Below are 124784 nucleotides of genomic sequence, written 5' to 3'. Positions count from 1 at the left end.
TGGGCCCCACTGCATTGTAATGTTTTGTGACGTCATACTTACATCAGCATGTTCTTTGTATTGCCGACTTGTTTTCCTAGAAAACTTTTTCGAACTCCAAATACACATAAGTTTAGTGTGGCCATTTGCAAAGTAAGATTCTTTAAAACTAAAATAGCATTTCTTTAGTATTACTTCCTTCATTCCAATTTTTTAATCATTCTAGTTTTGTTCTAAATCAAACTTCTTTAGTTTTAACTAAGTTAATAGAAAAATAGATAAATATCTACAACATTAAACTAGTTTCACTAGATAGATAGTATTATCTGATATTATAGATCTTAATATATTTTTCTATAAACTTGATCAAAATTAGATAAGTTTGACTTAATAAGATCAAAGCTACAAGAACATGAACTCTGAACTAAGGGAGTAGTATTTATGTCAGTGTTCATAAAAGACAGTTATATGTGTGAAAATTGTACCCTAGTGGCTTGAGACACGCCACAACTTTTCTAGATCGACCTGACACAAAGCATGTCAAAACTAAGTCACGAACAGCAAGGAACAAAAGGGCAGGTTGGCTCCCTCATTTCTACTGAGTGGCCTAGTCTCATCATCATTAGATAATAAGCTTTTGCATACATGAAGCAACTTCCATTGGCCGGCCAATGGCATTAAAGAAATATGATCCCAACCATGTGGCCGAATTCGCAAGGCTCTTCCTTTAAATACGACAATCCACTACTGCCCCCTCTCACTTAGCTTACAGACACACCATTACCACAAATTTGTGAATTGTGATCTTCCAAACCGTGCCTCACACTCAATCTCTCATCATCACAATCTAGCTCCTCTTGCACTTGCAGCTATCGTCTATCAGTGATCATCATGGGAAATTGCCTGGTGATTCAAGACAGGAAGGAGATCAAGATCATGAGCGTCGTGGACGGCAGCGAGGTCCTCAAGATGCCATCCCCCGGAAGTGATGAGTCCCTGACGAGCCGGCTTCCGGTGAAGGCGCCGGCGGCTGTCGTCGACCCCGGCTCCGTCAGGGTGAAGCTGGTGATCAGCAAGCAGGAGCTGAAGAAGATGCTGGACAAGGAGGGCATGTCGCTGGACGACATGGTGTCTCTCATGCGCAAAGAACAAGCAAGTGACCGTGAACAGGATTGTTGTGGAGGGTGGCGGCCTGCTCTGGAGAGCATACCAGAGGGCAGAGATCTATAGCAGCCGGGATCGTTTCAGAGATCCTGTGGAGGCACAGAAGGATCATCGTGCTTACGAGTTGCAGGATTTACTTTTTGGAATAAGTGTAAGCAAAACATGTACATGTGGTGGATATATGACATATATACATGTAAATATATAAAGATAGTATAGGTATAGGCATATGGTACAATGGTAGGAGTTTTGAGATAGGGATTCTCTTTACCATTTCTTGCAGCTTACACGCATGACGCATGTAAAGAAGAGGTAAAGATGATCCTGGAAATCAAGCAGGTTGTTGTATGACACACTCTTTGTGTCCACATATCATCAGCAAAGCTAGCTTTGCCTATAAACAGGCAGGACTTATCTCAAGGGTTTCACGTACTTCTGCTATGTGTTTGATCTTTGTTCATTGTCCACTTCCTATGTAGCTTACCTTGGTCTACTGTTATGGACAGTCAAAACAATGCGTAGGCACGAAGCTGGGAAATTAGCATGAGCTAAGTCTAAAGAATTTCAAAGATTTACTGCTTAGCAAACTTCATGTGGTACACGGTCAGTAAGTAGTTAGGTAACTGAAAACCTAAGGTAACTGCATGTGTGATGCTCTGCTGCAAACAACTGCAACTTGTTTCTGGGTATACAACGCACACTGCATGCAATACCTGAGGTAAATAGAAGTAGAGAGCGGGCAAGTGATGGGGATGAGACTGAGAGACCAAAAGAAAAACAAGGGTGACTTAGTTAATTTGGTAAGCTGAAGCTGAACTAGTGAACTGCAGAGCAAGCACAACCGTCAAAACAGAGTAATTACGAGTCGAGGAGATGAGTGAATAGTCCAGTAAAACGAGATCAAAATATCGCCTATGGTTCAGTTGTCCCTAGCCACGAGACAGTTCTTCCTTGATCATCAGTTGCTTAGCCAAAGGTCTTCCATGTCGGCATTTGCATGCCGCGATCAACAAGTGATGATGTCCTCCAAGACTGAATCGACAGATTCATGATAAGCTAGCAACATCAGAGTAAGTTTCGTAGAGAATCCGGGAAGATATTTCGCCGAGTTTGTGATGACCTGTCCTTCACCAAAATCCGAGTATGATCATGAGGATGTAGCCCAAAACAATGCCCACTCAGATAAGAGAAAGCGACTCCAAGGCAATCATTTTTGTGTTTGGTGCATTGCATCCTGCCTAGCTGGACGAAATATCTGCCTGAAAATCAATGAGAAATTTGTTTGACTCCAAAGGTTACCTCTAATTGGGCCGAGAAGGGCGCACAACGCAACAGTTGAAAAACGGGCCATCTCTCTCAATGGGCTGCTCACGAGCCTACGACGACCAGTTCGTTGTGGGCCTTAATCATGTCATGGCCCAATCCAAGTCTAGGCCCACTAATGATGTCCTCTAATCTCCTGCCCAACTCGTACCGGCCCATCTTCCCAACCAAGTCCAACGATCGCCGGTAACTAGAGTACTCGAGGAGGGAGGGGGCGGCAAGGCAGCCGGCGACGGAGGCGCGGCGGTCGGAGTTGGCGGCGGGGACGGAGAGGGTGATGGCCTGCCGGAAAGTGCAGCGGTCGTACTGATTCCGCCTCCACCGCTCCACACCCCTGTAACCCCTTTCTACTTCGACTTCCATTTCGCGATTACTGTTGTAATTATGTGACTATCAGAGCCCGATTCAGTTGCCACTTTGGTTCTCAGTATCTACTAAGTAGCCTCTGTTTAGACTTTGGACTCTCGATCAAGATTGTACGATAACACAACTATGCGATCAGATCAAAGTTTAGTGCTACTTTCTACGGCCCAGAGAAGGTATCAGACTGAAATTTTGCTGCACTAAAAATTGCATTAGGGCGAAATTAATGAGTAGCGCAACTAAGAAAGGAGAAGGATGTCTGGTCAATAGAACATAGGAACGCAAACTCTCTGAGACCAACATTAATTTCACTCTTGAATCACCTCATATTGGCATCGTCACCAACAGCAAAGAGAATGAAAACATTGCACAATTCGATCATTTGCTTTGTTTTTCGAAAGATAATTCGAGCATTTGCACCGACTTGATTTTGAATTAGTTCATGTACATACATGGTTCTTATAAAATAGTGAACATCAGTTCTGAGGGTGGGTATTGATGTGGCTGCTGCATATATCAGGGATGCGCCCAAATTAAACTTGATTCTAAACCAATGCGTTTATGGTGAGCACTACAGAATATGTCAACTGTATTTGCATAGATGAGCACTAAACAGTTCTTGTTACATCAGCCGCTATCTATATCAAATGCACGCGCACGGTTTTCTAGTGCGGATGGAAGTTAGCTATATGCTTATGGTGCTCTTAGACATGCCTTACCTTATTAGGAAGTTTCCAGTAGAATGAATGACACAATCCTCATGTCATGCATGCATAGAGCATACAACAGCCTGCTAATAATAAGCTATCTAATGTCTCCGACCACGTTGCTTGAAAAGCTGTGCTCATCAACAACAGTTCTAATCATAGAAACTACTTATTAATATAATCGAATTCAACCAACCACCACTTAACTCTTCAATTGATAGCGGCTAAATGAGCTACTTCGAATCATGCATATATGAGGTTTCAACTACTGTACCAAATGTTAGCATGCATTCGTACTTGCATTTGTTTTATGATATGAAATTTGGTCAGGCATAAAGATTTCCCATCTGCTAGCAGCTCGATTCATGCATCACCTAATCCAATCATGTGCATTCTCCTTCTTTTAATCGTGCCATTATATAATTTCTCTTGTGCATTGTCTTGTGCAGATTTTCATGCCAATCATTGGTAGGAAAAATAGTGGGTGGGGACAGAGGAAAAGAAATAAAAGGGCTTGATAGGAACAGCATAGATTAGTAAAGTACTTGATTTTTCAAGTGTAAAATGAAAGGGACATCTGTTCTGATCCCAGCTAACCCTCTTCTCAAATTGAAAAGGGTTCTATACGATTTGTTGGTGAATTGGTGATAACTGACAACGAATCTAGGTAGGATAGCATTTACATGCCAAAATTATCTCCTCCTTTGTGAACATCTGATGTGGAATCACACGATAGTGCAGTTCTCTTTAACTAGATTGGATATGCTATCCCTTGTGTATTTTTCACTACTGTAAACTACATCAGTTGAGTCATGTGACCACTAAAGTTCAGGTGTGGTGTGACTTTAGGAACCTACGGTGAAGTTTCTGGTTTACACTTTTGCAGAATCACACAATGCATGAAGTGTTTGCTTTCAGTTGTCGTCTAGCTTTTGTGCAAGAAGATGTTAAAACATATACAAATTATGTTAGTCCAACACATCAGTATGACAGGTGACATATTAGCTAGCAAAACAAGCCCATCGATTGATTAGACTTAACACTGGACTCAGGAATTCAATATGTTAGCTCGCGTTTTGGATATGGATATTATTGGATTGGGGTGGGATTAGGTTTTGTTTGACAAGCCATGGATGTTGACTCATTAACAGGGGGGCGGCAGCGAGTAAATTAAATTAAAATCAGGAATCAAAAGGCTATATTGATGTTGTCTGTCCAGTTGGTTTTGTGATTACTTTCTTATTTTGCATAATTGTGCATCGAAACGAATGTTGGAGAACGATTGATATAAGACTCCTCAAACGGTAGACTTGTTTCTACAGGTTTAGGTTCAGATTATGCTTTCAATCAGTTCATTTTTTTTATATGAATGGCTGATCTAGTTTAAATAATAAGCAAGCAACCTATTGTTTTTATATTTTTTTAATGCAAAGTGTATGTTGAGAGCAAGATAAGACTTAAACATCTACCATCGGGCCAGGATATGTTTATAAATAAAGATAGGACGGAGCACAAAGAAATGTTAAAGTATGGTTTGCTGTGTTCATACCCTCATGTAACATTGTTTGGCCTTTCGTGGCCTGGCCACATACCTTTCTGTTCTTATTTGCTGGTTTTTCTCCCTCTCCAGCTTTTGCAATGGAAGAGATCCTGCCTTTATTTTCAAAACAGAAAAAAATTGTTCACTGTGTACATCTATGACTAGAATATTTATTCTATCCAATAGGTTCACACATTTATTAGTCTGTACAATAATAAGGTAAGTGATCTTGTATTGATATCATAGATTGACAGACATGGTCAAAGTCTAAACGTGACGTAGATGGTGTCGAGTTGTTGAGCAGAAAACCAGTTGCTCCAAGAAATTATTTTGAAGCTAAACATATCACAACAGTTACTTTTCAGTAGCCAATATAGAATAGTGTTGTCTTCAATTCAGTGTGAAACTGTAACTCTTTCTGCGGCACCTAAAATTTGAAAATAAGTTTTTCTACCCATATCCATCCATCTACATGCGTTTCAAACTTTAGAACAAAAGAAGGCATGGAATAAAGAAATATAAATTAGAGGGACTTGCTGGGGCCAGCCAGAGTCAGTTCCAATGTGATAAGAGTGCAGCCTGGGATTCCTGTGGCTTCATGACAAGTTTTCAAGTGAAGACAAGGTCCTAGCCCCCCCCCCCCCCCCCCCCCCCCCCCCCCCCCCCCCCCCCCCCCCCTCTCTCTCTCTGGATAGGGAAGAACAAAATCGCAGTACAAAAGTAGGCTATAAGGACAAGATTTTCCTCTGAACTGTAGGATTGGCACACCTATAGAAGCTGAAACTATTACACTGTCATATCAACAAGCTGCTTGTGAGCAAGAGCAACTCAGAACAGGAACGGTCAAGACTGCCTGCCCTTTCCATCTCTTTTCCAAGGCTTCCAAGTTATTTCGGTGTCTCCTGCGCTCTTCTTGCTTGTTTGCAGATCTCTCAATCCTGGTATGTTCGTTAATTTCAGTCCACCTTCTGTGCATGCATGTGTTTTCTGAGCTAGCGATGTGCAGCATCATGACCAGCCAATTTGATGTGTTTTTTGTGTTCTGAACTAGGTTGCTAGTTAATCAACAAGAAGCAGGAGGATTCGAAGTCGGATATATCACACAGGAGCTACCTCCTCACAGGATGGGAGAGACTAGTAGTTCTAGTCATTCAAGGCAGGATCCTTGTGCTCTTGGCTATGGCTTCCATGGTGCCGTCGCCAGCGCCACTCCAAATTTCTTGTAAGAACCTCTCAATCTCTCATGTTCTGTTTGCCATCTCTATTTCCACCTTTTGCTGACCATGATTTATGCAAATGAAGGAGAACAAAGGATGAATGAGTGACCTTGCACTTAATTTAAATTAGTTTATTATGCAAATTTGCATGAGTTCCCAAATTTCTCCCTGGTTATCGTCTTCTGTCATATTGGTCGCCGGTTCCCCGTTCGTCATGCTTCCTGCCTCTACTTTTTTGGTCTACCTCTCTAATCGTTACTACCTGCCGTTTCACATGCTTGGTAGTGATCAAGAAGGAGCTACCTATTTTGGAGAGCTGGAAGAGGCTTTCATGCATCAGGTTGCCTCACTCAGAAGAACTCAAGCTGCAACCACCTCCGCAGCTCATCCCACGCGTAAGCAGCTCTCTCTCTCTCTCTCCCTCTCTCTCTCTGACCAAGACCAAGAAAGCACACAAACTTTTCTCCCTCTGGCTGGCCAAGGCCAAAAACATACAACCTTGTGAGCCACTTTTGCAATGGGTTAGGGCATTGTAGTCAAAAGCAACCATGCAGGAGCAGCAGGACTGCAAGAGTGGCAGTTGTGCAGCTGTGCTATGGTGTGACTCTGACTACCTTGTGATTCCTCTCTCTCTCTCTCTCTCTCTCTCTCTCTCTCTAGAGTGCAACAAGTTGATCTCCATGGTAGTACACCAGTACCACACTACCAACTCTCGCTGGCTCTCTACAGGCACAAGCTCAAAGAGAATAAGCTCCACTCACTTTCACTGCCACAGTGGCCCCCACTTTCCTATCTTCCCTTGTGATCCCAATGCTTCCTCTCAGTTGCTACTTGCTAGAGTACTCCAGATACATACATGTCTTGATCTCCTTCCTCCCCTATGATATCTTCTTGCAGCCTTTCCCACTGCTGCTCCTGCTGCAGCTGCAACGGCTACAGCTAGGCCACCTCCTACACTGGACATCTTCCCAGCTTGGCCTATGAGGTCTCTTCACACACCCAAGGTATGGACTAGCTACAAGTTGTAGAGTTATTTGTGCATCTAGCTGGTACAAGCAAGAACACAAGTTTGCAACTGCCTCCCATTTTTGCTTTTGCACGTTAGGAGGGCTCAAATTTGACGGCAGACAGCACAGAAGACTCGGAGAGCAGCAGCAAGAACAATAGCAACCACTCCTCAGACCAGCACGGAGCAGCACACAACATGGCGAGCCAGTTCGATCAAGGTTCACAGCAGCAGCAGGAGGAGATTCAGCACAAGGTAGGCATTTCTCTGTGTTGTCCATGGCCACATCTCACAGTTTTTTGATACATTTGTGCCTCTTGGATGTATTCTTTCTTCCTGCATCCATCTCTCCTTGCTCACCCTTATCATTGGAATGAAATGTAATGTTCCCTATCCTGGCCTCATGTCGCTGGCTAGCCCACAAAGGCCACAACTTCCAAGGTGCTCATGCAGCTAGCTATACATGCTCCTATTGGTAGAAGAATACATTATTCCAGGGCATTTATGATTTTTCTGCTCCCAAGATCGCCAATCCCAACACGTTAGGTGAACCTTTTGGCCCCTAGGCCCCTATAGAAATAAGAAAAGCTTCTAGTTGCTCTCCTCTGATGCTTCTTGCCACTGGACTGGTGTTTTTTGTGTACCGCTAGTATTATTAGATGGAGAATATAATCACCTATCTCTGAAATTTTCAATTTGATTACCTTTCCTGTAGGATAGACTACATTTTCTACAAGAACTAGTCATTCTAGTTATTCGTCTAAGAATTGAAGAACTAGTCATTCTAGTTATTCTAGATCAACAATCTTTTGTGTTATAGGTGTGGATAAGTCCAGTAGAGGATATGTTAGGTTAGTGCATGATAGATCACGTACTGCCATTGGTGCTGCAATAGGAGACAAGTTGGCATTGTACAATATTATTGTCTGTAGCTTCCAAGATTGTGCCCTAATAGAAATGCACCAAATGATGCATAATTAATGGCAACTTCAGGTCAGTGGTGCTTTAGGTACTTTCTGGTCAAGTGATCATCTGCCAAGATAGATTGGTTGAAAGCATTGTATATTAACTGGATGATTCACACTTAACCAAAAGAAACTTTGCCAATTAGAGCGTGACAACAACATAAACAAAAAGCAAAACCAAGTTTTGTCTGTTGTCGGAGTGGGTGGCTTCCACCAAATGTACACTACTATTTTTTATTTCTGTTTAATGTAACTGGAATGTCGAGATCCTACTATATATTGTTTACACCATGGACACACATAGGCGGAACAGCATTATTGTTATTCCATTTCTCTCCTGTTGTGTAATTTTACTCTGATTTACCAATTTACATGTTGTGACTTGTCCAAGTCTACTTGGTATGCAGAACATGGCTACAAGTTCCACTACAAAGTCTGGAAAAACTCTTGATCCAAAGGTCAGGGTGCATATCCTTAGGGTGCTTCAGTTTACGATGTGTGTGAAGTATTTGAAAATCCTAGATAATGAGGTTTAGTTACCTTCTCTCCTTGTGTCAGCAGACAATCAGAAGGCTGGCTCAGAATCGTGAAGCTGCACGTAAAAGCCGACTGCGAAAGAAGGTGATGTTTTGAGCATCATCAGCTACTAGGAAACTTAGAGTTTTTCAACAGTGACTTTTCCAGGTTCCCAAGTTTTTGACAGTTAATTTTGTCATTGTGGCATAGGCTTATATTCAGCAGCTTGAGAGCAGCAAGCTGAAGCTTGCTCAGATGGAACAGGACATGCAGCGAGCCCGTTCCCAGGTAAAATTTGTACTCTTGTGTTTTTACCTTTTCTGGCTACTACTGACCATCTGAATCAATGAAATCTGGACTGGTGTGTTTTTCTAGGGCCTCTTTCTTGGTGGAGCTCCAGGTGCAAACACCAGCTCAGGTGCATAATCTAATCCTCATTTCTAAACGTGCTCGTCAGTGTTTGTATACAGGGAGAGTATAATCTATGGTCGGCCATAGAGTATACTCCCCCATAGTTTATGATCCACTTGTCTGACTGGCAAGTGCCTTCCATGTCCAGGCGCCGCGATGTTCGACGTGGAGTACGCCCGGTGGCTGGATGACCACGCCCGGCGCATGGCAGAGCTGCACGGAGCCCTGCACGCGCATTTGCCGGATGGTGGCCTCAGAGCCATCGTCGACGACACCCTGACCCACCATGACGAGCTCTTCCAGCTCAAGGCTGTGGCAGTCAAGTCCGACGTGTTCCACCTCATCACCGGGGTGTGGACGACCCCCGCCGAGCGGTGCTTCCTCTGGATGGGTGGATTCAGGCCCTCCGATCTGCTCAAGGTATGAACTTATGTCTGACAACTGAATAAAGCACCTGATAACAAACTCATGCATGCATAGCTACATTCTCCTATGTTGGTAATCCGAAATAAGGTTGATTTTGTTACAGAACGCACCTGGCACAGATCACTTGACAGTTAGATATTACAGGAAAAGAAGTACATCAATCAGTTCAGTAGAGTAAAATTAACTCAAGTTAAATACAAGCTCATATGGTTTTCTTAATTTCGTTAAAAAACTTTTTCATGTTGCTGCAGACACTGCTGCCCCAGCTAGATCCCCTGACTGAACAGCAAGTGGTAGGCATCTGCAACCTTCAGCAGTCATCACAGCAGGCAGAGGAAGCTCTCTCCCAGGGCCTGGAGCAGCTGCATCAGTCACTAGCTGACACGATGGCCGGTGGATCTTTGATTGATGACGCCAACATGAACTTCATGGGTCAAATGGCCCTTGCCCTTGGCAAGCTGTCCAACCTTGAAGGCTTTGTGATACAGGTTAAGAATATTTTCATCTATACCTCATCTATACTTCAATCTTGATTGTCAGGTCAGTGTTGTATATAGTACACTCAACTTTGTAGACGAGCAATTTACCACTTGGTAGGACTTATTGGAATAAAAAATGTCACAGCGATACATCCAGGACATCTTTATTTCTGGTCACGCCTGTATCATATTAAACCTCATCAGTTTCAGCACTAGTTGTGCCAAAAAATAAGCAACTGATTGTTCGAAAAAAAATAAGCAACTGTCCCTTTTGGACATTGTCAAGTTTCAATGCTTTGGACTTTGCAGATAACTCATATCTAAATATATTATGCCATCACCATGTATAAATGTGCAAGTCTCATGTCTGCATGGTAGAGAAAAATGACTCGTCAACTAAGCATGTAATGATATCCTTTTGGAATGCATCTGTATATTGTTCCTGCGAAGCATGCTAAAGTTACATGTGTAATTTTCAGGCTGATAACTTGAGGCAACAGACTCTTCATCAGATGCACAGGATTCTGACAGTTCGACAGGCAGCTCGATGTTTCTTGGCCATTGGCGAGTACCACAACCGCCTTCGTGCCTTAAGCTCCCTCTGGGCTTCTCGGCCTCGAGAGTAAGCATCATGCAGTTCCTATGACAGTTCCCCCATCTTCAGTTGACTTAAGAAAGAAGTACCCAACCTCTAGTTGTTGAAGGTAGTATTCAGGAATGATTGGATAAATTCAAGTACACATTAGTATAAGAGTGAACCAGGGCTTCTGTACAGGCAATGATAAAATAATGTGACCTACTAATCAGCAGGGAATGGACCTCCCTCCTACCAGCAATCAAAAGTCAGCAAGCAACTATAACAAAACATAGAGCCCATACTTCCTTAAAAAAAGGACCATGCTATGCCACATTTTGGTTACTTTCTCAAGATGTTTCGCCAACTAACTAAATTGTATATAACTCTAAAATAATTATCTGAAAAGCTATAGCATACTTTTTTTAAGATGCTTCCCTGATCTATTTGTTATTGATGGTGCATGTATTGCCTGCAGGATACTAGTGCCAGATGAAGGCAATTGTGGAGAGATAAGCATTGCGGCACAATCATCCCAAAGTCAATTTTCAGCCTTCTGAATCAGACATGTCGTGGAACTAACCTTCAGCTAAAGAGCAAGGGAAAAACGACTTGGAATAGAAGTTTTGGATGCCAGCAATATCTGAGAGCCACAGAAGAAACCTAGGAAATGAAGGAAGCTTGCGAAAAGGAGTATTTCTGGATTTCTTGTGGAAAACAGAAATAGTGTTTCTAAAAAAGCGTGGAACTTGTACAAACAATTTCCAGGAGGTGAAATTGTTTAGTTCACTGTGGAGTGAGAAGGGGAGGGACAAAGAACAGCTAGAATCTCCAGTACTGTGCATTCTTCTGGTTCTGTCCAGTCTAAATTCCCAAACATGCTCTTCCTAGTTAATGAAAGAATTTATTCAGCAATTCTGATGATGATCACTGGTTAGAGCATTACTACACAACTAGCACCAGACTATGTTGAATTGGATGGTTGAGTGAACTAGTAACGTGTATGACTATACTAGATATACGTAAGACGAAGTAATACAATATCTAAATTAAATTTGGTTATTATACTGTGATCTTTGTCTGTATCCACCTATTTAGTTGCATAAAGAAAAATCAAGATAAATAGATAATGTCAGCTTGCAGTCAATTATCAGGGCAAGAAAATTTGCCTTGCAGACCTGGTATAAATTCATATACTATTTTTAAAAGTTGAACATTACTTCCAAAATAAATAAAAAAGATTGCAGAGCCACTCCAAGACACCAGCATGCTGTGATCGGAAGGGCTGACTCACAGGGGCTCTATAACAAATACATAGGGACTAGGGAGCATTCATAGAGTTAAAAGCTGATAGTTCTCTCATGTGCAAATGATTTCCATGTACATTGTATTATTTGAAATCAGGAATGTTACAATCTTACACAATGAGCCCAAACAAATATGCCACTTTATGATGTTTTAAACGGGCTTTAAATCACTGATGAAAATGTTATCACTTACAACTAATTTCCCTTTTTCTGAGCAACTCGATGCTTGGACCACTCTTCCAAGGTTTTCCGGTGAAGAGCATTCATTTTTATCTTTCTTCTTTCACGTATGATATTCTCAGCATCTTTCCAAGTTTCAGCGACACCCAGTGCTACTAGAATTGCACACACGACACAAGCACTTCTTCCATGACCTAATGTGTCCATCACAAAGGAAAAGGGTAACAGTTAATATAGTGCCCAAACACAAGGAAGTGCAACTATGCACATAAAAGGAACATCGAGAGTTCAAGACAGAAGCATGAAATTAATTTTCCGCATAAGTTGAATGTATAGCAAGAGATAAATTACTACTAACCAAATGCACAATGGACATAAACAGGTTTCCCCTTGGATCTCTTTTCACAAGCCCAGCATGCAGCGAGTTCGATTTGGGATGGCGTTGGAGCTCTTGTATCCCAAGTTGCAAGACAAAGATACTCATCTTTCGGGACAAAGGAACTTCTTGGCAGCTCACAAGTGCAATCTATGACAGAGGGGTTTCCAGGGGGCAGATGCTTCAGCAGAAATGGCCATCCTCCCAGATACAGCCCTTCCACGATCTTGTCATGCACAGACTCCTTCCTCATGAATCTCTTAACCATCGCATATGTCCGAGCAAGCATCAAGAAGGGACCAAACAGTATAATTGACCAACAAGGAAATCTTCCCACTGAGTTCTTCCCCAAGATCCAAGGTAGGTTGACAGCATCATGAGATGCAAAAGTGACGATGCAAGCAACAATGCCGGTGAATAGGAAAGGAAGCGTAGCAATTCTCATGCCCAGCTCCCACAAGCTAACAGATATGACAAGAAAAGCTGTTGCAGCGATGCCAGTCACCTTGGATATCCCCATTGTTATGTTCTATGATTAAGACAGCTCCTTCTGCATTATCAGGTGAAACCTGCATCAAAATTTTCAATTTGACTTAGCAGTGAAATTTGAGTTCCATGAGGGAAAACACCTGTGCATTGTGGCGTAGAGATTATTAATTCTGGAAAGCAACACATGTCAAGCATGCAAGTAGCTCGCTGGCGTGCAAAAAGAAAAACTTTTATACACACATTTTTGGAATCTAAGTCCAAACATCTGGTACAAATGCTGCAATAACAATCCCCAGCAATTTAAACATCACGTAACAGCTTCATACTATACTAGCATCCTAAATCAGAGCAACACAGACGAAAAAAGCAAATCCCACAAACTCAAGACTGATCTAAACATTTCAAATCAACCTCAATTCGCTCATTGACCAAGGCAGCGGTGTAAGCATGCTGATGAGGGTGGGGAAATCAAATTAACACAAAATGCGTGTTTGGTTGCCTGAATTCTGAAATGCCATCCGTGTCAGTTTCAGAGAATGAACGGGTCATAGAAATCCCACCATTGTAGCGCACGACAAACCGGCGATCTGAATGGAGCCAATGAGCAAGGATCCATCCGATCCAAAGACTATACAAATCTAATTGAAATACTGATAAGACTATTCGTGAAAATTGAAACACGTCCGTATCGATTCGATCTGAACGAAGAGAGAGCTCACAGGTTCGCGCGCGATGGAATGGAAGGGGAGATAAGGAGCAGTTTCCCGGGATTACCTCGGCAGCCAGGCGAGAGGCGGGGGGCGGTGAGCGGCCGAAGCGCAGAGGAATAGGAAGCGGGAGGAGATGCGGTGGCCGTGCCCGTGGAGGGAAGGGGTCCCCTCCGCCCTCCGTTGGTGGTTGGCTCCCGGCATCGTCGGGGACGGGTGCACGTGCTGCTTCCAAGGAAATTGTTTATCCTCTCTCCTTTCGGGCCTGATCGGGTGGGCCGTAGTTAGCGCATACCATGGGGCCCAATCAATAATACAGCATTTAAGCCAGCCCACCCGCTCAACTTGGGTGCTTGGCCCATTTAGTCCACCGCTGTCGTCTCCATAAAAAGAAAAACTCTTCGCAAAAGAAAATTAATATAAAAAGAAAAAAAAAGAGAAAAACGGCCCATCAACCTGTCTAGGTCCAATAATGCAAGGATGGATTCAAGTGGCACGTTCAAAAAAAGCGAACGTCACGCTCAACTAGGCCGTTAGGTGACAGCCCATATCCTTTCGCCTTCCCCAAGCGGCCCGCCCACGCGCACACAGCCGGAGTGGGGAGAGAGAGAGAGAGAGAGAGCCGGCGGGCGACACGGCGACACCCGCAGAGTGGCACGACGATTCCACTCGACGACGCTCCAGGCCGCGCCGGCGCGCCCCACAATGGCTCTCGCCTCCTCCCACCACCATCACCGCCTCTTCGGCGCCGCCCCCTCCGCCTCCGCCGCTGCGGCCTCCCGCCTGCCGCTGCGGGGGTTCCTCCGCTCCCGAGCCGCCTCCCCTGCTCCGCTCGCGGCCGCGCGGAGGTGAGCGGTCCGATCTCCGGGTTAATCCGGTCCTGCTTGTGCTTGTCCGTGGTGCTCGACTCCTGTGAGGGTTCGCGATCGGCCGGTGCCTGCGTGCTCGCGAACCGGATCGGTGCCCGCTTTTCGCTGTCCGTGACGGGATGGGCTCGTCGCCGGTGGCAGCTACAGTTCCCTTTTGTTCGTTTGCTTGTTATAAAGGACCGATCAGATATGGTTTGATGGGCCTTTTTGGATTAGGAATCATGGTGCGACAGTTCTCATCGGCTTGGTTCGTGATTTGCTAGATTTGCATTACATGATTGTACCTGTGCCTATGCCTAGCTGCGCTTTGCAATTGGTCATTGGGATCTCTATATTGATTCCAAGGGTGAAAAGAAGACCTGCACATCCTCTTGTGTTTTGGTTTGTTCCTATTTTGTGCATGTATCTATTCAACACTGAACTTAGTGAACAATTTCAGATAAACCACGGTCCCATTCTTATGCTAGGCAGTTCCTTAATTCTCCGAATACAATCATGTGCAGTAGTATCTCATCCAATCCTGTATTTTTATGTGCTGATATATATATATATTTGTTTCTGCTATCATCTCACCAGAATATGTTGCCAATCTGTCGACTCAGCTAATGTGTTGGGAGCTTCTTCCACGGTATGTTCACATAACTTTTTCTTTGTACAATGTACATGCACACTTTCTTGGAACATGTCTTTATATGGTGGAACCAGTAGCACACCCTTACAGTTTTCATTATATATGCTTGCTTGTCTATCGATCTGCCTGCATTTGAATCTTAATGTTTGCATATAAACTGCCTATCTGCTGGCATACTCAATTGATTAAATTTTGGCTTTAGCAAGTGCAGTTTTCTTATTTCTCTTCAGTTTATTTCTCGGACATACTCCTATTGTGATGCTGCTTTTGGACTTATTCAATACTCCGCTGATTGATGCTTTTTATTTGTATTATTGGGAAACAATTTACCCAGACATCTGATGAGGCAGTTCCAGTGCCACTCGTCATGATAGATCAAGACTCAGACCGTGATGCAACCATCGTGCAGTTGAGTTTTGGAGACCGTCTGGGGGCACTACTCAACACGGTACAAATTTCTTATGCTTTCTCTTTAGACTGCTGCCCAAAAACATGTTTTTGCTATTAATCTTTGTCATATCTGTCAATTATTTTATTTTGGCCCTGGTATTCACTGTTTGCAGATGAAGGCACTCAAGGACCTGGGCCTTGATGTCACGAAAGGAACTGTGGCAACTGACTCAGCTGTCACACAAACAAAGTTCCACATCATGCGATTGTGGGTGCTTGCCACTTTCTGTTTACTGTGTTTTCGTATACGGTATCTAGTTGTCTGTGTCTATGTAGTAGGACGATGGCATCCACTGTTCATGCACATACATTCACTTTTTGAATGCTTCAATTTGTTTAAGTGCACAATATCAGCACATTTATCCTTGTGCCTGTATTTAGTTTTCATGTGATCAGTTTCCTTGCTCTTTCCCTGTACACTCATTTGTTTGTTGAAATAAGGTTCCACTATTTTTGAGCTAGCCTAGTTCCTTCTGAAATCATATAATCGTGGCACATATGCTACTGCACATCTCATCAATCTTAGGGAGTATTCACAATCTTTCTTGAAATTCCTTGTTCAATCTTAGATGGAAAAAAAAGGATAGCACCCTAGTGACCTTTGGACCAAGATTTCATTTAAATTCTGTACTCATCCATCATAAGATAAATTTTATTTGGATTATTTCCAACTGTAATTTCTTTCCCTCCCTTTTGCATGTATCTAGCGGGCGCAAAGTTGAGGACCCTGACATGTTAGAGAGGATACGGCTAACCATCATTAACAACATTCTGCAATATCATCCTGTATGTTCCAGATTCTTGTGTTTGTCAATTTGGCGTTGTTACTATTTCACATATTTTTCATTGAATGTATCTAACACAGTAGCATGTCAATTGGTCCATAGGAATCAAGTGAGAAGTTAGCAATGGGTGAATTTTTTGGAATAAAACCTCCTGAGAAGAAGGCAAGTATAGTGCATGTTCTCATTCTGTATGCTATACTGTACCATGCTGTCTGGGTATGATATATTTTGTATTTCCAACTACAATATGTGATTTTTCTTAATTTTATGAAATGGAAAAATGTAAATAGTTAAGCCTCTTGTGTCATTACGCTACGGTTTGTGCTTTGATGACTTTATAGTTTATCCTGAACTTCTTAGTCTTTGAACTGGCAGGTTGATATTGATATTGCAACTCATGTGGTTGTGGAAGATGATGGACCAAAAAGAAGGTTTGATTCTGCCAGCTCCTAGTGATGTTTTACTGTTTATTTAGCATCATGATTCAAGAACGTATGATCACTTCTAGAATAATTGTTATATTTCATGTTTGATGATATGTTGGCATTTCCACATGTATGGTTTTATGACCTTATCCCAGCATACACATGATATTTGAAAATTCATGAATATGCTCTATACATTTAAAAATTCAAGATGCATTAACAGTTGGTTACGGCAAAGCATAAGCCAGAGCCTATACATTTGAAAATTCAAATATTGACACCAAGTGATATTTCCTGAATCTTCTGTGGTTTAAGATGCATTAGCTGTTACTGTACGGCAAGGCATAAGCCAGAGTGTCTTAGGTTGAATCCACACTTAGGCTCAAAAAGAACTATGCGTCACATCTCACACAAGCCAAGCAATTAGTAAACTGGATCGGATTAGAAAACAGAAAGTTTTAAGTATGAAGGACAGGACAAGAATGTGATAGGCATGGGCAGTACAACTCTAGGCCAGGCCCCCATTTTTTGTCTGTCTACAGCCTGTAATCTGTATCACTCTGGAGTCAGGATCCTATTTTGCCTATATTTTGGTTTTGGCATAAGAACCAGCTCTGCCTACCTATCCACCCCGCTCCCCTGTCTGAACTTTCCATATTGCTATGTGTTTCTTTTTTGTTTATACAGTGCCGCATCGTTTGCAATTCTTATTAGTTTTTGTTGAATATGCCCAGCATGCTTTACATAGAGACAGCTGATCGGCCTGGCCTACTTCTGGAAATAATGAAGATCATTACTGACACAAACGTTGATGTGGAATCTGCTGAGATTGATACTGAAGTATGCTGTATTCCATTTTCTTGCCCTTCTAGTTGCTAAAGCCATCAGAGCTCATATCTGAATATCTGATACTTATACAGGGTTTGGTTGTCAAGGACAAGTTTCATGTGAGTTACAGAGGCGCAAAACTAAACAGCTCCTTATCTCAGGTGTTGTCATGTCTTAATTAGATACTTCATTGGCCATTTAAGCAACAGAATCCTCGTCTCTCTTAACATGGTTTATTTTTGCTTGTGTTCACTTGGCACTCTTTAACTTGCTTATATAGGTGCTGATTAATTGTCTGCGCTATTACCTCCGAAGGCCCGAGACAGATGAAGACAGCTATTGATCGTTATGGTGCCCAGCCTTCCAAGGACTTCAGATCAGAAAGCTGTGAACTCTGCCTTGAGTTCCTTTTCCTGTGTAGTGTCTTGTACAAAATATGCCTACTCTGTTCCCAAAATGCTGCCATATAGAAGATGGCATTGGCTTATCAAATCAGTTGGATATTTTTAGAAGCTTCAGGTTTAGGTTTCAGTAGCTGTATCCCATTTGATTCCGATTGTAAGGGGTAACAGTGGAAGCTCCTCCATTGTGCATGTAAAATACTTGGCTACGATGTCTTCTGTGATGAAATAAAGGAGCATTGCCAAATTACGAAGGTCCTTTTTTGTATCTGATGTTTTTACTGCAACCGATTTGTCACCGTTATTGAAAGAAATGCATTTATGCTGACCATTGGAGAAATGGGGTTCGGTGGCACCTGTTTTTTCTTTTTAAAAAAACCTAAGACTTGTGATCGATTGGAGAGGTAACTTGAGAATGTCAAGCATTTTTTTTGAAACGATGTCAAGCATATTTTCAGTTCATTGTGGTTAGATTCAAAGCCTCGATTTTTTTCTCGTGGTCTCCTCAATGCACAACACGATGCTAAATACTGGTGTTTGTTTTGGGTTCTTTGTAGTCGTATAAATTGTGATGGCCCTGGATTCATCTAAAAGAACGAACCATTTGAATTTCATCTGAGTTTGGACAGGGTTTGAGAATCCGGATGTTCAGTGCCGCTCGCTTTACCAGCCAACAAGATTCTTGCACTAATCTGGACGCAAAATCGACGGTGCGGATGGCGCGTGCACCTGTATCGGCGCGGCGACGCAGCGGCAGAGCTGCTCTCGTGAACGTGGCCTTAGTTTCCTCCGATCCCTCCTCCCCTCCCTCTCCAACCCACGGCGCCTTCTCCCTTACCCGCCGCCGCCGCCGCCGCCGCAGCTCAACCGCCGGCTACGCCCGCCGCTTCCTGAGCATCTCGGTCCAGCCCTCTCAGCCCGCCCTCCGCGCCAGGTCGGGGGCCGCCGCCTGGGGCGCGCGCGCGCGCCCTCGACCCCGTACGGCGGCCGGAATCTGGTGGATGCGCCGCCGCCATCACCGCAGTTTCCTTCTCGCCGCCGCCGCGCCGTCATTCATGGCGAGGCGTCGCCGGGAAGGACTAGGACTTTAATCCATGCTATTCAACATCCCACACTGCAAATCACAAGCTCCTGTAGCAGCCGCCGCCGCCGCCACCGCCGTCGCGGCTATCCCCAGCAGCTTCCTCTCCTCCTCCTTGCCGGCGCTGGTTCCGCTGCCCCCGCCTCTGCCCGAGGAGAGCCCGTTCGCCGCGCTCCTCGCCGCTGATACCCCACCGCCGGAGCCTCTCCGCCTGGTGCTCGCCGCGGGCGACGTCCGCTCCGCGCTCCGCGGCCTCCCGGGCCTCGCGCGCCAGCTCTTCCGGTGGGCGGAGGCCACGCCGCGGGGCTTCCCGCGCACCGCCTCCGCGTTCGCCGACGTCCTCGTCCCACTCGCCCAAGCCAACCACCTCCGGGCCGCCTACCCTGTCTCCCTCCGCGCCCTGCACCTCGGCCTCCTCCTCCCCCTCGTGTCCCTCCTCCTATCCGCTCCCCGCTCTCCCTCCAACCAATCCCTGCTCAGCCTCCTCTTACGCTTGTCCACCAAGTTCACGGCCCAATGCGGGGCTCGCGACCCCGCGCCCACGACCTGTTCGACGCTGTGCCTTGCCGCCTTCCGCGAGATGGCGTGCCACGGCGTGGCCCCTGATGTCAAGGACTGCAACCGTGTGCTGCGCGTGCTTCGTGATGCAGCCAGGTGGGACGACGTTCGTGCTGTGTATGCAGAGATGCTCCGTCTTGGGATTGAGCCAAGCATTGTGACCTACAACACTTTGCTGGATTCTTACTTGAAGGAGGGAAGGAAGGACAAGGCTGGCATGCTGCTGAAGGAGATGGAGACCCAGGGAGGTGATTGCTCTCTGAATGATGTTACATGTAATGTGATGATTAGTTGGTTCACCAGGGAAGGTAATCTGGACAAGGCGGCAAGGCTGGTTGACAGCATGCGGTTGTCCAAGACAGCTTCATCCTTTACTTACAACCCACTTATCACTGCATTGCTTGAAAGGGGTTTTATAGAAAAGGTTGAGTCTTTGCAGTTGGAGATGGAGAATGAGGGCATTATGCCTACAGTGGTGACATACAATGCCATTATTGATGGGCTCCTTAAAAGTGGGCAGGTAGAAGCTGCGCAGGTGAAATTTGTGGAAATGAGGGCGATGGGCTTACTGCCAGACTTGATTACTTACAGTTTGTTGATAAAGGGTTATTGTAAGGCAGGCAATTTGAAGGAGGCATTTTGGTTGCTTGGTGATTTGAGACGTGCTGGGTTGGGACCAACAGTTTTGAAATATAATATTCTTATGGATGGTTATTGTAGATTAGGTGATTTAGAAGAAGCTAGGAGATTGAAAGAGGAAATGGTAGAGCAAGGCTGTTTGCCTGATGTTTGTACATATACTATTCTCATGAATGGTTCGTGTAAGGTGAGGAGCCTTGCTATGGCAAGAGAGTTCTTTGATGAGATGCTGAGCAAAGGTTTGCAGCCAGACTGCTTTGCCTATAACACCAGGATTTGCGCAGAGCTAACCCTAGGGGCTACTTCCAAGGCTTTCCAGTTGAAGGAGGTGATGGTGTTGGAAGGAATATATCCTGATACAGTCACATACAATATTCTTATTGATGGACTGTGCAAGACTGGTAACCTGAAAGATGCCAAAGATCTGAGGACAAAGATGGTCACTGATGGTTTACAGCCTGATTTTATCACATATACCTGCTTGATTCACGCGCATTGTGAAAGAGGACTCCTAAGAGAAGCAATAGAACTTCTTGGTAACATGATCTCAGATCAGTTTTCACCCTCAGCTGTGACCTATACCTTTTTAATTCATGCATACTGTAGAAGAGGAAACCTTTATTCAGCATATGGTTGGTTTCGGAAGATGCTGGAGGAAGGAGTTGAACCTGATGAAATAACATATAATGTGCTCATACATGCACTATGCAGGACAGGCAGAACTCAACTAGCTTATCGTCATTTCCATGAGATGCTGGAAAGGGGATTAATACCAAACAGATGTACATATACTTTTTTGATATATGGGAACTGTAGAGAAGGCAACTGGGAAGATGCAATGACATTGTATTTTGAGATGCATCAGAATGGTATTCATCCAGATGATTGCACACATAATGCCTTGTTTAAAGGGTTTGATGAAGGCCGCATGCACCATGCAATTGAGTACTTGGAGAATATCGTTTTGGGTGAATAGATTGTTCTCCCTGAAGATTGACCTATTGTCCTTGCTTCGCGGTCCCTGTAAGAACTTCCCCCTGTATGCATTATCTAGCTTTGCTTATTTCCTCAAGCTGACTTTGCTTTTATGTTCACTCCAGCGATGATAGATGGGGTTCTGTGGGCAATTCCTTTTAGAAGGGAAAGGAAAAGAGAGTTTGAGACAATCTTCTCTAAGTTGCTGGGTGCTTTCCAAATGACTAGTTAAGCACAGAGAGGCCTTCTTGCACTTGCTGCTCAAGAGATCGTTGATGGAGTTGGAGGGTAGTTCTGTTAGAAAGAAGAAAAGCAAATAGTTGAGCACAAACAGGTCTTACTCTTGCTGCTTAAACCTTGTCAGCATTCTTTCCTTGGCATTATATACTTCTGCTATTGGAAACTGCGTGGTAGGAATGTGCTCCAGTTTCTAAAACCTCTCATAGTCTTACTATACGATTCTGTCCCCTTTGTTATTTTCTTTTGATAAGGTGTACTGGAAACCTGTCTATGAATTCCTTATGCCAACTATTTTCAAGTAGTAAATGGCTGCGGTCCCTTTTGTGACTGAGCTTTCTTCAGTTATACATAGGATTTGTCTTGGTAAGAAGATACCAAGAATTTTTTGTACTGAATAATTCTTGTATCACCATCAATTTTGCCATAGGCATAAGTCACAATATATTGACCTGTCAGATAGCTGTGTTGTCATTCTTTCCATCAATTAATGAGAAGGTTATCTCTTAATTTTAGCTCTGCGCCACTGTTATTGAATTCAGCTCACATCAGCATTTGAGGTTTCACTTATTTGCATTCTAATTTCCGAACTCCACAGTTTGCGAGAGGTTGGATCTGCGGTGCAGACTTGCAATATTTTCTGATATGTTACTTGGTTAGTAATTAACCAAATAGAAGTAGGAAAAATATGGCCTGTATGCACAAATGATATTTTATCATGTGAACGAGTTAATACTTCGTATAGGTGTTACTAATGCGTAGCATAATTAGGTATGCTACTGTCTAATGCAGTTTCAGTTATTTGATTTGTAATAATCAGTTGTGAACTTATAATATTATAGATTAGGGGCATTTGTGTTCTTACCCCTACTTTGATGTGGAATTGTGATTTTGCCCTCGTTTTCTCAACTTTGTGATTTTGCCCTCAACTATTCACAAGTCAATGCGATTTTTGCCTCTAGTGAACGATCAAAATAGGGGCAAATACGCAAAGACCAAGGGTAAAATTGCATTGACTTGTGAATCGTTAGGGCAAAATCACAAAGTTAAAAAAATGAGGGTAAAAACACAATTGCACTTCAAAGTAGGGGCAAGATCACCAAAAATCCTATAGATTAACTGTAGAAATGAGGTATCCACTTGTCCATTATCTCTTTCTCATTATCTCAACTGTATCTCATTATCTCATTATCGTTGTGGAATTGTCTATTCATCTTATCTCTTTCTCCAACTGTATCTTCTAAGAAAAAGGTAAGAAGCTTCAATTCTCATGGACTGAAGCTTTTCATCACCTACTCTTGATTATTAGACTTAGTTTCTCATCGATTGCTTATTGGTGCCATATACATAAGATAAGGTAGCCTTTCTTTTTACTATGTTCACGTTATTTAAGACTCGTGAACATCTAAGGTATATACTACCTCTGGTCCGATTGACTTGTCATTTAGGTCACTGATACAGTCTCCAATGCAAAACATCAATCAATACTTTTCTTAGGCATATGCTCTAAAACTAGTGAATTTTAATCATTGGTGTAATTTTGATGATGACTCAGTTGATGTTCTCATGCGAAAAGTAAACTGAATACTTTTATATATATGTAAGTTATCATCAAAGTTTTAACTGTTTGATTGCATGCTTTCTGGGATGACATCAATTTTGGACCAAAGGATAAGTACCAAGGTCCCAAGTACTGTTGTAATTATTTGATATGCTGGAGAACAATAGCTTAAAGTGACAGTATAGTATCATATTTTGCATTAGACCAGTCTTGCTTTTGTAGGACTACAACTTCTGGAAAAAGAGTGAACTAAATAGCAGCTCGCAGCTGCAGTTCTCAGCATTTTGAAAATGGATCTACTGTCGCATAGTTGAGGGCTCTTATCCTACCAAGAGTACCTTGAGAATTCAGTCAGTCGACCCATCTACCAGCATGAACGTATGTCCACCTTCTGGAACTTCATGATACTTGGTCCATGGAATTGGAAGCTTCATCAAAATGTGCCTCTGCAGCTCAACAAGCACTAGCTTATGTTCATATCCTTGCCAGATGTATCCAGAACCCTCATTTTGAGGAAATGGATTGGTATTATTCATTGGATTAAGCTCCCAACTTCCAAAAGCTACAAGCAAATCATGATGGATTGATTCGTAGATCCATTGCTGCCTTGATTTATTTTGAAAAATGAAGTAGCCGATCAGTGTCGTGCCAACAAATGTTAAGAAAATGCATATTATTTTGTTTTAGGTCAACCTTGATTACACGCTTCTTTTGATATTCTTTCTTCCTGTAATATGTAAATGTACTATTATATTACTCTCTATGGCCTGAATACATAGGAAGTCAGTCCTTGTATCACATCTTTAATTAACCTTCTCTGTGAAGTAGTATTTCGTGCAATGCGATCTTTCTTCTGCATTTACATCTGAGGCTTTGATTTACCTCAATAGTCCTTGGCATTCCCATCATCTTCTAAAGGACCTCTGGGTCATCCACAGGTAAAACAAGGATGGTATGTTATGTGCAATCCAGAGAGCCCTCTGCTTTTGCCCAATCAGGTTCTTGAAGGCCTGCCTGGATGCTATAGATGGGAAGGAGGTGTAGCTGATAATTGGCACGGTGTGTATTCATTGTTTTACTGGTATAATTTTCAGCAATAGGTTCATATCCATGCCAATAGTTCATTATTTGTGATTCATGTGTACCTCTGTTTCCAACGTCTGACTGTCGTAAGCATGATTCCAAGGTTGATTTCTTGCTCCTGGATGCTGGCTGTCCATTACAACAAGCTTCCTGGCTTTGCTCAGATTGGTGAAGAGGAGATGGTACAAGACGCGAGCAGTATGGCTGGTGTAGTTCCGGATGGTCACTAGCAGGCTGGTAGTATGCTATAGGAAAAAGTGCAACAATTGATAACTGCACGTCTCCGTTCAAATGGTTTTTGAGATAAGCATGGTCCTTAAGATTTTAACATCTGGTACCTACAATAAAACACAAACAGTGGCACGGCATTTGTACATGAATGCAAAGATGGTCCGAATATATGAATGATCTTTTGAATACTGATGCAAATGTATAGTAACATAACCATCCAATTTGATGAATCTGAATAAAGAAAACCTGTTTCTGCTTAAATCATAGCGCACTATGTTTTTCTTTCTTTGGTAAAAACTGTTCCGGCTAAAATTGCAGCTTCGGTTCCTGGTTTTGGAATCTTCGGGTGTCGGTTTAGTGTTTTTTTTTTAAGAAAAATCAAGTCGGTTTAATAGGTTGGAAACACCCGATTGCCCGAAAAAAAACGAAAGCGTCTGCCGTTCCACTTTCGATTCCCTTACTCCCAAGGCCAAAAGCCCACGAAATTATGGCCCAATTATCCTCCCATAGGCCTAACCCATTGCCGCAGCCCACAGCCCACATCTCACAAAATTCCCCATCGTCGTGTCTCGTTCTATTCCGTTCGTCCCGGAACTCGCCGTCGTCAGAGGAGACAACGCGCCGCCGCCGCCGCGCCGCTGCCGCCCCGCCTCTCTCTCAACTAGGGGATCAGAATGGCTCTACGGGCCGCAAGGAGGCTAGCGTCTTGTAGCCGCCAAGGACGCCTCCTCCTTCCCTCTCAGGCTCAGGCCCCATGCAACCCTCCGGCGGCCGCGGCGGCGGCCTTCCTCCACTCCCACGCCACCAGCTTCGGTGCGCATCCCTCCTATCCATCACTCCCTCTTGTTTCGAAGCAGAGATCCTGAAATCTCTGTCTTTTTCATCAGGGTACAAGCAGGTGCGCGAGGAGGAAAAGAGCAGATTGGTTGGCAACGTTTTCAGCAGCGTGGCTTCCAGCTACGACCTCATGAACGATCTCATGAGCGTCGGCCTGCATAGGCTGTGGAAGGACAGGTTGCTGCTGCATACCCTTGCCGTTGCCGATTCTTTTTTTTTTTTAACACACTCCAACCAACTTCGATTCTTTTCTTTCAGGCTTGTTTCCAAGTTGAACCCCTTTCCGGGGATGAAGCATCTCGACGTGGCTGGTGGAACTGGTAATGCCCGTTCCCCTGATTGCTTTCAGCTGTGCCGTAGAAATAACAAATACAAACTTTACTAACATAAACAGTATTTGTTCTATCTTAATTCGCCATTCAATTTATCTATATAATCAGTGCATTGGTAGTTAGTCCTGAGATTCCAGCATTATCAATGCTTCCATGTGCATTTTCAGTTGTGATCATGTGTCTTGTTTATGGTTATTGTTTACTGTTTCTCTTGAAAGGTTCTATTTCCAGGAGCTCTTGTGTAATTTTCAAGTTCTCCTAAGTGCAGCATGAAATTTGAAGAACAAAACTCTGATGACTGTTCATGTCATTCCTATGACTTCAGGGGATGTTGCTTTTCGTGTACTGGAAAGAATCAAGAGCGTGGGCCACAGAGCTATGCAGGGTACTCTTACTGCTACCGAAGAAGACACCCACATTTATGTCTGTGACATTAATCCAAATATGCTAAACGTTGGGAAGAAGCGTGCTGTAGAAAGAGGTCTTGAACATGAACTTTTTAATTTTGCCACCTACATCTCAAGTGTGGTTTCTGTTGTTCAACAGTTGATTTTTATTTTTAGGTTACAGTGAAGAACATTGTCTTAGCTGGATACAAGGAGATGCAGAAGCTCTGAGTTTTGAGGATGGATCTATGGATGGCTATACCATCGCATTTGGGATCAGAAATGTGACACACATTGAGAAAGCCCTATCGGAAGCTTACAGGTTAGCTAATTTAGAAATCCCACTCTCAAACCAAAAAACTAGTAGTGCTTATGCTTCGAAGCATGTTGTGAGTTGTCCCCACTGTTCTGAACTTATAATTTGTGTCCATTTTTCATGTGCTGTATCCTTGGATTAAGTTTTCCTTCTTCAAGTGCAGTATTATAAATTAAAATTTTCATATTCTGCTATGTTTGCTTAGTTGATGCTTGATGGTTCTAAAATCCCATTACTATTGCACGGACAAGCATGTTCGAGAGTCCATTGCTTAGTTGATGGTTCTAAAATCTCTTTACTATCACATTGATTGGCATGTTTCAGAGTTCTAAAGCGAGGGGGAAGGTTCCTATGCTTGGAGTTGAGTCATGTGGATGTCCCAGTTTTTAAACAGATGTAAGTTTACTTAATACTGTTTATTTGTCTTTGTAGGATTAACTTGTATGAGAGATGATGCTTTGAATATTCTTTTTCATGCGTGATAGAAAAAATAAACAAGCAAATACCTGAGCTACAATGTTTTCAACTATCTCGCAGTTAATGTCCAAAATTCACAATTGGTGCTTAGTGCTAACCATGTTAACAGGTTGCCACCTGTAGCACACCGTCTTAAACATTGTTCAAGGGTGTCCGAAAGTGATCATGTTTTCTGTCTATTGTAAAAAGGCTGTTTATCCCTTTAAGAAAAATGAAAAAAATGCTAATATTGTCCTTGCTAGGGCTCTGTGAAAACAGTGTAAGCTTTCCTTCTGTCTGACAGTGAAAAATGCAGTGCAAGTGTTATGTCCTATAGTATCTTTTTTTTTTCTGTCTTTTGAATTTGCTGCCCTTTTTTCAGCTACGATGTTTATTCATTTTCTGTGGTTCCAACTATGGGAGAGCTGGTTGCTGGTGATCGACAGTCGTACCAATACTTGGTTGAGAGTATCCGTCGGTTCCCAAATCAGGTAATGGTGTTGGAGTTATTTGCACTTTTGTTATCAACAAATATGAACAAATGATTATATTGTTTCTGGCATTTTCTGCTTCATCCTCTCCAGGTTTGCGCAAGTATTAACTTGTACCTTATAAAATAGGCATATTTATAGCTTTTGCTGGGATAGATGTTAAGCTAGAAGATAGGGGTGAGAGTGACTAGTAAAAATTGACGAGCTGACCAGACTTCTTTTGCCTTTGTAGGAAAAGTTTGCTCAGATGATCCAGGAAGCTGGATTCGAGAGGGTGGAATATGAGAATCTCGTGGGTGGTGTAGTTGCCATTCACTCTGGACTGAAACTGTAGAATAGCAAGCTGAACCAGACGAAACTTGGGCAGTAGGGTTTTTTTCCGCCTTCTTGTTGTTGGCCTCCAGATGAGGATGGATGTTTTCACCTCGTAAAAATAGTGTAAGATTATCAAGCAATGAAGCATCATCCCATGGCAATTGATTTCGCAAAGGGCGGCCTTCCAAAATGTAATGAATGACATCCAGATTGTGTACACCTACTTTATTTTTTGTTTGACATAGACCACCCTGGAATACGTATTTATAATTTTTTTCTAAAGTTTGAGCAGCACATGAAGACTCAGAATCCTGCAAGATTGTATAATTGCTATATTTATTTATGCCAAATAGATTTCAGGCACCAAATAATGCACACGAATGAAGGAAACATTCCAGTTCTTCCACTGTGATGATATAACTATTGTATTGCATTTCACTACACGTGAGTTTGAGTGCGACCTGGTGCGACCTGATTCGGGATTTACCCTTTTTCGCATCTTGGCTCCTGTCTGTCAGGTTTTTCTCCTGTGTCGCTGTTTATGTGCTCCGTGCAAGGTTGCAACTGAGAGGGGTATCAGTACATCACTGCTGTGAATAAGGGACTAGATCTGTGAATGCTATTGCAGTACACAGGCCTAGTCATCTCTGAGTTGTTGGTACTGATCGAGCAAACTGGCAGCAGATCAGACATCAGAAAGGTGCTTAGCTAAGTGGATTATTCAGAGGCGTGCTCTTGGTATCTGGTGACATTCAGAGCTGCAATCTATTTTTGCTGCACTCATGATCTCCCCTCGATGGCCGTGTCGTTCAGAGTTTTCACTTTGAATGCAAGTGGGTACTGGAATGAATTTGTAATGTCGCCAAGAATGTCGTGCTAAAGCATCGAGTCACACAACCAAGATTACTCAGAAACTGGTGACCATTTTCGGTGCGCATTGACAGAGAAACTACACTGACCTGGATCACACCATGTGATTCACATGGCCTCCCCAGACTTGCAAGATGGTATTGCTTGGTGGGCAACTGAATTAGTTGGCTTGGCACCACGCAAATGGATCCCTGTATCAGAGCCCAGTCCTGTGGATTTCAGCACAGGATGATTGTGTCCTGCCTTTCTGCTTACCTGAACACCCCCAGACCTTGCAGGATGGATATGAGCTTAAGAGCTTTAATGCAATGTGCAACGTCTGTCGTCGTTTCAAGTTTTCAACAGAAAGATCTCTCGAGAAATATGAGCAGATCCTTATCAAATCCTGCAGGGGTTTGCCAGCATGTGGGATAAAAAAATAATCTCTCCAAATCTCATGGCGTTGACCCCCATTCCATGAACCAAATTCACAAGGAACTTGCCCACTGTCAACCCCCATAATCACAAGTTTTGAGTATTATCTTGTGTGATTGGATACTCACTAGTACTCAAGGGGTGGCATGATCCATGAAGATTCGTTGCAGCATGGCCCTCTTCCTTCAGAAGTCTTCATGTCATGATCTGAATATCTAATTGCCTCCCGACATTGGCCCACAATGATCCTCCCGTCATTCAGGTTGGTTGGTTACCACTCTGATGTTCTGGGACAAAGGCTCAGTGGACGGCTCCTTTTTGCCGAGGGGCTTCAAACATCAGAGGTGTCGAATAACAGCTTATGACAACAACCAAGAAACATCGCCATCTGCATGGAGGTGAAAGGTGCCTATTATTGTGCTGTGCCCCAGAGATATATGAATGGAACTTGCTAATGAAGCTGATTAGCTGAACATGGTAAAGCAACCTTTGACTTTAGTTACTGTTTTAGTATAGGTATAAGAGCAACTAGTGAAGATTTTCTGTAACTGGAACTGGTCAAGATGCCATAGACACTAGTCACCAGTCACCATTCAGGATACCAACATAAGGATGCGCAGGGTAAAAAATCGGCTGTATACCAATTATTGGAAGCTGGCTGGGTATTGCTCCCATAGAACTTTGGCAGCTGACCAGACCAATCTTTAGCCACAGAATATGGAAAAAGTGAAATTCACTGAAAAGTAACTTGAAAATCACTGAAATCAGTGGAGAACAAAAAAAATGAAACCAACACAAATCATTTGATGTAGGGATTATGAGAAAGCCCTTAGCTGATATTGCTAAACTGGTCCAATTTCCCCCAAAAAATATACCCTATAGAGATTTTCCTACCAATGGAGCTATGATATGCACTTACCATTGTCTGGACAGCTACAAGATTCCACTACCTTAGCTAGGTGTCAAGCAAATATCATGGCATTGGCCGGGAGCACAAAATAGTCACCAAGCTGTACTTGACTCCACTTCTACCACTTGCGCATGGTGCCAAGCAGGCATGATGGCATTTGACTATAACAGAAGAATGCACAAACCTGTACTTGGCTCCACCTCTTATGGAAATCTATAAAGATTTTTTAATACCTCAATCAAGAAGATCCTATGAACTTTTTATAACTGAATTGACATCTCTGCACTAGACAGCACCCCTACATGATGAAGTGGTGGCGGCACTGCGTTCTGTTCCTTTATTCTCTTCAGTTTTGACTTGTCATAGTATTCCAAAGAAGAGAATAAACAGATAATAATGGTAAATTAGCTGGTATCACAGTTTGATGAAAGATTCTAGCAGCAATTGAACTCAAAGATTCTCTTTTCCTTAACAAAAAAAGAGACAGCTAAATGAGGGCTGTCTAAACGAATAAGCCAGCAAAGATGAGCATTTGAGGGTTGAGAGGCTTCCACGCGGACAATGCAGCATTTTATCTCCTAGATAATTTGAAAAAGAAATATTAGAAAACAGGAGCATAAGAATGTGGGCAATTTAAGTAAACATCAAATCAGTTATGCCAAATGGAATTGATAGTTTCGCCAAAACCAAATTCCCAAGAATCATATTCCTTTCTTTCCCCATTTAGCTCCAGAAAGGCCATACTTCCTAACTTCCTATGAATAATTTCACAGTAAGGTATTTCAATGTGCTCACCAGAAATCAGATGCTACTACAAATTTTCCAGAATATCTCATTTTTGTCCTTTAAAAACTGCAGAGTAAAATACACAAATTTGATAAGGTGATTAAGAACCCTATTCTGCAGACCTCAAAGGCTTCCACATCAATAGTGCAGCAATTTTTTTCTCCAAGCCTATGAAAAAATACTCCCCTTGTTTTCCTTCTATCCCACAAAGCCATACTTCCTAATTTGCCACAATAAATACGATTAAGTTACTCGAAGTGTACTCTCCAGAAATCAGGTGGTATTGATTTTATGGCACACAACAATTTGATAACATGGTTAAGCCTCAAATTCTGCTAAGTGATAGCGATGCAGATTCTACTTGTTGGTGGCTAACACTGTTTCCAGTGATACTAGATAGTTTAGCACTGTAACCTTACTTGCCCACTTCCCTCGAGCTGTGTAATGTTCTATAAAGATACAAAATATACATATTTGTCTATCACATATTTTCTTGAGGACTCCACAGTGAACTGAAATACTTTGTTTCAGTCATGAAATAATATCTACAATATGTTTGCATCACTAATAGAAGGACAATGTTGCACACATATAGTCATTGTTATTCATATCAGATGGTCCTGAGGGAAAAAATGCTTTATCCCAAGAACTGGAAGGAAGATACATGAAGCAATGCTTGAATAGATTCTATCTGTAAGAAAAGATATAACACCTTTTGTTGGCTTTCTTGGAAAAAGTGGTACAACCTTCATGTTGCCTTTTCAGCTGCATCCACAGCATGCCCAACTAAAAAACCGCACATGCCCCGCATCCTCTTTGATCCTACACTTGGCAGCAGGCTCCAAACCACTATAAATAGAGACTTGTCCTCTGCCAGTGCCCAATAAGCAGTTCGCTGCGCATCTTTGAGTACATAGCTTGCTGCATTCAGTTAGAGCATTTGTTGTGCAAAATACGAGTACCTGTTCCTCCAACCATGTCTAGGTCTGTGGAGCCTCTCATAGTCGGTCGGGTGATTGGAGAAGTTCTTGACTCCTTCAACCCATGTGTGAAGATGATAGTGACCTACAACTCAAACAAGCTTGTCTTCAATGGCCATGAGATCTACCCATCAGCAGTTGTATCTAAACCAAGAGTAGAGGTTCAAGGGGGTGATTTGCGATCTTTCTTTACATTGGTTAGCAGTCAAATGCTTCATAATTGAATCCAATTATTCTATACGTACTATTCCTTCCCTAATAGGCATAGTTCTTCAAATTTCAGGTGATGACAGATCCAGATGTCCCAGGGCCAAGTGATCCATATCTAAGGGAGCACCTTCACTGGTAATATTCAGCATTTCAAACCTCAGGGATGTCAAGTACCATATGTTGCTGAGGAAGATACAACCACATCTTGCATACATACAAAACAGCATGTTTCTCGAGCACTTAAAGTGAGAGTGGTGTGGCTAAATGTCATCCTTTACATTTGCAGGATCGTGACTGATATACCTGGTACAACAGATGCCTCCTTTGGTAGGTTATTCTTCTGATTCTTGCTTAGTTGATTGCATGTTCTAGTTGTTCTTTGAATTAATAACCATGACTCTTTCAGGGCGAGAGGTCATAAACTACGAGAGCCCAAGACCTAGCATTGGTATCCATAGGTTCATTTTTGTGCTCTTCAAGCAGAAGCGCAGGCAAACTGTAACTGTGCCATCTGTCAGGGATCATTTCAACACCCGGCAGTTCGCTGAGGAAAATGACCTTGGTCTCCCTGTAGCTGCTGTCTACTTCAATGCACAGAGAGAAACTGCTGCTAGGAGACGCTGAAAATTCCAGACCTCATTTGTCCACCTGATGATAAACAAGGGCCTTCTGCTCTTCTTTCTACGAAGAAAATGATCTTATTTTACATTACCATATAAATAAACCGGATGCACTTTGCAGATTGTATTAGTATTAGATTGTTTCCTAAGTGGCAAGATTGAGAAGTATGAATGATCAACGCTTGTGGTCAAATTTCATGTATAAGGAAATTTATCACTGAAAGTACCAGGGTTGGTTGACCTGCACACACGCAAAAAAAGTTCATCTTCTGTTTGCAGCTTCACACTATGTGCACTTTTTCTGACATACAATCTCCTGGAAACAAAAATTGTTGGATCTTGTTGTGTCAACTTGTAGAATTATGAAGACACCGTAAAAGCATTCAACTGCTATACTGTTAAGAGGCATGGATAGAAAGGAAGGCATTTAATGTACGCAGAGGATTGTCCACTAGAAGCATCAAAAGGGTGTCGATGTGAATGTAGTGGCCTTTGTTCCTATTTTCCCTTCACCTTGTCCTTAAGCCAACTGACAAGAATGCCAGTTGATGCATGTTGAATACTAATACGCAATCCATTTATTTGAATCTGAGTGTAAACTGAATGCTCTGTTCCTGTTGGTTTCTCGATGCGTTCATTGGATACAAGAGATATACAAACTATTAATTGTGTACTTGTGTGCTCTGTTGTTGGGGAGTGGAGCCAGTTCTCCTTGCTAGTTTAAATAAGATCTCAGGCACTCACTTGTTGATCTATAGACCTTTTTGAATAGGTATGCCACTAAAAAATGCAGACAAGTAAATGAGAAAGAAATGAAGCAATAATTTTATAAGCATAAAAAACTAGCATAAACTCTCACATAACTTTGAGGTATGCAACCAAAGATGTTCGCACAAATTGCAAATTAATACCCCAACATAAATATAACTCGATATCTTCTAATCTAGACATGGTAGGATGATCTATTCAGATTTAGAGTCCTAACTTCTAACTTAACAATCCACAAATGTAAAATGCAAACCTATCAGAAAATTGGTATTTTCGAAATTGATCGGACAATTGGTATTCGTATCTCTACTGATGATATATGATAGTGAAAGAAAACCAACCAGAGTTTCAATTGGCTGGATGATTGAACATTTTCCTTAGTAACCATTGAGTGGCCAAAGATGCAAGATGACAACAGAAGCACTAAATAGTTAGGACAGAGTCTTATCGTCGGTGGCAACTTCAGCATCGAGACTTAGTTGCAGATAAAGGATATTCTACGCATCGTCACACATTATATTTTCTAATTCCAAAATCCTTTTACATGTTTTGTTTCATGAAATGAAATCCATCATTCTGACGATATCATGTTCCGAATTCTGATTGGTGCAAGTTAGAAAATTCTTCCCCAAATAGGCCATATCCTTCAGGCTTGTTTCTTTATTTCCCCCTCTTGCTCTTTCCTTTGCTGTGTTTAGTACACGAAGAGCACACAGCGTGACAGCAATATATATAACTGTTCATCAACAATAGTAGGCACTTTGTCCTTTCTGAACTCTAGGTTCATTACAGATTTCCACGAGCTGTTATCGAATAAAGTCACAGAAATATCAGATACCTGCTGGTCTTGATTAGGAGACAATCAAAGTAAAACCACCACAGTTGTGGACTGTGGCCAATGCAGACAATTAACATGCCCAACAGGACATGATAGTTTGCGCCAGTTGAAAAGCATGAGTGATTCCAGTTACTAAACCAGCAGAACCTAAACGAAGCATTGAATGTTTCGACAAAATAAGAAAAATGGGGTCTTTAAGTCGATCAGAGGGAGGCGAGCACCGAGCGAATCCTCACCGGTCGCGGCCGATCTCGTCTCGCTGGAAGAAATCGCTGGACGGCGAAGCGGTGCCCCCATCCCCCAGCAGCCGGGGCCCGGCGGGTTGGAGGCGTCATCGCCGAGGCGGCTCTAAAAAGCCTGCGCTCACTGCTCAGAGCTCCCGTTCCCATTGCTAGCACTGCCAGCACTACGCCAGCCGCCTTCGAAGACGGATTTATATGCGCATTGCCGGAGTACGCCACATAGTGCAAGAAACGATCAATTGGATCGCCCGCTACTGGCCCTTCCTCTGCCAGAGTACCAGGCCCATAAATGGGTACGAACCTGAATTACTTTGGGCCAATAAAGGCTCTTTTGGCAAGACTAATGAATCGGATTTATTTTTTTCCTTAATCTTGAAAAGATGTGCATGGGACCTCATTTGCATGTCAATGCAATAAACATTTTATGGAGAAAAAAATATGCATTAGATAGCACAATAGCTGATCACAGATAAATAAAAGGAGAAAGAGGACACAAATAAAGTAATCATAGGCAATGTCCATCCATTCCATGCGAAAATGCACAAAGTCTCCGATGCTAGGTCACCAAACGGACGGTCTTTCTTATGTCCTCACGCCGGCCTTTTCTCTAGTCATGTTTGATTCTTTGATGAGTGCGAGAAGTGGAGAAAGAAGATGGGTATGCAGCTCTTAATATGGTCCAGCTTAAGACCAAGATTTATGGAGAGAAAGATGCCCTTATTAACAACATATTATTGCTCACCAGATTTTAGCTTTGGAGGCACACCACTTGAAACCATGTCAGACATAGTTATAATGTAATCGATGATATTCTTAGTAGGATAATGGCATGATATACAAATCAAGAAGAGCTAAAAATTATAATAACATACATGCAAATAATATGCATGCATCAGCAAATCTAAAAAGATGAATACTCTAAACACCATAATCAATAGGATTATCACAAATATCTATAAGTTACATTTACATCCAGAAATCCATATGGCACGTAGATTAAATTTACAAGCCACGTGATACAGTTTGTGCGCTGATAATCCTATCCTTCCTTAGGGAATTGTACATGCTATATATATGTGCATAAATCCACAAGGGTTTATCCATAAAAAGCTCCTCAAAGATGAAGGTGATAGAAACTATCACCATGAGCATATAACAAATTCCATTTGTTATAGTTTTGCCCAAAAAAAACCCAATTTGTTATAGTTTTGCCAAAAAAAAACTACATTTGAAATGGGCCAATCTCGGCTCGATCCACATGGGCTGGTCAGGAACTAAATTCGAAATCCCAGCCCACATCCGGCCATTCCATCCAAGTTTGGATTGGGCTGAGTTCAACTGAGTCCTCCTTGTACAGTAACACTAAGTAGTAGTAAATAAAGTGACCGAAAGAAAATTTAGTTGAAATTGTTCAGTCAATTTATAGTGCTACGACCGGGCCACAAATGAGTACAAAAATGAATCACATTTGCTCGGTCTGTACTGTTACGTGACACGAAAGGTGCAAGTTTGGATGGGTCCTTCAGCGGCTCAACGCTCAGTACCTCTGAAAGTAGCTCCCCATGGTCTCGAAGCCCCTGCTGGAGAAGCAAAAACACGCCGAACTCCCAGGTGACCGTCCAAGAAACCTCCTGCTGTCGCCGCCGGTGAAGATGAGCCTCCTCGAGTTGTAGTAGCCGGAGTAGGGGTGGTACAACGACAGCACCCTGCTGGCCGGGACCGGCACCGCGTTGCTCACCGACTGCACCGGCAGAAGGCAGCTGGCCAGCAGTGCGTGCCCGGCGCCGTCGTCGGTAACGGCGGCAGCAGAATGGCTGCGATGGCTGTGATGGTGACCGTGGCCGTCGCCGCGGCCGTCGAGGAGGGCGATGTCGAGCTCGAACAGCTCGTCTTCGTCGAGGTCGGCAATCACCGCCTCCGTCTTCATCGGCTGGTCGTCGCCGTGGTCGGCCGGCGTCGCGTTCTTGCCGCTCCTGTCGGTGGTCCGCCGTTGCCGCCGTGGTGGTGGCGGCGTCTGCGTCTTGATTGGTGATGGCCTTCGCTTCCAAGTGCAGCGCCATGGTGTGATTATGCTCTCTCCAGATGAAGCTTTGCTTGCACACGTGCCTGTGCACGCGTGTGGCATCGTATCATCATCAGCTTATCAGGGTTGGTGAGTTTGTTCTACTATTCTTGGTAAAGATTGTTGGGAAAGTGTCGCCGAGGATGATACTGACATAGTGACTCGGTACAGTAGGCTGCCTAATTTCTAAACTTTTTTGTAGTATTTTTTCGCAAATATCTAAATGTGTTGGCACTAGTAGAACTTCATTAAAAAACCCAAAAGTGAGCTAGCTTAACTACTTTTGTAATCCAAGGGTTCATCGTTGAAAGGAAAAAATTAGCACGTATTTCGTTAAGAGTCAGAGAAGTTTTAAGCGACCATCTAGCAGCTATACTCCGGGACAGCAAGAGAGTGATCAAATACAGGCAAATAGTTCGCGACCTGGCGCTGCGAAGCACTGATAACAAGTACGACTAACACAGCAAAGCAGCTAACGGCTACAGCTGAACAACATAAGCAACCTAAAATATCATGAAAATCTCCAAGCAACTCGAGGTCTGCAATGAGCTCAAGGAACAAAGCTACCTTCATGCGACAGCGACTGAATGAAAGCCAGACAAGCGCCTCAAAAAAGCTCAGCCGCCGGTTAGAAAAAGACCACCCCCACATATTTTACAAAGAAGACTTTAACGCCTGACCGAAAAAGGTCACGGAAGTCAGCTGTCCTCATACATGGGATGGTACCCGTATGGTTCGGACCTTTACCCATGCTTTCATGCCAAGCCCACTACCACCAGCCCCTTACACAAGAGCCCATCCATAGCATATCATTGGGAGTGACTTTTATCTAGCCCTGAAAGTCCCCTGCACTTTTGTTAGGGAAATTAGAGCAACTCTTGGGCTGCCTTTTAGGAAAATTAGAGCAACCCTTGGGCTGCGTGAACTTTATTGATAAATTCAACAGATAATTACATGATTTTAGTTACGAACAAGGAAAAAGCTGGTTTCTCCAAAGAGTCTAAGCTGAAAGAAGAGTGAAAAGAGAGAGAATGAATGAGAAAAGGATTAATGATTACACCACACTTACAAGGAAAAAACAACTTACTCCACTTAGAGAATTGCAAACTTACTCCACAAAGGATTAGTGAGGAGTCTAAGCTTCCCTTTGTCTAGAGAATTAATTGCTCCATCTATGGGACCAGAGGAGGAGATAATTGTGGCATAATCTTGAAATCTTGAATGTTGGGCTCATCTTCATTTCTGAATACCTTTGCATTCCTAAACTTCCAAATATTCTAGAAAATGCATGTTAGCACCGCATTGTTGGCACCCCTTAACGCTCGAGCAGCGTCCGATTGGTCGCCGCCGGTGCTGGAGATCCTGTCATTCTGGGCCTATGTTGGACTTTCTTCAGCCTAGTGAAATTAATCCTAAACCCTCCTACACGGGCTTAGCCTCGTCAGATAACGGCTGCCGAGGTTGATGCACGAAGAACGGCCGAAACACTGGCGGAGGCAAATTTCACTGAGAAATTCAAATTTTGACTAAAATTTTAACATTATTATTAGCCCCTTTAGTAAAGTAAAATTTGAGTTTGTGGCTCCACTATTGGGCCGGAACAACGAAAGGGCAAACCCTTACAAGGAGTGAAGCACCAGTTTGATTTGTCAGAGATTAATTTATGTTAGTATATGTTGATCGACGATCAAGGGCAGTTTCTTCCATCTGGATGGCAAATGGCAGCTTCTATTTGGATTGCCATTGGTGGGCGCGCGCTTGTTTGTTGGGTTTGGCTAGCTTGTGAAATGACACCATGGCAGCTAGAACTGACAGGGAGTAAATGTGTGTCACGCTTGGTGATCTGGCGGACGGGATGGATCGGACTCGGACTCACTCGAGTGGCCGCGATGACATCGCTGCAGCTCCTGGTCAACCGCGAGCCGTCTGCCGTTGCCGCTCCTGGTCAATCGTGTTTCAAGGAAAAAAATTCAGAGAACATGCACATATGTTGTTGAGATGAGAAAGAAGTGCTTCCAGATTCACCAGGTTTCAGCACTACTATTACTTCAGAGAGCAAGCCAGAGAGGCAAGGCAAACGAGGCATCCGTGGAAGATCAGAAGATAAACGTCAAAACGTGCATGATCAGAAGATAAACAATCAAAATGCAACAAAAACAAGAGAATCGTAGCATTTGCAATGCTCGGTGTGTCAAGCACCTCTCTCCGAAGCGGTTGGCCTTCGAAGATGGCACCTGATGTGCAGGCTTGCAGTGGGAAGGAGGTGGCATGAGGAAGAGCTCGAAGTGTTTCGCTGTTCTGAGGTGAAGTGTGCGTGCGTGTGCCTATTTATAGCCGTCCGGCCCTCGAGCTCCTCATGAAGCACGGTTCATGTTCATGGAGCACGAGTCAATGCTGTGCGTCATCTACCATCCCCTGCAGCTGTGCAGACAGCAGACGCGAGGCTGTGTGTGGTAGCTAGTTGTCAACAAAGTGAGGTGATGGAGATGAATTGATGACGCAGTCCAGGGAAGAAGGTCCAAAGAGATACGCCATCATCATGCTCTTCTTCCTCCTCGGTCCTGTCAGTCTCTTGTTCTTGCCTATGCCGCTCAGCTCGGTGTCTGTTCAAAGGTCAATGGGCATTTAACCTTTGCACTCGAGTACGTCTAGTAGAGTATAGCAAGTACTCCCTCCGACCCTTTTTATCCATCATTTTCACTTTCCGAGAATTCAAATGTAATCAACTTGAACAAATACATATAAAAAAATATTAATATTTATGATACATAATTAGTATCATTAGATAGATCTTTGAATCTATTTTTATAATAAATTTATTAAAAATTATAAATGTTACTAATATTTTCTACGAATGTAGTCAAACTTAATTCTCACAATGACAGTTATGAAGGGACAGAGGAAGTAGTGAAGTACTTCTGCACATTGCAGTGTGTGTCGTCTCTTGCTGTCAACTCAAAATGTTCTTGATGATCTTGGAACAGATCCCTCTCTGTGCCGGGGCATGAGCGAATGATGACCAACATGAAGTGCAGGCCATCGCATAGTTCCTTCGTCAATTGCCCCGTTTACCCATTACTACTGAGCAAGGCAAACAATGTCTACCTCAGCTCCTTCACTCCTCCAGGATGGTGCCACATCACCTCACTGCCAACATTTCTGAACAATGTACAGATGCATCGTATTCTTATCTGAATCTTGTTCAACATATTGAGGGAACAATATTTCAAGTTAATTTGGAAAAGCTCGACTCTTCACAAAGATGAAGGGAGTGTCTAGCATACACACACACACACAGATTTCGTGGACCAAGATTTCAAGTTTGGAAAAGCTTGACTCGTATCAAAGATGAAGGGAGTGTCTAGCCTACAAACACTCCAAGAGCTAAAATCATAGCCCTTGATTTACATAGGAAAAAATAATTATGAAAAAAAACCTGCTACGCTAACTAAGAGGCGTAAAAAGATCACGCTAACTAACTATTGGCGCTGCTCTCCATTGACTTTCCTATTTCTTTTATCCGTAGCGACTCACATGTCATGGTTACTAGTGAAGTTTTTTTTTCCGAAATGAACCAGGAGAGAAAGTTTTTTTTTAAATGAACCAGACAGGAGAGCTGCTGATTATATTAAAAAGAAGATGATCCAGACTGGACAAATACAAAACACCAAGCGGTGCGAAAGTTCAAGAAATATATATATATATATATATATATATATATATATATATATCACAACCCTAAGCGTGGAAAGAATTAATAGCGGGCGATTAAAATGGAAAGGTGTTTCGCTTCGGTCGTAGTCCACGTCGTAGCCTTATCTTTAACTTTGTGGAACATCATTTTGGCTGTAGATTCCTTGCGCTCTGGTTACTAGTGAAGTTAAAATTGGCTTCCCCGACTTCTAGTTCATTTTAACATTTGCTTATAAAACAGCTTCACATTGCAATGACTCGATTTATGCAAAACAGATAAAGTCAAAGTCGAGATAAACCCTCCCAAGCAAGCCCTAACTATTTGGGAAAGCCCTTGCCAAAGTTGAAAAATGATGTCCTCGGCGTGAATCTTAGTATAGAAGTGTCGATCTAAAATTCTTGTGCTAAGCACCCTTAAAAATACCCAAATGATGCATTGCCTTCCAAACACAAAAAAAACTAGCGTTCATTATGTTGCTAAAATAGTGATCATGTACTGGCCAAAAGAAATAGTGAATCTGTTTCAATAAGAAGAAAGATCTCCTAGCAAAAGAAGGAAAAAAAAACAATACGATGAAAATCGTGCGGATGCCACCAGCAGCAATGGGTCCAAGCTTTGGATTGTCTGTCTGACTTGACATGTTGACCTCCGAAACTGAGCTGAGCTGAGCTGAGCAACCATGATGACGGGATGAACTGCAGTTGCTGTCAGGCAGGCACGCAGCCGATCCTTTATACTCTCTTCGTTCGTAGGGTCGTTTTGACTTTGTAATTCATAAATATAATTATCCATCTATATACATTATATTTGGCACATAGCAAAACATCTATACTTAGAAAAAAATCAAAACGACCTACAATTTGGGACGGATAGAGTGTTAGGATTCGGAATCCCAAACAAATAATAGAGAGATGAGAAAACGAGAAAACCAGCTAAATGAATAAATGGCTAAAAATCCCCTCCTCCAAACTCTAGGACTCTAATAGGAAGGAGGAGGTGGTTGTTTATATTTATTTTATTGATCGGGTCGAATACTACAAACAGATCCCTGCTATTTATAATGATGTCCCTAGATGTTGCAACTAAGTCCCTGTGCCTCACATACAAACCCTCGGACCCTCTCTTTTATACAAAGAGGTCCCTAACTTTAGGCCACATAAGGCGCACTCTCAACAGGGAGTAGTTTATAGTTGTTCCTTGATCTAAAGGCTTGCTGTTTGCACATGCTAAATCTATCCGTATGTAGATCTTCCTTAATTTCCCTTCTCTGTAAAAAAAAAGTAGTGAAGCAGCTAGCAATCGATTGAAAATCCTTCAAACTCTGTATGTTTGTTTTTCCGCTATAATTTACCATGCCTAACACATTCTATCAGTGTACTCATCATGTGTGGCTCAGTACTCACCATTTCTCTTTTCTCCCCGGGCCCTGCATCATCTCCCTAGGGGTGGCTCGGGGGCGACACCCACGCCCCCCAAACAACCACCGCCGCCAGCGGCGGTCCCCTGGTCTCTTGCCTTCTCCTCGTCCCTCTCCTTCTTCCTATCCTCCTCCTTCTTCCTCTCTTCTTGTTTCTTCCTTCTAGATCTCAATTTGCGGCTTCAATGGCTTGAGGGCATGGGAGCGCAGCTGCGTGTGGCCTGGGCAACCGTTGCCTTCGACGCGCGCCCCTAGCCTGCCCCGGCGTGGCAGCGGGCGGCCTTAGGCAGCCAGCCCCAGCACGACTGCGGGTGGCTTGGGCAGTTGTTGCCTTCGGCACGCGCCCTTAGCCTACCCCGACACGACGGTGGGCAGCCCTGGCAGCCGTTGCCTTTGGCGCGCTCCCCTAGCCTTCCCGGCGCGGCGGCGAGTGGCCCTGAATGGCCGGCTTGGTGCGCAGTGATGGAGACGTGCAACCCAGCAGTAGCAGTGGTGATGTGTGGCCTGGGACGGCTGGTGTCGTCGGCGCGTGGCTGCCTTGCGTGGTTGGCCATGGAGGGCCCAGTGCGGTGCTGGTCGGGCAGATCCACCGCCCGCGGTGGTGCTACTGACAGTGACGTACTGCCTGGAGCAGTCGGCGCCATCAGTGCACGGACTTTGCATACCCTGGGTGTGGTGGCCCTACGGTGACCGCCTTGCCTTGTGGCGTGGTGGCCCCGTGCGGTGGTTGCTGGGCAGATCCTTTGGCTTCAATGGTGGTGGGGGTGCTGCTACTGTGATGGCCGGCAGCCCCTTCTTGTGTGCGATGTGGGGACGATCGTATTGCATGGTGGTGTCTGGTGGTAGTAGAGATGCCTGCGTCAGCCACTGGCGTCCAACGATGGGGCCTGTCGCACGACTGCATGGGCTGCGGCTGGAGATGTGCGTGGGGATTGTAGGCGTTGGCGAAAGCCTTGCACCTTCAGGGCTGATGACAATAATGTCTTTGGGCGTTGTTTTCTTCCTCGGAAGCGTTAGTCGAATTGTCCTCTTTCTCCTCGTGTCTCGCATGCTTCCTGGATGCAGAACTTCTGGTCGGGCGGCGGTGGCACCTATGGTGTCACGTCCCTCCTTGGAGGCGTCGCTTTGGAAGCTCATTGCCTCTTTCCATGCCTGGCTGGTGCGGTCGCCGGTGAGAGATACTTTAGTTAAAAAAAGAAGGAAAAAGAAAAAAAAAGAGATGATGGTGGTGGTGGTATGGGTAGTGTTATGATGACGTTTTTGGTGGTGTGCTGGTGAGCTGTTCTAGCCAGTGGTGGCAACGGAGGTGCTTAGGCTGTTTACAGTGAAGCTGCGAATATTGGTGGTGGTGGTTTGAGCTGAGTGAAGTGATGGCATTGTGCGGCTCGTGTTGATGTCCTAATCTGACCAGCTGAAGTTGTAAATTGTGATGAGTTGGCTCGTGTCGATGTCCCCAATCTGATCGGCCGTAGTAAGTTGTGTTGAGTTGGCTCATATCGATATCCCAATCCGACCGGCAGGAGTTGTATGTTGTGATGAGTTGAGTTGTGCGATGCATTGTGCGGCGTGGGTTGATGTCCCAATCTAACCGACCGGTGTTAGTTGTACTATCCAATCTAAGCATTCTTTTTTTAATATAATCAACAACTTTTCTACCTGGTTTGTTTCAATCATGTGTGGTTGTGTGCAAGGAGCCAGGGAGTAGTTACTAGAGGATACCAGTTTTGGCCATTACTGGATGACACTGGAAGCAGGGAACGTGAGCTTAGCACTTCCTGGGCCTGTCACATACTCTAGTCTAGTCAAGTGGGTTTGTGGCAGGCAGACAGGCTACCTTCAGGGCGTCTCCAACGGGGTAGTGTGGAGATAGCTCATTATGTTTTTTAATCAGTGAACAGTGCAAAACAAAGCGGCTGGCGCTTTGTTCCGCACCTAGCTCGCACGTTTCCCAAGCTCAGCTCTCTTGTCAGGCTCTCACAGCATGCATGTTGGCTCAAGCGAAGCTACCCTGTTTCTCATCTCTCTCTTCTAGCGTGGAGTCGGCAGCTAGCTTATGTTGATAGCGATGGCCTCAGTATTTGGATTCTTGGGTCTGATTGGACATGTTAACCTCAAAAACTGAAGCACAGTATTCCTGCTCTTGTCCTGTTGTCCGGTCATGGTCAGGCCTCTAGCCTCTCCTCCTCTACGGGAATGCAGGATGGATGCATCTTACGGGGTGTTTGTTTTCTAGGGCTAAACTTTTAGCCTCTGTCACATCGGATGTTTGGATACTAATTAGGAGTATTAAATATAGGCTAATTACAAAACAAATTGCACAGATGAAGGTTAATTCGCGAGATGAATCTATTAAACCTAATTAATCCATGATTTGACAATGTGGTGCTACAATAACCATTTGCTAATGATGGATTAATTAGGCTTAATAAATTCGTCTCATGAATTAACCCAGGACTTCTGCAATTAGTTTTATAATTAGCTCATGTTTAGTCCTCCTAATTAGCATCCGAACATTCGATGTGATAAGGGCTAAACTTTAGCCCAATGATCCAAACACGCCCTTACATTAGAATGGCCTATTTTTGTGATGGAGCGTGACTGTAGGAGGCTAGGACTTGGAGCTGCAGGTGCATATAAAGATTACAAGAACTGGAAAAATATCCAGAGTCATTGTGCGTTTCTCATTTCTCTGCAAAGGTAGTGAGCTTTAGGTTGTTTGGATGTCAATTTTGAACATTGGAACCAGGGAATGTGTGAGCTCAGCGCTTCCTCACATAGTGACTGTCAACATCCTCTTATGGATTGCTATGTCCTCTTCTGTGCAAGGAGTCAATATGCAGGGTACGGTAGATTTGTAGAGAATCGGTTAGGTTTCATGTCAAAAGCACTAAAAGCCCTGAGATGGTGATTTCCTGCTCCGTGCCTCCATCCATCACCTGTTTGACCTCTGCTTGGAGTCGTTCAATCAAAACTTGGAGCACATCAAAGACATGTGAGCTCACTGCATGGAGCACCAAGCCAGCAAGGTATGTCAAAACAAAACATTCCTGAATGGTACTCCCTCCGTTCCAAATTATAAGTTGTTTTGATTTTGTTAGATTCATAGGTTTTGCTATGCCTTTTGTAAAGAATCGGTGCTCGTAGCCTAAGAAGGGGAGGGGTGAATTAGACAAACTAAAAACCTTAACCTATGGCTTCCACTACTTTTGCATAAAATATAAACTAGATCATGCTATCAAGATGTGCAACTAAGGTTGATCTAGTGATTCTTCCCACCCAAAATAAGTTTTGCAACCTAGAGCCAATCCTATCAAGATTCTACTCTAGTGAGTTAACTACTCAAGTTGTAAGTATGAAATGCGGAAACGTAAAGGAGTGGGTTAGGAAAAATGCAAACTCGGACACGATGATTTATCTCGTGGTATCGATAGGCAAATGCTACCCCTAGTCCACGTTGGGGCTCCACTGAGGATATGCTTTCGGTCACCAAGTCTCTTCTAGTCAAGGTCTTGGACTTGCCACAAAGACTCGTGCCGAGCCGGTTGAGAAACTTACCACTAAGGTAAGGTTCACCACTCCCTCTCTTTCGGTCACCTTGACGCCATCTTCACTACAGAGTTTCTCCACCAAGGAAGGGCTCTCCTTGTCCCCCGCACACTATCATCGACGCTGCTCCACACCAAGCCGGAGAGTCGAAGAGTTGCCGGCGAGCCACCAAGGCACCAGCATACCTTGTACAACTATAGTTCACTCCTTGAACTGATCACAAGGCAGTAACACCTTGCACTCTCTCTTCTCTAGGCCTATCCTAGCACTAATCACTCTTCTAAGTTTGTGCTAAATCTTTGATTAATCACTTATGCACTTTTGGTGGCTTGGATGTGTTTTTGATGAGTCTTGATCTCCAATAGATTCCTTCACACTCCAGCAACTCCAAATGGGCAAGTGGAGGGGGTATAAATAGCTCAAGGCATTAAAGAACCGTTGTTCCAACGGCTAGTTAAAATGTACCATCGGATGTTTCGACGGTCCCTCTTTGACATGCATCGGAACATCCGGTGCAACTAGCCGTTGGCCTCCCTGCGCCCAAGTTCTTCACTGACACATCAAAATTCATCCGATGGTTCCTCCGATGGTACCATCGGAACATCCGGTGCTGAAGGTTTTCTGGCCAAAATCTCTCTGGAACTTGGAAAAAAAATATGCTTCATCCGACGCTTCTCTTGACCTAGCATCGGATCATCCGGTGCTATAGGATTTTCTTTGTCTTCAAATCCTTCACCCCAGAATTCATCCGACACTACTAGAAATCCTACCATCGGAACATCCGATGGTCTTGACTCAGGTAGCTGCAACAATGTTGTACCAATTGATCCAATGGTTGCTCCGACGCTTCCTATGGACCATCGGAACATCCGATGGTTCCTTTTTCTCTTCAACTTGTCCAATGCAAGCACCAAAAATACCATCACTTGGATGCTTGAATACCATAGAACAATTCTAGATACCATGGCTCGGTCACTTGAATACCACCATTTGAATACGGAAAATACCGTCATTTGGATCACTTGAATATCATGATTTGGACCTTGCCATGGTTTGGTTTGCATACATAGAACCTAGAAAACCTACGAGATACATGCTAGACAATCCATTAGTTCCAATGACTATGTTGTCACTAAATCACTAAAATCACAAACTATAGCCTAATGGGGTCATGTTCGCTACACCTTTATATATATCATGTCTAGATGCATAGTAAAAGTATGAACCTAGAAAACCAAAATGACTTATAATTTAGGATGGAGGGAGTAGCACTTTGAAGGTAAGACAGGAAGGAAAACAAATTGTTAGATTTCTCTCGATAAACTCTAACCAAACTTTAGAGGGATATGCACAATGCAAGACATGATACATTAGAGGTGATTCAGCAGAGATTGCGGGGTGCAAGCTGACAGAACAACACTTCAGTATTGTTATGGTTTCAGTCCTAAGTTATATGTCAGTTGAACTACCGTCGGGTCGCTGTTAGCACCTTGTTAGACTTAATAGCAGTCTTATAGTGACAAGGGACCAGCAGTGGGCACGCAACTAACACCATTGCTGCGTTCTTGGTTCATGGTAGTAGAATTTAGTGGTTGGTCATCAGCTGCAAACAGATCTGATAGCCAATAGGCTACCAACCTACTATTACATGTACAGTTAAATCATTTTCCCTAGCAGGGGTTAAACAATGATACCTACATGTCAGATAGTGCGATAAAGTTTTGCTATAACGAAGCTAAACAAACAAAATGCAAGCGGGTACAATCAACCAAATGTTTCTTATGAGACCTGACAATACTTTTATACACGTCCAAATCCTAACATGATCTTGTTCAATTTCATTCCCTTTCCATTGCCCAAAATTTCCTTTGTGTGTATGTCTGTCTAAAATCTCTATATTTGTCTGAATGTTTCGATCAAGTGCAACAATTTTACAACAAAGATGTCAGCAATTACAAACAATTTGAATCATCTGGACACCAAATGAGTATCATTTCTACTCACCTTTCAACTGAAAATTTTAGCTATATTTCTCTATCAGAAACATCTATGTCAAATTCCCTCTGAATTGGCCATATTTTACACTTGTTTTCTAAATTCTAACTATCAGTCAAGTGTAGAATTGTACAACAAACACAATAGCACATAATAGAAACAATCACCGTACAGCTTCACCATCAGCACCGCAAATTGGTAAAATGAGAACCAAAGTAGAACAAATACCTATTACACATTTATAAATCTGACAAATCAACCAGTCTCATTACATTTTCAATGCTGTAATTTACACGTTCGGCGTCTGAAGTATATACTCATGCAGTCATGGTAGTGTACAGTTGTACTACACAAATTGTACATGAACAGTTACAACCATTTTGATTCATCTGATCAACACAAAATTTTCCCTCTACATGCTCCATCCCAATCTCTAATTCCCTTTCAAATTTTGATTGCCATACTGTACACATTTCTCTATGTCTAAAAAAATATTCTAGTTGCAAAAAATGTACAACAAGTAGCAATTACACGTTACTGACTTCACCAGTCACCACTCACCAGTATAGCTTCACTGGCGGCACCTTGAACCCCGGCGTCTCGTCGAAGAACGGCACCGCCTCCGGCCGCGCCTGGAGGTCGCGGTAGAACTGGTACTCGGCCTCGTAGTCGTGCAGGTCCAGCTCCTTCTTCTGGTTGGTGTGGTAATGGTGCTTCGCTCCCGCCGCCTTCCCGAACCCGAACAGGCTCACCTCGTCGCAGACCCCCAGCGCCATTACCACCGCCTGCAGCCCCGACGAGTAGTGGAAGTACCTCTCGTCGTGCCTCCGGGTCCAGTTGTTCGCCGGCTCCCCGGTCGTGGCCACGAACCGCCGCATCGAGTAATACTTGGCGATGCGCGCGCAGAGCGCGTCGAGGCGCGCGTCGGTGACGAGGAGCGGGAACGGGGACGCCGGCGTGGCGGTGGCGTTGCAGATGAGCGCGTCGAGGAGGTGCGCCGGCTGGCAGACGTACATGGCCATGGGGACCGCGCGGCCGTAGGGGTGGCAGGCGCAGCCGCCGGCGGCGACGGCGGAGCGGACGGCGCAGCGGTGGAGGATGTTGGAGTTGACGAAGGAGAGCGAGGTCTTGGCGCCGACGTCGGCGGCGTAACCCGCGACGCGGGCGTTGTTGAGGCGGACGACGAGGTCGTGCGCGTCGATCTGCGCGCCCCGGCCGGAGCCGAGGAGAATGCCGCTGTTCCCGACGACGGCGCAGGTGGGGAACCGCTCCCGCCGCGGGTGGCGGTCGAGGAGGTCCCCAATGCCGCCCATGGCGACGCCGGCGACGACATCGTCGTCGTCGCCGCCCCGGCGCCGGAGCTGGCGTCGCGCGAGGAGGAACGAGCGGAGGGAGGCGCGGAACGCGGCGAGGAGGGCGCCGTCGTCGGGGACCGTCTCGAAGGGGACGCGGAGGCGGGAGACGGCCCGCTGCCGCGGCGCGGAGGTGGCGTTGGTGTGGTACGGCAGGCGGAGGTAGAGGAGGCGGTAGCGGTTGCCGATGCTGGGGAAGGAGGACACCGAGGCATTTGCGAGCAGCGCGGCGGCCTCGGCGCGGACCTGGTCCCCACCTGCGTCGGCGGCCGCGAGCCTACGGAGGAGCGCGTCGCCGCCCGCGTAGTACTGGGACGGGCCGCGGGGGAGGAACAGGCGGCGGCGGAAGGGGAGGGAGAGGAGCGAGAGCGCAAGGAGGAGGACGAGCACTGGCGGAAGGTGGCGGCGCTTCATCTCCGGCGGCGCGGTCGCCTTCGCGCGCGGCGAGATCCGGCGGCCATTTTAGTAGGCGCGGAGGTGGTGGCTGAGCTGGAGCCGCCGGTGAGGTGAGTAGGATGGGACACTGGGTCGGGTGAGAATTGGTGGGAGCTGCGTGGCGGGCGAGTGGGACGGCAGCGATTCAGGTTGACCCAGTCAAACAACTCGCTGACATGTGGTTCCCGGAGCATTGTGGGGCCCTTTTGTCAGTGGGTGATGGGTGGCTCGCTGGTAAGGCAGCGAGCTGATGGTGTCTGCAGGTTGGTTTGGTCGACCACTCAACATGGAGTGGAAGGGAGAAAGGCACTCGAAATTCAAAAAGGCACATTTGCTAAGGTAAGATGTACTCCAGTTCGAGAACACAGAAGGCCATACTTGAATACGTCTTTGGAAGCTGAAAATTGGACCAGATGGTTGATCTCATATTTGTGTTTTTCGTTGGAGCAAAGGGGAACACTAGTCACTAGAGGGTAGAGGGTACAACTAGACTTGAGCAAAGTGTGGATTGGACCGGCAAAAAGCTCGGAATGATTCGGGGAAAAAACGTGACCAAGCCCGCCTACAAACAGCTTTCGGATCGGTTTTTTCGAGTTTTTTTGTCGGGCTGCCCGATCTTTTTAAGTTGAAAAATAAATAAATAATAATAATTCGTCCGAGCTTAGCTCGCCCAGATTTTTTATGGGTGCCACACCCGGCCTTATAAAGGTCACAGGACGAGCTCGTGCCGGACTGTCGAGCCAGGTCAAATTTGCTCAGCTCTAAATACACTAATGGCTCATTCTAGTCATAAAATGATGATCCATAGACATGTGCTTTAGAAACATAACAGTGACTACAGAAGCATATTCATGAACCTAATAATGAAACTCTAGTACCATGAAAAAGGCCAAAATATTTTTCCAAACAATTTGTGCTTCTTGTGTCTTTCGATACGATATTGATCCTTCAACAGTCGGTAACATATGTTCTAGGACAATTAGTGATTAAAGCTTACCTTTAAAGTTTTTTTATATTCTAATGTGGTCTAGAAAAAAAATGAGATAGTATTTAGAATGAGTTATGTATGCAGACGTGGTTAGTAAATGGTTGGGGTCCATTTGTGCCACCCCAAAATATTGTCATGATATTCCCCTATTGTCATCAACCTAAAGTAGTTAAGCATGAAGTGGTCAATTTTTTTTTAAAAAAAAAACTTTCATTGTGCATCTAGAGTTCGAAGCGTGCATGTGGGCAAAGCAATCACTTTGAGTTTTTTTATCTGTGTTTCAAATAGCGGCTATTAGGATTTAATAAAAAAACACTGAATACGAGCTTTGATGCAATTGGATGATTGAACCCCTCTTACTAATATGGAACTCCTTAGTTTTGGGGAAAAATTCATCATCCATAATCCTCTCTTCAATATTGCTTTCACCGTAGTTTCACGTTTTTTACTGCTGCTGCTATAACTAATTTTTTCCAAGTATTTCCTCAAAGGTATCAGTCAAGCAAGTTGTCCACGGATCAAGGACACACGTTGTCTTGTAATCAGAAAAAGAAAAAACTTGCACTGCAGAATGCCTTGCTAGATTATTTTTTGAATTTTTTTGAGAGGAACGGCTTGGACTTTTATTGATAATAACTGGGAATTACATTCCACCCCTTGCTACGAGGTCCATTAAGAAATAGAAAATTACATTGAAGCCCTCCACATAACCTCCATAGCATCTTGCTCGTGAGCAACTTCATGGCCACCCGACGAACACGCTCATCAAACCGCCGCACCAGGGTTTGATGAAGAAGAGCACACAACACGGAGCCGAAAATCGAATCCCAAACTGATGAAGACACATTAATTTTTTGAAATGCCACAATAGACAGCACATCGAACGCATCAACGCACCTTTAAATCACTGAACACACTGGCAACGACAAACGACCACCGGCCGTTCCTTCACCGGGAAAGACAGGATCTGGCACCTCGAGCTTGAGATCCATAGCCAGTGGTCCAGAAGTCAACTCCCTTGCCAACGAATCGAAGATCGCCAACAAGGTAACAAAGAAACTCAAAATGAGGATGAAAATCCAACCCGTCGTCATCAGGTTGTAGTAGATTTGGAACTCACTAACAGGAGCCACGAGGAGCATCGACACTGGAGAGAACCAAGGTAGAAACTACCCCAAGTCGTGGGGGAAGAAGAACCCTAACCTATCTAAAAACAACTAAACTATACGCTCAAACTCCCGGTTCCCCCCAGATTAATTTTTCAGCTTCTGGCCCATTCCAAAATCAGGAAGCCCAATAGCGTTGCTCTATACGGGCCATTCTCTGTGTCGCTATAAAATACTAAGGCCCAATAATAAAGTACTCTTTCATTATATTATCATCGTATATGTAATTGAGCTATATTTTCAAATCAGAAACCTCTATGTCAAATTCTCATTTCCCTTTGAATTGCCCATATCTTCCCCTAGCTTTCTCTGGTTAAACATCTCTCTATCAGGTAAGTGTAAGAATTTTTTCAACAAATACAATACCCCAAACAAAAATTTCAGAAACATCACGTGGGACCCATGTCAGGGGTGTTTTGTGCCAATAATGTTCCATACGACTATACCAGTAGGTACCTCTATACCAGGATACCATAATGGAGGCGTTCTTCGACGACCGGCCTTATAACGACTAGTGGTGCATCCATACATGTCTGTCAGGGCTAGTTTGGTGCGGTAACGACAGTTGGTCTGCGGCGGCTCACCGCGGTCGCAGTCATGATGGCTGGTCCCGCTTAGCGTTGGCCAGTTTGGCGTGGCCACATTGATTTTTATATATGTTTGGTCGGGGTGGAGCGGTACGACGCCGGCTATGGCACGGCAACTGCACCCTCCGTTCCAAATTATAAGTCGTTTTAACTTACATTATATCTAGATGCATAATAATATCTATGAACCTAGAAAAGCCAAAACGACCTACAATTTGGAACAGAGGGAGTACCAATTTTGGAGCTTCGATTGCGGCATCTTGAGAGTTCCAGTTACAAAACCGCATTGGCGGGGCATCGTTTTCCTTCTTGGCGGTTGCGCTATGGAAGACATGTTCCCCCTCTCCATTCCACTACTCTGTTCCCCCGGGGCGCGCAGGATGGCATTGTCTTGCCGGTTGCGTTTCAAAAGGGAAAAAAATAAACCTCTCATTTTACTTGGGCCGATAATGTTCTAAGCATGAACTTTCACGCCCTTAATCAGATCGAAGCGTCCATCGCCATTCACGTTTCCACCCCAGTTGGGCGTCTCGTCGGTGTGCGAGTGTGGTCCAACACGGACACAGATCGCACGGAGCACGTCACCAATACTGTTTCACCGGCGGCAGCTTGAAGCCCGCCGGCGCCTCGTCGAGGAACGGCACCGCCTCCGGCCGCCACTGCAGGTCGCGGTAGAACTGGTACTCGGCCTCGTAGTCATGCACCTCCGTCTCCTTCTTCCTGTCGGTGTGGTAATGGTGCTTCGCCCCCGCCGCCTTCCCGAACCCGAACATGGACACCTCCTCGCACGCCCCCAGCGCCATCACCACCGCCTGCAGCCCCGACGAGTAGTGGAAGTGCGGCGTCCTCTCGTCGCCGCCGCGCCAGTTGCTCTCCGGCTCCCCGGTGGCGGCCACGAACCGCCGCATCGAGTAGTACTTGGCAATGCACGCACACAGCGCGTCGAGGCGCGCGTCGGTGAGGCGGAGCCGGAACGGGGACGCCGGCGTGGCGGTGGCGCCGCAGGCGAGCGCGTCGAGGAGGTGCGCGGGGTGGCTCACGTACATGGCCAGCGGGACACTGCGGCCGTAGGGGTGGCAGGCGCAGCCGGGGACGGTGGCGGCGGAGGGGCCGGCGCAGCGGCGGAGGACGAAGGAGTGGGCGAAGGCGAGCGAGGTCTTGCTGCCGACGTCGGGCGCGAAGGCGGCCGCGGCGCCGGCGGGGGCGTTGTTGAGGCGGACGACGAAGTCGTGCGCGTCGATCTGGGGGCCACGACCGGAGCCGAGGAGGATGCCGCTGTTGCCCACGACGGCGCAGGTCGGGAAGCGCCGGCGCCGGCCGAGGAGGCCCGGGAGGTCGCGCATGACGCTGGCGATGGCGGCGTTGTTGGCGCCGCCTCGGCGGCGGCGGATGTGGTGGTGCGCGAGGAGGAAGGAGCGGAGGGAGGCACGGAAGGCGGCGAGGAGGGCGCCGTCTTCGGGGAGCGTGTCGTAGGGGACGCGGAGGCGGGACACGGTGGCGTTGCTGGAACAGCAAGGGAGGCGGAGGGTGAGGAGGCGGTGGTGGCCGTTGCCGAGGCTGCTGCTGTGATGATGCGTGGAGGAGGTTATCGAGGCGTTAGCCAGCATCGCGGCCGCCTCGGCCAGGACCTGGTCCGCGCCGGCGTCGACGGCCGCGAGCCGGCGGAGGAGCGCGTCGTCGCCGGCGTGATGCTGCTGGGACGGCGACGGGTCTCGAGGGAGGAACAGGTTGCGGCGGAAGGAGAAGGAGGGGAGCGAGAGGGCTGTCACTAAGAGGAAGAGGACGGGTGGGAGGTGGCGGAGCTTCATCTTCAGCGGTGCGGAACGTCGCCGCGGACGGCGAGCCCGCCGGCGGGCATTAGAAGGCGCTGGGGTGGAGGTGGCGCCATAGCTGACGCTGGCGAGTGGCGCGTGTGTTGGTTGGTGACCGGCGTGACGACGGCGCCTGTCTCATGCAGGCCCATGCATGCGCGCACCTCGACGGCTCGACGGTGTCCGGGCTTCCAGGGGTGCAACGCAACGCATGGCTTCGTCGACGGACGCGTGGCAACAGGTGGACCCACCTCTAGGCAAAGGTGGGCTGTCATGGCTTCTGCCTCCTCACTTCTCAGTGGAGAAGAAAGAAACAGACAAACAGTGTCGAAGAGGAGGATGTGGGCTGTTGTAGTATTGTTGTAGCATTGGCCATCGCCAAGTACTCAAAAGTGTGATTAGAAGCCCAGCCTAACGAACACCCAAAAAGGCTCGTGTTGAAGAGAGGCAATAGTTCGTCTGATAAGCTGTGTAGTTAATTTTTTTGAAACAAAGCTGCGCAGTTAATTGATTTGTATAATGCATTTGATCTGTTCATTGTTTACGTCGGTGCCGCTTGTGGAATAATGTGGACCCAAAGGCAGCGGTACTGCGGTAGTCAGATTTTTCATTGTTTTTTTAAGCCCAATGGCGGATTTTTCGTTGTTTAGCTCGTGTGTGGAATAATGGAATGTTCATTCTTTAGTTAGGCTATCAGATTTTTCAGCACCTTAATTATTAGTACTAAATGTTCAGATAATCTTGTGTTGTCGAATGTTGAGTTTTAGACGAGACGCTGAGAACATCTCCGGCAGTTCCCTAATAAATATTTTTCAATAACTAATTAGTGGAGATATCTCATATTAATTTCATTATTATTGGGAGAGTTGCATTTACAGTCTCTCAGTAATTCCATCCCAATATTGGAAAAAGAGAAAAGTAAATGGAGTCTGTTGAAGTACTATTTTTCACCACCTCTCCCAACCAATATAGTAGCTAGATTGGGGAATCTAGTTCCACTAGAGACGTTCTAAAGACATGAGAAGTAGATATTACTCCCTCCATTCTCTTATGTTAGGGTTATTTGCAAAATTGAGTTTTTCTTTTTTGATCGTACTACTCCCGACGCCAACATATCAGTCGCTTATTTGTTCAGATGATTTTTGTTTGTACCGAGACACCCGAAGCCAATGCAGCCGTGCCAAACCAGCTGTGCTACATGGAACTGCCGCTGCTTTGCATCGTCTACTAACTTTCCTGGTACTGCAATTATCTAATTTTCGTTCTGTTCCTTGTGTTCTGTTCCATGAATTGGTATAAAAATCATCTTCTTCCGTTGCATATTCAATCGACTATAAATTTGGTACCGAGACTGTATGCATTACAGTAATTAGTTCTTGCTTCGATGGCAAGCCGGGTTGGCGGCGAGGCTGGTGATCCACACCTGGTCGGCGAGCACCGCCTCGTCGTCGTCGTTGCGGTGCCATGCCCACAGCGCGTGCGTGGCGTTCACCACTTCCAGCCGCCCGTGCCCGAAGCTCGCCTCCCGGAACGCCGAGATCGCCGGCTGCGGGTCCGCGTACTTCCCCGCCAGCCCCTCCCGGTTGCCGCCGTCGCCGATGGTGACGTACACCGGCGCGCAGGGGTCCTCCTCGCCGCCGTACACGCGCGCGAACCTCTCGTACGCGTGCACGTGCCCCGCGAACACGGCGTCCACGCGCCCGCCGTACAGAAGCTCCTCCATGGCGGCGCGCATGGCGTCGCCGTCCCCCCGGTGCGCCTCGTTGCTGCTGTACCACGGCGCGTGCACCAGCGCCACCACGAACGCCGCCGTGCCGCCGCGGCGGCCGACCGCCGCCAGATCGCGCTGGAGCCAATCGTACTGCGAGCTGCCCGCGGCGTAGTCGGTGTAGGAGCCCAGCATGATGACGTGCACGGCGCCGCCGGCGACGTCGAAGGAGTAGTAGAGGTTGTCGCCCGACGGCGTGGCGCCGGCGTCGAACGGCATGCGCCACCGCGCGTTGTAGGCCTTGAAGGGCGTCGGCTCGACGAGGGGGAGCTTCTCGACCTCGTGGTTGCCCTGGGTCACCATCCATGGCCGCGCGCTCGCCAAAGGCTCCACGACGCGGCCGTACGAGTCCCACCGTGGCTGGATGGAGTCGGCGTACGACAGGTCGCCGGGAAGTAGGAGCACGTCGTAGTCGGCCGCCGCGATGTGCTTCAGTGTCGAATCCGTCCATTCCGTTTGGCCAAGGTCACCTTCACACATCGATGTCCATCAAAACTCGCCATGAACCCAGCTCGACACTTTGATATTGAAAAATTCATGCGTTACCGACGATGACGAACTTGAAGGGGAGTGTGGCCGGCGGCGTCCGGAAGGAGAACTCGCGTGACGGGTTGGAGCTGCACCGGTAGTAGTAGGTCGTGCTAGGCTGCAGTGGGCCGATGACGGCGTCGTGGATCTTCCCGGATTTGTAGAGGACGTAGGAGTAGGTCGTCGTGTTTCCGGTTGCGGAGAAAGGGTACTGGCCTGACGTCGTGCCATACTCGACGATCGCCGGCGCGTCGTCGTCGGTGATCCATGCCACCCTCATCTTGTCAGGCCCTACCACTGATATATGCACCTGAAATTTGCACACAGAATGTATCAAATGGTGGTCAGATTTCTTCTGTACGTATGTTTCTGCTGATGTTAAGGAGGGAGGAAGAGAAACAGAAATTTGCGTATAACTTTTGCACAAACTCAAAACGTGGCAGCACCCTGCGTGTGTTTAACTGTTTGTGTACTGTTTCAAGAAGGATGCAGCAGCAGCCATGCTGACAGTGACAAAACTTGGCAAGGATACAGAGTCGCTTGTGGCCTCATTCAGCTGTCTCTATCGTCCTACTCATACCGGGAGTACGGGAAACATTTGAATGCTCAACGTCCTAAGAGGAAGAGAATTCAATGCAAATCTGGCTCCTCAGCTAGATAGGCCAGCATTAAGATTGAGTTTGGTGGGCATCAAGATCGAATTTGATGATAAAGTATCCGCTATCTGAAATGGCACTACTAGCGCTCGGACATTCAACTCTGGGATAGAAAATTCCCGCCGCAACATGAACACTAAATTTCACATGTACTTGTGACCGCATGAGTTATCTCAGCCGTTCATTTCTCTCACAAGATATCCATCCAACCATTAAACTTCTCACCTACACATGATTCCCTCACCTACTTATGATTCATCTTGCCGTTGATTTCAAGATGAACGGTTCAGATAGATCATGTGGACACATGTATACGAGAAAAATCCATGTTCAAATAGATGTACCCGTTGATTTCATGCAATATTCACTATGAAACATGCGAAAATAATAGTTGCAACATCGATGTTTAACTATTGAAATATACGTTGAGGTGTCCAATTTTTTTAAGATTCCGGACGTCTGTTCTGTAGCACCGTATCTGAAAACGTCAAATAAGCATGATGGAAGGCAGCGACATGACTTTGTACATTCTTAGTAAGATTGCTTTGCCAATTATATCTGAATTTTTTAACTGCTGGCTTCAGAGTCTGAAACAGATACATACACCTGAATTTCCTTGCCTTTGCTTCTCAATTCTTGCGGTGTTTTTTCCCCCATGTTCTGTTCTGATAAATGCTTATTGTTCACAGCCAGAAACCTCATACACCGTGACATGCCTTTCCTCTCTTGATTGTTAAATAAACCTATTGCTTCCTCTGATCAGAAATATTAGTCTATCTAGGTTTGTCCTAAGTTGTTTTTTTAATAAATTTGACTAGTAACATCTAAACTTATATAGATTTTAATAAAATCTATGCTTGCAATGATGGTATTCACACAAGCCATATCAAAATTTGCCAGGTATATGCAGATAATAATGAAACACTCCTCCATTCCCTTGTCTAGCAAGTTGTTTCAAAAAAGGAAAGAAAAAAGAGAGGAAAAAGATAAAGAGTCCTACTACTCAAAATTGTCATGAGTGCAACATTATCTCTGGCAATCGATTAAGTGCACCATCAACACCAACCTAAAGTCACTTTCCATGGCCCGTGATTAGAGAAACTGCAAGAAACACGAAAGCACCAAGGTCCAAGAGGCCAAACGGCGTGCCGACATCGTCACGAACGACAAAGCAAGGTTGGGATGGGTGGGAAACCAGGAAACCCGGAATCCCGTCTCGTGACGCTAAACAAATGCAACTATGCAAGCCATACGATGTTGTAGTCAGATGAGGTCAAGCTCCTAGTGTGAAAGCAGACATGTTCTAACTATATATTGCATGCTCTCCTATGTAATCCAAAAGGCAAATTCCTTCCTACCTTGAACTTCCTAGTAGTATTATATGCCAGGCTGTGCCACATGAAGGATTTAGCAGACCCTAGTACTGGGGCAGGATTTCTTTCAGGTTGGACTCCTGCACTTGCTTGAGACAATTCCTAGTGGTAGATGTGCAGCAAAACAACCAAAAATATTCACCATACGCAACGTGTAATCGCAAGAAACGGCACCAAAATGCACGAAACAAGCTGCGATAACCGACGCTGAATCGCTGCACGATGCATGTTTTGAAGTACTAATAACATGGACAGAGTATTTGGAATTCAGAACCTGGTCAGCTGGTTTCGCTCTCGGCGAGATACAGAGGAGTTGCTAAGAAAGAATTCAGAACCTGATCAGGCTCTCGGCGGAATAGAGGCCGCCATAAGCGGATCTTCGGGAGCGATCATGGACACGGTAAGCGGCAGAGCAACGCGTACGCACCTGCTGCGGCGTCGGGCCGTCGGCGTCGTCGTCCTTGCGCAGCAGGGACAGCGTTGCCCTCGGCGCCGGGCGCACGTACGGCGACGTCACGGCGAGGCACGCCGGGAGAACGGACAGCGCGGCGGAGGCGGCGAGGACGAGGAGCGCCGCCAGCGCCGTGCCTCTTCTTCTTGCCATGGCCATCGTCTCAACGACGCTTGCTGCTTGGAGCACGCGAGCTGGAATGGAAAGGGGAGTCGAGGGGAGTGGCCGGCCGGGGTCACGGGCGTTTATAAAGACACGAGATCAGCTGTGCAGGCTGCCAGTGCCAGCTCGGTTGCACGGCACAAATTAATTATGAAGGGATCAACTCTGGATTATTCCAGGTGGGAATCTGGCTGTTGGATGTGCTGCCTGCTGCGTGCGTTTGGTCAGGCGACTTGTTTGCGAGTACTGTAGTTTAAAAGGGAAGGATGTGAATTAGACAACCTTAAAACATTAATCTACAGCTTTCATTACTTTTGTATAAAATTTGCAAAAATATAAACTAGATCATGCTATCAAGATGTGGAACTATGGTTGATCTAGTGTGAAACCCTCATCCAAAATAATTTTTGTAACCTAGAGTCAATCCTAACAAGATATTGCACTAAAAAAAAGTAAAGGCAAGAATGAAATGCGGAAACGTAAGAGGTGGGGATAAGGGGAAGTAAACTCTTGACACGAGGATTTATCCCATGGTATCAATAGGCACTAAGGCACCACTAGTCCACATTGTTGAAGCAATCACAAACAGCTTACGGTCACTAAGTCTCTTCCGGGACATCCCTTTCTTGCCACAAAGGTTCAACCACTAAGGCTCATGCTAAGTTTCCCGGTCACTTTGATGCCGTCTCCACTAAGGAGCTTCTCCACGAAGGAGGGGGTCTTCACGTCCCCCGCACACAGTCCTTGACGTCGCTGCCGAAGGATCCAAGACTTGCTAGCGAGCCACCAAGACTCCAAGGCAGCGGCACACCTTGTACAGCTGTGGTTCACTCCTAGAACCGATCACAAGACCGGCACACCTTGCACTCTCTCTTCTGTAGCCCTATCCTAGCACTAATCACTTTTCTAAACTTGTGCTAAGCCTTTGATTAATCACTTGTGTAGTTTTGGTGCTTTTGATGTATTCTTAATGAGTCTTGATTTCTAATGGACTTCTGCATAATCCAGCAACTCCAAATGGGCAACGGAGGGGGTATAAATAGCCCAAGGCATCAAAGAGCCGTTGCTCCAACGACTAGTTAAAGTGTACCATTGGATGTTCCGATGGTGTCATTTTGGTAGCATAGAAACATCTGGTGCTACTAGCCGTTGGCCTCTCCGCGCCCAGATTCCCCACTCCGATGATTCATCCGATGGTACCATCGGATCATCCGGTGTTGAAGAGCTTTTGGCCAAAACCTCTCTAGAACTTCACAAAGTAAATATGCTTCGTCTGACACCTTCATCTTCTAGCCATCGGAACATCCGATGCTATAGAGTTTTCTCAGCCTTCTTTGCGAATTGCTGGCCCCCATCGGATCATCCGGTGCACTTTAAGTTTTTCACTATTTTCTCGTTGTACCAATTAGTCCAATACTTGCTCCGATGGACTGTCGGATCATCCGATGGTACTAAATTTTCTGAGTTGAATACCGTCACTTGCACACTAAAGATACCGTCACTTGAATACTCTGGATTTTCACCGTCATTTGGATGCTTGAATACCATAGAATAATCCTAGATACCATGGCTTGGTCACTTGAATACCACCATTTGAATACGGAAAATACCATCTTTTGGATCTCTTGAGTACCATGATTTGGACCTTGCCATTGTTTGGTTTGCATACTTGGGACCTAGAAAACCTACAAGGTATATTCTTAACAAGGCATTAGTCCCAATGATTATGTTATCACTCAATCACCAAAATTCAAACTATGATCTAATGAGATCATGTTCGCTACAGTTTGTTTCATTGACGTTTGGACGTGTGAAGTAGAGACATAGTAGCTCAGCTGGTTAACTGTGGAGTGGAGTGTCAGGGACGGGAAGTCGGGAATCGATGGAGAAAGGGAGACTGAGGGCCAGCCGTATTCTTGGTTCACGCGTCAGACTCGGTGTTTTTGTTGCAGCGGACACGAAGAACGTGATGTAACCATAGTTATTAGGATCGGACCGGACTCGACTGGCGGTTCGGTCGGTAAAAGACCGACTAGAGCCTCAAGCGGTTTGGTTCGCTTAAAAAGACCGTCCATGCAATCGGACCGGTAAAAACCGGTCCAACCGGCTAGTTTTTTGCGAAACCGGTGAACCGGCCAGTTTCGTGCGAACCGGGTTTTGCATGTCACCTCACTTGGGAGCCGCAGGAACGCATATCTCGTCTTCACTGGTGGGCCTAACGGCAAGGCCTGTTCGCTTCAGCTTATTAGTCGGCTTATCAGCCACTGAACAGTATTTTTTTTCTCACAACAAATCAGCCGTTTCAGTTTTTCAGCCGACTTATAAGTTCAGTTTTTCTCTCTCCATTTTGCATGGCCTGCAATGGCTGCTGCTGCACGCGGTGGAGCAGGGCCGGCCTGCCATCCCCTGCTGCTGGGAGGGAGGCAGCTCGTGCGCCGGCGAACGCTGGGACTGGGAGGCTACCGCGGGAAGCTCTGACGCAATGGTGAACGGCGAGCCAGGCGGCGGCGTGACAGGTTCAGCCAGTGGCGAGCACCGCAGAGCAGGCCCGGCGAGCTTCAGCGCCTCAGGTTCATCCATGCTCGGTTGCTCTCTCCATCCTTGTCCCAATCCCTTCGTCCTCAAGACCTCAACATCGCTAGTCGCAGTAGTCATCGGGCAGGACATCGGGTCAAATTATTATTGCGCTATAGATCCAAACGTAGAAGTGTATAATATATTAATATAATTGTTTTTCCTTTTATTATCAAATTAATTGTGAATGAAATTCTCACGATGGACTTCTAAATGGGCGCCGCGAGTTTTCTAATTATTTTCATAATCTTATTTTACATTTGACTAACTATATATTTTAATTATCAAATATATATATTATACCGGTTCTCATTATTCGTGGCCGGTTCGCTCAACCGGTCTAAAGCTATTGAACCGGCGGTTCAACCGGTTCTTAACGGTTGAACCAATGAACCATTGAGCTGAGATCCCTACAGGTTTGATGACCAATTCGGTCCTAAGGATGTAACTTGCAGGACTCCCTCATCCCTATCTGTAACTCATTCAGTCGTGAAAAATGGGTATAGATCGGGTTAGCTCACCTAGGATGCTAAAAGAACTTTAGCCGATACTGGATCCTGGAAGAGTTATATAGAGAAAACACACCAACACCAACACCAAGAGTTATAAATTTAATCAAAATTTAAAAAATAGATTTAGAAAAAAACTGAAACATCTTATATTTTGAAACAAATGGAGTATCTTAGCACAACGTAACAAGGCACTTGCTTGTTCATGGAAGCAATCATTTAGCTGCACCGCCCGTGTTTCCTATATATATGTGCCACAAATGATAGCCACTTGACAATTTCTTATACTACCAACGTGTTAGCACACTAAGAACACAGCCAACCGGAGATCATGCTATTGCTATATACTCACTCCTATCCAAATTATACGTGGTTTTGATATTTCTATATACATAATTTCTGATACGTACACGTGTGAACTTTGCATTTTATAAATAAGGGAGACAGTAGCCCATCTTTTCCTAAGATGCAACGCTAGAGCTTGCTAGTCCTCCATTGGAGTTTCATTTGTGACCACCAGGGAACCGTTACTTATCTTCAAACATATCAGACTAAAGATAGATGTCCCATTCTTCATGGAGGTGATTGTCCTGATGACTTGATGACTTGGAGCATCTGGTCCGTCAGAAATGATTGGAACTTCAATAATATTCCTCCATCGATGCAAGCAGTAAGACGAAAGGTGTTCTCTGAATTGCTTACTGTTTGTCTCCATAGAGCTAAACCCTCTGTAGTCCTAGCTATGAAGGAGTGGCTAAATGCCTTGTAATTTATCTCTATCCTGTTTTTCGTTTTCTTTTTTGTCTTTTCTCGTCTCCTTTTATTTCATGTAAACCTTTATTTTGTTAATTTATTTCAGTAGGGGCTTGCCCCTCCTGCTTCCTCAAAAAAATATATAGAAATAGTATATATCTGTACAACAAAAGCTATTTATCTAGAAAAGCCAAAAAATGAGAGGGGGAGAATGAGATCCTAACTAACTGAGGCGTGAAAGTTAGTTTGAGTGTTCAGTTACATTTCAAGTGCGGCATCAACAACGGCTGAACTCCATGAGGTCTTTTAACTACGGGCATAAGCAAGCTCCATCTGGCAAGAGTAAGTATATTGTCCTCCTCCCCTGTTTTCATATTATTCTCCCTACTTAATAACATTGCACCATGTGGCAAGAGTGGTTCAACTTTATCTCATACTTCCTCCGTTCCAAATTACAAGTTGTTTTGGTTCTTCATACGTATTGTTTGCTATGTATTTAAACATAATGCACATCTAGATGCATAACAAAATTAATGGATTAAAAAAATTAAAATGATCCATAATTTGAAATGGATGGAGTACATTCTTGCTGACCATGGATTCACATTCATTTCTTGGCAGCAGTGATCCTTGACACGTATACTGCGAGCAGCCCGAACAGCCTGGTACGACAGGCTGGGGAAAGAGGAGGCTGGCCCATGGGCTACGTTGAACAAGGAAGAGAAGGCGCAGGCGTAAAATGGTCGGGCGTCTTCTGCGCGGGCAGAGAAGCAGCAGTTGCCGCTGCTGTTGGGCCCAGCCCAACCAAAGAAAAAAGAACAGGTTTGGCCCATAATCACAGGTTTTGCAAGCCCAAATGAAAAACGGTGAAGGAAAAAGAAAGCAATTACTTCCTATTGAACAGAAAAAATGCAACAAACTGCAAAAATCTGAATCTGGAACAAACAACAAGCAATCTTAAAATGCAATAATTTCTGGAAAAATTCAGAGAGAGGCAAATCTAGCAAATAACAACAAATGAACAGCATGAAATCATTCAGATGTGATTAGATCCTATGATTCATCGAACTTAATTTTAGAAAGTGATTTACTCCTCCTTAATTGGTTGTGCAAAGATCCAAATAAGTCTGACTAAATTTTAACAGCGTCACAAAATTCAAAATCGAGCTGGATGTTTAACAATTCAAATTTAAAATCTTTGCAACAAGATCACCACTAGTATAAAGATATCGTCGATGAGAGCCATCTGGAAGTGGTACCATACTGATGAATGGTTGTCCACAAGCACAGCAAGACGATCGAATATTCGAATTCACACAGTTTGTTGATCATAAAGTTATTATAACATGCTTAGTAGTACTCCCTCCCTTTTTTTAATATATAATGTGTAATATTTCTAAAAATTAGAAATATTAAATTGAGTGAAATTTCTAAAATTTAAAACTTTTTGTTTGAATTGTGTGCTCATTTGAAAATGGAAGACAAATTCTACTCTCATCTAGAAATTCCCTAATAAATTAAATCTTAAATTAATTTGAAAACATGTGTGCTAGTTTGATTTGGCTCTTTTTGATTTTATTTGGCTCTCAAATATGTTTGTTTGAATTTTGAATCTAATTCAAAATTCAAACTAAATAAAAAACCAAACCTAAAACTAACCTAACATCTAACCAAACCAGACCGGCCCGCAACCAACCAGCCTGACCTGCTAACCTAACTCTCCTGCCAGCGGCCCAGCTGGCCAGCCCACCGAATCGACCTAGCCAGCCCGCTCGGCCACTGCACCCTCTCCCCCTCTCCTTTCCCTCACCGCCCAGCGGGGGCCTGCCTGTCAGCTGACCCTATTGGCCCTTTTTCCACCTCGCGCCGTACGCCTCACGCGTGCGGCACGTGCGGAGGGGCGATGGGACGGGCTTGCCACGCCGACGCGCGCGTCCGTGACCCTTCCAGAGCCTTCCGCTGCGGGAAAAACCCCGCTTTGCCCTCACCCCTGCACCGCTAACCCTAGCTTCACGTTGTTGGATGGCCGCCACGACACCCTCGTGTGCGCACGCCGAGGATGGACGGCTGCGCACGCCCGCAACCTGCGCCCCGTTGCCCTAGCCCCGACCGGCAGACTCTTCCGCCATCCAAGCTCCGTGGCTTCTCCCCAACACCGCCGCCACTGGCCGAGAGGAAGAGAGAGGAAGTGAAGAGAAGAAGGAGGGAGGAAGAGAAGGGAGAGGAAGGAGGAGTTCGCACCGGAGGAGCCGCCGCCGTCTCGGAGTTGCCGTGCTGCACCAAGAAGGGGGAAGCCAGAGCAGGAGCCACCCGACACCGTCGCCGCCACCGGAGGGAAGCTGTGCCGAGAAGCGCCGTACCACAAGCCTTCACCAAGCCGACGACACCTTCACCTCTGCCCCACCATGAGCCGCTGCCCTCTTCTCTCCTTTCTTTGGCGCCTCTGACCGGCCTTCCAGCCGCCGCCCAGCCTCCCTTGCCTGACTGGCCATCAAGCCGCAGCCACCGCTTGAGTCGCTGATGTGTCATCGGCCTTCGTGCTGTGCCTCTTGTGCAGGTGCCGCCGCAGCCCTCTCGTGCAGCCGCACCCTCGCCGCAGTCCTGGGATTCCAGGACGCTGCGCGCGACGGCTGGCCGTGCCGCGGTCGGGGGTTATCCGGTGACCGCGCACGTGCCGCCCGCACGCTTGTGCCGCCCTGCCGGGGCCAAAGGCTCACCCTTGACGGGACTGCTGCCTCGTGTCGCCGCGTCGGCGACCGCCACGCGCCTACCTTGCTTCGCGCCACGCGCCACTCGCTGCAGCCCGAACCTCCTGCAGCTTTGCCGTGTGCTAGCCCGCGCCGCACTGCGACGTCGTGCCGTGCCGCGACGTCGTGGGCGCGGTCAACGCCCGCCCACACCGTGACGTCGCGCCACCGCCGCTCCGTGTCGCCGCCAACCATCACGCGCGCCACACGCTCGGGCACACGAGCGTGGCGCACGGGATCCGACTATCCCGTGCGCCACGCTGGATCCTGTCTAACCCTATGCGGCCACGTGTGCGCCACGTGGTAGTGCCACGTAGACCAGGATGACCACGTGGCTGCCACGTGGAGCTAGGTGGTGCTGAGGTGTCCACAGCCGGGCCCACTAGCAGACAATGGGGCCCACTGGCTGACCGGTGAGGCCTAGTTGACTGCTGACCGGTCAACGTTGATTAGGACAAACTAAAATAAACTAATTATCTTGTCCTAAGCATCATATATTTAAAAACAGAGGGGCGGTACTAATTTATACAGGTCTTGTAATTAGAAATTGCAACATATTAGGAAGGCATGCAGCACAATTGGATGAGATGTACGCACTACAAAACTCATACAACACAGGACTTGTTCAGAGTGTTGCTCTATTATGAATTTACATTATGATGTTAACAGACGTGTAACTATTTGCATTTCTCGCTGAGCCGATAAGTATGTGAGTCAGGGTAGGTAAAATGGTGATGCCATCACCAAAGAAAAGTAACTACTCTATCTTCTTATAGAGTAAGAGTATACTAAGTAAAGAAAAAACTAATAATCAGCCCCCTGAGCCTCACAATTATGCTAGCTAACGGCAAATGTGAACTCAAAAGCGTGCATGGAAGTCTTATTTACCATGCGCTCTGGCCCTCTTTTGCATAGTTACTGTCAGTTGCTGCAGTACAAAAAAATGCAATTTACAGTGAGAGAACTGTATAGCATTGTTATCATGCAATTGGATTGAAAAGTGCCAACCCTGAATTAGATATTCCTAATTCCTGCTGCCTGAACCAAAACAAACAAAAGGTCATCCACGACATTGCTTGAACGCAACAGCATACACGGCGGCATGAATTCTGTCAGCAGCACCCTTGTTTATGCCATGTCATTTGTTTGCATAAAAAGCTAATCCATCATTGTCGTAGCCCACCTCACCCTTTCCTGCTGCTTCTTCTTTTCTCATTGAGAGCGCTATGCGCGAATGTTAAACCAAATTTTGGCTTTGAATCACAGTTTCTTCCCAAAAAAATCCATAAATAATAGTCGGACCCACCTATTAGTGGGTTCTACGGGACCCCTGTCAGCGTACAAAATATGTTAAACCGGTAGTCGTCGTTGTTTTTTAAAAAAAATCATAAAAAGTAGATCGGTAATGGCTGTCTAGAATCTTAAAAAAATCGGACCCCTTACGTTCCAATAGTTAAACATCATGTTACAATTATTGTTTCCGTATATTTCACAGCGATGATTGAATGAAATATAATATTTATGTTGCGGCGGGAATTTTCTATCCAGGACTTGGAACGAAGTAGTCATTTTTACGCATATTTTTTAATGTTGCAACTATAAATTTTCGATGTTGAAATTGAGCGTCCGATGGGAAGATTCCTATCGGATATCCGAGCGCTAGCAGGGCTGAAACTAGATTGACCTATGGAACCCACCTGGTGGAACAATGTTACAAACTACTGTCCAAGGGACCCACCTGTCATGGGCCCCCTATCAGTGGGTCCCGTGAACAGTGCATGTGGGGGTCCACTAATTATGGGTCCCACGAACAGTGCCGAACCTCTGGAATTGCTCCAATTTTTTGAAGTGTACATAATCCCTTGGTAGTTGGTATCGGCCCATTGTCTAACGGCCTATTTAATACGTATGAACAAAATGGGTTACAACATTGGACCTGATTTGTATTAGAGTCTCAGCGTCAAGTTTATTTTTCCTTAAATATTAGTATGGACGAGATGCACGCACACTCATCCTCTTGAACAGATGCACCTATATCTTACACCTATGACTATTAGTATCTCCGAGAGACTAGGCGGGAAGAAGTCACTATAGAAGACTATAAAAGAATATCGGTATTAATTTCTAAAATTAACTTATAAAAGTACGAGCACCAGTGCAAACTTGAGGAATCGACGGAGGTGGAGACGCATGAGGCAACGGTGATGACGTCTCAGCAGGAAGAAAGACGAGGGGGTAAAAGCGAGCAATATGCACAAGTGAAGACACGGTTTGGCCATGGATAGCGGGTGGATGGCGTTATGTACCGGTGCATCATGACATGGGCGGTTTTGGAGGAGAGGCGCGAATATCCGATTGCTCACCAAGCAAGAGGTAACTTTTGACAGGGAGGATAACAGCACTCGATTTCTCCCAATGCCGGTCGCTGTCATCCCAAAGAATGCAAAACACACAATGCGTGGCTGAAACACAACGACGGTTAACCTACCCGAATTATTCAACCGGGCGATCATCGTCACAAAAGTGAGCGATGAATCCGGCTTGTTGCGTGAAGAAGTCAAGACGGATAGCCTTTTTCAGGAGAAAGATGGCCAAGCTGCCTCGTCGCACGCGTTTGTCTCGTAGAGCGCTGCAGGGGAGGCCGCTCGTCCCGTCTGCGGCAGGTGAGGCGCGCGCCGACCACGCGCGAGCTGCCACCGCGCGTGTGCCGGCGCGCGCTGCCCCGCTGCCGGCACACGCCTGAGGATCGCTGTGCAGGCCGAGCTCGCCAGGTGGTCAACTTGTGTTGCTCCATTAGGAAACAACTCTTTCCCAGCCGTTGTTTTTGTTAATTTCCTTGGCTTATGTAAATTGTTGCGTCAATTCAGCGTGCTATCACATCATATTCAGATACGCGTGCAGGAGTATACAAGCTAAATTTTAGCTGCAAACAGGACACAGCGCTGGCTAAAGATTTCTTTAGCTAGTTAAATCTAGCTAAACTGCTAAAGATCAAATTGCCCCTTCACTTTCCTCAAGAAAAGTTTCTAAAGTGGAGGGAGAGGTATAATAGACAAATAATTCTTCAACTATCATTTAGCTAGTGGATCCAAACACTCCTAGCTAAACTATAACTAGCTAAAAGAAAGTTTCTAAAGTTTAGCGAGCTCAACGATATACATGCACCACAATCTCCTCAGTCTTCTTTTCCCTCCTCTCTCCTATACTTCTCCATTATATGCTACCATGATAAGGGGCGTGGAGCCCCTAAACCTCCATGCTGGATCCACCCCAGTTCTCAACCATCGCCATGAATCGTTATGTAGTAAGAATAACACTGCCATAAAATATATGTTGACATTTTTTGAAATGCGGTGAGAAATAAATATTTTAGATTTGGTGGAAATAAATATTAAACGTGTGTATGGGAATAAATATTTTAAAATTGGTGGGAAGCAATGCAAATTTCAAATTAAGTTTCAGTGGTGGTTCTCTTAGCCTCGCCGCCTCTGAAAATAGGTTTACGGAGGCAGTTACGCAGCCGCATGTAAAAATAACACATTTGCACATGCCTTGTTAGAGACGCGCGGCCGCGGAATCCGACTTTTCAAATGCCATTAGTCACTTGTGAGAAATTGTTTCTGTAGTAGCGTGAACTCTTAATACTCCTATATCCTAATGCCAATACAGCCCAGCTAAAACAAGCAAAAGGCCAGCCACAATATTGAGTAAACCCGACGTGGCAATAAAAAAGTGCCAGCACGGCAGCACCCTTTCCTTTCTGGCATTGCCATTTCCCGTATAAAGAGACAGCCATCATTTTCAAAGCTGACCTCACCTTCTGCTGCTATTTCTTTTGCGTCCTTCTTCTCAAGTGAAGCAGCTGCTTGATATAAAGTGCTCTGCTCGCAATTGGTCCATTGCCCAACACTCTATAACTAACAATCAAGAACTGAACTGAGAAGTCCAGTAGGAAACATGGGAGTTTTAGAAGCCAGTGCCATGAGCACCATGATGAGGCCGGTGCTGCACCTGATGGTTGGGCTGGTCCTCTACGGGGTCGCCGAGGAGATGACCGTGCCGGCGCTCGTCGACAAGGTCACCGCCGCGCTCTGCCCCGCCGACGACAGGTCGTGCCCGGAGGCTATCTACCTCACCGGCCTCCAGTCTTCGGTATGTCCATGCATGATCCGTCTCCTATACCATTTCAAAGATCATGTTCTTCAGGGCATCTCTGCACTCCGTTTGCTATTCTAGGACAATAATCACAGTGTTCAGGTGCTTGCTTACTTAACGGTTGCATGTTTTCTCATCAATTGATCGATTAATTGCAGGTAGGAGGGATCTTTAGGACGATTGGATTCACTCTGATGGGGCAGCTAGCTGATGAATATGGCCGGAAGCCTCTCCTCCTTCTAACTGCCTCCACTTCCATCATCCCTTTTGGTAATATGTGGCCCAATCATCTAAAAGGATTAGTTAATGGGCATTTTGTAGTCCATTTGACCAGTATGCTAATTGCTGCTCATGCTTGCAGCTGTGCTTGCATGGAACAATTCAAGGACTGCTGTGTATGTCTACCTTGTTCTGCGTACCCTCTCATTCATGATTGGTCAAGGAACCATATTCTGCCTCTCTATTGCATACACGGTGAGAACAATGGTTCCAGTCTCATCATCTTTGTAGATAAACACGCATAGCATTCATCGAATTATATTGCTCATATATTTGGAGTTGTACAATGCTTCTATATATCAATAGTTAAGTATTAATCAGCCATTTTCCCAAGGGTGCCAATAATTTATTGATTTTCCAATGAATTTTACCTTGCCTAGTATTAAATGGAATAAAATGCCAATATTCTATCCCTTTTCTTGAAGTGCTTTAAGTTTTGGAAAATGTTGTGCGAGTATGTTGGGTGGCTCTTGGGGAGGTCCCTTGACCTCTCCTTGCACTATATTTTCTTTTTTTAATGAAATGACACACAGTTCATCCGCATCATTCGGGAATTTTTTTTTTTTGAAAATGTTGATATGATCAAATGGTAGGTCATTGGGGATGTATTTGTCTGGTTGTTTGTGAATAATTGGTAGTCATTCAACAGCTGAAAAATTCTGTTAAATCAGGCAGATGCAGTTGAACCATCAAGGAGGGCTGCTGCATTTGGTTTCATGACAGGAATTTTCTCTGCCTCACACACTTTGGGCAGTGTATTTTCAAGGTTTCTGCCTGAGAAGTTGATTTTTGAGGTATCAATAGTTAAGACTACTACTTGTAGTTGCATCACCATTTTAGTTATTTACTTTCCTTTGCTAACTTTCAGTCTGACGAGTTCTTTAATATGGCTTATTAGGTTTCAATTGCCTTGTTGATTTGTTCTATCCTCTACATGAAAATATATTTGATTGAGACAGTTCAAAAAGCTCCTTCTACATCATCTCATCATTCGTCCATGTCAGCTTTGCTTGCCAAGTTACCACAACAACGGTGGGAATCTATTAAGGAGAACATTAGCATAGTCAAAAACAGGTAACCCTTGTATATAAAGCACACAAACACATTACTGGTTCATATTTAAATAGTCAAGGAATTCACGAATCATGAAATTCACAACTGAAACATCCCTAATATAAGGCAAAACCAAAAATTTGAGCATTCTACTTCAGCAATAGTTTTATTTCTTATTTTCTTCCTAAGAAGTTATAGCCACCCAATCGTCATTTTCTTAATAGGCATTTATTTTGTACATAAAGGTCTTGAATTCCTAACCCAACATGATCTTGAATGTACATGATATTTTCCATTTAGCAAGTTTGTACTTCTTATGATCGTCACTTTGCTAGAAAAAATCTCAATCTGTAATAATCCATTTTTTAAATTCCTCTAGGAATTAAGAAAAGAAGAATGTATAAATTAATGGACATACTATCGTTGGAATTAACACCATTGTTTGTTACTTTCTTATCTTTCTGTGTTTATAGTCAAACACTTAGGCGGATCTCATATGTTGCTTTCTTCTACAAATTGGGCATGATTGCCATTAGCGACGTCCTAATGGTAAATTTTGTCTCACTTGTTAGTTTCAATGATATAGTGTTAAAAACTATAGGACACCTCAATTATCTTTTCTTTTTCAGTACTACCTAAAGTCAGTATTCGGCTTTGACAAGGATCAGTTCTCAGAAATTCTAATGGTGGTAGGCGTTGGTTCGATCTTTTCACAGGTTTTCCTTCAAGCTTTTAATTTTTACCAATTTAAGCGGCATAAATATGCCGCATAGCATGTTGTCAGGTTAATTAATTGCGGCTTTGTGGTAATGTTTTCAAACTGCAGATTTTGATCCTCCCCTTTCTTAGCCACATAATTGGTGAAAAAGGCGTCTTATGCATTTCAATACTTGCCTCCATTGCTTATGTAAGTAGTAAGTTATTTAACTAGGATTTTTTACTCTGTCCGTATTAATATTCAGCCAGTTCACTGATTCAATATATCTCTCTATTGATTTCTGCCAAAAAAAAAATCCAGGCTTTGCTTTACGGTGTTGCATGGGCTTCATGGGTATGTATGCAATCAAATTAATTTACCTGAAGTCCTCAAGTGATTAATATTTTAAGGAAACGTACTGCATAATGATGGTCTTAGTACTTGGTACAACTGCAGAAGTTTGTTTCATTTACCTTGCATCTGTCCCGCAGGTTCCATATTTTAGCTCTTCGCTGGGTGTCATCTATGTTCTGGCCAAACCAGCAGTAAGTCAATCCTACATATGTTCATTCTCTGTGCACTATGCCTTCAAGTTTTCGTAGTTAAAAGTTTACTCTAAGGAAGGAAGTGCTTGAGATGTTTCCAGAATCAAATATAACTTTCATATTATAGTACATTCCAGTGATATTCATAAATTTTCTTACTTGAAAATCATGCAATTCTGCAGATATATGCAATCATTTCAGGGGAAGTACTCTCAACTGATCAGGTATACATACAAACCTGATCTCCCCTGGCTTTATTTGCTAATTCAAACCTTAAAACTTTATCCAATCATTTGTGTCATTGTTTTGATTTTCACAGGGAAAAGCACAAGGTTTTATTGCAACCGTGCAGTCTGTAGCTATATTGTTGGCACCTCTGTTTATGAGCCCGCTAACCTGTAAGTAGTCTTTTTCTTGTGTCAAATTGAAAAAAAATGCCTATAGTAGTATTTATGTGCAACAAGCACATTCCCATTTGTTTTGTTTTTCTCATCATTTTCTCTACCTCTTTTTTTTTCCAGCTTACTTCATTTCACCGGAAGCTCCCTTCGATTGTAAAGGTTTCAGTTTTATTGTGGCCAGTTTTTTCTTGGTTAGTTCTTCTGCTCCTCTCAGGGTGATAGAAAATGACAATAATGGATGCCTTTTGTAACTATTTTCTCAAATGCTAATATTTTTACAGGCAATCTCCTTTTGTCTTGCTTGGACGCTTAATCCTGAAAGCAAGGACGACAAATGCAGGAAACTTGTTGTTTCTGATGAAGAAGCCGTTCAAGCACCGCTACTGGCTCATCGTCCCAAACCATGAGCCCATGAAATTGAAAAAACAATACCGACAACTCTAACATAGCGTTAATATAACAGTTTCTATGTACATACATCGGAAGTCAAATGAGTACTTGTAGTGAGCCACTGGTCAAGTAATCCTGAGTTCCTGCTCACTAATTTAGCTCCAGGCCAGCATGGCCAAGTCAAGTGCACATTAGTGGTAGCGTGGCAGTATGTAAAATTGTGTTTATAGCAGTTGTAATTTTGCATGTATATCGATGAAAGTAGTGGAGCAATATATGTATTCGGGTTTGGTTTTACCTCTCAACAAACATGCATACATTTCGCATTTTAAATAGTGCTTGGTAGTTGGTAGTGCTAAATTTTGGCATTTGGCATGAAGTATTTCCATCAGTGCCATCTCTTTCACTTTTTCTAGTTGAGTAATAGTCTTGTAGCACATGAAGAATCCAGCAAAGCATTTTGGAGGTATAACTATATCAAGGATCTTAATTTATTATGGACAAATAGTTTTCCAATTCCCGAGAGAGTATGGGCAATGTGTTTCTTTTTTTCTGAAGTTTGCATTCCCTTTTTCCCTTTTGCAGCTTAATTGAGTTGTGGTCCTTGTTTCAAACATTATTCTGCCAATAAAATGTGAGCAATTTTCATTACTCAATCTTAGTCCAATTTCGTGTAGACAAACGCGGCAATCCACCGACCATCAAAAATAGTTCACAGAGCCCTGCCCCGTCCGTCGTCCTTATAGTTGCTATGAAAGGAAAGGTTATTCAACTCCTATAACTCGCGAGTGACAGGAAATCACTCAACTTTTATCGAGTCCTATTAAGCATTGCAACTACTCGACTCAATATACTAGTGTTCAGATCAAGGGTACTAAGTTCATGCATCTGCGGTTACAATCAACTCCTGGAACGTAAATGTGCAATCAAAGCAATCAATTGTATTGCAAGTATTTAAAGATAGGAAATCATGCTCCAGGGCTTGCCTTCACACTTGGAGTTAGCGAACTAGTCCTCTGCTTGCTTTGGCATGAGCTCGACTCCAGCGTGGTGCAAATCCGCTACGGCTTCTTCTTCCAGCGCCGGGTGCAGCTCGTACGTGCCGTCAGCAAGGTTCCCTTCTGCACGAAATGCAAATGCAACAAGTTCAATCTTCCATGCTTTCACATGCAGGATGGAAAACATGAATTATTGCTGAAGTATAAATTACATTTCGACCACTTACACCTAAACAAGGTTCTAAAATTTCATTATCTTCATGAGGTAAGGTGTGTTGTGGTATAAAACTCGGGGTTGACTTTGATGGTGATTGTGTACACATTTAAGGTTCTTACAACTTAGATCTTCACAAGGAAGGTGGGGGTCACCTTTAGGATTGTTTAGGGTTCATTTGGAAAGTTATTTGTTTCTGAATATTTTTCTGTACCTCTTCCGAAAATTACCATTGTTATTACTTAATGTTTCTTTCTTCCATTTAATTAGGTCCATCTTCCAAATTTTATTTCATTGACCAAACAGCAAGCTATGAAGCTACAAATTTAACAGCAACTTAACTTTGTTATTGATAAGCTACTGCATAAATTTGAGATCCATTGAGGTGGCTAAAAATAAATAAAATTGTTTTAGCACCATAAGGTAGCATGCACTTGACTATTTTTAAATCACAAATCATAAAGAATATGGGTAGGAAATTTTAACAGTGAGTTCTATGGGTGATACTTAGCCTTTGGTGAATTTTTCATAATTTTTAGTGAAGGATATCCATTTCACATATATCACTCCTATTTATCTTTCTCCAAAAAGGAGAGTGGGTTTTATTTACTTTCAAACAAGGTTTGATACTTTTTCCTATAAACTACTCTTCATAACTGGTCCACTCCATGTGGTTTCACACTTTTCTCCTCTCTGGATTAAATATTGTGCAAAAGATAATTTAAACCTTAGATTGCAATTATAAAACTAAAACAGAGACTTAAACATCTGAGCTAGGCTCCAAATCATTTTTCCCAGCTTCTAATCTCTGGGACAAGCACTTGAAGGTTGGATTCATCCTTTTAGCATTTTTCTCTGATTTGTTATGATTTAAAAGGCCTAGGCAAGACATAAATCCTAAATACAACATTTCCACAGTAACTTGTGCAAACTTATTTTCCTCTGAAACTAGACATCTTACTGAGTATAACAAAATTGATTTGGCATTTTTCTGATTTTTCTACATTTATCTGTTCATTTACAAAGTTACCTCATTTATCTACCATTTTAAATCAATTAAACCATGACAATTTCGCAAACAGGCCCTTAGAGTTTTCAAAGCTTCACACATAAGCCCTCAAGTTCTACAGCTAAGTCCCTGCGAAGACTAGAAGTCTTCAAATAGGTCCCTATGGCGTGCACGGCTGTGGGCCGAGAAATTCCGTTGACTCGGCAGCTAAACCAAGGGAACGACAGGTGGGGAACACATGGGTGCTCACCTAGGACAGATCCGGTGAAGGGCGGTGTGACGGAGAAGGCTCGGTGAGGGCAAACGCGATTGGGGAAGGAACACGGGCGGCAGTGGAGAACTTCGGTTGTTCCGGCGCCGGCGAGCTTCCAGGTGGTCGACGAGCGGCGGCTCGAGCTGCGCGATGGTGTGGCGAAGCTAAAGAGACCGGTGGCGAGGGATGGTACTACACAGAATAGGGGGCTCCACGGCAAGGGCGAGCGACGGTGAAATAGGGGAGCAAAGCAGCGGCAGGGAAAACAATGGCGGAGGGGCGTGCCGGTGAGGAGGTGCCGGCTTTTATAGCTGCGGGCGAGAGAGGGATGCGAGGCGGGGCCGCAGGTGGAAGGATACGGCCAGAGCTGCAGTGGGGACCTCGGGTGCGTGGAAGAGCGGGCGGCTTTGCCATTGGCGCACACGCGGAGCGAGGCTGCGGTGCAGAGCATCTTCCGGCCATTGGCCTGGCAAGATTGCGAGCGGGCAGCAGTGTAATTGCCGCGCACGGGCACTGGGTATCTAGGCGCTGGGTTGTCGTGCCAGGGCAGCGGGTTGGCATGACGGAGCTGGTCAGTGGAGGGTGCCACGGGGGTGCGCGTGGAGCAGCAGGCAAGGAGCACAACTGGGCGGGGTGGATGTGGCGCAGAGGGACGGGATGTCCTCGACGGTCGACTGGGCGGTCGCCGGTCACCTCTGGCTCCTGTCGCGGCCGGGGATTGGGCGAAACGGCCTCGCTGTTGAAGCTGCACCACGCGGCGGCGGTGCTCTGGAGCGTGCAGCGTGTGTGCTCTGCACGGTGTGCGGCCCGGGGCAGCCCAACGGTCGAGGTTTAAGGCGTGGTAAAACGGAAATTTACTACTTAACTTCAAAAAATACCAAACTAAGATTTGTTGTCCTCAGTTCAAAGTTTAAGTTTTACAAAAGGTTCAAATTCAAATTCGAAATACATTCGGGTTTAGAAAGCTCCAAAGTTTGAGGGGACGCCTGATTTTTTCAGCAGTTTGGCTGTTTTCAAGGTTTTGGCTGAATTGAGCTCCAGTTTCGAGGGGCTTCTGATGTGAATTTGGCTAGGGTCTAATTGGTGAAGTTATTGTATGAACTTAGTTTTCAAACTCTTATAAAGGGTTTGGCTGGTGTTCTGTTCAAGTTTTGTGAGATAAGTTCATGCCAAGATGTGTGTTTGAACTAATTCCAGACTTAGCATAATTTTGCAGGTTTGGGCCGAGTTGACCATTTTGGTCCACTTTGACCTGATTTTTCAAAAATTTTTTGTTGAGATTTGTCCTTGGGTCAAATAAGTGAATTTGTAGAAGACTTGAAGTACTCCAACTTTTATAAATGGTTTGAAGTGAGTTCATAAACAAATTTGTGAGAACCAGGGCTGCCAAATTGAGGAATTTCAAGGTTTTCAGCACTTTAGTTTTTGAAACGGATTTGAGTTGTTACTGATTTTGATCCTGGTTTTTGGACTCCTTCCTCTCCAAATCAGCAAAAGTGATAATAAGTAAAGTTGTTTGTTTTGCATAGTTCTTCAACTCTTATATTGCCAAAAATTCAAGTTCTTATGTAAAATTCAAAAATTGGTGTTGTCTCCTATTTAAGCCTTAAAGGGCATTTTAGTCCTTTCATGAGCTTAATCAGTTGTTAAAAGCTTCTCTTAGGCTTAACCGAGGTTAATTAAGCTAGGGTCGCTACAACTATGCTCCTACTAATTTCTTTCGAGAGAAACTCTTTCTCAAGAAAGACTGCATTTTGAGCAACAAACACTTTGTTCTCTTGACGGTTATAAAAATAGTATCCTTTGGTTTCCCTAGGATACCCCACAAAGACACATTTATCAGATCTGGGCTCAAGTTTAGTGGGCATCAAACGCTTCACGTAGGCTTCACAGCCCCAAATCTTCAAGAACGACAAATTGGGATGCTTCCTAGTCCATATCTCATATGGCGTCTTCTCCACAGATTTAGATGGTACACGGTTTAGTGTGAATGCAACAGTCTCTAGTGCATAGCCCAAAAAATACAATGAAAAATCAGCTTGACTCATCATAGACCTCACCATGTCCAACAAGGTTCGGTTCCTCTGCTCGGACACACCGTTCCATTGCTCGGACACACCGTTCCACTGCGGTATTCCTGGCGGAGTCAGTTGAGGAACAATTCTGCAACTCTTTAGATGATCGCTAAACTCATGGCTCAAATATTCTCCACCACGATCCGATCGTAGGAATTTAATTGTCTTGCCGGTATGATTCTATACTTCATTTTGGACTTCTTTGAAAGGATTCTGCCTTATTCCTCATCAAATAGATATAGCCATATCTACTCAAGTCATCAGTAAAGGTAATAAAGTACTGAAAACCACCTCTTGCGACTGAGTTCATTGGACCGCATACATCTATATATTTATATATATTAGGCCTAATAACTCGCTTGCTCTCTTGCTCTGTCCAACAAAGGGAGTTTTATTCATTTTTCCAAGTAGGCACGACTCGCATGTCTCAATCGATTCAAAATCGAAAGGATCGAGAAGACCATTTTTATGGAGCCTCTCTATGCGTTTCTCGCCTATATGGCCTAAACGATAATACCACAAGTAAGTAGGATTTGAGTTATCTATGCGAGTTCTCTTAGTACTAATGCTATTAATTTCTACATCTTCTAGATCAAGAACGTAAAGCCCATTCACAATGGGACATCTCCTATAGTACATGCCATTCATAAAAATGGAACAACACTTGTTCTTTATTATGAATTCATAACCATAATCCTCTAAAAATGAGGAGGAAATAATGTTCTTATTCAATGCAGGACCAAGATAATAATTATTGAGTTCTAGCACTAATCCAGAAGGCAGCGACAATAGATAAGTGCCGACGGCCAACGCAGCAACCTTTGCTCCATTCCCGACGCGCAAATCCACTTCGTCTCTCGCAAAGCGTCTAATTATTTTCAGCCCTTGCAACGATTTGCAAGTGTGGATCATTGCACCAGTATCAAATACCCATGCATTATTAGAACACGTACCAATATTAATTTGAATAACATTAATACCTTGATTGGAGGTCGCACCTCCTTTCTTCCTTTTATCTTCCAAGTACTTCTTGCAATTCCTCGACCAATGCCCCTTTGCACCACAGTGAAAGCAAGCATCGTCAGGGGAGGAACCAACTTTATTTTCTTTAGCCTTGGACGCCTGCCCGGAAGTCCCACTTTTGGCAGGTTTCTTAGCCTTCCCTGGGCACTTACGCTTCTTACCCTTCTAGACTGTCATCACATGACCAGGAGTCTTCCTAAGACTTGCCTCTGCCGTCTTAAGCATCCCATGCAACTTAATCAGCGATTTCTTCAAACCATTCATGCGATAGTTCAGGATGAATGGCTCAAAGCTAGCAGGTAGGGGCTGCAGTTTCATATCGGTGGTGAGATCATCACCGAGGGGAAAACCCAGTCTCTGCAAGCTCTCAATGTACCCAATAATCTTAATCACATGAGGGCTGACTGGAGCACCTTCAGCAAGCTTGCAACCAAACAGGACCTTTGAGGTATTAAACCTGTCAACCCTCGCCTGGTTTTTGAACTTGCCACGTAACCCCACGATCATATTGTACGAGTTAGTGCTCTCAAATTGCTTCTACAGCTCAGAGTTCATGCAAGCAAGCATCAGACATTGCACATCCACCGCATCATTAGTATGCTTCACATAAGCACGATATGCACTAGTGGTGTGTACGACATTCTCAGGCTCTTCTGGGTAAGGCATATCAAGAACGTACTCCATTTTTTCTTGTCTGAAAACAATTCTCAGGTTCCGATTCCAATCAACAAAGTTTGTTCCGTTTAGCATTTCTCTATCTAGGATCGATTGCAGATTGAAGTTTGATGCACTCGACATTTTCTACAACAGTAAGATACGCAACGGTTAGCACTTCTTTTATTAACACTTTTAATAAAAAAATTTCTGCTATGTTGTGCGAACGTCCTCCGGCGTTGCATAGAAAGACGAGATCCAATGCTCCCTATGATACTAGTGAGCTTTGGCATCACTGCTAGCATCATAGTGAACAAGGTAGGCAACACTTGCCAATCGCATCCAATGCGACTCTCGTTTGTTGGGCAACATCATATGTCTCAGCTCCGAACATTTATGCCCCAAAGCCCAAGTCTGACTTGATAGCTCTGTCAAGTAAACCAACACTATGCCGTGGTGTCCGACACCACCCAATGGATTAGGGTAGAAGATGACACCCAATGGTGCAGCTAGTGGAAGGGCATAAAATCTTAATTTTTTGTGAGGGATTTATCATGCTCATTACAGGCAGTGCATAATAATAATTATCATATATAATCAAATAATTGTGATAGTATGGTGTTTTCTTCGTCCAACGAAAATCAGCACAAGTCGACGACCGCTAGTCCGCATGCCTATGCTGAGACGTCGCATCTTGGGTGCCTTCTTCAAGGTACGACGGTCGCTGAGTCGCTTCGCTCATGTCGATGAATTACATAATCTAATTCAGCTAATACATGCTAGAAGCTAAATTAAAATTATAAATTACATCACAGGAGTGCCACGCAAGCTGAAAATGAATGGCCTCAACCCGGCTGTAATAATTTGTGACACGCAGGTCACACAAATTTATCACACTCAGATCATCACATGATTTTGTGGCCATACCATCACATCATTCTCTGCAAAAATAAGTTAGGTGTTTCTACGAATGATGCAACGTGCCCCTTTTTTTAATTACAACACGATTTTGTCCCGTCAGCCGATAATGGATAGAACAGATTTTTCGCATGCTGCAAGCAAGCTAACAGGCACAGCGTTCTAGCCGACATAGCCATTCACGCCACGTATTGACTGCTTCGCTACACGAACTCACAACCTCGTGGTCACCCGTGTGACGCTCGCGTGCCGTCGTAAAGACGACCAAATAGCCAGTCACATAATGAGGAAACAAGAACGGAGTAAAATAGTTCAATTCACGCGTAACGCTATTCGCCAAAAAGATCTGATCTATAACCAACCATACAAAAAATTTAATCTCGATCAAAAACAACACAAGCACAACTCTGGTACCACTGTTAGGGAATGCGGTATGCTACTTGCTAGCACACAAAAATATAACCGTGTAAACATGATCACTTGTGAGTAGATGCTCATAGATTATACCTTCGCTCGTCGCGCGTCGTAGAGGAAGTCTTGATGAAGCGCGAGTAGTAGATCCGATCGATGTCGAGGAAGTAGTCGTATGATCTGACGAAGTGTGCAACCAAGTGACACCTCTACTGCAGTCCACACGTACGGGATGGAACGACGAACCAGAGTGTGCTAGCACTCCACGGCACGTACTTAGAGATCCCCGCAATCAACCTTTGATCTGGGAGGAAAGACTGCAGATGCATGTTGCGGCGGCGCACTAGAAGGCAATGCGACGACAGTGGTGCGGCAAGAGCCTTGCGTGGCCAGGAGCCTTGCGTGAGCTCTACCTGGCGTGCAGCTGGATGGGGTATTAATCTAGGGTTAAAACCTTATTAGGATTTATAGGCTAGCATAATGGGCCAGGGTTTGCTTGTTGGGCCTGGCCTTCTCTTGGGCATCTAACAACCTGCTCATTAATGAGAGAGGGAGAGAGTTGAGTGGGGTGGACAGTGGATGACATGTAGGGTCCACTCGATAGTTTATTCAAAAGTCATAGCTGCTCTAACCAAATAGCCTTCTACTTTTCCCATAACAACTTTCTCACAGCTGCTTTGCTACAGTCCACAGCTCACAACAGCTTTTCCAAAAGCCACAGCCCAACCAAACACACCCTAATCAAACCTCATATCTTTCAAGAAGATCCTTGTTGTGCAGTATGGTTCAAAGGAGCATCCTGGTGTCACCAAGGCAATAAAAGCAAAACTACCGCGAATAAACTTACCTTGGATCCATGCTCCATTGCAAGGGTGCTGCTGTTGACACCAAAACTAGCATAGCTAGAGCCACAGTTGCATAGTCAAGAAACTGGTGCATTAAACCATCGTGTTCTTCCCAAAATTTGTCTCCATCTCAACTGTTAATGTGTACTCCTACGCGTGGAGATAGCGACAAATTCAGTGTCACGCATCATGCAGTAGCAATTCGGTGTGTATATACCGGATGACGCTTACCTCCAAGTACCTCATAATGAAAGGTGATTGGCTGGCCAATTTGTTTCCAAAAGTTATTTGATCCAACATTAGGGGATAATGTTGAATTAGGAAAGCCAGAATCAAAGGGTCTGACAAGCAATATGCCTGGTGTATAATACTTTTCATAAATAATCAATAATCAATAATCAATATATCTATTTCCAATTACATACTATAATCACACCTAAATAGTTAGTACACCCACATGGAAAGGACAGTGTTGGGCGCAAAAAATCTTGTGCAACCAGTACAGCTAATCAATACCAATACAGCGATTGGTGCGCCCACATCGCACGAAATGACAGGCGGATATGTACCAAATACACATCGCACGGTAGATGGTATTGCTGGTATGGGATGCCAAGAGTTGATCTCGTGCCTTGGGTTCGGTGTCCTCGGGGGGTGTCCCTGGCCACCTTATATAGACTGGCAACCTATGGTTACAAGTCGGATAGGATCTAATACTAATTGGTTGTTACATGGAAAGCAATCTGAGTCATACTACAACAAGTATCCCGCAATATCCAAGCAGAATTGGTTCGCCCGGCCTCTGGACTTGTGCTCCACATATCTTCATGTCTTAGCCCGCATGGCGTGGTCGGGAGGGTCCACCTGTTAGGGCCGACCAATATCCTGGTTAGTGGGGACTCGTGGGTACCCTTATCCCTGGATGTCTAGCATCATGTAGATCAAAGAGAAGCACATGGAGGGCGTCGCAAGACGCACTCCATATGGAGTAGCCCCCGAGCATTGAAGCGATTAAAGTAATCGGTCCAATGGTCAAGAAAATGATATATTGTTTCTGTAGCAAAAAGAATCTGAATATAGCGCCCAGCCCCCGAGCATGAGGACCGACGACTTAACTAAAAACCCTCGGATTCTGTCTATCACATGCGCCATAACGGGGGACCCACGAATTCCGTGGCAAGGTTTACGCCATCAACTTCTTCAAAAGCCGAAGGGATGTGGTTACACTTTCATTTCTGCTCAACTCGCACAAAAATACCACCGCCGCCAACACCATCATTGCCGCTCCTGAGAGCCCTAAGTCATGCCGCCGCATCCGCAGACCGCATTGAGGGATATGGGTATTCCATGGGTCCCCACCGACCAGGATACTGGCCGGACCTGACAAGTGGGCCTGCCCAACCAGGGTGTGCAGGCCAAGGATATGAAGATACTTGGAGTACACGTTAAGGAGGTCGGGTGATTCAAGTGAGGCCGGATATTGCGGGACACGTATTGCAGTCCGACTCAGATTACCTTACATGTAACTACCGAGTAGATTAGATTCAAACTGACTTGTAACCCTAGGTCATCAGCCTATATAAGGTGGCCAGGGAGCACCCCGAGGGTACCTCATCTCATACAAGCAATACAAACCACCAAGCATATAGGGTAGGGTATTACTCTCAGGAGGCCCAAACCTATCTAAAACCTTCGTGTCCCTTGTGTTCTCGCGATCACCTTCGAGTTCTTGGTTTCACAATCGCCTCCACCTACAAATGAGCAACTTGGATAACCCCCTGTGGACTGCTAGGCTTATAAATACGATAGTTGGCGCATAAGGTAGGGGTGATTGTGAGATCATCCTAGCGACCTCGATGGCATCCTGCCTAAGGGATATGGGTACCTCATGGGTCGCCACTGACCAGGATACTGGCCGGACCTGACAAGTGGGCCCACCCAACCAGGGCGTGCGGGCCAAGGATATGATGTTACTTGGAGTACACGTTAAGGCAACGAGAGTGTCCAAATCTACCCGGACATCGTGGGACATGTATTGAAATCCAACTTAGATTACCTTCCATGTAAATACCAAGTAGATTAAGTCCAAACAGAATTGTAACTCTTGGTCATCAGACTATACAAGGTGGCCAAGGGTGCTGCCTAAGGGCAACAATCATCAGATCAAACCATTAAGCAATACAATCCACCAAAATACAGGACGTAGGGTAATACTCTCCAGAGGCCCGGACCTATCTAAAACCCTCGTGTCCCTTCGTGTTCTAGTGATCACCTTCGAGTTCTTAGTTTCGTAATCACCCTCACCTACAAATCAACCACTTGGGTAAGCCCCTACTGGACTGCCGGGCTTATAAATCCGACAGTTGGCACGCTAGGTAGGGGAGGTTGCGAGATCCGTTTTTGCAACCTCAATGGCATCCCGTCCTGGCGTTGTTTTTTCTATGAGCATGAAGGACTTCCTCGCCAACCTGGTCTAGATTCAATTCGGGACTATGCCGGTGGATTCCGTTCCGACCACTTTTTTCGCCCACTTCCGCCAGCTCGGCGTCCACCCGCAACTCGGCTTCCGTCGGATCCATTCCGGCAGAACAGATTCTCCACCCAAATATTGTCGTGCCGCTTGCCCAGCAGGTCGGTGAACTTTCCCTCTCTGAGAGGGTTCCAGATCTAGTCATCAACGCCTGCCCACCCATGCCATCTGACCTGATCGCGGGGCTAGATTGCATTAGCAACACTATTGCCAAGTGCATAGAGCTATCCGAGGCAGCACTGTGTGTAACCAGGTCGGTGCATAGCTTGTCACGCGTCCCCTTCGGCCTACGGAACTCAGCTGCCGAATACTCCGCCAAGCTTGACCAAGTTTTCCAGATCCAATCTGGAGACCCGCTTGAACCTACCTAGTCTCCGGACTGCTGTGAATTCCAAGTACCTCGCATCGTCCTAACGACAAACTCTTATTGAAGCGATGACGAGAGCAACTCTTCCACGCCAGATTGGGAAGCTTTCATTGTCTCCGTTGACGAGCCACCTTATGATGGCGAAATGGAATCTCAAGAAGAAGGATGTAACGCCAGGAACCAGAACCGCGCAGCACGACACCAATAGGAGCAAGCAAGCGCCCAGCAGCAACCTGTTGCTAACACAAATGCAGCAGCTGATTAGCACCAGCAGCAGCTGATCAGCGCCAGCAGCAGCGCAACGACCACGATAACGCCGAACAAGCTGGTCCTCGCGAAAGGCACAAACACTCTACGCGTGCCCGCAATATACTAGCCGACCTCGAGCAGGCTGGCCACAACATTTCACTACACCCCAGGCTAACCTAGGGACAGCCGTTGCCGAGCTGGAAAATCTTCCAGATTCAGACCAAGTCTGATGGGTTCGAGTGCGACGTCAAGCCGCCAACACCCAACTTGAGGAGCAGATCAACAACTGGCTTGCTCACCCTCAGTCCACATCATCCCGGCACTCTCGGAATAGGTCTGGGCATAGTAGATTCAATCTCTGCCTAGGCGACCATGCGAGAGGTCGGCTAGATCCAATTCACGAAGAAGAGGTGGAGCAAAACGCCATCCAACTTGCCAACCCACCGGCAAACAACAATGCCAATCCGCCAGTTAACAACAATGTCAAGCAACCGGTCAACCCTCCCATCAATGGCAACGCCAATCGCCCTATTAACGTCAACGACAACAGTGGCCATCATACATCGACTTTACATACTGTTAGCTTTGACCCATTACCTATAAACATTACAATCTAATAGGTCAGCCAACACAACCGTTTGTACATTGCTTATCCTTCCTCATCGGCTGCTTGGCCTGACTGGAACATGAACTTTGCAGCATCCATGAACTCATAATCTTCTCATGCCTTACCAGACAAGAAGCGTACTTTGTCAGACTCCCAAAAAGGAACATCGGCTGCAGCTTTGATAGCAGTCTCATGAGTTGGCATGATTTCCACCATGTCTCTATCCCATTGAATAAGCTGTTGATGTATCGTGGTTGGAATACAACAATTTGCATGAATCCAATCTCGACCCAGGAAAATATTGTATGAACCTTTGCCATCGATGCCTAAAAAGGTAGCAAGCTAGGTTTTGCTACCAATCATCAATTTGACATTCAGGATCCCTTTAGCTTCTGACCTCTTCCCCTTGAAATCTTTCAGGATCATGTTGGTCTTGATCAAATCCTCTCCCCCTCCTCACCGTGAGCGCTACCACCCTTTTTCTCTTCCTTTCTCCCCGTGGTGCCTCAGGCCGGCACCCGCAACGCCGCACCCTGCATCGCGGTGGCCAAAGGCTCTGCCTTTGGCCGGACCGCAGCCACGCTGAGCTAGCCACGCCGCGCTGCGACGACGCGCTGTGCCGCGACATCGTGGGTGCGGTCACTGCCGCCCTTCGCCGCGATGTCACGCCGCCACCGCTCGTCGCCACCCCTCACGCACATGCCACACGTGCGGCCCCATGCGTGTGGCACATGGGATCCGTGGGCACACCGGATCCCGAGTAACCCTGTGCGGCCACGTGTGCACCACGTGGGCGCCATGTAGGATAGGATGGACACGTGGTTGCACGTGGCGCTGACGTATCAAAGGGTCGGGTCCAAGCGTGGGGCCCACTAACAGACCAAGGGGCCCACTGACCAGTGGGGCCCACCGGCTGACCGGCGTGGTCCAGTTGACCGCTGAACGGTCAACTTGGCCATTGGACGGGTCAACGCTGGCCATTGACCGGTCAACGCTGACGTCAGCGGACAAGTGGCACCCTCCATGCTGCCATGTGGCGCAACAAGAAGCTGACATGTGTCACCATAATTAATGTTTTTCGAAATTAATTAAATAATTAAATAAATCATTTAATCTTTAAAAATCATAATTAATTCATTTGAATTACGAAAAATATGAAACTAGTTGCATTAAATTAATAAAATCGAGCCTGTGTTGTTTGTAGATAGTTTGATGTTATTTGGATCTTATAAATTTGGATTTCTTCGAGTTTTTGTCTAGATATAATTCGGATTAATTTATATTGCGCCGTATCTTGTTCTGTTTAGACCCGAGCTACGACCCGGAAGACTCTCAAGAGCCCGACTACATCGAGGAGGATCCCAACGACTATGAATAAGGTGTCATGTCACTCCCAATCATATAGATCCTATGCATGCTTAGTTGCTAGCGCTTTATTTATGATGCTTGATTGCATACCCTATGTTTGGTGGAGTCGATTTCGCTTGGAATTGGACCCTCCTGATCTTCTATCGGCTTCTGGAACCTGGTCGCCTGAACCTGGTCGCCTGTGGTGGGCTTTGGTCAACACAGGGTCATCAACAGGCTATTTGTAATCGGTTGTCATAATTTTATCTTCTTTGGTTGGCTCTGGTCAAAAACTGGTGTCAATAGGTTTGCAGAAGAACCATAGAGAATATGTAAATGAATGCATGCCAGCATGGGCAACTTTCCGGCATAAGTAAACAGACAATTTATATCTTATATGCAGCAACTTATATCGCCAGATCTAGCACGGGCCTAAAACAGCAGCGCCAATGCTACAAATTGGACTACTACCATCACAGACACCTTCAAGTGTGGCGGCGCAGATGCCGTCTCGAAGATGAGCCGCTTGCCGTCGATGTCGTAGGCCATGCTCGTGTCCGTCTGCAGCAAGCTGCCCAGTAGTGACCCGCCCCGGGATGGCAGAATGGTCAGGCACTCCAGGTTGGTGGTGTTGTCGGCGAAGAAGTAGTTGTGCTTCTTGAGCTCCATCGCCGCGTTCGTGCCGTCGAACACCAGCGTCAGCTTGGGAACCGCCATTTCGTCTTTGGGTTGCAACGTGTAGCACAGGTCTAGACCAAGCGCCGAGCCGTCCACAGCTTCCGCCATGATCCCGCTGACGAATGCCTTCTTGACAACGTTGTACGCGGCCTCCTCGAGGTACGTGACCGGGAAGGTCGTGCTCAGGAACACCCCGCCGGAACCGTCCGACTGGATGTCGAAGGTTCCAGCTGGGATGCCGTTGAGCTGCCGGCCGTCGATCATTATGCCGGTGAGCTTGACAAAGTAAAGGTCAGGGTATTCATCGTTGTTGAGAAGGGGAGTTGAGTGGCTGTTCTCCGTCTGCGGAATGGTGTCATCGCCGAACTGCAAGAGGTTGACACTCTTGGATGTGTCCGAAACCAAGAGGTAGGAGAACCAGGAGAGTTGGAGCTGGGACACCAGGGATAGATTCCCCCTGCTGAAGCCCAGGACGCCGGAGGCGCCAAAGAAATCACCATAGCTCGCCTCGCTGCAGCCGAACACCACGCCGGGGACCTGAGTCTGACCAAACGTGAACGTGTCCGTGCCGAGGTAGCCGGTCGTATTGGTGTAGTTGTTGTATTGCATAAGGTACGTGCAGTTCGCCGCGGGGTCAGGGTCACATTGCTGGTTGATCACGCTCTGGCACTTCTGGCTCGTGCAGGGAACACCGGCGAAGGTGTCCGACGTACTTGGCTCGAATTTGGTCGCCGGAGGTGGCAAGCAGGCGTCAGCGCTACACGCGCACTGCGCCCACACGAGCTCACTGGTGATGTCCAGGATGCCGGTAATGTTCTGCAAGACCGACGTGCCGACGGAGAGGTTAAAGACGTAGAGGCCGGCGGTGTCGGCCGCTTTTGTGTCCAGGTTGTCGCCCTGCTTCTGGCCTCCCGGAGCTGACAGGACCTGGATGATGTCGACGGCGTGCTTCTTCAAGAAGTTGCCGACCTTCTTCACCCGTGCTGAACTTATGGCGTAACGCCCAATCCTTCCCGGCGGCCGGACGGCCGCCGACAAGACAAGCGGCGCTGGCATGAGCATGAGGGGGAAAATAACTACAGCTACCACTACAAGTGGGAGGAACCGACCCATCGTGTTGCAGCTTGCACTACTTACTGGCTTCTAGCTATTGCAGTGGTGTGGTGCATACATCGCAGCATATGCTACGCTTTTATAACCTGTTCGTGCTGATCTTCCTGGAAGCATCATGTACACGCTTTCCACTTTACATTTGTGTTCGAGAAACCTCTGCGAAATTCCATAGTCCGTAGACCGGCCGTTTACTCGGGACATCTCAGGATTTGTTTGCTAGCTAACGCCCATCACAGCAGGCCGGTCGTAAGAAGATGATGATATTATTTGTCATTTTTGTGGTAGTATGCATAGGAGTAGACACTGCTACCGTGTGAGAAGATTAGAAGAACGTCTCCATACAAGCAACTTACAGATGGAGATGCTTGGTGGGACAAGAAAGCCAGTGACACAGGAGTCAGTCAAGAGACATACACGAAGCAAGAGGGTGGCAAGAGTACAAATTTCACGAAAGATACTTCGATGGCTGGATCTGAGTTGGTTACACTCGGTGTACAGGATAAGGAAAACAAGGCCGAGAAAATTTGAGTCGCATTTTCAAAACTATGACATGGGAGTATCTTCTCTCTGCCCGTTTACGTTTACTTGTCGCCTCCCACGAGGTATCTGTCTTGGATTTCCACAGACTTGATAGCATCTACCAACCAGATGGCATTCCTAAGACTAGTCTCAGGGCATAGTGTTACCAAGACTTAGAACTTGGTAACCAAGTTTTATGGGTGTCATGGGGATGAAACTCCTTTCTGATCTGATGAAACTCTCTCTCCTCTCTCCACGTAATGACCTGACAAGTCATCAAAATTGTAGATATGATATAGAATATAATACTCATAAAACTCCTATGAAACCCTCATAAAACTGGCCTGAGGTTGGCAAAGCGAGGTCTGCTCTCGACTAATTCTTTGCATAGGCAACCCTCACTTAAACCACCACTGCATACAGGGCTACCACTGCCGGTTTAAAAGGAACGGCAATGAAGCCTAACACCACTGGTTCTGGAGCCTAAGGGCTGGAAAAATGATAGTCAACAAAGAACCCGGCAGCAGAAACATAAATCACATGCACGGACTCCAAATTGGGTGATCAAAGAATCCATTTTGATCATCTTGACGAGCACTTTAACATGGTGATGTCCAATTGAGAATTTGACAATGTTACAAATGGTGCCATCTTATGTCTATGGTGCACATCCTTGCATATGCTCCATCTAATATTATTTCTTGCATTTTCCAAGCATAATCCTGCAAAACATCCCAAACCACCAAAACTCGTGGAACTCGTTAGCTTAAATAAATATTTATATCCTAAATACATTAAGTTCCATCATTATTTGCAATGGTTGGCTGTCAGAATGGTGTATAATGGCCATCAACACACCCCCGACATTTAGCTCTTTGCTCATCCTGTTTAAGAGTGGAATCAAGAACACCGGGCCAAGCAAGAACTAAGGTGTATTTTGATGCACAACTTCTCAAAATAAATGGCTAGCATCAACTTGATTCCGAAACATTACTCATACATGTGGTGTTTGAAGTGGCTATGATGCTTGCCTTGGGAGGTTGAAAGATGGAACAACTCAAACGAAGATATGACATCGCTCTCTATCAAGCATGCTTGCCTAGGCGTGCTTGAGAAAGAGTTGCTCAAGGTAGAGGAAGGTACAACGGTAGGGTACATGCTGTCAAGCTGGACTAACGCCAACCCATTGGTTAGGGTTAGCCTCCATCTAGGGAGCTAGAGTCGCAGAGTCGGTATAAACAGTGAACTCGATGGAGTGCATTTGCTTAAAAATGTCGTGGAGCACGTCATGAGTGAGGCGCTTGAAGAACAAGATGTGAAGTTAGCAGCGACAGATTAATACGGTAGGGCAGTATATGCTTGAGCTTAGGGACTCCAGGACCACACATAGGTAGAAGTGCAATATGCCCTAGGCTGTAAGATTCCAAAAATTTGAAATATTAATATGAGAGAAATTTCCAAAAATTTAAAACTTTTGTTTGAATTATGTGCTCATTTCATAATTGTAATCAAATTCCACTCTCTTATCTAAATTCCCTATTAATGCAATCCCAAACTATTTTCAAAACTTGTGTAGTTTGATTTGGTTCTTTTTGGATTTTATTTAGATCTTAAATATGAGTGTGTTTGAATTTTGAATCCAACTCAACATTCAAAATAAAAAAAAAAACAAACCTAAACTAACAAATCAAACCTATCTAACCCACTAGGCTGACCCATAACCCAACCGGCCTAGCCCGCCTAACCTTCTCGAAACAGCCCAGCAGGCCGGCCCGCGAAACCAGCCCTCCGGCCTGCCAGCCACGGCACCCACCCTCGCCCTCTCCTTCTCCCTCGCTAATAGGTGGGGCCCACCTGCCAGCTTTACCCCCCACCCCTCTTGCCGCTTCCCTCTCTCTCCCGCCTGCTCTACTCCACGCCGCGCACCTCGCTGGCAGCTGCGCCGCGCACCCGTGACCTTCCGGAGCCTTTCGTGAGGGGGAAATCCCCATCATACCCATGTAGCTCCCACCAGCCGCGCCCCAAACCCTAGCGTCCGGGCCGTTGGATGGCCTCCACGCCACCCTCGGGCGTGGACGCCAAGGATGGATGGCTGCGCGTGCTAGCGCCCGCGCCGTAGCCCTAGCCTTGACCGAGGGCTATAAATAATGTCGGCCAGGAGGCCTCACCCATCCACCTGGGGTCTCCCTATGCTGCCACCGCCAGTTGAGAGAAGAGGAGGAAGGAAGAGGGGAGGAGAAAAGAAGAGAAGGGGAGACAAGAGAGAAAGAGGAGGAGGCCGCGTCGAAGGAGCCGACGTGCCGCACCTGGACAGAGCAGCCGGAGTTGCCTCATCACCGCCCGAGGGGAAGGAGTCACCGCCACCGTTCCACGAGCCTTCACAATGCCGGCGTCCCTATTCTCCCCCACCTCAATGTGAATGCCGCCGCCCTTTTTCTCTTCCTTTCTCCCCTTAGCGCCTCAAGTCGACCACCGCAATGTTGCACCTTGCCTTGCCACGGCCAAAGGCAGGGCCTTTGCTCAGGCCATAGCCATGCCGAGCTAGCCATGACGTGCTGCGACGTCACATCGTGCCACTACGTCGTCAGCGCGGTCACTGCCGCCCTTCGCCGCAACTCGCCATGCCGCAGCCAATCGCACGTGTGCCACACGCGTGGCACATGGGATCCCGACTAACCCTGTGCGGCCACGTGGCAGCACCACGTAGGATAGGATGGCCACATGGCTGCACGTGGCACTGACGTGTCAAAGGGCCAGGCCCACTCGTGGTGCCTACTAACAAACAAAGGGGCAGTGGAGCCCACCGACTGACCGGTGGGGCCTAGTTGACCGCTGACCGATCAATGTTGACCTAGTCAACATTGGTCGTTCACCAGTCAACGCTAACGTCAGCCAACACGTGGCACCCTCCCATGCTGCCACATGGCACAACCAGAAGCTGACACATGTCACCCTAATTAATGTTTAAAAATTCGTAACTAATTCATTTGAACTCCGAAAAATAAGAAACTAGTTGCATTAAATTCGTAAAATCGAGCTCATGCTGTTTGTAGCTAGTTTGATGTTATTTGGATCTTCTAAATTTAGATTTCTTGGAGTTTTCTTCTAGATGTAATGTCGATTAATTTATATTGCACCGTATCTCGTTCTGTTCAGACTCGAACTACGACCTGGAAGACTCTTAAGACTCCGACTACACAGAGGAGGATCCCAACGACTATGGAAAAGGTGTCATGTCACTCCCAATCACATAGATCCTATGCATGCTTAGTTGCTAGCGCTTTATTTATGATGCTTGAATGATGATTGATTGCACAGCCTATGTTTGGTGGAGTCAGTTTCACTTCGAATTGGACCCTCCCGGTCTTCTATGGGCTTCTAGAACCCGGTCACTTGTGATGAGCTTGGTCAATGTTGGGTCAAAAACAGGCTATTTCTAATCAGCTGTCAGAATCTTATCTTCTTTGGTTGACTTTAGTCAAAAACTAATGTCAACACATTTGCTGAAGAAACCTAGAGAATATGTAAATGCATGCATGCCAGCATGGGCAACTTTCCGGCATAAGTAAATAGACAATTAATCTTTCATGCATATATGCAGCAACTTATATGGCCAGATCTAGCACAGGCCTAAAACAGCAGCGCAAATGCTACAAATTGGACTACTACCATCACAGACACCTTCAAGTGTGGTGGAGGCGCAGATGCTGTCTCGAAGATGAGCCACCTATCGTCGATGTCGTAGGCCATGTTCGTGTTCGTCTGCAGCAAGCTGCCCAGTAGCAACGCACCCTGGGACGGTAGAATTGTCAGGCACTCCAGGTTGGTGGTGCTGTCGGCAAATAAGTAGTTGTGCTTCTTGAGCTCCATTGCCATGTTTATGCCATCGAACACTAGCATCATATTGAATTCCTCCACGTGGTCACATTTCTCATACCTCCATCCTTCCAACCCCGTGACTTCACCTTCGCACCAGATCAACCCTCTAGCCTGGTGTCTCTAGATCAACCCTTCACCTAGTTCATTAGGCTGTACCGAGAACTTATAACTTCACAAAGTCGCCCTCCAAGTTTTGTTCCTGAGTAAAGAGTAAAAAGGTAAGAGCTCGGTGTTTGGGAATGACTCTGAACACTCGAGGGTTAGCTTAGTAGGAGTTTAGTCATCATTTACCAGTTGCTAGCTAAGAGTCCCTCTAGCAATAAAGAAGATGCAAGGGTACGAGTTTTACTACCAGAATAGTTCTCGTAATAACTTGCAAGATTATCTAAGTTTGTTCCTTGTTTTTGTTCAGGAACTCAATTAGCCTCTTTTCTTCGTCGGGCTTGAGTTTGGCCCCAGTTGTTACAGTTCTATCTAGAATGCAGTCATTTAGCAGCACTCTTTTGGTTTCACCGTTGGCACTCATTTTCACCTTTTCTTTGTCTCTTTTAGGCTCAATGTATGGCTTTTTCTTTTCTGATAGCTCAACCTCGTCGGGGCTTGCTAGGTGGTGTATTCATGGTTGTTTGTTGGTCACCATAAACTTTGATGACTCCTTTCATGGCTGGAATTTTCATACACAAGAACAACTGGTTTATTACTGCGTCAAACGTGTTAATGAATCCCCTGCCAAAGATAGTGAAGTATGGATAATACATCTCCACAATGTCAAACAATATGTGTTCCGTTCTGACGTTGTCTAAGTTTCCAATGATACCAGTAGTGCTATTTTTCCCAAGGCTCGTACTTGCTTTCCACCGAAGCCAAGCAGTGGCACTTCTGCCGGCTATAGTAGGTGAGGATCAATTTTTATTTCACTAAATGTGCTTGCAAAAATGATATCTGCTGAGCTTCTGTTACCGACTAGCACTTTTCCAATTTTCCATCCTGCAACGGTAGCCTCGATCACCATCACATCATTATGCGAGAATGTTTTGAGTTTAAAGTCTTTTTCCATGAAGGAGATGGGCATGTGCGCCCATTCTAGCTTGGCTGGTGGCCCATCACGGATGATCGAATGGACTTGTCTAAAGTAATTTCACCTTTGTCTTTTGTTCTCAAACTTTAGAGAGGATCCACATGCTATTGGCATGATCATGCCATAGGTGGGCAAGGCGTTTGAATTGGTTTTTAGATTTTCGAGTTCTTGTGAGGATCCTCCCGATATTGGCATTATCATGCCGTAGGTGGGTAGGGCTTTGGGGTTGTTGTTTTGGGCATTATTTTACTCGGCTTTAGCTATTTGATTGGGTAGATTTGGTGGAGGTAGTGGTATCTCGTCTAGAGGCTGGGAAGGTGCTTGCAGTTTGTGAGGTTCGCTAACTTTGTGAAGGGTTACAAGGTAGGCTACGCTAGTGCAAAACAAAATTTTCTACCACATAAACCAGGAATACTGCTGTTATAGATCACGGGATTACCACTAGACGCGCAAATGCGGAAGTTGGTGAAGCGCGTCGGGGTAGTATAGTCGATCACACGTCGGCACAGTGTAGTCGAACATGTCCACGTCAAGCAGCTCCTCGTGCAGCAACTCGTCCACGTGCAGCGGTGTCCTTCTCATGTAGCGGCTCATCCACGTGCATCGGCTCATCCAAGCGGCTCGTCCACGTGGAGCAGCGGCTCATCCAAGTGCTGTAGATGCAACACCTCCAAGGTATCCACACGTGCGGGGAGGAAGCGTCGCAAACCGGACTGCTAGATCCGCGAGTGCAACTCGGCGAGGGTGTCGGAGGTGCGGCGGATGCTCGGCCAAAAGGTTGAAACCCTAAGCTGCCCCCACCCCTCAATATATAGGGGTCCCTGATGGGCCTCTAGGTCCGAGGCCCATTAGTACTACTAAACCTGGTCCAATTCGGATCATATCCTCATTGAGCTTCCAGCCCCTTAAGTGTGCAACTCTATAGGTTCATATACGTATAGACATGACACGAGTACTCCTACTCGGCCAATAGTTGGTAGTGGCCTCTAGCAAGACATGCCAACTCCTATACACATACGAAGATCATATTAGATGAACCATCACAACATCACGTACATGCTATTCCCTTTGCCTCACAATATTTGGTCTAGCTCCAAGATGACCTCTCTTTCTCGATCCTATGATTCGAAATCCCTTTCTAGGTTACCTCTTAACCTCACGTAGCATGGCCATGCATTTCCGGATCCAATCACTCGAGGGGCCAAGAGATATGTCTCTCAGGTAGAGAGGGGCAAATTCCATCTTGACTGATCATGCCTCACAGCATGCTTCCTGACAAACCCGAAAGCTACCTTTATAACTACCCAGTCACGGAGTAGCGTTTGACAGCCCGAAGTAAGTCGATTCACATCTTGAGTACATGCAACAATCTCAGATCTAAGGACAAAATGTACACGTTGTGTAAAGAGAACTATGTAACTACGTCTCGTGTTGGGTCAGTTCTAGCACATGTCTCTGCATGTACCCACATTATTAATTTGACATCTCCATGTCCATGACTTGTGAAACATAGTCATCAACTAATACATGTACTAGTCTAATATTCATGTGTGTCCTCACATGAACTCCGACTAGGGACAACTTTAGAATAACCATACAAGTAAAGAGTTTCACATACAATTCACATAATTGCAAATCAATTCAAGTAGCATTTAATGGATATTCAAGGAACACAATATAAATCATGGACACAATGGAATATCATCATCTTTATGATTGCCATTAGGGCATATCTCCAACACTTTGAGATTGATACTATGGTTGATTTGTAGGTGAGGGCGATTGCGAAACCAAGAACTCGAAGGTGATTGTGAGAACACAAGGGAGATGAGGGTTTTAAACAGGTTCGAGCCTCCGGAGAGTAATACCCTACGTCATGTATGCGTGGATTGTGTTGCTAGTATGAGATCTATTACACTCGGGGGCACCCTTGGCTGCCTTATATAGGCTGACGACCTAAGGTTACAAGTCAGCTTAAATCTAATCTACTCGGTAGTTACATGGAAGGTGATCTGAGTTAGATTACAATACGCGTTCGATGATATCCGAGTAGATTTGAACTATCTGGTTTCCTTGGTTTGTACTCCTAGTATCTTCATGTCCTCAGCCCGCACACCCTAGTCGAGCGGGCCCACTTGTCAGGTCCAGCTAGTATCCTAGTCGGTAGGGACCCATGGGGTACCCATATCCCTCAAGCCCTCAAGCGATATGTAGGCAAATAGGAACTTGAGGTCATCACAGTGAAGCTTGAAATAAAGTCGACTAAAGCTACGATAGTGTCATGGTGACGGAGAGGCTACGCAATAATGAAAAAAAGAAGAAAATTCGAGTGAACACAGAGCCAATGCGCAAAGCGAAGTTGAGTGTCGAGTTGATGGATGTTGGGCATCCAAAAAGTCGAAGCGAAGGATATGGTGGGCGTCACAAGACGCACTCCATAGGAGTATCCACCGAGCATTGAAGGGATTAGGATAATAAGTCCAGTGGTTAAAGAAGAAAAAGTTGATTCTTGAATCAGTTCCTAGTGCCCGAGCACATGGATAGGTGCAGCCACAGAGGCCCACTGACCAAAAGTATGTGCCCAGCTCTTTGAAGATACGGACTGATGCAATGATGGAGACATGACAAAGATGTTTGTCCCCAAATACTGCACCACCTGAGCATTTGCAAGATTCTTGTCCGTCCTTATTGAGGTCAGGCCAAGCATCATGTGAAAACTATGCAAACTTATCGAATTGGGAGAATCTTGTCATGAGCCCTCAAGGACCCACTGTAGGACCTTGGCTTTGAACAAGCGACCATACAATAAATAGACCAGCATTCAGCACGAAGAACCATGGCCCGAATAATAGCACTCATAGGCTAGAAACTTGTAGCCTTTGATAGGAATAGCACCAACCTGGAAGCCTGATGCTAGAAGAATTCTCATGAGGAAAACTAGGATGCACCTTCCCTTCGTAGTCTCTTCGATGAAGTCAAGAGTTAACAATGCTAGAAGAATCCTCTTGATGAGGTTGTATCATGAACCCGGCGAGCTTCTCGGAGACACTGTTAGTGGGGAGGTGTTCCATGTAACTCTGATGAGACCACATCAAGTATAGTTTCATGTTTTTCTTCATCAGCAACAATGTAATTACCATCTGGTGCGACAACGTCGAGAGTGTTTTCTTGCTTTTCTTCATCAGGAATATGCCAACACTTGAGTCAATGCCCTGCAGGCAAGAAATAGTGTTAGCATGTTATGTCACCGTCTCTACCTGCATCCATGGGAAATCAAGATGAAATACGTATAAAACCTATCGAGTAATCACAACCGCTTATAAGTATATATATATAGAGGAAATATATGTGTACTAGGCATTGGGTGATATTAGACCCATCTGACTTGAACATGTCGATGGTGGTTTCTTCCAGTTCCCCATTGGCAAACCCTCCTTCACCTAACCCTGTCCTGCTCGGAAGGAACATTGATATCATCTGATGCAATGTATCCCTGCATTATATTATAATAGCAGAAATCAAGAAAGCGTAGAACCTAAAGAAAAACACAAGCACAAGAATTTTTCATCATCAAATTAAAGTGATACAATTGTGCGGCATTTGGAGAGTAAAGGAACATGAACCTCCATTGTGAGATGCGCTAATAGGCTTGGGGGTTGGGCGGCCGGCAGTCGCTGGGGCTTGGGCGGGTGGCAGACGGTGGGGATCTCCTAGCAGCCGGCGGCCGGCGACCAGCAGGGAACCTAGTGGCAGCGGCGCAGAATAGAGGAAACTATCATGGGAGAAAGCGCGGGGAAGTGCACATAGGAGGAAACAGACGCGGGGGATTCTCGGGAGGAAAAAGAAATGAATCGTTTTTTGTGTAACCAGTGGCATTGGTGGGTAATTACCCACCAACTCCACGAGGAGGTTCAAAAAAGGTGGTTCTGGAGTAGCAAAAGAGGTTCTTCAAAACTCCACCCCCATTTGCACTACAGCTTCATTGAGTTGGCAACTCCATGGAGTTTTGGAGCTGGGGTGTTTGGCTGGATTTTTTGCTGGAGTTGCTGGAGTTTTATGTTTACTATCATGCTATATATTTTTTGTTTCTGGATTAAATTAAATGAAAAATTACTAGCATACCCAGCAAGATTAATGTAAAAGGCTATTTTTGTCACCATAAACTGTATGTCCCCTTAGATATATATTTAGATTGACTTATTTTCATATGTCATTATTATTTATGACCGTAACATGTTTTGAAATATAGCCAATAGCTTGTTCGTATTATTGGCTATATTCTAGTGCTCGATTCTCATATAATTGAACCAATGTTGAAAAACAGCCAATAAATTCCAAGTGACGGTATCTTTGGTACTTGCATTGGACGAATTGGAATGAAAAATGCACTAGCGTATATTCCGATGCCCCACCTGAGAAGTGTCGGAGCAACCATCGGTGCAATTGGTGGAACGGGAAAAACATGGAAAAACTCTAGTGCACCGGATGATCCGATGGGGGTAATTTTACAGGCATTGGAGCAATTCACTGAGGAGGCAGAGGAAACCCTATAGTACCAGATGTTTTCATGCCCTATGGAGTTGACCGTCGGACGAATCATATTTTCTTTGAGAAATTCCAGAGAGATTTTGGGTAAAAGTTCTTCATCACCGGATGATCCGACGGCACCATCGGAGAAAGCATCGGAGAAATGATGTTAGGGGGATCCAACGGCTATGTGATGTCAATAGTGGCACTGGATGATCCGATGGGGTCATCGGATAAAGCGTTGGATGAATTCCTGAGAAACTTGTGTGTAGGGAGCCAATAGCTAGTTGCACCGGATGTTCCGATGCAGGCTAAAAGTAGACCATCAGAACATCCCGGATGGTATCCTTTTTCACTAGTCGTTGGAGCAACGGCTCTTTGAGACCTTGGGGCTATTTATACCCCTACCACTCACCCATTTGGAGAAGCTGGAGTGTCCAGGGATGCATTAAACACCAAAACTCAATAAGAACACATCCATGCCACCAAAAGTGCTTAAGTGATCTATCAAAGGCTTAGCACAAGCTTAGGAGAGTGACTAGTGCTAGGATAGGCCTAGAGAGGAGTGAGTGCAAGGTGTGCTGACCTTGTGATCAGGTTCTAGAGCGAACCACCGCTGTACTAGTGGTGTGCCGACGCCTTGTAGCCTTGGTGGCTTGTCGGCAAGTCTTCGACCCTCCGGTTTAGTGTGGAGCGGCATCGACAACCTTGTGCGGGGGACGTGGAGACACCCTTCCTTCATGGAGAAGCTTCTTAGTGGAGACAACATCAAGGTGACCGAGGGACTTGGCGTGAGACTTAGTGTCCGAGCCTTTGTGGCAAGTCAAGGAGCACCTTGGGAGAGACTTGGTGACTAGGAAACAATACTCTTGTGTCAGTATTTCAACAATATGGACTAGTGGTGGCTTAGTACCTAGTACCAAGGGATAAATCCTTGTGTCAAGAGTTTGTTTCCCCTCATCCCTTCCTTACGTTTCCGCATTTCATACTTGCAACTTGTGTGCCTTACTTTCCTAGAGTAGTATCTTGATAGGATTGTCTATAGGTTACAAAACTTATTTTGGGATGAGGGTTTTACACTAGATCAACCATGGATTGCATATCTAGATAGCATGATCTAGTTTATATTTTTGATGCAACTAGTGGAAGCTATAGGTTTAGTTTTTAAGTTGCCTAATTCACCCCCTCCCCCTCTTAGGCTACGAGCACCGATTCCTTTCACACAGCTGTCGCGTCCTAGAGCTCAAGGTACTACCCCGTACGCTCCCCCAACAGGTGACAGCCAACACTGAGCACGACACGCTGCTGACGCTCGACCGCCTACACGTAGATATGCATATCTCTTGCAGCTCCCCACCCCTTCTGCCTCGAGCTCCCCACCTCTCCTTCCCCTACCTCGAGCAGACACGTCCACGCCCTCGTACGCCCCGAACTTGATGTGCCCTAACTCCCCCTAAAACCCTCCACCGCCATTACTGCATACGCACCAAACGGCTACCTGCTGGCGGCTTTAAGTCTGGCAGCTCCCCCTTGTCCCCAGCCACCCACTGCTTTTTAGCCCCCAAGCCAAGGTTGCTTCCGTTGTTTGGCCTCCGACCACCTTGTGAGTGCTTGCCACGATCCCATTCGTTGCCGGCGGTGTGGTGCTTCCAATACTAGGGAATGGACCTTTCGTCCTGAGGCTTAGTACCAGTTGCATTTTGGCCCGGTACTAATGTGAGCATTAGTACCGAGCCTAACAGATAGTACTCGAGGAGGCCCCCGTGACCCCCTTTAGTACTGGGTGGAGCCCCCACCTATCGGTGTTTTATGCCCGGCAACCTACCAAGGGGGTACCCGAGGTAGTAGATTGGTTGGTGGGGAATCGCCAGACCTGGAACTTGAAGGTAAAAGCGAGGACACAAGACACGGATTTATACAGGTTCGGGCCGCCAGAGTAGCGTAATACCCTACGTCCTGTTTGTAGTATTGTATATTGCGCCCTACGCTTGGGTGTTGAGGTATGAGGATTTACCCTCATGTTGTCCTGAGTTGAGGTGCCGATCAAGGTACCCCTGCCCTCCTTTATATACTTCAGGGGGTAGGATTACTAGTCGATTACCAGGAGGAGTCCTAGTAGGATTACAAGTTATGAGTCCTAGTAGGATTATGGTGGAATCCTACTAGGAGTTTGTCTTCTTCCTTCCTTGTGGGTACTGGGGATCTATCCCTAACAAGCCCCCGAGCGCTTCATAGCTGAATGCCTTCGAGTACTTTTAAGATCCTCGCCGAGTAGTTTTGATGCTCTTCGAGTACTTTGTCTGGCTGAATCTTCAAAGTTTCTCAAGGCTTCCATGAGGCTATGGTGTGCTGAAAGCCTTGATGATCTTGATATTGTAGTCTTCATATATGGAGGGCGGCGAAAGTCGCACTCTATATGGAGTAGCCCCCGAGCCTTAGGTTGAATCATAGAATCAGGCTGAGGGTCAATAAAATTTTGAATCTTTCTCTTTCAACTTGAAAAAATCAATTGTTGGGTGTAGCTTATCAGCCCCCGAGTCTTGGATTGATTGAATAATCAACTCAAGGGTCTCAAATGTTCACGCAAGTCATCATCCGAGTAGTTTTGCGGCATCCAATCCCCGAGCTTATGCGCCAGGTGAGCCGAAGGAACCACGTAGAGTACTTATTGGCACTTAGCCCCCAAGCTTGGAAGCTAGCTGAGCCATTGGAGATATTCCGAGCAGTAATTGGCGCTTAGCCCCCGAGTTCGGGAACTAGTCTATGCCTTTGGAGGTATGCTTAGCATCCTGGAGCGTCGTCGCCAAAGCTTGTTCTGAAAAAAAAGATGTATACATTATGTAGCGTATTTGTAGAATATTGAAACTACTGAAATTTGTTCAGTGATCAATATAAACATTTTGTGTCATGCTCTTATTTCGGCCATATCTCTCTCGAGTAGTTAGCCTATTACGTTCAGGCTCTCAATCCCCGTTTAGATGCAGCCAATGCGTGTGTGAGATCTTTGTCTCGTATACACGTACGGGCACTGCCATTTGCACAGCTGAGATCTTTGTCTCGTGTATGTGTGCTAGCACTTAGGCGTAACAGGTGCACCTGAGGCTTTCACGAATTAAGGTGTGTTCTACTCAAGAAGATTATCAATGGCTAAGAGAAGACAAAAGTAGTCAGCATTGCGACAAAAAGAGCGCGCGATTGCGCTCAGGAGTTTGCTGCCCTCCAACGAGTAGTCGGTGAAGTGTAGCTCCGGAGGGTAATTCCCATCGAGAGACGTACACAAATAGGTAGTCGGTGAAGTGTAGCTCTGGAGGGTAATTCCCGTCAAGAGACGTACACATACGTAGTCGGCGAGTTGTTCTGCATGTGGAAAACAAACCAAAAAATAATTAGAAAAGTGACTTAGCTTGATTCGTGGATGATTATCACTGAAGTCATGGTGGTTGTTGATGAAGCCGCAACGGTTGTTGAAGTCGACTAGTTGGAGTTGATTCTTACTAGTCCTCGATGGTGTGATGCTTCTCCCGACCAGTTTCTAGTTGAGACGAGTAGTTGAAGTAGTTCATCCTTGACTAGTTTTCTAGTCGAGACGAGTAGTCGAAGTAGACTGTCCTTGACTAGTTCTCTAGCCGAGACGAGTAGTTGAGGTTGTCGTTGACGAAGCTGCGATGGTTGTTGGTGAAGCAGAGGGAGCGACGGGGCGGATCGGTGGGATGGGGTGGCGAGGTGGAGGGGCGTCGGCGGTAGAGGTGGAAGGGGCGGGGAGGGGCGGAGGCAGGGTAGAGGGCGACGGCGGCCAGCGGTAGAGGACGGTGGGAGGGGGCCGGCGGAGGGGCGAGGGTCGGGGGGATTTTTTTTAATTTTTTAATACTTAGTACCGGTTATATCAACCGGTCTTAAAGGGCCCCCTTTAGTACCGAACAATCAGTACTGGTTACAAAACCGATACTAAAGGGGTCCCCAACCGATACTAAAGTCATTTTCCCTAGTAGTGTTCTGGGCACATGGAGCACTGGTGCAAGACATCCAACTAGCCATCGCGCAAGGCCACGCCAGCTCACCGTTCCTGTCCCCACCACCCATATGCCTGTCCACCCTGTGCCATACACCACCTGCGACACCAGCACCACCCCTCCCATCTCCGCAGCACCACCACCTTCCCCTCTCGTCACCCCGCCGCCATTCACGCCTACCTGCAACCCACTCCACCGCCCCCGACTTCGAGTTCACGCCTACCCCTCTAGCTGCCGTGTCGCCCGCGCCGCCTTCTCCGACGTCCACCGTGCGCTATGCTCCTCTACGCTGCTCCCCCAGCTCCCACAACCTCCCTACCCTTTTCGATGTGTACATCCTAGGGTCCCCGAGCGATCGCGCCCCGTCGGAGGATGCCGGCTCCCCCGGGCACCGCTCTCCGCCACTTGTGGCGTCACCGATATGCATTGCGGGGCTAGACCAGGTTCCTGCTCCGCCTCTTCATGGCGGGACGGATGACGTCGATGACTTCATCCCGGGTGACCTCCCCTCTGACGAGGACGAGGTGGACTCGGAGGGGTAGCCCATGCGCACGGCTTCCGTGAAGCGACCGGAGGACCCCGAAAACGGACCTTATGCGGATGCTGGAGGGGAACATGGAGTTCGCGCACCGCGTCGCCTACGCTTTCCTCAACGAGGACGCCCCCATCGCCAATCCAGTGCTATTCATTAGAGTGGCGATCTGCTCCGTGGCGAACGCAGTCCACTACCGCATGTTCCCCTCATCCATGAGAACCATGATGTTGGTGTTCGACGACTCGCAAATGCTGCGGGACGCCGTTGTCGAGGAGATCCCCATCATCCACGATGGGGGCCGCGTCACGCTGGAGAAGTTTGAGGAAGCTTCCAATCGCTTCCTTGCCATTCTCTAGTGGTTGGTGGCGGTCCCGGCGACGGGTTTCCCATTGGAACACTGGAAGGAGCGCCACATCCCAGCGGCCTTCCGCAAGCTCGCGGCACGGTGGTGGAGATCAATCAGGAGTGTCTCAACAGCGACTACTCCTCCATGCGTGTCGTCGTCGAGCATCTCAAAGTGCAGCACCTCCCCGATGACCTCTGGGTTGCCAATCCCAGCCCGGCAGTGCCGGCACTCGGCACCACTATCCGGATCGAGGTGCTGCGGGCAAAGTTTTCCAAATGGGCCAGGCCCACTGGGCGGCCCGAGGCCCGGCACTAAAAAACCCGGCACGAACACGGGCCCGGCACGAGGGGAATAGTGCTCGGGCCGGCCCAGCACGATGATAGTGCCGGGCCTGGGCCGCATTCCCGGCACGCTGGGCCAGCACGAGCCCGGCACAATTTTTGGGCCGGCCCGATGCTGGCCCGACACCCCCGCGCCCCTCGCCTCCCGACCGTTGATCTCCGGCATCCCGTCGCCTCCCGACTGTTGGATCGAGCCGTTGGGGAGGGGGTATATAAGCCCGCTGGCGCGTCGGCCCGCTCGGCCGCAAACCCTAGCTCATTTCCTTCCCCTCCCCGCCGCTCTCTCGCTCTGGATCTGGATCTCGCTCTCCTCTCGGCTCTCGCTCTCCTCTGGCTCTCCGCCTCCCGCACGCCTCGCCGGCTCGCCGGTCGCCGCCTCTGGCTCTCCTCCTCTCCGCCTCCACTCTCTCGTCTCCTCCCTCGCCGGCGACCGCTGGCCCCCGTCGCCTCCCGACCGTTGTGGTGTTGTCTGTTGGTGTTCTACTGATTCGTTCTAGTTTCATCTTCTTCTTCCCCCAACCCCCTCCTCCTGTCGCCTCCTCCCTCTCCGGCAACCGAAGGCCGGCGTCGGCCGCCTACCGGCGCCGCTAGCCCCCCTCGCCTCCCGACCGTTGTCTGTTGGTGTTCTTCTACTGATTCGTTGGTGTTCTTCTTCCCCCAACGCCTGCCTCCTCTCGCTCCTCCCTAGCTCCGGTGTTCAGATCCGTTGTTAGTTCACCTAGCCGTGCGCTCTGGTGATCCGGATTCGTTGGTAAGCCGTTGCGTTGTTGTCTTCTTCCCCCACTTCTCGCTCTCGCCCACTCCTCTATCCACTGTCCTGTTGCCTCCTCTCGCTCCTCCCTGGCTCTGTGCTCCAGATCCGTTGTTCGTTGACCATTGCCGTGCGCTCTGGTGCTCCGGATTCGTTGGTAAGCCGTTGCGTTGTTGTCTGCTGGTGTTCTTCTACTAATTTGTTGGTGTTCTTCTCCTGACTCGTTCTTGTTTTGTGTTCGAGGTTGATCCGTTGAGGGACCAGAGCGTCGGCGATGGACGGCGGTGATGATTTCCAGGAGCACACCATCAACGACGAGCTTCGGATGATGGGCCAGCGAGGTGATGATGAGAGTGACATGGAGGCAGAGCGGGACGAGCTCTTCGGTCGTAGCGCTGTCGATCCAATCGACATAGCTGCGACTGAAGCACCACCTGCTGGTCAAGAAGCACCTGATGCTGATCCAGACATGGTGAGCAGTGGCACCAAGAGGTCCCGTTCCACCACCTCTGAGTGCTGGAAGGACTTTGAAAAGATCTTCAAGGACATCAATGGGAAGAAGGTAAGGGTCTCTGCCAAGTGTAATCATTGTGGCATTATATATGCTGCAAGATCTTCCATTGGCACTGGCCATCTCAACAGGCATGTTGAGAAATGCCCAAACAGGAGGGCTAAGGTTCGTAATTCCCAGTCTCTGATCCATTTCAACCCTGACGGTTCTGTCCGTCAATGGGATTACTCTGCTGAGGTAGCTCGTACTCAATTATGTCGTTTGATTGCTAGACTAGATCTTCCTCTGTGTTTCGGTGCATCTCCTGCTTTTGAAGAGTATATTAAACTTGCTCATAATCCTAGGTTTTCTACTATTTCTACGCAATCAACCACTAGAGATATGTGCAAGTACTTTACTGATTGCCGTGCTAAGCTTATTGAATCATTTGTTGCCGTTTCATCTGTGTCTATCACTTCTGATATCTGGTCTGGTAATGCTAAGGAAGATTACCTTAGTGTGGTTTCTCATTATGTTAATGCTGATTGGCAATTAGAGAAGAGGTTTATTGGTTTAAGGCTTATTGATGAAGCTCACTCTGGCCAGAATATTTCTGACCGTGTGACTAGTGTGCTAGAGGAGTATGGTTTGATTTTAAAGGTGTTTTCTGTTACTTTGGATAATGCCTCTGCTAATACTACTGCTATGGAGAAACTTAGTCCTAAATTAGCTGCTTATGTTGGATCATTGTTCTTACATCAGCGTTGTGCTTGTCATATCATCAATCTCATGGTTAAATCTGCCATTAGTCTGATTGAGCCATATCTAGATGCATTTAGATCTGCAATATCTTTCATCAATGCTTCTAACCAGCGCATTGCTGCATTTAAGAGATTTTGTTTAGCTGTGAATGTTTGTCCTAGAAAGTTTGGTTTGGACATGGAAGTCAGGTGGAACTCCACTTATCTCATGCTCAAGCATTTGCTCCCTTACAGACAGACATTTAATATTTTCATTGAGACTAACTATCCTAGGGGTGAAAGAGATCCTTTACTGTTGACAGAAGATCATTGGACTGTTGCACAGAGTATGCTATCCTTCTTTGAACTCTTTTATAATTGTACTGTTGCACTATCTGGTGTTTATTATCCTACCTCTCCACTTATGTTGCATCAACTCATTTTGATTGCTAAGCATCTTAGACATTATGAAAATGATGAATTGCTTAGGCATGTTGTTGTTCCTATGAAAGATTACTATCTTAAGTACTGGAGAGACATTCCTATGCTTTATTCTGTTGCATTCATATTGGACCCTAGAGCTAAATTGAAAGGTTTTTCAAAATGTGCTCAGGTTGTTATCTAGTCTTACTGGTACTGATTATTCTGCTTACTTCACTGATGTTAGAGCTGAACTGTCTACTGCATTTAAACTGTATGATGACAAGTTTGGTGCAGTAAAATTGCAAACTCCTCCACCTCCATCCACTTCTGGTAAGAAAACTAGTGCTTGGGATGATATTTTTTCCACTGGTTCAGATTCTGGTGTATCTGCCTTTGGAATTCATGATCTCCCTGGTACTTCTTTCTCCACCCCTCCTCCCTCTTTGCCTCTTGCTTTGTCTAGAAGGTTATCTGCAAGTGCTTTGCTGCAAGCAGCAAGCACTACTACAACTGCAAGTGGTATGGGTATTGGCAATGAACTCTCTACCTACTTGGACAGTGACACTGTCACCCATTTTGATGATAACGTCAGCATCTTATCTTGGTGGCATGAGCATAAAAGAACTTATCCTGTTCTGTCCATCTTAGCTAGAGATGTTCTTTCTGTTCCTGTTTCCACAGTTTCATCAGAATCTGTTTTCAGCACTACTGGCAGGATCATTGAGGAGAGGCGGCGTCGATTGAAACCGGAGACGGTCGAGATGCTTTCTTGCGTCAAGGATTGGGAGGCTGCAGAAGCAAGACATCATAACTTAATAGAGGATGAAGAACTTGAGGAGAGTTTTGCTAATTTGTACCTAGATGTCGCTGAGAATTCAGAAGTGTAACACTGGCCTGTAATAACTTAAGTTTTAGAACTATTATTTGATTGAGCTGGACTGTACTCTTTTTTCCTATCCAGGGTTTTTTCTCACGAGGTGTGAGTTTTAACTGGATAGGTTTTTAATGAGGCAGCCATTGCACCAGCTCAAACTTATAATTTATAATCTCTTGTCTCTCTGTGATGTTGATCTGTGATGTGTTGATTTGTGATTTGTGAAGTTTGATAAGATGATTTTATTCTGTTGAAGTTAAAATCTAATGTTCTTTTATAGATAAATGACTTGTGTATGTTGTGTTAATGAGTATGAGTGGTCATTGAGACCTTAGTGCCTGGCCCGGCACTAGCACGCTAGTGCCTGCCGTGCCACCGTGCCGGTCCGGCCCTAAAAAAAGGCCGTAGTGCCGGACCTGGGCTGCCTGTTCGGCACGACGGCACGGCACGACAGAGGGATCGGGCCATTTCGTGCCGGGCCATTTCGTGCCGGGCCTTTTCGTGCTAGGGCCGGGCTAGGGCCGGGCGGCCTCTATAGCTGCGGGTCTGGCGGCGAGAGGAGCAGCTCAACGCCCAGGGGCAGCTACGCCCTTTCTTCCCTCGTCCTCCTGGCCCTGGGCCGCATGGTGGCCCACGCTGGGTGGGCTGGCTCCGCCTCCTGCTTATGGACCGCCTCCTCCTGGGCCGGTGGGTGGAGGTGGCCTGCCAGCTCCTTTTGGTGGGCTGGGCCGTTTCGCCCCTAAAAAAAAAAGAAACAGCTACCCCTTACCCCCGCTGCCTCAGTTCCCCATCGTTATCCTAAAAAAAAAAAAGACAGGCTTGAGGCGTCTTGTCCTTTGTTTCTGTGTTCTTCTTCTTGTTATTCCTTTGTTATCATCTCCGGTTTGTCAGTTCCATGGCCGTGTGCCCCTGTATCTCGTCTCGGTTAGCTCCCGTCCATGTTCTGGGCGGCGTCCTGTTGTTATTGAACTTTGCTATCATGAATCCTAAACTCCTCGATTTAACCGTGCTATCATGGAATGTTCGTGGCTTTGGTAGAACTGAGAAATGTGATTTGGTGAAAGATTCTGTCACTCTAGCACACCCCCACACGTTGTTTGTTTACAAGAAACAAAATTAAGCGCTCTCACAAACTTACGTCTCTGCTCTTTACACCCACCGCAACTGAATGGTTTCTCTGAAGTTCCTGCCAATGAAACTAGAGGTGGCATCCTGACGGCTTGGAACACCTCTGTTTTCAACTTAGATGGCTATATCCTGAGGAAAAACTCGGTTACCACCATCCTCTCCACTTCTGCCTCTGACTACTACTCCTCCCTCACCAACATTTATGCACCCAGAGATCACCGTGACACTGACATCTTCCTCCATGAACTTCAGGATCTAGCCACTCACATAGCCGGCCCTGGATGATCCTGGGCTATTTTAATCTCACTCGATACGCACACGAGAAGAATACTAGCCCTTTCAACCAATCTCTTGCCGATGCCTTCAACAGTGCCATCCACAGTCTTTCGTTGATTGAGCTCCCTCTCCTGGTTCGATCTTTCACTTGGAGTAACCAACGCTCTACTCCCACTCTTGCAAGGCTAGACCGAGTGTTCATCAACACTGATTTCAGTGACAAATTCCCCAACTCAACCCTCACCTCCCTGACACGAGCTACTTCGGATCACGTCCCACTTCAGGTGTCTATCACTACTAACATTCCTAAGCCTGAGGTCTTCCGGCTTGAACGATCCTGGCTCCTTCACGAACAGTTCCTCCCTAAGGTGATGCCTGCTTGGTCTCATGGGCCAACACTGTCTGACGCTGCTGCTACCCTGGTGGCTCGAATCAAATCTCTATGACACGCTGCAAAGGTTTGGTCGCGTAAGCACAGGTCTCTCCCCCCCCCCCCCCCCCCCCCCCCCCCCCCCCCCCCGCCTCTATTACAATTACCTCTTCATTAAGGTACTTGATTTGTTCGAAGAAATGCGTACCCTGTCTGCAGGCGAACGCTGCTTGTGCCAATTATGCCAAGAACGGTTGTCGCTCTACATCAGTGAGCGGGCGGCCAGATGGAAACAGAGAGGGAAAATGAAGGCAGTGCAGGAGGGTGATGCTAACACACGGTTCTTCCAAGCCCGGGCATCCATCCGCCTCCGACGAAATCAGATAAAGGTCATCGAGGACGGCGGGATCTTTCATTCATCGCATGAAGGGAAGACTGCTTCGCTCACAGCGTACTACACAGGGATTCTGGGGCAAGCTGACTCCACTTCATGGGACTTCAGCATCACCTCTCTGTATGAAGACCAGCCTCGAGTTAACGCCGCCAAGCTAATTGCTCCGTTCATAGAGTCTGAAGCCAGCAGCGCCATTCGCGCCATGAACGCCAACAGTGCTCCTGGTCCGGACGGGATAGGCCCGGGGCTTTACCGTGCAGCCTGGAATGATGTTCAAGCAGATTTGATGAGTTTCCTCACTGCTTTCCATGCTGGTCAGGTTGACTTGGAGCGCATCAACCGTGCTCACATTGGCCTCCTGCCCAAGCACCCAAGGACAACAGCACCGCAGTCCTTCCGACCTGTGTCCCTGCAAAACTGCCCGGTTATGGTCCTCACCAAGATACTCCGCGTCTGCAGCAAGAGATACACAGCATCATCGACATTGATCAGACTGGTTTCCTCCGGGGAAGATCGATTTCTGAGAACTTCGTCTATGCTACTGAACTTGTGCAGTGCTGCCACCGCAGACGGCACCCTACACTGGTGCTCAAACTTGACTTTGCCAAAGCTTTCGATTCAGTTTCCTGGGAGAGCCTTCTCTGTATTCTGCAAGCCCGTGGCTTCCCCGACACCTGGAATAGCTGGATCAAGCACCTCCTTACCTCGTCGCGATCAGCTGTCCTTGTGAATGGAAGTCCATGACCATGGATTACTTGCAAAAGGGGTCTACGTCAAGGTGATGCCCTCTCACCGTACCTGTTTCTGTTAGTCGCCGATGTCCTGCAGAAGTTGATCAAGCAAGACGGTGCTGTCAGGCACCCAATCACCGAAGACTCGTGCCCAGTGCTCCAGTATGCAGATGATAACCTGATCCTGGTTAGGGCTGAAGTGGCTGATGTGCGGTGCCTGAAACAATTGTTGGAATCCTTTGCCCAGGCCACTGGACTGAAGATTAACTTCACCAAAAGCACAGTGGTACCGATGCATGTCTCTCCTCGTCTGCTCCCCCGGCTGGTTAAGATCCTGGGCTGCAAGCAAGAGGTCTTCCCTCAGGTCTACCTTGGACTACCACTGTCCAATGTAAAGCTGCCACTGTCTGCCTTTGCTCCCCTGATTGCAAAAGTTGACAAATATCTGGCAGGCTGGCAAGCCACCCTGCTAAACCCAGCAGGTCGCACTGTTCTGATCAACTCGGTTCTGGATGGTTTGCCCACGTACATCATGGGCACCAGTGGGCGGGTGCAAGATCTGGACTATGGGTATTTAAAATTGGAGATGGCAAGAAAAAAAATTTGACAGAATAAATTATAGTTTTATAACACAGAATTAAGTGGTAGCATCATTGATTAATAAAATTGATCACAAATTGAAATTGTCCGGCTACTAATGATCAACATATCAAAGTGGCAACATGTGAAATAAATAGAGGCTAAAACAGCAAAATGGTAACAAAGATTACAACTTACAAGCTATAGGACAACTTTCGTTCTGCAATGCTTTGAAAATGAGCGATGATGTCCTTATCCTTAGCTTGCATGAAGAATTCACTTTCAATCAATGTGACCAAGCAACCATTCAAATATTTCTATCCCATCTTACTTCTTCTCTTGTTCTTTATCAAATTCATTATAGAAAAGACCCTCTCAACACCAGCAGTTGCAACAGGGAGAACAAGCACCAATTTGAGAAGTTTATAAACAATTTTATACTAAGAAACCTTTCCTTGTTTAACTAGCATCATAGACAACTCTGCTAGACTTCTCAAATTTTTGAAGTTTTCATTATTTCTGACATCATTGATATAGTGGTGCAACTGAAAATGAAGCTGGTTTATTTCTTGAAATTCAAAGTCATGTGGATAGAACCCTACAAGCTTAACCAAGTTCTCAACATTAAAAGCAGAAAAGGAATTGACTGGACTGAATGATGCCATGCATCTAAGTAGCTCTGTGTTTACCTCATCAAACCTATTATTGAGCTCTTGAACTTGTCTATCAATGACACCCAAAAATATATCAGCATGAAACCGGTGATAATTAATGGCACCTCTGTAGAACAGTCTTGATCTTTGCATAGGAATATACTTCCCATTCATGTCAACAACTTTAACATTGTGCTTCTCACAAAAGAAGTGACCTTGGTAAGAAATTCTTGCCATCCAGAATCTTGTCTCAAAACATCCAGTTCTACCTTTGTAAACTCCAGAAGATCCATTGCATTTACGATATCTTGCTCCCTCTTTTGCAAAGCATTGCACAAGTCATTTGTGTATCCAAATATTTCATTCATCAAGTGTAGCAGGAAAAAAAACTCAAAGGACTTAAATACTGTGAGCATAGTTTGAGCTCCATTAGCCTCAGCCCCTTTACTTTCATTCCCAATCCTAAAGAGAACTTTCTTGATTGAAGGATTCAAGAACATAACATGCATTACAGTTCTGTAGTGAGATCCCCATCGTGTATCACCTGGCCTTGCTAAGCCCATCTCTTGATTCAATCCTTGCCCGGTTTCAATTTCACCCAATTTCAATGCTTCAATCATGTATTCAGCTTGAGCAATGCGAAGCATGCAGATCCTTTTACAAGACATCCCTAGAACATTCAACAAATAAGCAAGTCTCCCAAAGAACCAATCACAATCAGTATTCTCCTTAGCAACTGCTACAAGTGTTAGTTGAAGTTGATGGGCGAAGCAATGAACATAATAAGCAGAAGGGGACTCATCCATAATTAGTTTCTTCAAACCATTAACATGACCCTTCATATTACTAGCTCCATCATACCCTTGACCACGTACCTTGGATAGGGGCAATTGATATTTGATAAGCAAGGATTGAATTGCTTCTTTAAGAGTCAATGATGTAGTATCTTCAACTTGGACAAGACCTAGAAACCGCTCAACTGGTTCTCCTTTTTTATTGACAAAATGCAAACAAAGAGCCAATTGTTCCAGCAGGTATGCATCACTTGACTCATTAGTAAGAATTGCAAAACACTCATCACCAAGTTCGTCAATGATAAATTTAGTTGTTTCATGAGCACAAGCATCAATGAGTTGTTTCTGGATCTTGTGATCTATCATCTGATAGTTTTGTGGTGCATTCTCTAGTACCACCAGATTAACCTCTTCAAAGTTTCCTGCCAGCCATGCTAAAAGTTCCCAAAAATTCCCCTTGTTGAGTGAATCCTTTGTTTCATCATGACCCCTAAAAGCCAACTCTTGATGCAACAGAAATCTTATGCACTTAAGTGACCATGTCAAGCGAGCTAGATACTTAGCCTTGAACTGTGTAGTGTTTGATGCAACAGATTCACGGATTGATGCCTTAGGTCTCATGAACAATCTATATTTCTCTTCAGCTTCACTATGAGCACTATCGATAGCACCAACATGCCTATGAATTCTCCTTTTCATATTCCAATTTAAACCCTTCAACAACAAAAGCATCTCCACCAGGAAATTTGCAGTTATCTTTGAACAAATAGCAAACAAAGCAAAATGCAGCATCTTTATCCACACTGTACTCAATCCACTTAAATTCAGCAAACCACTTATGTTGGAAGAGGCGCATACCTCCACAATCATGTTGCGGAAAAGCATCCCTCTTCATCTTTGGTTGACATGGCCCCAATGCAATGTATGCCCTTCTAACTGAATCTTGGTCATTGACATCATAGCTTGAGATCGGAGCCCTCAATCCAGGATCATGCTCAATGCTATAATCATTCTTGTCTTCATCACTAGAATCATTTTCTTCCACAGGTACGGATTCACCATCTTCTGTTGTACCGTTCTCTGGAGGCTGGTTAGATCTCACTGGTTCATGTGGTACCGTGCTTGTTTCACTACCACTTTGCCCTTGGAATAACACTAGTTGCATTTGGCTTTTATTGCAAGATTGATTAACATTCTCCGGTTCAGGTTGTCTCTTCTTTCCAGCAGCCCTTGCCATGAAAATCCTCAAATCAGTAGCGGTACTACCCTTCCTCTTCATGGTTCAAACCTAAAAGTTACACAATTTCACGTTTTCAGATATTTACAATTTCACATTGAACTAAATTCATGAGCATCCACATTTTGCAAGTTGATGTGCTATCCCAATTTGACAAACAATTGAAAATTCTCACCTCAATTTCACAAACAATCAGGAATAGCAGCTCACAAAATCCTCAAATCAGTAGACAGTAGGGGCCTCGGGGGCTTGGGGCCGTCCGTCGCCGCGTGCCCGCGTCGGCCGCGGCGCCGAAGCCTGGCACGCCCAGCCGCCCACGGCGGCCTGTAGAAATAGCGCGCTGCGCGCCCACCGCCACCGCTCCGGCTTCGCGCCGCGCAGGCCGCCCGCTGCCGCTTACCGCCGGGCGCCCTCCCAGTCCTAGCCCGCCACCGCCGGTCCGCCGCCGCCGCCGCCGGACGTCGCCTAGGGATCGTGCGCCTGGAGGCTGGAGACTGGCTGTGGTGCGTGATTCTGGCATGTGCGTGATCACGCGTGGGGATGGGCCGGTGGGGGGCAGTCGAGTGGCCGGATGGGCCGGATGGGCCAGTTGGGCCAGTTGAGGGAGAGCGAGGTTGGCCTCCGATGGGCCTTTTTGAGTGAAATGTCTATGCTAGGTTCTGTATTTTTGTTTTTTTCATACATATATCTAAAATACACTATGTATATGAAATGTTTTTGCAAAAATAATGGGTATTCAATTGAATACCATTGAATCTAAGTGGGCCCGCCACTGATGGGCACCCTCACACTGCCCGCTAGCGTGTTAAAGCAACTGGACGCTCGACGGTGAGTTTTCCTGTGGACTGGAGGTGACACTGTATCCGGAGCGCAGTGCCTCGCAGCCTGGGACATTGCGTGCAAGACAAAAGAAGATGGAGGACTTGGCAATTGGCAACTCCAAGTGCAAAACTCTTGTCTGCTCCTCAAGCTGCTCCACCGGCCTCATCATCCGATCGATAGTGGGTCTGCCTGGGCGACGTGGGCACGAGAGCGTGTTTGCCTACACTCATTGCAGGGGGAAATTGAAGGTTCACACTGGGAAGCACTGCGCAACCTGCTCCCCGCGTACAGTTGTATCACCAGAGTGCAGCTGGGGGATGACCAGTCCACGGATTTCTGGAAGGATATATGGGAAGGTGGAGTTTCTATGTCGAATGCTTTCCCCGCTCTCCATAGCCATGTCGTCAAGCCCGGCGTGACGGTAAAAGAGACTGTTGAACAAGGGATCCTACCTTTTCTTGCTCCGCGCCTCAGCTCTCAAGCCACGAGGGAACTGCAAGCCCTCAAGGAGATCCTTGCTAACTTGATCCTTAGGGCGAGGAGGATGTACGCACATCTTGCTTCGAATCTGTGAACCTTGGACTGCACACTTGACAGATTTACAGGGCATCAGTTCAGGACGGCGCTGAGTGTGACATGTTCAAGTTCGTCTGGCAGAGTCATGCCACTCCCCGTGTCTAAGTTCTTTGGTTGGCTCATGGTGCAAGACAATTTGCAGTGTAAGAAGAACCTGCTAAGGAAGCACATCGTCGACTCTGTTGTGTGTGAACTTTGCCACAAAGGAGAGGAGGATGCAGAACATCTGTTGTCCAAGTGCAGCTTTGCCCGCTTGTTCTCGACAAAACTAGGGTGGCCTACCTCCTCGCTCCCGTCACCGACCTCCATATGGAACACACAGCCCCCCCACCCCCCCCCCACCCACTGATATACCTGGTACCCTCCTCTCGACTTTCTTACTTCTATGCTGTTGGAGACTTTGGAAGCACCGCCACGACGTTGTTTTCAGAAGTGAGCATCTCGACCTCGCTCGTTTGTTCTGTGGATGTAGAGAGGACTGTTTGCTATGGAGAGGTCGCTTTTGCCTCGCAAGCACCGCTCGATAGTTGATGTGTGGTGTAATTTGTTTACTATGGCGTGAGTTCTCTACTCTCTCCCCCTTTTATTATCTAGCCCTAGGGCTCCCAACTCTGCAATTCAGTGCACGCACCATCCATTCCCGGCTTGGCTGCATCTATGGTAAAAAGTCAAGTGGGGACACTCATCCCCCGTCGTTCTCTAAAAAAAAGCGAGTAAGGCCCGGCGGCCCAGATACGCGCGCAAAATGAAAAAGGATCCAGCACGCCGCCAAGCCGTCTCCCTAACTCCACCATAAGGCACCAGCCTCCCTCCCCGGCCATCGCTGGGTCCTTCGCCCCACCTAAATCCTACATCCGTGCTCGAGGTCCATCTATCAGCCGCTCAATGATCGTCTCCATCCACGATCGAGGTGGCGCCGCACTGCCCCGTCCCCTCTCTTAGCCTCTCAGGTCAATCGGGCTATGGTGAAAGATGCATGCCATTTAGTCAATTCCCAAACTGCATATGGCCAAGCAACTGTCATGGACTGAGCTGAGGACTGCAGAAAGAAATGGAAGTTCTGGGGGATGCTGCTGGAAGGGGTGGAGGATCAGGAGATGGCCCGATCAGAGTCAATATCTACCTCACGGGCCTCTAGTCTTCGGTATGCACCTGCGTTGTGGCCCGATTAGATTCATTTGGTTTCGATTCGAATACACTTGCCTATTTTCTCTTGTCGTAGCACTATGTGAAATCTGTGAACAGAATAATGACCGAATAAATTCACTGTTAACAACCACTAGTAGAGAATTGGCTTTGGATGCGCCCCCTTTTGTCCCGATTTAAAGTTGGCCCGGGATAAAAGGGGGTGCGCCACGGTAGGCAAAAATGGAGCACAGAGTTAGTCCCGGTTGGTAATTGCAACCGAGACTAAAGGGGCCCCCCTTTAGTCCCGGTTGCAACGGCTAGTTGCGGGCTGTCGGTGGCGGCACCCTTTTATCCCGGTTGGAGGCTCCAACCGGGATAAAAGGGTTGCCTTTTATCCCGGTTGGAACCTCCAACCGTGATAAAAGGTTTAGTCCCAGTTGGAGCTTCCAACCGGGATAAAAGGGTGTCCCTTTTATCCCGGTTGGAGCCTCCAACCGAGACTAAACCTTCAACCGGGACAAAAGGTGTTCCTTTTTGTCTCGGTTGGAGTTTTTAACCGGGATAAAAACTCATCCTCATTATATACCAAGAAAGAGGACTTTCTTCCTCCTCCAGCCCGAGCTAGTCCAGCACATTGACAGAGAGCTAAGCTTCACCTACTTTCCGGTGGTGCCGAAACAAGGGAGGTGCTGCCCGAAGTTTTTTCCCTCATTTTCGTGGGAATTTCACTCAGCCAATACAAGTGTTGTGAATGTTTGCTACTTCATCCTCATGTTATGCTTTGATTTATGCTTTGGAGATGGAAAGATTATTTGCTAGAATGTGATGAAGTAGAAAATGGAGAGGTATTTTGAGCTAGAATGTGAGGGAGATTGATGTGTCATATATAGTATGCATTCTTGCAGTGGTTTAAGAATGATGCTACCTTGTCTAGACGGTTTATCTTATCAAATTCAATATGGTTTTTCAAATCCATACTTGTTGAACTTGCATACCGTGTTCATCTTTGCGATGATGTTCTCCGCCGAGCAGCAATGTATGTCAAGAAGGAGGTTCGATTCTACGAGAAAGAGTGGATACGGACATCGTGACCGTGTACCCTTTTCCGTAGCATCTAACCTCTTTCATGACGAAGTGCGGTGCCGCCCAGTTGAGAACATGCTCGCGAGATGATCACGGTCTTCAAGTTCAACAACTTCTGCAGTAGTAAGGAAAGAATTTTTTTACATAGATGACTTCTGCTACTTGTTGAACTTATCAAATTCAATAAGGTTTTTCAAATCCATACTTATTGAACTTGCATACCGTGGTCATATCTGCGAGGATGTTCTCCGCCGAGCAGCAACGTATGTCAAGAAGGAGGTTCGATTCTACGAGAAAGAGTGGATACGGACATCGTGACCGTGTCCCCTTTGTCGTAGAATTGAACCTCTTTCAGGACGAAGTGCGGTGCCGCCCAGTTGAGGACATGCTCGCGAGATGATCACGGTCTTCAAGTTCAACAACTTATGCAGTGTTAAGGTAATAATTTTTGTACATAGATGGCTTCTGCTACTGGAGGAAGTGGCGATGGTGGGGGCGATCGTGGTTCCTATTTCGGCAAGGGGAAAATCATAGTTGGCCCTCAGCATAAGCCGAATAAAAAGAGCGCGCTGAAGAAAGCAATGCTTCGTTATTTGCAGCAACGTCATGAAGAAGCTGTTGCCGCGGGTCAGTAACCTCCTTTTGGTGGTCGTTATGCTCCACCCTCAGTCCCGGGTGTTTCATGTCCACTTAGTACTACCGTTTCAAGCGGCACAAATAAACCTAAGGATGAGGCTGGGTCAGCGGAACCTTCGTCTTCACCGTCCAAGGATGCTTAAAGTCCTCCTAGATAATAACCAGTGGATGGCTTGTTGTATTGTATCATGTTGATTGGATCTTTAATTTAAATATGTGTATTTGGATCTTCATGTTGTTGTATTGTACCATGTTGTTTGGATCTTTAATCAATTTTCACGCGTAATCCATTGTCAAGTGTAATCCATTTTCATGCGTAATACGATGCAGATGGACCGGCAATGGATGTATAATGCAGACAGGCGGAGCAAGGTGTTTATTGATGGCTTGCATTATTTTCTCGAAGTGGCCAAAGCGAACAAGCCAGAGAATGGGTTTGTATGTTGTCCATGCTTCCAATGCAATAACAAGAAGGAGTATTCAAAGGATTCCTTGGGGACTATTCACAGCCACTTGTTTAAATACGGTTTCATGCCTAACTATTTGGTTTGGACCAAGCACGGTGAACTAGGGGTCGTAATGGAAGATGGCGAGGAGGAGGAGGAAGATGACACCAGATTTTGACACGTATGAAATCGGCGTTAAGAAGGGAAGAAATCAGGAGATGCGGCAAAACACGGAGGTCACGATTGGGAATCGGCCGATTGGTGCTACAGTTGAAGATCGGCCGATTGGTGCTGCAGTATTTCGGCGGATGGAGTTGGTAGAAATCGGCCGATTGGGAGGCTGGAGCAATTGGGCCAATATGGGCTTAAAATGAACTATACAGATAAAGAGGAGATCGTCCCATGGAAGCACGATGATCAACTCCAATACGAATCATACTTGTAAATATTTATTTTCATTTAAAATTAGAGATAGACCCCTAGTCGGTTCAGAGATTGGTTGTAATAGGCTATAAATAGCCGCCTTCATAGGTCTGTAATCATCATCAAATCAATATAACAACCTACTATTTCCTCGCACTTTACTTTCGAGCAGGTGACTTCGCCAATACTTTTCTTCTTTTCACGAGTTCGTACGGGTTGGCGGGGCTGCATCAACTTGATCTCCGGCCGATTCTGTAAGTTCCGCTTATTGAGTAATATCTAAGATTTAACTTCGGGCGTATCGCTGTTGTTTCGTTTAGATTTATTCACTAGTTATCGATATTTACTAGAATTTTAGGTTTTACCTGTTGTTCTAGTTTTATCACCAGTTATCCAGCTTGGAATTAGAACTTTCGGCTTATTCATATCTTGTTACTTAATTTACTCTTTTTCAGATAGCCGATTCAGATCTATTCCTAGCATTGCTACTGTAGCGTTGTTTAGATTACTCTAGCAGTTTTCTTTACCAACGTTGCCTGGTAATCGGCTGCATTATAGCCAATTTCTTTATTACAGCAAATCGGTCGATTCGCTGATAAGCTTTCTCGAGATTGGAACCTTAGCCGATCGCGACCTCCGGGATCTGACACGTTTCTTTCCTTGCCAATCAACAAGTCAGATTGGCTGGCACGCCACACAAACCGCACCAGGGCGATCACCCGAACAGGAGTTAAGCAGATTCTCTCGGGTCGTGTGTCTGATGCTAGAGATCCCATCGGCCGATTTCTAGCGCCAACACACTTTTGGCACGCCCGGTGGGACCAATACAACCGCCACTATGTCGAAAGCTGCCGAAGTCTCGGAAGACAACGTCATCGAGGTGACGAAAGCAGACCTAAAGGACGACCAGAAGTAAGAGTTGGAAAAGCAGATGGCATACTACCAGAGGACATGTCTACAATCCTTCAGTCGTACCAGGAGCGGGGAAACTGTCAAAAAGGCTCCGTTTCCAACTCCCTGCCAGATCACAATCGCCGAGGACTCGGGCAAGATGTCCGAGATGGTTCAACAATCTATCTATCAAGCTTTCATTGATCAATCCCCAGTGATTTCTAATACGGTATACAATGCCTTCATCAGCTCCTTGGCCAACGGCGTGTCCCAAGGATATCAAGGGCCGGCATACCTATCACGGCCCCGACCAGGAGTTATTCAAGTATACCCTACTCAGCTCCTCAGCCGATCCAAACTCCAACTGGTGGTCCCAGCACCCCTTCATCGTCAATCCCTCTGGGGCCTAACGGCGCGCCATATCTCCAGCCGCAATCCATTCAGTTATCCTCCATGCAGTTGTCTCCTTTGAATTCAGTGCCTTGGGGGGCACCATCGGCGACGGCCGTCCAGAATCAATCGGCCAGCCATGGAGGCTCTCCAATCCAGGCACCTTTCCAATCGGCCGCGCGGCCGATGATGCCACAGTATCAGCCAGTTGCACCGGAGATGAGCAGGGGGGCAGAAGCAACGGAAGCACTTCGGGGCGCCGCGCCGATCGTACTATATGACGAAACGGTCGGCTCACTGAGACAACCGACCCCAACTACGCAGCCGGCCATGTCACATCAGGCGCCGCACGCTTTCGTCCACCACCCGGTCATCCCACCGCCGGTCTACCAACACGTGCCGGTTCCCCAGCCGATAGTCCATCAACAACAACCAGACTGGACGGCACGCATAGCGGAGGTGATTCAAGAGCAATTCGGTTTAAAACCAAAGGTGCAAACCTACACATACAGAACGCCATACCCGCCTACTTATGACTTACTGCCGTTTCCCCATCGATACAAAGTTCTCGATTTCACCAAGTTTTCTGGGCTTGATGATACCTCGACTGTGGAACACGTGAATAGATTCATCATCCAATGTGGAGAAGCGGCTGCACAAGATGCTCTACGGGTGCGCCTTTTCTCGTCATCCCTGTCCGGGTCGGCCTTCCAATGGTTTACTACACTACCACCCAATTCAATAATTACATGGGCTGACTTAGAGAAGCAGTTCCACAAATACTTCTACGCGGGGGTACACGACATGAAGCTGTCAGATTTAACCAGCCTCAGACAGAGAAGTGATGAGCTGGTATCCTCGTACGTGCAGAGGTTCAGGGAGATCAGGAACAAATGCTACACCCTAGCCCTGACCGACGCACAATTGGCCGACATAGCCTTTCAGGGTCTCCTGCCTCATATCAAAGAGAAATATGCTTCATAGGAGTTTGGGAGCCTGAGCCAAATCGTGCATCGATTGTCTGGTCAAGAAATACGCCCCTTTGACCCGCGAAGGAATTTCCAGAAAAAGGTGGCATACTTGGAAGGGGCTGAGTCCGAAGAAGAAACAGAAATCGGCCTGGCGGAATGGGTTAAAGGAAAAAAGCCGATATCATGTCCGTTCGGGAAAAAGGAGCCGGAGGCATTTGGTTTCAACACATCAAAGGCCGATAAAATTTTCGATCTTCTCCTTCATGAAGGACAAATCAAGCTCTCACCATACCATACGATCCCTGTCGGCCGAGCAGCTGAAGAAGATGAAATATTGCAAGTGGCATAATGCCACCTCCCACGACACAAACGAATGCAAAATCTTTCGACAATAGATTCAATCGGCCATCGAACAAGGCAGGCTCAAATTTGAATTCCCGACAAAGCCGGCCAAGCCGATGAAGATTGATCAGCACCCCTTCCCCACCAACATGGTTGACACGGGAAGGAACTCACTCCAGACCAAGGTGCTAACATCTGAATCGGCTAAAAAGAGCGGCGCCGTAGACCCCAGAAATCAAGCGGCGCCCGGAGACATCAAGGGGAAACGACAGGTGGAGGATGAAAGCGAAGGATCGGGAGAACCACGCAGGCCCATCACCTCCCAATTTCTGCTCAACAAGTATCAACGGCAATAAGAAAGTTCAAGATTCTGGGAGGAGATGATGCGACGACATGAAGATCACTGGCGATGCCCGTTCTTCATCCACTGTTGGGAGAGTAACCTTAGGTTGCCGTCAGCCGATAATTGCCCTGAGTGCAACGGCCCATATCGTAACAATCGGCCATTCAGGAGGTCTCGCTCCAGAGATGGAAGGCCAGAGCCGATCAACAGAAACTGGCGCGAGCAAGAGGACTGGCGCCCTTCAGTGCGTGATCGGCTGGGGGGCAGAAGTGACCGATATGACCGGTCGGAAGACAGGCGTAAGCGAAACGATAGGCCGAGGGGCAGATTCGATTGGTGCAACCAACCAGAAGACAGGGTCAGCGCTCATAATCGGCTGGAAGAGATGGCCAATGCTCAGGTATCAGATGAGAACCCCTTGGGACGCGAACCAGAATGGGAACACGCCAGGCCACTGACTAAACTTGTAAACCCTAGGTGCTGCCCTGACGGATTGACTAAGTCTCAAAAACGAAGAATCCAACGCCTCCGCCAATGGGAACAACAGGAAGAAGAGCAACAACATATGATGGACGAGAAAAACAACAGGCCTCGGGTCTGGCGCCCCAAAAGAAATGACAGGGAAGACGACGACAACCAGGAATCGACAGCCAATGTCAGCATGATTTTATTCTGCCGATGGAATTCATGACCCCTGCCGACCGACTTAACATATCGGTAGTAGAAGAACAGATGGCACAATTGGCTTTGGAGCCAATGACAACCACATTCGAGAAACCCAAGGACGACAAACGGCAACATCTCAAGGCATTATTCCTTAAGGGACATGTCAACGGCCGACCCATCACCAGATTACTAGTGGACGGAGGAGCTGCGGTCAACATCATGCCATACACCATGTTCCAGAAGCTAGGAAAAAGTGATGACGACCTGACCAAGACGGACATGATGCTCAAAGACTTTGAAGGCAATGTGTCTCCCGCCCATGGCGCGCTCTGCGTCGACCTCACCATCGGCAGTAAGACTCTTCCCACTACTTTCTTTATTATTAATGGCAAAGGGTCCTACAACATGCTACTCGGCCGAGACTGGATACATGCAAATTGTTGCATCCCGTCTAAAATGCACCAATGCCTCGTGCAGTGGGTCGGCAACAACATCGAAGTGGTCACCACCGACTCCGCGTACAGCGTTGCAGCGGCCGATACACAGTGATGGAGCTGCGAGAATGTCAAGTGCATATCTGGGAAGACGTGGGACACTGATTTCCTCAAGGTGTCCGATTTTGGTCTACAGCCGATCCGAGCAGTCGGCTCTTAAGATTCAGATTAAATGGATCAGTTCATCCGGGAAGACTGGAAGCTAGGGCACGGGTTCACGTCGGCCGATTCATTGGAGATAATAGACTTAGGCGACGGCACCAAGCCAAGGCCGACGTACATTAGTGCTAATTTGGATCCGGAATACAAATGTAAATTGACAAATTTATTAAAAGAGTTTAAAGATTGCTTCGCTTGGGAATACCATGAGATGCCCGGATTGGACCGGTCTATTGTCGAACACCGGTTGCCCATAAAGCCGAGATATTGGCCATATCAGCAGCCCGCACGGCGATGTAATCCTAAAATCCTACCCGATATAAAAGCCGAGATCACGAGGCTAATTGAAGCAAAATTTATTCGGCAATGCCGTTATGCCGAATGGATCTCCAACATTGTGCCCGTGTACAAGAAGAACGGGAAGCTGCGCGTGTGCATCGATTTCAGGAACCTCAATCAGGCCACGCCGATGGACGGATACCCAATGCCGACGGCCGATGTACTAATAGATACCGTCGCGGGTCACAAAGTGATTAGTTTTATGGACGGAAACGCCGGATATAATCAAATACTAATGGCCGAAGAGGACATATCAAAAATGGCTTTCAGGTGCCCGGGCCACCTCGGTTTATTCGAGTGGGTGGTAATGACTTTCGGTTTGAAGAATGCCGGCGCTACATATCAGCGAGCCATGAATTACATATTTCACAAACTTATCGGCATTCTGGTGGAAATTTACATCGACGACGTCGTAGTCAAATCAAAAGGACACCAAGAACATCTGGCCGATTTGCGGCAGGTACTGGAGTGCACGAGAAAACACGGGCTGAAGATGAACCCGAACAAGTGTGCTTTCGGCATATCAGCCGGACAATTCGTGGGATTCATGGTTCACGAGCGTTGGATAGAGATCAACCGGAAGACCATAGCGGCCATCAATAAGGTCGTGGCCCCACAGAATAAAACTGAGTTGCAATCCTTGATCGGCAAGGTCAATTTCATCAGAAGATTCATATCCAACCTATCCGGACGTATCCAGGCCTTCACGCCATTGTTGAAGGTAAAACCCGACCAAGAGTTCGTATGGGGAGAAGAGCAACGCAAGGCACTAGAAGACATTAAGCAGTACTTGGTCTCGCCACCAGTATTGGTCCCACCTCAAACTGGTAAGCCATTTAAGCTGTATTTATCAGCCGATGAACGAGCTATCGGGTCGACTCTGGTCCAGGAGTTTGAAGGAAAGGAACGGGTAATATATTATGTTAGCAGAAGACTTCTGGACGCCGAAACAAGATACCCCCCGGTAGAGCGGCTATGCCTATGCCTTTACTTCTCATGCACCAAACTCAAACACTATTTGTTATCGGCAGAATGTGTAGTCGTATGGAAATACGACATAGTAAAATACATGCTGTCATTGCCGATTTTGAAAGGACGAATCAGAAAATGGATCTTGGCTTTGTCGGAGTTCGATCTACGATACGAATCGGCAAAAGCCATCAAGGGTCAGGTTATGGCCGATTTCGTAGCCCAGCACTGCGGACTAGAAATCGCCGTTGTGGAGCCAGTGCCGTGGACCTTATACTTTGATGGTTCGTCATGTGAGGCCGGATCAGGAATCGGCATCGTTCTCATATCGCCTCGGGGGGCAAGTTATGATTTCTCTCTGCCGATAGAAGCGTCCGCCACTAATAACCAAGCAGAGTACCGAGCCGTGTTAAAAGGATTACAATTGCTGAGAGAGATTAAGGCCGACACCGTCGAGATTTTTGGAGATTCCATGCTCATCGTCGACCAATTAACAGGAAGATCCGAGTGCAAGGATGACCTATTAAGGATTTATTACGAAGATTGCTTCCAGCTTCTGAAGGAATTCAAGTCCGCGGTTATTGAGCATATCCCCAGGGATTATAACGAGGAGACCAATAGGCTTGCCCAGCACGCGTCCAGATATCGGCCGATTCAGGGCGCCATGGTTCTGGAGCTCGCGGCTGACGACTGGCGAAAAGAGATCGCCGATTATTTAAAAGATCCGTCTAAGAAAGTGGATCAGCGAGTACGATTTCAGGCCACAAAATATGTGTTACTAGAAGAAGATTTGTTCTACCAGACGATTGATGGTGTTCTGCTCAAATGTCTAGGAACAGAGGAGGCAAAGACTCTGATGGGAGAAATCCACGAAGGAGTATGTGGAGCCCACCAATCGGCGCATAAGATGAAGTGGATGATTAGGAATAATGGATATTACTGGCCGACAATCCTTGAAGACTTTTTCAAATATTATAAAGGATGCTAAGATTGTCAGAAATATGGGAATGTGCAGCGTGCGCCCGCATCGGCTATGAATCCAATTATCAAGCCGTGGCTGTTCAAAGGTTGGGGAATAGACCTCATTGGACAAATTTATCCTCCATCAAATAAAGGACATAAATTCATTCTAGTGGCCACAGATTATTTCACCAAATGGGTGGAGGCGATTCCGTTAAAGGCCGTAACATCGGCCGCCATGGTCGATTTCGTAAGGGACCATATTGTCTATCATTTCGGCATCCCTCAGACTATCACAACCGATCAAGGAATGATGTTCACGTCGAGAGAGTTCGAGGAGTTCACGGCCGATATGGGGATCAAGTTGCTAAACTCCTCCCCGTACTATGCTCAAGCTAATGGTCAGGCCGAATCTTCCAATAAAGGGATGATTAAGTTGATCAAGAGGAAGATAGAAGAACAACCCAAAAAATGGCATTTATGTCTGACCGAGGCTCTATGGGCATACAGGATGGCCTGCCACGGAGCTACCAAGGTGTCCCCTTACCAATTGGTGTACGGCCATGAGGCGGTGTTGCCATCGGAGTTGAGAACAGGATCGAGACGTACGTCGCTCCAAGACCACCTGACGGCTGATGATTACTCCTCGCTCATGAAAAGGAAACTTGATGACTTGGCAGGTCAACGATTGAGAGCTTTGATCAGTATCGAAGAAAATAAAAAGAAAGTGGCCAGATGGTATGACAAGAAGGTCAAAGTAAAGCAATTTTGCCAAGGGGACCTGGTATGGAAGTTAGTGTTGCCGATTGGGTCAAAGGATCCTAAATTCGGT

At 46.1% G+C, this 124784-nt stretch overlaps 13 protein-coding genes, 1 long non-coding RNA gene and 1 pseudogene across 19 annotated transcripts; 7 read left to right on the top strand and 8 right to left on the bottom strand.

Annotated features, from left to right (window-relative positions):
• The first annotated feature begins 726 nt into the window (after nucleotides 1–726).
• LOC117867104 (uncharacterized) lies at nucleotides 727–1557 on the top strand. The gene has a single exon (XM_034751449.2). The coding sequence runs from the start codon at nucleotides 871–873 to the stop codon at nucleotides 1207–1209; it is 339 nt and encodes a 112-aa protein (XP_034607340.1). The 5' UTR covers nucleotides 727–870; the 3' UTR covers nucleotides 1210–1557.
• Nucleotides 1558–5744: 4187 nt separating this feature from the next.
• On the top strand, nucleotides 5745–11585 carry LOC117867098 (transcription factor TGAL4). 2 transcript variants are annotated; one of them, XR_004643121.2, is made up of 13 exons: nucleotides 5745–6017; nucleotides 6128–6298; nucleotides 6579–6688; nucleotides 7191–7297; nucleotides 7399–7554; nucleotides 8672–8722; nucleotides 8826–8885; nucleotides 8991–9068; nucleotides 9156–9198; nucleotides 9340–9611; nucleotides 9869–10105; nucleotides 10576–10800; nucleotides 11149–11585. XR_004643121.2 is itself a non-coding variant. In XM_034751438.2 (13 exons), the coding sequence occupies exons 2-13, from the start codon at nucleotides 6201–6203 to the stop codon at nucleotides 11228–11230; spliced, it is 1437 nt and encodes a 478-aa protein (XP_034607329.1). In that variant the 5' UTR covers nucleotides 5745–6017; nucleotides 6128–6200; the 3' UTR covers nucleotides 11231–11585. The 2 variants fall into 2 exon arrangements, 1 of the variants encoding a protein (XP_034607329.1); XM_034751438.2 differs by having other exon boundaries at nucleotides 10576–10718.
• Nucleotides 9647–13954, bottom strand: LOC117867102 (uncharacterized). 3 transcript variants are annotated; one of them, XM_034751444.2, is made up of 4 exons: nucleotides 13797–13954; nucleotides 12516–13102; nucleotides 12171–12351; nucleotides 9647–10276 (listed from the first exon to the last, which is right to left on the bottom strand). In XM_034751444.2, the coding sequence occupies exons 2-3, from the start codon at nucleotides 13051–13053 to the stop codon at nucleotides 12173–12175; spliced, it is 717 nt and encodes a 238-aa protein (XP_034607335.1). In that variant the 5' UTR covers nucleotides 13054–13102; nucleotides 13797–13954; the 3' UTR covers nucleotides 9647–10276; nucleotides 12171–12172. The 3 variants fall into 3 exon arrangements, with proteins under 3 accessions (XP_034607335.1, XP_034607336.1, XP_034607333.1); XM_034751445.2 differs by lacking the exon at nucleotides 9647–10276 and adding an exon at nucleotides 10399–10736; XM_034751442.2 differs by lacking the exon at nucleotides 9647–10276 and having other exon boundaries at nucleotides 12033–12351.
• A 357-nt stretch (nucleotides 13955–14311) lies between these two features.
• LOC117867101 (ACT domain-containing protein ACR12) lies at nucleotides 14312–18372 on the top strand. The gene is made up of 10 exons (XM_034751441.2): nucleotides 14312–14577; nucleotides 15175–15226; nucleotides 15564–15677; nucleotides 15793–15887; nucleotides 16387–16465; nucleotides 16567–16626; nucleotides 16840–16895; nucleotides 17624–17729; nucleotides 17810–17878; nucleotides 17998–18372. The coding sequence occupies exons 1-10, from the start codon at nucleotides 14435–14437 to the stop codon at nucleotides 18058–18060; spliced, it is 837 nt and encodes a 278-aa protein (XP_034607332.1). The 5' UTR covers nucleotides 14312–14434; the 3' UTR covers nucleotides 18061–18372.
• Nucleotides 18373–18895: 523 nt separating this feature from the next.
• Nucleotides 18896–24671, top strand: LOC117867097 (uncharacterized). Of its 2 annotated transcripts, XR_004643120.2 has the most exons (4): nucleotides 18896–21419; nucleotides 21497–21705; nucleotides 24108–24228; nucleotides 24356–24671. XR_004643120.2 is itself a non-coding variant. In XM_034751437.2 (2 exons), the coding sequence occupies exon 1, from the start codon at nucleotides 19213–19215 to the stop codon at nucleotides 21370–21372; it is 2160 nt and encodes a 719-aa protein (XP_034607328.1). In that variant the 5' UTR covers nucleotides 18896–19212; the 3' UTR covers nucleotides 21373–21419; nucleotides 21497–22123. The 2 variants fall into 2 exon arrangements, 1 of the variants encoding a protein (XP_034607328.1); XM_034751437.2 differs by lacking the exons at nucleotides 24108–24228; nucleotides 24356–24671 and having other exon boundaries at nucleotides 21497–22123.
• Nucleotides 24672–25025: 354 nt separating this feature from the next.
• LOC117867100 (2-methoxy-6-polyprenyl-1,4-benzoquinol methylase, mitochondrial) lies at nucleotides 25026–28022 on the top strand. The gene is made up of 8 exons (XM_034751440.2): nucleotides 25026–25296; nucleotides 25371–25497; nucleotides 25579–25640; nucleotides 25978–26133; nucleotides 26216–26360; nucleotides 26679–26750; nucleotides 27193–27301; nucleotides 27534–28022. The coding sequence occupies exons 1-8, from the start codon at nucleotides 25158–25160 to the stop codon at nucleotides 27633–27635; spliced, it is 912 nt and encodes a 303-aa protein (XP_034607331.1). The 5' UTR covers nucleotides 25026–25157; the 3' UTR covers nucleotides 27636–28022.
• A 3451-nt stretch (nucleotides 28023–31473) lies between these two features.
• On the top strand, nucleotides 31474–32536 carry LOC117867103 (CEN-like protein 2). 2 transcript variants are annotated; one of them, XM_034751448.2, is made up of 4 exons: nucleotides 31474–31737; nucleotides 31860–31921; nucleotides 32073–32113; nucleotides 32193–32536. In XM_034751448.2, the coding sequence occupies exons 1-4, from the start codon at nucleotides 31573–31575 to the stop codon at nucleotides 32408–32410; spliced, it is 486 nt and encodes a 161-aa protein (XP_034607339.1). In that variant the 5' UTR covers nucleotides 31474–31572; the 3' UTR covers nucleotides 32411–32536. The 2 variants fall into 2 exon arrangements, with proteins under 2 accessions (XP_034607339.1, XP_034607338.1); XM_034751447.2 differs by having other exon boundaries at nucleotides 31474–31773.
• A 2619-nt stretch (nucleotides 32537–35155) lies between these two features.
• Nucleotides 35156–36442, bottom strand: LOC117833988 (uncharacterized). The gene has a single exon (XM_034713593.2). It carries the CDS (start codon nucleotides 36377–36379, stop codon nucleotides 35792–35794), a length of 588 nt encoding a protein of 195 aa, XP_034569484.1. The 5' UTR covers nucleotides 36380–36442; the 3' UTR covers nucleotides 35156–35791.
• A 4383-nt stretch (nucleotides 36443–40825) lies between these two features.
• On the bottom strand, nucleotides 40826–41858 carry LOC117866888 (uncharacterized). Its single transcript, XR_004643030.2, has 2 exons — nucleotides 41414–41858; nucleotides 40826–41277 (listed from the first exon to the last, which is right to left on the bottom strand). It is a non-coding gene; the product is annotated as an uncharacterized lncRNA (long non-coding RNA).
• Nucleotides 41859–47184: 5326 nt separating this feature from the next.
• Nucleotides 47185–49029, bottom strand: LOC117866700 (sialyltransferase-like protein 2). Its single transcript, XM_034750971.2, has one exon. It carries the CDS (start codon nucleotides 48732–48734, stop codon nucleotides 47526–47528), a length of 1209 nt encoding a protein of 402 aa, XP_034606862.1. The 5' UTR covers nucleotides 48735–49029; the 3' UTR covers nucleotides 47185–47525.
• Nucleotides 49030–51933: 2904 nt separating this feature from the next.
• LOC117866501 (sialyltransferase-like protein 2) lies at nucleotides 51934–53721 on the bottom strand. The gene has a single exon (XM_034750725.2). It carries the CDS (start codon nucleotides 53302–53304, stop codon nucleotides 52078–52080), a length of 1227 nt encoding a protein of 408 aa, XP_034606616.1. The 5' UTR covers nucleotides 53305–53721; the 3' UTR covers nucleotides 51934–52077.
• A 776-nt stretch (nucleotides 53722–54497) lies between these two features.
• LOC117866823 (probable purple acid phosphatase 20) lies at nucleotides 54498–58294 on the bottom strand. Its single transcript, XM_034751108.2, has 3 exons — nucleotides 58060–58294; nucleotides 55622–55913; nucleotides 54498–55545 (listed from the first exon to the last, which is right to left on the bottom strand). Exons 1-3 carry the CDS (start codon nucleotides 58240–58242, stop codon nucleotides 54677–54679), a joined length of 1344 nt encoding a protein of 447 aa, XP_034606999.1. The 5' UTR covers nucleotides 58243–58294; the 3' UTR covers nucleotides 54498–54676.
• Nucleotides 58295–68709: 10415 nt separating this feature from the next.
• Nucleotides 68710–72645, top strand: LOC117866505 (uncharacterized). Its single transcript, XM_034750726.2, has 14 exons — nucleotides 68710–68980; nucleotides 69142–69253; nucleotides 69345–69457; nucleotides 69934–70056; nucleotides 70161–70336; nucleotides 70789–70864; nucleotides 70945–71031; nucleotides 71142–71222; nucleotides 71334–71366; nucleotides 71504–71557; nucleotides 71740–71781; nucleotides 71877–71955; nucleotides 72079–72149; nucleotides 72240–72645. The coding sequence occupies exons 1-14, from the start codon at nucleotides 68786–68788 to the stop codon at nucleotides 72363–72365; spliced, it is 1368 nt and encodes a 455-aa protein (XP_034606617.1). The 5' UTR covers nucleotides 68710–68785; the 3' UTR covers nucleotides 72366–72645.
• A 13573-nt stretch (nucleotides 72646–86218) lies between these two features.
• Nucleotides 86219–87702, bottom strand: LOC117833242 (aspartic proteinase nepenthesin-2). Its single transcript, XM_034712675.2, has one exon. The coding sequence runs from the start codon at nucleotides 87637–87639 to the stop codon at nucleotides 86281–86283; it is 1359 nt and encodes a 452-aa protein (XP_034568566.1). The 5' UTR covers nucleotides 87640–87702; the 3' UTR covers nucleotides 86219–86280.
• A 23310-nt stretch (nucleotides 87703–111012) lies between these two features.
• On the bottom strand, nucleotides 111013–112356 carry LOC140223552 (uncharacterized; annotated as a pseudogene).
• Nucleotides 112357–124784: the final 12428 nt, after the last annotated feature.

The sequence above is a fragment of the Setaria viridis genome, chromosome 8, assembly GCF_005286985.2.
Source record: "Setaria viridis chromosome 8, Setaria_viridis_v4.0, whole genome shotgun sequence".
Classification (NCBI taxonomy): Eukaryota; Viridiplantae; Streptophyta; class Magnoliopsida; order Poales; family Poaceae; genus Setaria; species Setaria viridis.
Note: the sequence above shows the minus strand (reverse complement) of the source record. Positions and strands in the feature narration are given on the sequence as shown.

What these genes read in the sequence shown, in the direction of transcription:
- LOC117867098 (XM_034751438.2), top strand. Translation starts at nt 6,201, where the DNA reads ATGGGAGAGACTAGTAGTTCTAGTCATTCAAGGCAGGATCCTTGTGCT. An exon ending in AGCGCCACTCCAAATTTCTT is followed by an intron (nt 6,299 to 6,578) that starts GTAAGAACCTCT and finishes CATGCTTGGTAG; the next exon opens with TGATCAAGAAGGAGCTACCT. An exon ending in AGGAGGAGATTCAGCACAAG is followed by an intron (nt 7,555 to 8,671) that starts GTAGGCATTTCT and finishes CTTGGTATGCAG; the next exon opens with AACATGGCTACAAGTTCCAC.
- LOC117867103 (XM_034751447.2), top strand. Translation starts at nt 31,573, where the DNA reads ATGTCTAGGTCTGTGGAGCCTCTCATAGTCGGTCGGGTGATTGGAGAA. An exon ending in CTAAGGGAGCACCTTCACTG is followed by an intron (nt 31,922 to 32,072) that starts GTAATATTCAGC and finishes TTACATTTGCAG; the next exon opens with GATCGTGACTGATATACCTG. An exon ending in TACAACAGATGCCTCCTTTG is followed by an intron (nt 32,114 to 32,192) that starts GTAGGTTATTCT and finishes TGACTCTTTCAG; the next exon opens with GGCGAGAGGTCATAAACTAC.
- LOC117867102 (XM_034751444.2), bottom strand. Translation starts at nt 13,053, where the DNA reads ATGGGGATATCCAAGGTGACTGGCATCGCTGCAACAGCTTTTCTTGTC. An exon ending in TTATGTCCATTGTGCATTTG is followed by an intron (nt 12,352 to 12,515) that starts GTTAGTAGTAAT and finishes TGGACACATTAG; the next exon opens with GTCATGGAAGAAGTGCTTGT.
- LOC117867101 (XM_034751441.2), top strand. Translation starts at nt 14,435, where the DNA reads ATGGCTCTCGCCTCCTCCCACCACCATCACCGCCTCTTCGGCGCCGCC. An exon ending in AAGTTCCACATCATGCGATT is followed by an intron (nt 15,888 to 16,386) that starts GTGGGTGCTTGC and finishes GCATGTATCTAG; the next exon opens with CGGGCGCAAAGTTGAGGACC. An exon ending in GATGATGGACCAAAAAGAAG is followed by an intron (nt 16,896 to 17,623) that starts GTTTGATTCTGC and finishes GAATATGCCCAG; the next exon opens with CATGCTTTACATAGAGACAG.
- LOC117866823 (XM_034751108.2), bottom strand. Translation starts at nt 58,242, where the DNA reads ATGGCCATGGCAAGAAGAAGAGGCACGGCGCTGGCGGCGCTCCTCGTC. An exon ending in ACGGCCCGACGCCGCAGCAG is followed by an intron (nt 55,914 to 58,059) that starts GTGCGTACGCGT and finishes TGCAAATTTCAG; the next exon opens with GTGCATATATCAGTGGTAGG. An exon ending in CTTCAAGTTCGTCATCGTCG is followed by an intron (nt 55,546 to 55,621) that starts GTAACGCATGAA and finishes CGATGTGTGAAG; the next exon opens with GTGACCTTGGCCAAACGGAA.
- LOC117833242 (XM_034712675.2), bottom strand. Translation starts at nt 87,639, where the DNA reads ATGGGTCGGTTCCTCCCACTTGTAGTGGTAGCTGTAGTTATTTTCCCC.
- LOC117867104 (XM_034751449.2), top strand. Translation starts at nt 871, where the DNA reads ATGGGAAATTGCCTGGTGATTCAAGACAGGAAGGAGATCAAGATCATG.
- LOC117867100 (XM_034751440.2), top strand. Translation starts at nt 25,158, where the DNA reads ATGGCTCTACGGGCCGCAAGGAGGCTAGCGTCTTGTAGCCGCCAAGGA. An exon ending in CATAGGCTGTGGAAGGACAG is followed by an intron (nt 25,498 to 25,578) that starts GTTGCTGCTGCA and finishes CTTTTCTTTCAG; the next exon opens with GCTTGTTTCCAAGTTGAACC. An exon ending in CGACGTGGCTGGTGGAACTG is followed by an intron (nt 25,641 to 25,977) that starts GTAATGCCCGTT and finishes CTATGACTTCAG; the next exon opens with GGGATGTTGCTTTTCGTGTA.
- LOC117866501 (XM_034750725.2), bottom strand. Translation starts at nt 53,304, where the DNA reads ATGAAGCTCCGCCACCTCCCACCCGTCCTCTTCCTCTTAGTGACAGCC.
- LOC117833988 (XM_034713593.2), bottom strand. Translation starts at nt 36,379, where the DNA reads ATGCCACACGCGTGCACAGGCACGTGTGCAAGCAAAGCTTCATCTGGA.
- LOC117866505 (XM_034750726.2), top strand. Translation starts at nt 68,786, where the DNA reads ATGGGAGTTTTAGAAGCCAGTGCCATGAGCACCATGATGAGGCCGGTG. An exon ending in GCCTCTCTATTGCATACACG is followed by an intron (nt 69,458 to 69,933) that starts GTGAGAACAATG and finishes CTGTTAAATCAG; the next exon opens with GCAGATGCAGTTGAACCATC. An exon ending in TTGGTTCGATCTTTTCACAG is followed by an intron (nt 71,032 to 71,141) that starts GTTTTCCTTCAA and finishes TTCAAACTGCAG; the next exon opens with ATTTTGATCCTCCCCTTTCT.
- LOC117866700 (XM_034750971.2), bottom strand. Translation starts at nt 48,734, where the DNA reads ATGAAGCGCCGCCACCTTCCGCCAGTGCTCGTCCTCCTCCTTGCGCTC.
- LOC117867097 (XM_034751437.2), top strand. Translation starts at nt 19,213, where the DNA reads ATGCTATTCAACATCCCACACTGCAAATCACAAGCTCCTGTAGCAGCC.